This window comes from Grampus griseus (assembly GCF_964374135.1).
Source record: "Grampus griseus genome assembly, chromosome: 9".
NCBI classification, from domain to species: Eukaryota; Metazoa; Chordata; class Mammalia; order Artiodactyla; family Delphinidae; genus Grampus; species Grampus griseus.
The window spans coordinates 58,213,732-58,357,910 of record NC_139003.1 but is presented as its reverse complement, the minus strand read 5'-3'; the positions used below and the strand labels follow the sequence as shown (position 1 = coordinate 58,357,910).

The following is a 144,179-nucleotide window of genomic DNA, read 5'->3' as shown; positions in this document are numbered from 1 at the left end:
TTTTTTTAAACTAAGCTACAAACTTTTTATCAATCTGTCTTAAACTCACACTAATCAGATAAAATAATTTGTATAAACTCTTTAATGCAATAGGGCATCTTTCCACTTTAATTAATATCCTTACATGCCCACAACGGTCATAGTTTACCTTTGTTTCTCAAATAGTCCATGTTAATTTCTGTGGTAAAATTGTAAGTAATAGTAATTATTATAATGGATGATTAAGTTGAAGACAAATATCAATCCATGGTTCTTTTCAAAATGGTACTATTTTTTTTTTCCATCTCAGTAGTTATATAGAGCTCCCTGATCCTCCAGTCTTCCTCTTAAACCTCTGACAAATCTTTTTAGAAGTCCCCCTGAGACCCTTCTTCTTTCTCTTTTCTCTGGGTTTTACTTGGGATTCTCACCTAAGTTCTTTCTCTTCCCCCTTTGTATTCACCTTTCATCTCAACTGTTGCCATGGAGTCAACCATAGCAACGATTGACCAATCAATAGCTGTCTGATTTCTCAAAAGCAGCTCAATCCAATAGCTCACTTTGTCTCTGTGGTATTTCTTTATATATATAAAGCTAGAAAAAAAATCCCAGTTTTAATCATTTAAATGCTTTATTAATTGATGCATATATTTTTGCTGAAATTAGTATTTCTTTGCATGTAATTCTGTTATTCTCAATAAGCAGGATTTATTAAGAGAGTTTTAAATAATTTAAATTTTATATTTTATAAGCCCTTTACATAAAATAAATTCACAGAAACAAATGTTCTTTATACTCTTGTTCTAGAGGACAACCTGATCCCATGTGCAAGCTCTCCCTTCCATAGTGATTAACTAGAAATAACAGAAAAGATGTGTGATTTTAAAATCCATTACCACAGAGGGAAACATAAATGGGTAACTTCAGGGGAATCCTAGAAAAATTTTAAAAATGGAATTAAATATGAGGAAAAAAGCCAAAGGGTGCTGCTCTGGAGACTGCTGGTTCCAGACAAAATGGTGTAAACACATTCCATTTTATTTCTCCCACTAATCACAGCAACAACAACCACAAAAATCTTGGGAAAAAAATGTAAGACACTTATAGAAGACTCTAAAGGGAGGAGAAAATAAAGTGGAGTGGATAGGGACCTTGGAACTTGAGGAACAACCTGGCAGTAAATTCTCTGAGTTTTTTCTTGCCTCATAAATACCTCAGCCTGAATGCTAGAGAACCTAGAAACATCAACAGTCACAGACAGAAAACAGCCCCAAGAAAAGTCTGCTTTCTCTAGCCAGAGGACCAGGAAAAGGTGATCCAACAAGACACAAACTCCTTAACCATACCTGCCTGTTCTGGGTGGGGGTGAACATTAGGAAAAGCACCACTCCTCTCCCCTACCACACTGGGCACTGCAGTGGCAGACCAAGGGGGCAGAGCTCTGTTTTCTACTCTGCCCACTGTAGTAACAAGGAGATGTAGTAACATGAGTCAGAGGGTGAAACCCTGTCTTCCAAACTTGCCATGAAACAAAGAGGTGGTACCCTTCCATAAACCCAGACAGTGCTGAGAGATTGTGGGATGCAGTACAGTCATCTGGGTAACCGAAGCAGAGCAGATCAGAATAGCATGGCAGAGTCTTGATAAACTAAACTGATATTTGAACTATAGTACACCAAAAGAGTAACAGGATACGCATTCTGAACCTAAATAGTTTGCTAAAGAAGATGACTTAATAGGAACCAAAGTCTCATAACACAATACTCAAAATGTCCAGGGTACAGTACACAATTGTCATACCAAGAACCAGGAAAGTCTAAACCAAATGAGAAAAGACAATCAATAGATGACAACATCTACATAACACAGATGTTGGAATTGTCTGAGCAGGATTTGCAAAAAGCTGTCTAAAATGCTTTAACAAGCAATTGTGAACAATTTTGAAACAAATTTTAAAAAACAGAAAATATTGCAAAGAAATAGAAGATGTAAAGAAAAATTAAATGGAAATTCTAGAACTGAAAAATACAATAATCTAAATAAAAACCTCACTGGACAGTCTCAATAACAGAATGGAGATACAAGGTAAGAATCAGTGAACTTTAAGGTAGTTTAATAGAAATTATTTAATCAAAAATACATAGGGAAAATTTTTTTTGAATAAACTGAGCCCTAGGGACCTATAGGATAATAACAAGAGATCTTAGATTAATGTTATCAAAGTCCCAGAAAGAAAGAAAAAAAAAATGCAGTATTGAAAACAATTCAAAGAAACAATGGCTAAAAACTTCACAACTTTGATGAAAGATATAAACCTACAGATTCAGGAAGCTGAGCAAACCACAAACAGAATAAACTCTCCAAAATCTATACCTAAATACATCACAGTCACAGACAAGAGAAAAACTTTTGAAAGCAGTTAGGTAAAAATCAACACATTACCTACAGAGGAACAATGATTCAAATAACAGCTGGTTACTCATTAAAAATCATGAAGGTCAGAAGAAGTGATACAAAATTTTTCAAGTGCTGAAAGAAAAGAACTGTCAACCCAGAATTATATATCCAGTAAAAATATGCTTCAGAAATAAGAAGAATTAGAGGATAAAGAAAAAATTAAGAGAAATTATCCCCAGCAGAATGACAGAATAGCTAAAGCAAATTCTTCATACTGAAAGAAAATGATAACAGAAGGAAACAAAGAACATCAAAAATGAAGAAAGAACAACTTAAAGGATAAAATATATGGGCAAGTCCAATAGATTATTTTTCCTTGCAATTAAAAAAAATCATGTTTAACAGTTATAACAGTGTCTGATATGGTTCTCAGTGTATGTAGAAGTAATATTTTAAGGCAACTATATTATAAAGAGGGAGAATAAAGTGACTTAAATAATGGTGATGCATCCACATTACACCTGAAGTGGTAAAATGCTGATGATAATAGACTACAATAAGCTGCATATACTTATTGCAACACCTAGAACAACCACTTAAAAAAACTGAATGAAGAGACAGACTCAAGAGATAATACTGTAGATAAATCAAAATGGAATACAAAAAAAAAAGAAAAAGCTCAAGCAACACCGAGAAAGACAAGAAAGGAAAAATCAGAAGAATGAAAAATAAAGAGAATAAACAAAGCACATAATAAATGGCAGACATGAATTCTAAAATATCAATAATTACCTTAAGTATAAATAGCCTAAAACACATGAAAAAGGGAGCTGCAAAGTACATGAAGCAAAAACTTACAGAAATGAAAGAAGAAATAGAGAAATCCATAATCACAGTTGGGGACTTCAATATCCCTTTGTTAAAAGTTAGTACAAACAGTAGAAAAAAATGTTAGGAAGGATTTAAGAGAATTAAACAATACCCAGCCAAAGAAATCTAATTGATATTTATAAGAACATTCTACCCAACAGCAGCAGAACACACATTCTTTTTAAGTGTGCTTGGGACATCCACAAAAGACTATTTCTTAGATCATAAAATGAACCTTAAGAAATTAAAAGAATTAAGATCACATAAAGTATGTTCTCTGATCATAATGGAGTCAAACTAGAATTCAATAACAGAAAGAAAGGAAAAAAATCACTAAACACTTAGAAATCAAACAATCTACTTCTAAATAATCCATGTGTCAAATAAGTAGTCCCAGGGAAAAACTTTTTATATCAACTGAATTAAAATGAAAATACAGCACATCAGAACTGTAGAAAACCACAATGAGATATCTATCACTACATATTTACCAGAATGGCTAAAATAAAAAAAATAATAATAATGACAACACCATATCCTGGAGAGGATGTGAAGAAACTGGATTTTTTCATACATTTCGGGTAGGGATGTAAAATTGTACAGCTACTTCAAGAAGCAGTTTGGCAGTTTCTCAAAAAACTAAACATGCAACTGTCACGTGACCCAGCAATTGCATTCCTGGGCATTTATCTTAGAGAAATGAAAACTTATGCTCACACAAAGACCTATAGATGAATGTTCATGGAAGCTTTTTTGTTATAATCAGAAACTGTAATCAGTCCAGATGTTCTTCAACAGGTGAATGGTTTAACAAACTTTTACACTGTTACAGTTACACTGACCATGGAAAACTACTCAGCAATTAATTTAAAATGAACTATTGATATATACAACAATTTGGATGAATCTCCAGGGAATTATGCTAAAAAGCCAATCCCCCAAAAAGGCATACTGTATGATTCCACTTATGTGACATTTTTGAAATTGCAAAATTTTAGAAAATGAAGACAGAATAGTGGTTGTGAGGAGGTGGGGAAAGGAAGGATGAGAAGGAGAGAGGTATGGCTGTAAAAGGGCAACATAAGGGACCCTTGTGGTGGTGGTAATGGAACTGCTCAGTGGTGGAGGATACATGAACCTAAAAAGGTGATAAAATTGTATAGTACTTAATACACACACACATACAAATGAGTACAAGTAAAACTGGGGAAACCTGAATAAAATCAATGGGTTTCATCAATGTCAATAATCTAGTTGTGATATTATACTATAATTTTTCAAAATATTACCATTGAGGGAAACTGGGCAAGGTGTATGAGGGATCTCTCTGTATTATCTCTTACCACTGCATGTGAGTCTATAATTATCTCAATAAAAATTTCAATTAAAAAATCTGTGGTATGTAGCTCAAGCAGTGATACAGGGAAATTTATGGGAATAAAATGCTTAAACTTTAGCCTATGTTGCTTGTAATTTTTGCTCAGAAAGTCCTGATTATGCAGAAAGATGAAAATATTAGTTGCTTCTGGACAAATATATCACAGATTTAAATGTAAAATGTAATACTATAAAACTTTTAGAAGAAAACATGAAGAAAATCTTTGTGACCTAGAGTTGGGTAAAGAGTTCTTAGATATGACTCCAAAGGCATGATTCATAAAAGAAATAATCACTGAATTGGAGCTCATCAAAATTTGAAATGCTTGCTCTGCAAAATACCCTATTAAGAATATAAAAACACAAAACAAAAACTGGGAGAAAATATTTGCAAATCATGTATTCAATGAAACATTCATATCCAGAACATGTAAAGAGTATTTTACCTCAACAGTAAAGCAAACAATCCAATTAGAAATGGGTAAAAGATTTGAACATACACTTTACCAAAGGGAATAGAAAATATGTACACTCAAAAATTTTCAATACCATTAATGTGGTAGGCAGAATAATGGCCTCCAAATGGTGTCCACCTTCTAATTTCTGGAACCTGTGAATATATGATCTTACTTGGTGGAAGGGACTTTGCAGATGTGATTAAAGTTAAGGGCCTTGGGACTGCCCTGGCAGTCCAGTGGTTAAGACTTTGCCTTCCAGTGAACGGGGTTCAGGTGCAATCCCTGGTCGGGGAGGTAAGATCCCACATGCCTCGGGGCCAAAAAAACTAAAGCATAAAACAGAAGCAACATTGTAACAAACTCAATAAAGACTTTAAAAATGGTCCATGTCAAAAAAAATAATCTAAAAAAAAAAAAAGTTAAGGACCTTGAGATAGGGAGATTATCCTGGGTTATCCAGGTAGGCCCAGTTTTATCATATGAGTCCTTAAAAGGTAAAAATCTTTTCTGGCTATGGTCAGAGATACACAACAACAGAAGGGTCAAAGATATGTGATATTGCTGGCTTTGAAGATGCAAGGAGGGCCAGGAGCCTCTAGAAGCTAGAAAAGTCAAGGAAATAAATCTTCCAAAAAGGAATGAAGCCCTGCCTACACCACAATTTTAGCCTCATGGGACCTGTGTCAGGCTTCTGAACTACAAAACTATAAAACAATAAACTTGTGCTGTTTTAAACTGCTAAAGTGGTGGTAAGTTGTTAGGGCAGCAATAGAAAACTAATACAATCAGTCATTACAGAAACGCAAATTAAAACCATGATGAGATACCAATACATGCCCATTAAAACAGCTAAAATAAAAATTACTGACAGTAGCAAACACTGGAGAGGATGTGGAGAAACTGAATCCTCATAAATTGCTAGTGGGAATGTAAAATGATACAGCTACTCTGGGAAGCAGTTTGGAATTTTCCTTAAAACCTAAACATGCAACTATCACATGAGCCAGAAATTGTACTTCTGGACATTATCTTAGATAAATGAAAACTAATGTTTACACAAAAACCTATAAAGTAATGTTCATAGAAGCTTTATTTGTAATAGCCCAAAACAGGAAACAATCCAAACGTCCTGCAATGGATGAATCAATAAACAAACAGTGATATACCCATACTATGAAATAATTCTCAGCGATAAATAGAAACATACTACAGACACATGCAACAACTTGGATGGATCTCAAGAGCATTATCTGAGTGAAAAAAAAAAGTCAGTCTCAAGGAGTTGAATACTGTATGATTCCATCTGCATAACATTCTCAAAGTGACAAACTACAGTGATGGAGAACAGGTCAGTGGTAGCCAGGGGTTAGGGTTGGGGAAAGTGTGTGACTATTAAGAGATAAAATGAAGGACTTTATCTGCAATGATGGAACATTGCTGTATCCTGGTTGTGAAGATAGTTATCTGAATCTATGTCATAAAATTTTATAGAACTACCCCCCCCAAAAAATAAACACAGTATACAACAGCATCATTCATAAAAGCCAAAAAGTGGAAACAACCCAAATTTCCAACAACTGATGAATGGATACACAAAATGTGGTACAGCAATATAATGAAATGGTTTTGGGCAATAAAAAAGAATAAAGTACTGATACATGCTACAAAATGGATGAAAACATTAGGCAAATACACAGAGACAGAAGGTAAATTAGTGATTGCCTAGGACTGGAGGATAGAGAATCAAGAGTGACTGCTAATGGGTATGGGTTTTCCTTTTGGATGTAATGAAAATGGTCTAAAATTAGATTATGTTGATGGTTTTACAACTCTGAATTTACGACAAATCAGTGAATTGTACACTTTAAATGGGTGAATTTGTGGGATATGAATTGTATGGCATATGGTATATGAATCATAATTTCAGTAAAGCTGTTTTTTAAAAAAAAGGAGTGCATGTCAAAACTGATGAAATCTGAATGAGGCCTGCACCTGAGCTAATGGTATTGTGCCAGAATGAGTTTCTTGGCTTTGACAACGTATAACATACATTGTACTGAGTGAAGGGTACATGGGAATCCTCCGTACTATTTGGCAACTTCTTGTGAGTCATAAATTATTTCAAAATTAAAAAATTATTTTTAAGGAAAGTGTGCTGCTTCGTGCACTTGGTTGAAAGACCTTTGAAGTAGGAGGGAGCCCTGGGACAATGGACAGAAAGATGACAGGGTTACTACAGCGGGAGAAGTCAAGTATGTCAACCACTCCATGGTTCTCCCTGTGTAAAGAAACAAGCAAGAGTGGTGCCCACCTTCAGACAGCAACAACACATGTAGAGGCCTCCATTGGAAAGGAAGGACTAGGATCTTGGAATAATGGTCACAAACAAGAGGAATGAAGAGTGTCCATCTCTCCTGTAGCTATAGGTACACCCCAATCAATATTCTGCCTCTCCCACAAGTGACTGCAAGCAGTCTGCCAGTCCACTCCCAGCATCATTTCATGAACCTCCCCCATATGTTGGCTGGAGTAAATTGATGGAGCTTTCCCAGGATGGCCAAACAGGGCAACACAAATACAAAGATACACACATGACCACTTAACAGTTGAGATTAGCCAGCATCATGAGAAAGAGGTACCATGCATGAAAGAATGCACACGTGAAGGAATAGTTACTAGAGCTGGCAGCACTGGACTTTAGACACCATCACTACTTTATTTAACACATATTTCCTCAGCTTCCCTGTTATGTATCAGGTACTTTAACTTCTGGAGATACCACAGTAAACACAACAGGCAAGGTTGCTACCATCATGGACATTTCAATTTTTACTGGTCGAGACAGACAAAAAAAATATAAACAAAAGAAAATATCAGAGCACAAAACGTGTTTTGGACAAAAATAAAGCAGGGTGGACCTTCCCTGGTGGTGCAGTTGTTAAGAATCTGACTGCCAATGCAGGGGACACGGGTTCAAGCCCTGGTCCGGGAAGATCCCGCATGCCACAGAGCAACTAAGCCTGTGCACCACAACTACTGAGCCTGTGCTCTAGAGCTTGCGTACCACAACTACTGAGCCTGCATGCCACAACTACTGAAGCCCATGCGCCTAGAGCCCGTGCTCTGCAACAAGAGAAGCCACCGCAATGAGAAGCCTGTGTGCACTGCACGAAGAGTAGCCCCACTCACTGCAAATACAGAAAGGCTGCACACATCAACGAAGACCCAACGCAGCCAAAAATAAATAAATTAATAAATTAATTTAAAAAAATAAAGCAGAGTAAGAAAGGAGTAGGGGGGAGAGAGAATATGTCTTTGAAGGTATTAGGTGCTGCTTTGGATAAGGTAGTCAGGGATTATCTCTCTGATGGGGAGGTAACCTTTGAGTGGAGATCTGAATAGTGGTGAGAGCAAGTCTTATAACGCCCGGCGTGGTGGAAATAGGGCAAGCAGGGGAGGGGAACAGGTATGTGTGTGTGGAGTGTTTGAAATTTTGACAATAGCAGGGAAACCAAAGTGTTTGGAGCAGAATGGGCAAAGGGGGGAGAGTTCAGAGAATCCACAGGAGTCTGATCATCTAGAACAATCTAGGCCATTTTAAGGACTTGTAATTTTATTCTAAGCTTAATTGATACAGTATATTCCAAGAGTATTTTAACCAGCAATTCTTTAAAAAGAATCAGCCAGCAATCGTGTAAATTAAAGGCTTCATCTTTGAAATGAATCATTCAATAGATGAGTAGAATAGCAGATGGGACACACAAAAAGAGCAAATTAGTGAGCTGGAGGAAAAACCCAAATATTTTTTTTCCAGAATACAGGACACACACACAATAAAAAGATGTAAAGTAAGAAGAGGAAGACAGAATCTCAAACAATCCATCCAGAAGATCCAAATTTTATCTAATAGAAGTTTTGGAAGATACTATTAGAAAAGTCCTTTTAGGAAAAATGGAGAAGAGACAATGTTCAGAGCAATACAAATATAAATATATGCTTAAATAATACCATTAAGAAGTTTCAATTTATATGAAACAGAGCAAATTCTGCACCTAATAAAGACATAAGTATTTATCAAAAATCCATGGATCATTACAAAATACGACCATATACTACACAACAAAAGAAGAAGACAGTTATTTTATAAGACTATTACAATCTCTAAATGTAAACAAGGCAAATCCTGCCCAAGAATAAAATTAAAGGTCAATTTCACTTAAGAACATAGAGGTAGAGTCCTAAATAAATATTAGCAAATCAAATCTGGCAGTGTATTTTTAAAAAATGATGAAGTAGAGTTCACTGTTTTTTAAAAAACTCTATATGTAATTTATTATGTTAACACATTAAAAGTTAAAGCAATATGATTATGTCAAATGACATAAGTAAAACTTTAGGTAGATTTCAACATTCATTTAAACTTTAATTTTTATTTTTTCAGCTACAAGAGATTTATTAAAGAAAGGCTTCCTAGAGACATTAAGCGAATGGGAGAAGGACAGGGAAAGGGAAGAAGCCAAAAAAGGATGTGATTTCATGTGAAGTCCCAGCCTGATTCCAAGGGGAACTCTGGAGCATAAATTACTCCTTAGACCATGTCCTTCCTTGAAGCAGGGGAAGAGGGCTTGGTATTCTCTGCACTTCCTGCAACTGCGGTTTGGTGTCTGACATTAATTTGTGGTAAATCTTCAGTCATTATTACTTCAAATATTGCTTTTGTTCCTTTCTCTCTTTCTTCTCCTTCTGGTATTCCCATTATGCATGTTAGATCTCTTGTAGATGTCTCACAGTTTCTGGTTATTCTGTTCTGTTTTCTTCAGTCTTTTTTTTCCTTTTTTTTGCTTTGCTTCTCAGTTTTAGAAGTTTCCATTAAGATATCAAGTTCAGAGATTCTTCCCTCAGCTGTGTCTAGTCTACTAATGAGCCCATCAAAGCCATTCTTCATTTCTGTTATGGTGATTTTGATCACTAGCAACTCTTGATTCTTTCTTAGGATTGCCATCCTTCTGCTTAAATTATCTGTTGTCTAGTTGTTCCATTAGATTCTTTAATATATTAGTCATAGTTGTTTTAAATTTCTGGTCTGATAATTCCAATACTCCTGCCATATCTGACTCTGGTTCTGATGCTTGTTCAGTCTCTTTAAACTGTGTTTTTGCCTTTTAGTATGCCTTCCAGCCTCTCTGGGAACCAGTGCCATGGTAGGAAAATTTGAACTGTAATCATTAAAGACTTGCTAGAGGATTAGTATGGACAAGTACGAAAGTTAAAAACTCCAAGGAGACCCAGTCATGGGGGGCTGTCCCACACTTGTGAATTTTATCACTAGGAGCTCCAATAGGTCCTCACAGTGAATATCAGAGAAAAATCCCTTTGTGCTTCTAGCAGCGAGAGGGGAAAAGCAACCTTTTGGAAATGTGTCATTGCATTCTATTCTTCTTAACAAAGGCTGCCCTTGGAATAAACTATTTTACCAGAGAGAAACCTGGGGAAGGGAAACACTCAACTCCAGACTCCTGTAGCCATCCTCTCCCAGCTAAGAGCGGGGAGTGGGGGGGGGGGGGACTTAGAAGCACTGGTGAGGTTCACAGTGCAGAGGCAGAGGCTCACCAAAAGACTGAGACCTAATCACAGGACTATAGAACACCTCCTTTCTTCCCACACCTCACCACCACATCACTAAAGGCCTACTTACAACTGTTCCTTTTACTCAGTATACCTAAATTAGTGGATAAATACCAAGTTCACGGAGGGTAAGATTTGCCATTTTAAAGATGTCAATTCTCCAAAAATGAATCTATAAATTCAGTATATCCCACATCTAAGGTCAACAGGATTTTTCATAAACTTTTACATGCTAATTATAAAATTTATATCTTTATTTTTGTTTTAAAAAGGTAACTGGGCTGGGGCAATAGAATTCATTCAATCTAATATGCAATTGTATTATAAATATATAGTGATTTATTAAATTTTTTAAAAATTAATTAATTTATTTTTGGCTGCACTGGGTCTTTGTTGCTGCACGCAGGCTTTCTCTAGTTGTGGCAAGCAGGGGCTACTCTTTGTTGCGGTGTGTGGGCTTCTCATTGCGGTGGCTTCTCCTGTTGCAGAGCACAGGCTCTAGGCGCGCAGGCTTCAGTAGTTGTGGCACACGGGCTCAGTAGTTGTGGCTTGTGGGCTCTAGAGCGCAGGCTCAGTAGTTGTGGTGCACGGGCTTAGTTGCTCCGCAGCACGTGGGATCTTCCCGGACCAGGGCTCAAACCCGTGTCCCCTGCATTGGCAGGCGGATTCTTAACCACTGTGCCACCAGGGAAGCCCCTATAGTGATTTAAATAGCATTATTGGCACAATAAGAAAAAGAGATCAATTTTTTAAAGAATAAAAATTCTAGAAACAGACCCATGAATACATAAGAAAGTCAAATTGCAGAAGAATTACAAAGATAAATGAATATCCAAAAAGATACTTGGTCTCACAAAGATTCAGAAGCACACAAATAAAAAGGAAAATGAAATACTTTTTTTTATGCAACAGTCAGGCAAAAAATAAAATGTCCAATAACATCAATTGATTGGTAAGGATTAGAGGGAAAGGTATTTTCATATTGCTGTTGTGTTAACTTAGTATAGCCACTCTGGAGGACAATTAGGCAGTGTAGTAATGGATTAAAACTGAATAGATGCATACTCTAAGACTCAGCAAATCTATTTCTAGGCATTTACCCTACAGAAACACTTATACTTATGCACAAGAAATCACATGCAAGATTATTTATTGCATAATTATTTGTGATAGCAAAAAATCTGAATATCAATTAGAGTCAGTTAAATAAACTAAAGCACATTCGTGCAGAGGAATATTATGTATCAAAGAATAAAGTACTCCTGTGAGAACTAGTAACATGGAAAATATACGTAGGTGACCTCAAGTTCAGAGATATAATTTAAATATTTATAAGAGTTTTAGGGGCCTAATGATAAGCAATATTGATAGACAGCATATGAAAAGAATTCAGGTAGGATTCATGTAAGCTCAAAGATCTTTAGAGTTAAATGGAACTGCATTTACTTATTTTAGCCTTAGGAATGCAAGCTTTAATCAAGTGATGTTGCCCCCTGTGTAGGATTTCACAGTCTAATCTGATTTAAATGGTGAGTAATTAAAAGGTTAATTTTGTGTCAATTTGGCTGGCCCACAGTGCCCAAATGTTTGGTCAAACATTATTCCGGATGTTTCTGTGAAGGTGCTTTTGTGGGTTTTTTTCTTTTTTTTAGTTAATTTTTATTGGAGTATAGTTGATTTACAATGTGTTAGTTTCTGCTGTACAGCAAAGTGAATCAGTTAAACATATACATATATCCACTCTTTTTTAGATTCTGTTCCCATATAGGTCATTATGGAGTACTGAGTAGAGTTCCCTGTGCTATACAGTAGGTTCTTATTAGTTATCTATTTTATATATAGTAGTATGTATATGTCAATCCCAATTTCTCAATTTATCCCTCTCCACCTTTCCCCCTTGGTAACCGTAAGTTTGTTTTCTACATCTGTGACTCCATTTCTGTTTTGTAAATAGGTTCATTTGTACTAATTTTTTAGATTCCACATATAAACGATATCATATGATATTTGTCTTTCTCTGTCTGACTTAACTTCACTCAGTATGACAATCTCTAGGTCCAACCATGTCACTGCAAATGGCATTATTTCTGTGAAGGTGTTTTTGAAATGAAACTAACTTGGTGGACTTTGAGTAAAGAAGATTACTCTCCATAATGTAGGTGGGCCTCATCCTATTAGTTTGAGGCCTTAATAAAACAAAGACTGACATCCCCTGAGCAAGAAGGAATTCTGTCTGCAGACTGCCTTTGGACTCAAACTGCCCCTCTTTCCTGGGTCTCCAGCCTGTTGGCCCACTCTGCAGATTTTTGGACTTACCAAGCCTCCACAATCACATGGGCCATTTCCTTAAAATAAATCTCTCTCTATGTAACTATGTATGGCCTATTGGCTCTGTTTCTCTGGAGAACCCTGACTAATCCAGTAATGACAGAACTCGAATCCAGGCATGTAAGCTATGTCTGTGGCCAGCTTACTCTTGAAGTTTTGGAGTCCTTGGCTTTACAATTTTTCATATAAGTAAGGACCAATGCATATCATCATTGCCACAGTGATCCAATTATGCAACTCTATAACCTCTGTTTGTTGCAAAACTCTATCAAGCAAAGAAAACAACCCCAAAATTATATAATAAAGTAACCCCCAAAATCATGTGAAATAACATAATTTTTCTTTAGTAGTAAGCATCTTTCAACCCTAAGAAAATTTGAAGGTAAATATATAAATGTCAAGATAAACAAATCTGTTTTCAATAATTTAGAGTTCAGAATTTTGCATAATTTTATATTTCATATACCTGTAATATTCAAAATTTGGTCTGATAGAATAATAGCTTTATTAGAACAGCAATCTTGTGGTTCTAATTTAAAATGTATTATATAATTTATTTAGGCTTGTGATTTTAATTTAATGTCTGTGCTTCATAAATATTAATGGAACATTAAGAGAATTTAAGAATCATCTATTTATAAGTTTAATTTATTTCATATACGAGCTATTTAACTACTCGGGAAAATTTTGTTTGTTAAATCAGACAATGTAGAACTTTAAAAGGAAACAGAATATTAGTTTCATGAATACAGTTTGGATAAAGAAGTTTAAATACCTAACTCTATAAATTGGTCTTAATATTAATCAAAGACCTCTTAAAGGGATTGTTGAAATTTGCTATGAATAGAATAATAAGATTTGTAATCTCTTCTTCAAGCATAAGATATAGGTTTCATAATCTATAACTAATAAATTATCAATTTTTAAAAACAAACATCACCTCTGAAGAGTGTTTTCTGTGCCAAAAAAGTCATCCTCAAGGCACCAGAAAAACTAGTTGACAATATTGCTTCATGAACACACACTCACGCAATAATACCATATGTTTCTATAGGTACATATATAAGAAAATAATAGACAAAGAAAAGAATACATATGAAACTAAGAAAAGTATTTTCCCATGGACAAAGGGTAGGGAGATTTTAATTTTATCAATAACATCTGAATATTCTGCAGTGTGAAAGCATACATGTGTTGCTTGTGTAAGAAAAAATAAATTAAAGAAAATCCTTTGTCAGGTCATGTGTACCCATTCCGGGTTCAATAATCAGGGGTCGATATACTTCTGACTCTCTATGTTGTCTCAAAACGAGTCTGTGTCAGGAGTTAACCTTGCTCCTTCCATACTAACACAAAGCCATTCTCCTAACACTACCATTTCCAACCACCTTCTTATTTGAGGGGCTTTATATAATGGGTAAAACTAAAAAATACAAATAAGATTCTGAATGTAATTTTGGTACTAATGTTGAGAGTTTTGTTGGATTTGTCAGTATCACCATGGCAAGAGGTGAAACATAATAGTTTAGGGAATATCAATGAAAGTAGGAGGGCATGCTTGTAAAAAGGCTCTGGGGTGGGGAGCTCCTGACATACAAGACCATATTTTCCAAGTGTAGCCTGGAGAAGAAACTTTTTATTTTCAAAGAACTAAAGGTAGAATTCCTCTTGAGGTGCTAAGACTCTTGTTTGTTTGCTAGAAAAGAGCCTGCAGCCAGGCTGGATGTGAAATGACAGGGTTTGAGACATGGTCTGGAAGAGAAGGCAGAACAGAGGGAAAGTGAAAATCCTTGGCATAAAGATTTCATTCTAGAGCAAAACTGGGAGGGCCCTAATATTGAAGTAGAGTGTACTTGGGTGAGTGTCCTTTTAATATTACCATGTATGATCCTTTCTTGAAGAACAAATAGGCAAAATAAAGTGGCATTACTGGAGCTTGTATACAAAGGTTTTTGAAAGATGAGATATTTAATTAAAATTGCTGCTATCCATTAAAAACTTGTTCTTAGAAAAGTTTATTAGGTTGCAAAATTATAGGGTTTTAAATTTTATTTATTATTATTTTTCTTAAGAAATAGGTCAGTAATGCATATTGTCTTTCCTGGCTAAAGCTCTAGTAATATCTGACATGACCATAAAACTCCTTGCTGAAATTATGTGTAAAAATTTGCTCAGCACAGGAGATAGTTCCACCCTGACCTAGAAAACAGAGCCAGGAGCTGAATGATCTGATCCAACCTTCCTTTGCTCCTACATGTTAAGCCTTAGAAGAGGGAAAGTCCCCAGATATCCAGGTGAGCTGCACGACTCCTGGGCAGAACTCAGCTCTGAACTCTGCAGGACCCCCAGGTAAGCAGTGGCTCTCCTCTGCCACCCTGCTGGAGGACAGTGTCTAGGAATGGTGGCAATAAAGATCATTCCTATTCCCACATAGTCAGGATGTTAATCATCAAAAGACCAGTTGGGATTATTACAGAAAAACATCCTTCAGTGCTCTCCTGGAACAATAAGAACACAAGGAGAATTCTGGTTTTACCCTTGGAAACCTGAGAGGGAGAGAGATGCTGGAGAAATGGACTGATGGCCCAGCAAAATGGTGAGACAACTGGGTGGAAGGAAAAATGAGGACAAGAAAGAAATGTCCAGTGATGAAGGTCACTGGGAGTTAGAACAAGGAGAGGTAGAATAAGGCTACTTAATAATTACTTTTATACTGTTTATTTGGCTGTACTGTGAAGTGACTCTCCATCCCCCAGCTACCTGAATCTTCAGTGCCAAATGTATTAATTGTCTTAATGGTTCTTTGTAGATCATTAAAGGAAAGGGAAGGTAGCTGCATACTGCAGGGTGGAGGGAAGAGAAGAGACACAGGAAATAAGACACACAGCAAAGGTGGAGAATTTCAAGTAAACAAGAAAGAAGCGTGATCCAAGCCCCTGAACTTCATGCCAAGGAATCTTTAGGGGGACTTAGAGCAACCCATTACCTGAGATGGGGTTTGAGCAAGTTAAAAAACCTATTAAAAAGAAAGATAACTCCAAAGTTTAGAGGTGTGAGGACCACCCAGGAGGCTATCACATGTATTACACATCACTGACACCAGACAGGGAGAAATGAAGAGGTCAAAGACTGGTTCTATGTATTCCAGTGGACTCTGAGATTCATTATCTACTTCTTTGTCCATGCATCTATCCACTCATCTATCTGTCACTGATTTTATCTATCAAGTTGTTCACTCCCAGTTTTCCTCAATATCACTATTTCCTTTAAGCTTTGAATGGTTTCTTCAGTATTGAAGGGAATTTCTTTTCTAGTTAATAACAGGGGTAGAATTAGCAAGCACTAATGCAGTCTGTGACCCCAACCTAAAACCAACAAAACACAAAGAAAAACACAAAAAGAAAAAAGTGCTTTTTCTTGCTATTTCCCTCTTTGATGGCAAGAGGTTGCTTACTAAATCTTTAGGAGATGGCCTAAGTGAGTTTCTCTGTAGCCCCCTGGGGGTGGGGGTGATGGGGACAATTTCCGGTCCCAGGTCAGCTCCACAGCTGCCCTTGGACTAGAGGAGTTCAGCTGTCAGCACGCAGGGATGATCACCAGCCTGGAGTCTAGCAGAGGCTGCTGCCCCACAAGCCCACTGTCCTCTTTCATCCCTTCCACCTGTGTGCTCTTCACTGTTCAATTCTGTCCAATTTCCTCCACCAGGAATTTTCCATTATTCCAGTGGCCTGGACAAATTCCTGTGATTTCTCATGACCTATGGGCCTCTATGCAGTGCCTCATGTTGCTAGAATTGGCTTCATTTTCCACTTTTAAGATATTCAAGTAACTTCAATTTCTTCTCACTTAGAATAGTCACACGACTTACTTTCTGAATTTTGGAATGTAGGAGAGGTTACTTGAAATGAAATATAAGGTTACAAAGAATACTGAGGACTTAATTTAGCATCCCCCCTCCATCTCTGCAATTTAATCATATTTCATGTAAACAGTCATTATGTTTTCAAGTCATAAAATATTAAGTAAACATGGATGATAACCACTATCTGTGTTTGAAATAAGAAAGAGCCCTGCCCCTAATTCCCACACCAGAAGTGAGCTCATCTTCCCCCAAGGCAGCCAGGCAAATTCAAGCTCCAGAGCTTCTGTGAAATATAAAATAATGAAAAGAAAATGCACAGGCTTAAAAAAAAATAATGATGATAATAATAAAGCACTGCTTGCAGGAAAAATAAATGAAAGGCAGAAAATGAAATAGGTCTCCAAAAGTAATTCCTTAAGACTCTTGTGTCAATTCTCCTAAAATAAAACATACCAAATAAAATCTAAATTCCTCCTGCTTGCCTGTGCTGTACACACATAGTCCATTAGCAAAGGGGATGGGGTCCCTGGAAATGGAAGCATCAACCGAGTGAGCAGTGCCTTGGTCTTTCTAGCGTTGCCTCTAGGGAGAAAGTTCTTGACCTCTCCCACCACCCATCACTGTCCCTTCTCTGACCCTAGAAATGGGTGCTTTCAACTTCCACTTGTTAAAATGCTGGCCTGTCTTCCCAAGCTGCAGTTAGGTTCATGATGTCCCCTACAATGTCAAGGGCTGGCCCCAGAATCTCAGTATCTGCTAATCTTTACTTCTGTTCCTCAGATGTCTCCTTGAATGGGCTTTGAGTCTCTCGCCTAAAACTGTGACGCTCTTCCTGTTTCCTGTGGCAGGCCCAGTTCTATCACTTGCACCCCTTTTTGTCAGCCTGCATGACAAAGCTGTTCACCAGAACAAAGAATAAATGGCAGGAAAAGGTACTCAAAGGAAGAAATCATGAATTTTTCAGAAAACTTACCAACTTGACGAAATTATCCAAATTGTTTTTCAGTAGTTCTTACTAGATACAAGTATATGGTAGCCCTCAGAACTTAGGAAAAACATATATACTTACAGTCTACTACACTGGATTTATATACAGCTACTTCAGTGAAAAAGCACACTACAGAGAATCAGCACTATGCAAAGTGGAGTGTTTGGGGTGAAAGGCAACCATTTTTAAAAACAGTCAGATATCAAACAAGGTCAAAGAATTTTTCAAAAAGTGGAGTACCAGAAGGAATGAGCTAAAAGATAAAAGATGGTAGCTGGAAAATGAGATCTTAAAAGTAAGATTTTAGAATTGTTGTGATTAGTGGTAATAGCAAAATCTTAAAGTATAACCATAGAAGTAGGCAGCGAAGTAGTGTAGAGACAAGGTCACTGGAGGAAAGGCAATTGTGGAACTGAAAATGTAAGTGTGGAAAGGTTACACACAAGGATGTTAAAATCATCGAGCATTTTGGCAGTATAGTATAAAAGGGAGTGATTGTGAGCGGGGGCAGAACCATCGAGGACAGATGAGGAAGTATCCTGGGGTTGGGGGGTCAGTAGATAACACAGAAAGTTGAAAAGGTATTTAGAGACGATGTTTCAGAACATAGGGGATTTTGTTAATGACTGACTATGGGTTTCAGAGGACACAACAAAAGTGTTTTGGAAGATGGGGGTGGGGGAGGATAGGGAGATGGGAGAAAGTACCCTGCTATATGGGAAGAGTCTGCAGGACGAAGGCTGACTAGGAAGCCTGGGCTTCTCCACGTGACCACATAACATAGGGATAAAGGGCCTAATGAGATGAAACAGATATTGGAGGTGAGGAGGTGAGTTGTTCCAGGGCTCTCTTGTCACTCTTGTCCATGGAGGTACAGAGGCCAGGAGAGGGGCCGTATTATGCCAAGCACAGATAACTCTGGAGATTTCTTTCCAATCCTCTATCACTTCCACCGTCCACATTGTTCCCAGTCCGTATAAAGGGCCAGATAGCAAATAGGTTGCATTCTCTATGGTCAGGGAAGGACTGCCTGGAGCACTGTGGTATAAAGAACTTCAAGGCCACATTCAGATTCAGGAGAAAAGGAAAATGATCACCTCTATGCCAGTATCTGCCTTCCCTAGCTTAAGGTGATCCCTAAAGTTCAGTTCAGTGTCTAATTCTCCATCCTACTTCCTACTTTTCAACCTGCCTCCTAGCCACTTAGGACTTTTACATATGTCACTCTGCTTCAGGCTACAACCTCAACCCTTCCTGAAGATCCTCTACACAACTTGCTGTGCTCTCTGCTAACGAACCCCACGTTTCCATGTCCAGATAAGACCTCATTCCTAAGCACGAAAATCTTGTCTGCAATCTTCTCCTGGGCTTGGAGCACATCAAAGGTGCTCATCAATTTTCCCCTGTCCATGCCACCCCAATCTGTTCCTCTTCCATCCCAGTTAGTGTGTCCCCATTTACACATCTGAACAACCCAAGTCACCTTCAATTCCTCCTTCTCCCCCACGTCTTATCAGTCACCTATTTCCACCCCTTCAATTTCTGAAATTCCTTAAACCTGCTCCTTGTGCTCCCTCCCCACGGCCTCAGCCTTGTTCACATCTTCTCTCAAGGAGACTTAGGAAGGAGACTCTACCCAACTCACCTTCCAACAGCCATCAGAGCGACCTCTGTGAAACACTGTTTCTCCCTTCCTTAAAAGGCTTTTGTAGTGTGCTCCAAAGACAAAGAAGAAGATAAACTCAAAGGGCCAATATTGCCAGAACAAAGAGTTACAGGACTCCTACCACTCTGTCACAATGTGACCACTGCAGTGTCCCAGGGCCCTCGCAAGCAGCATGCCCGCTCCCTTTCCCATCCCATTATAAGGAAAGATATTTGCCCCGTTTTTCTCCCTCTCAGCACACTGAATGTATACATACTCTGCCCAGTCAGCAAATGACTTGCACATTCCCTGGCTATAAAAACAGACAAGCAACCCATGCTCATTGTCGATTTTCCCTGGCTACCAGGAAGTCGGCCCGCTATTCTTGCAGCGACCCTTCTCTTTAATAAACTCTGTCTTCCTTACATTCTGCCTTGTGTCTGGAAATTCTTTTCCAACCTGTGCTCCAACCATGACAGCTTTAATGGCTTTGCAGCATATACAGGATAAAAATCAAAGTTCTTAGCTCTTGACAGATAACATTGTACATGTTTGTTCAGGTGCCTCCTCTCCCACTAGATTATGATCTCCACCAAGGCAGGAAGGTATGCCTCCTTTATTTTGAGTTCCCAGTAACTGCTTAGAGATGCAGAACATACTCAATAAATGTGAAGTGAAGTAGTACAAGCAGGCAGAGGAAAAGTATAAAAAGTAACCCAATTTTAAAGATGCTCTTTCATGAGAGTTGACACGAGCACATTTTCTATAACTCTCGCTATAGCTAATTCACCTCTGCTTACCATAAATAGCAAAGCAATAAAAATCTTTTAATTTGACAATTAACAAAAAATATAACAGGGTGGAAATAAGGGGTTTTTTTTCTTTTGTGTTTTGGAAATGAGGTGTTTTTTGTTCATTTGTTTTTGTTTAACTTTTTATTTTATATTGGAATATAGCCAATTAACAATGTTGTGACAGCTTCAGATGCACAGCAAAGCGACTCAGCCATACATATACACGTATCCATTCTCCTGCAGACTCCCCTCCCATCTAGCCTGCCGCATAACATTGAGCAGAGTTCCCTGTGCTATAAAGCAAGTCCTTGATGGTTATAATTTTTATTATTATTTTTTAAAACATCTTTACTAGAGTATAATTGCTTTACATTGCTGTGTTAGTTGCTGCTAATAAAAAAGTGAATCCGCTATACATATACATATATCCCCATATCCCCTCCCTCTTGCATCTCCCTCCCAATCTCCCTATCCCACCCCTCTAGGTGGTCACAAATCACCGAGCTGATCTCCCTGTGCTATGCGGCTGCTTCCCACTAGCTACCTATTTTACATTTGGTAGTGTATATATGTCAATGCCACTCTCTCACTTCGTCTCAGCTTATCATTCCACCCCGGGGCCCTCAACTCCATTCTCTACGTCTATGTTTTTATTCCTGTCCTGCCCCTAGCTTCTTCAGAAACTTTTTTTTTTTTTTTTTAGATTCCATATATATGTGTTAGCATATGGTATTTGTTTTCCTCTTTCTGACTTACTTCATTCTGTATGACAGACTCTAGATCCATCCACCTCACTACAAATAACTCAATTTTGCTTATTTTCATGGTTGAGTAATATTCCATTGTATATATGTGCCACATCTTCTTTATCCATTCATCTGTCGATGGACACTTAGGTTGCTTCCATGTCCTGCCTATTGTAAATAGTGCTGCAATGAACATCATCGTACATGACTCTTTTTGAATTACGGTTTACTCAGGGTATATGCCCAGTAGTGGGACTGCTCGGTCATAGGGTAATTCTATTTTTAGTTTTTTAAGGAACCTCCATACTGTTCTCCATAGTGGCTGTATCAATTTACATTCCCACCAACAGTGCAAGAAGGTTCCCTTTTCTCCACACCCTCTCCAGCATTTATTGTTTCTAGATTTTTTGATGATGGCTATTCTGACCGGTATGAGGTGATATCTCATTGTAGTTTGATTTGCATTTCTCTAATGATTAGTGATGTTGAACATCCTTTCATGTGTTTGTTGGCAATCTGTATATCTTCTTTGGAGAAATGTCTATTTAGGTCTTCTGCCCATTTTTGGATTGGGTTGTTTGTGTTTTTGATATTGAACTGCATGAGCTGCTTGTATATTTTGGAGATTAATCCTTTGTCAGTAGCTTTGTTTGCAAATATTTTCTCCCATTCTGAGGGTTGTTCTTTCATCTTGTTTATGGTTTTCTTTGCTGTGCAAAAGCTTTTACGTTTCATTAGGTCCCATTGGTTTACTTTTCTTTTTATTTCCATTTCTCTAGGAGGTTGGTCAAAAAGGATCTTGCTGTGATTTATGTCATAGAGTGTCTGCCTATGTTTTCCTCTAAGAGTTTTATAGTGTCTGGTCTTATATTAAGGTCTTTAATCCATTTTGAGTTTACTTTTGTGTATGGTGTTAGGGAGTGTTCTAATTTCATTCATTTGCATGTAGCTGTCCATTTTTTCCAGCACCACTTATTGAAGAGGCTGTCTTTTCTCCATTGTATATCCTTGCCTCCTTTATCAAAGATAAGGTGACCATATGTACATGGGTTTATCTCTGGGCTTTCTATCCTGTTCCATTTACCTATATTTCTGTTTTTGTGCCAGTACTACACTGTCTTGATTACTGTAGCTTTGTAGTATAGTCTGAAGTCAGGGAGCCTGATTCCTCCAGCTTCATTTTTATTTCTCAAGATTCCTTTGACTAAAAGCTGGTTCTTTGAGAAGATAAACAAAATTGATAAACCATTAGCCAGACTCATCAAGAAAAAAAGGGAGAAGACTCAAGTCAATAGAATTAGAAATGAAAAGGAGAAGTAACAACTGACACTGCAGAAATACAAAAGATCATGAGAGATTACTACAAGCAACTCTATGCCGATAAAATGGACAACCTGGAAGAAATGGACAAACTCTTAGAAAGGCACAACCTGCCAAGACTGAATCAGGAAGAAATAGAAAATGTGAACAGACCAATCACAAGCACTGAAATTGAAACTGTGATTAAAAATCTTCCAATAAACAAAAGTCCAGGACCAGATGGCTTCACAGGCGAATTCTATCAAACATTCAGAGAAGAGCTAATACCTATCCTTCTCAAACTCTTCCAAAATATAGCAGAGGGAGGAACACTCCCAAACTCTTCCTAAAAGGCCACCATCACCCTGATACCAAAACCAGACAAGGATGTCACACAGAAAGAAAACTACAGGCCAATATCACTGATGAACACAGATGCAACAATCCTCAACAAAATACTAGCAAACAGAATCCAACAGCACATTAAAAGAATCATACACCATGATCAAGTGGGGTTTATTCCAGGAATGCAAGGATTCTTCAATATATGCAAATCAATCAACGTGATACACCATATTAACAAATTGAAGGAGGAATACCATATGATCATCTCAATAGATGCAGAGAAAGCTTTTGACAAAATTCAACACCCATTTATGATAAAAACCCTGCAGAAAGTAGGCATAGAGGGAACCTTCCTCAACATAATAAAGGCCATATATGACAAACCCACAGCCAACATCGTCCTCAATGGTGACAAACTGACAGCATTTCCACTAAGATCAGGAACAAGACAAGGTTGCCCACTCTCACCACTCTTTTTTTTTTTTTTTGGTACATGGGCCTCTCACTGTGGTGGCCTCTCCCACTGCAGAGCACAGGCTCCGGACGCGCAGGCTCAGCGGCCACGTGTCACGGGACCAGCTGATCCGTGGCATATGGGATCCTCCCAGACCGGGGCACGAACCCATGTCCCCTGCATCGGCAGGCGGACTCTCAACCACCGCACCACGAGGGAAGCCCTCACCACTCTTATTCAACATAGTTCTGGAAGTTTTAGCCACAGCAACCAGAGAAGAAAAGGAAATAAAAGGAATCCAAATTGGAAAAGATGAAGTAAAGCTGTCACTATTTGCAGATGGCATGATACTATACATAGAGAATCCTAAAGATGCTACCAGAAAACTACTAGAGCTAATCAATGAATTTGGTAAAGTAGCAGGATACAAAATTAATGCACAGAAATCTCTGGCATTCCTATACACTAATGACGAAAAATCTGAAAGTGAAATCAAGAAAACACTGCCATTTACCATTGCAATAAAAAGAATAAAATATCTAGGAATAAACCTACTTAAGGAGACAAAAGACCTGTATGCAGAAAATTAGAAGACACTGATGAAAGAAATTAAAGATGATACAAATAGATGGAGAGATATACCATGTTCTTGTATTGGAAGAATCAACATTGTGAAAATGACTATACTACCCAAAGCAATCTACAGATTCAATGCAATCCCTATCAAAATACCAATGGCATTTTTCACAGAACTAGAACAAAAAATGTCACAATTTGTATGGAAACACAAAAGACCCCGAATAGCCAAAGCAATCTTGAGAACTAAAAGTGGAGCTGGAGGAATCAGGCTCCCTGACTTCAGACTATACTACAAAGCTACAGTAATCAAGACAGTATGGTACTGGCACAAAAACAGAAAGATAGATCAATGGAACAGGATAGAAAGCCCAGAGATAAACCCACGCACATACGGTCACCTTATCTTTGTTAAAGGAGGCAGGAATGTACAGTGGAGAAAGGACAGCCTCTTCAATAAGTGGTGCTGGGAAAGCTGGACAGGTACATGTAAAAGTATGAGATTAGATCACTCCCTAACACCATACACAAAAGTAAGCTCAAAATGGATTAAAGACCTAAATGTAAGGCCAGAAACTATCAAACTCTTAGAGGAAAACATAGGCAGAACACTCTATGACATAAATCACAGCAAGATCCTTTTTGACCCACCTCCTAGAGAAATGGAAATAAAAACAAATGGGACCTAATGAAAGTTCAAAGCTTTTGCACAGCAAATGAAACCATAAACAAGACCAAAAGACAACCCTCAGAATGGGAGAAAATATTTGCAAATGAAGCAACTGACAAAGGATTAATCTCCAAAATTTATAAGCAGCTCATGCAGCTCAATAACAAAAAAACAAACAACCCAATCCAGAAATGGACAGAAGACCTAAATAGACATTTCTCCAGAGAAGATATACAGACTGCCAACAAACACATAAAAGAATGCTCAATATCATTAATCATTAGAGAAATGTAAATCAAAACTACAATGAGATATCATCTCACACTGGTCAGAATGGCCATCATCAAAAAATCTAGAAACAATAAATGCTGGAGAGGGTGTGGAGAAAAGGGAACACTCTTGCACTTCTGGTGCGAATGTGAATAGGTACAGCCATTATGGAGAACAGTATGGAGGTTCCTTAAAAAGCTACAAATAGAACCACCATATGACCCAGCAATCCCACTACTGGGCATATACCCTGAGAAGACCAAAATTCAAAAAGAGTCATGTACCAAAATGTTCGTTGCAGCTCTATTTACAATAGCCCAGAGATGGAAACAACCTAAGTGTCCATCATCGGATGAATGGATAAAGAAGATGTGGCACATATATACAATGGAATATTACTCAGCCATAAAAAGAGACGAAATTGAGCTATTTGTAATGAGGTGGATAGACCTAGAGTCTGTCATACAGAGTGAAGTAAGTCAGAAAGAGAGAGACAAATACCGTATGCTAACACATATATATGGAATTTAAGAAAAAAAAATGTCATGAAGAACCTAGGGGTAAGACAGGAATAAAGACACAGACCTACTAGAGAATGGACTTGAGGATATGGGGAAGGGGAAGGGGAAGCTGTGACAAAGCAAGAGAGTGGCATGGACACACATACACTATCAAACGTAAAGTAGATAGCTAGTGAGAAGCAGCCACATAGCACAGGGAGATCAGCTTGGTGCTTTGTGATCACCTAGAGTGGTGGGATAGGGAGGGTGGGAGGGAGGGAGATACAAGAGGGAAGAGATATGGGAACATATGTATATGTATAACTGATTCACTTCGTTATAAAGCAGAAACTAACACACGATTGTAAAGCAATTATACTCCAATAAAGAGGTAAAAAAAAAAAAAGATTCCTTTGGCTATTTGGGGTCTTTTGTGTTTCCATACAAATTGTGACATTTTTTGTTCTAGTTCTGTGAAAAATGCCATTGGTATTTTGATAGGGATTGCATTGAATCTGTAGATTGCTTTGGGGAGTATAGTCATTTTCACAATGTTAATTCTTCCAATCCAAGGACATGGTATATCTCTCCATCTGTTTGTATCATCTTCAATTTCTTCCTCAGGGTCTTACAGTTTTCTGCATACAGGTCTTTTGTCTCCTTAGGTAAGTTTATCCCTAGGTATTTTATCCTTTTTGCAATGGTAAATGGGAGTGTTCCCTTAATTCCTCTTTCAGATTTTCCATCATTAGCGTATAGGAATGCCAGAGATTTCTGTGCATTAACTTTGTATCCTGCTACTTTACCAAATTCATTTATTTGGATGGAATAAGTTCCATTTGCATGGAATATCTTTTTCTATCCCCTCACTTTCAGTCTGTATGTGTCCCTAGGTCTGAAGTGGGTCTCTTGTAGACAGCATATATATGGGTCTTGTTTTTGTATCCATTCAGCCAGGCTATGTCTTTTGGTTGGAGCATTTAATCCATTTACATTTAAGGTAATTATAGATATGTATGTTCCTATTACCATTTTCTTAATTGTTTTGGGTTTGTTAATGTAGGTCTTTTCCTTCTCTTGTGTTTCCTGCCTAGAGAAGTTCCTTTAGCATTTGTTGTAAAGCTGGTTTGGTGGTGCTGAATTTTCTTAGCTTTTGCTTGTCTGTAAAGGTTTTAATTTCTCCATCAAATCTGAATGAGATCGTTGGTTGGTTGTAGGTTTTTCCCTTTCATCACTTTAAATATGTCCTGCCATTCCCTTCTGGTTTGTAGAGTTTCTGCTGAAAGATCTGCTGTTAACATTATGGGGATTCCCTTGTATGTTATTTTTTGCTTTTCCTTTGCTACTTTTAATATTTTTTCTTTGTATTTAATTTTTGATAGTTTGAGTTATATGTGTCTTGGAGTGTTTCTCCTTGGATTTATCCTCTATGAGACTCTCTGCGCTTCCTGGACTTGATTGACTATTTCCTTTCCCATATTAGGGAAGTTTTCAACTATAATCTCTTCAAATAGTTTTTCAGTCCCTCTCTTTTTCTCTTCTTCTTCTGGGACCCCTATAGTTCGAATGTTGGTGCATTTAATGTTGTCCCAGAGGTCTCTGAGACTGCCCTCAATTCTTTTCATTCTTTTTTCTTTATTCTGCTCTGCAGTAGTTATTTCCTCTATTTTATCTTCCAGGTCACTTATCCATTCTTCTGCTTCAGTTATTCTGCTGTTGATTCCTTCTAGAGAATTTTTAATTTCATTTATTGTGTTGTTCATCATTGTTTGCTTGCTCTTTAGTTCTTCTGGGTCCTTGTTAAACGTTTCTTGTATTTTCTCCATTCTATTTCCACAATTTGGGATCATCTTTACTATCATTACTCTGAATTGTTTTTCAAGTGGACTGCCTATTTCCTCTTCATCTGTTTCGTCTGGTGGGTTTTTACCTTGTTCCTTCATCTGCTGTGTATTTCTTTGTCTTCTCATTTTGCTTAACTTATTGTGTTTGGGGTCTCCTTTTTGCAGGCTGCAGGTTCGTAGATCCTGTTTTTTTTGCTGTCTGCCTCCAGTGGGTAAGGTTGGTTCTGTAGGTTGTGTAGGCTTCCTGGTGGAGTGGACTGGTGCCTGTGTTCTGGTGGATGAGGCTGGATCTTGTCTTTCTGGTGGGCAGGACCACATCCGGTGGTGCGTTTTTGTGTGTCTGTGAACTTAGTATGATTTTAGGCAGCCTCTCTGCTAATGGGTGGGGTTGTGTTCCTGTCTTGCTAGTTGTTTGGCATAGGATGTCCAACCCTGGAGCTTGCTGGTCGTTGAGTGGAGCTGGGTCTTAGCGTTGAGATGGAGATCTCTGGGAGAGCTCTCGATGATTGATATTACGTGGGGCTGGGAAATCTCTGGCAGACCAATGTCCTGAATTTGGCTCGCCCACCTACGAGACTCAAGCCTGACACACAGCTGGAGCACCAAGACCATTTCAGCCCCACGGCAGTGAATGTGGCAGTCTCCATTATGAAGTCAGATTATGAGGGTCTACAATAGCTGTTCAGCTAGAACAGGCTGACTTGGGAGCAATTTGTCTATGAGGCTGTCTCCAGCAGCTCGTGTCTGAAAGAGTAGGTCTCCGCATGTGCTGCGAGAATCTTAAACGTTTATATAGAGGTCTTCACTGGGTTCAGTCTCGGATTCAGTACAGATGGTCTCTGAAGAACACCTTACTCTCTCAAGGTTGTGTGCTTGCAACAGCTCCTAAGCCTCAGGGTCTACAAGCTGCAGGAAGACGAGACTGCCCGGGGTGGCCTGCAAGCCATTCTTGCCACGAGCCCCGCTGCTGCTGTCGTGGAATCCGGCTTCCCCCACCACTCACCCTGTAGTGAGTTTTCAGTGAAGCTTTCTCTCTGTGCTAGTGAGATTCATGCTACTTGAGTTGCGCAAAGCCACAGAGCGTGTAAATGTTGGGGTGGGGGCACAAACCCAGCAAATCTGGCCCCAAGGTCTGTGTTATGTCACCCAACTAGAGTGGGGAGGCCACGCTCCTAAACACCTCACCCCCACGAGCCAGCTCCTCAAACTCGCAACGCCACAGGTGGTTATCCTTTTTAAATATAGCAGCGTGTATATGTCATTCCCAAGCTCCCTAACTATCCCTTCCCTCCACCCTTCCCCCCGCCCCCGGTAACCATAAGTAAATTTTCTGAGTCTGTTTCTGTTTCGTAAGTACGTTCATTTTCATTTCTTTTTAGATTCCACACATAAGTGATATCAAACAATATTTCTCTTTCTTTGACTTACTTCACTCAGTATGACAATCTCTAGGTCCATCCATGTCACTGCAAATGGCATTATTTCTGTGAAGAAGATTACTCTCCATAATGTGGGTGGGCATCATCCTATTAGTTTGAAGCCCTTAATAAAACGAAGACTGATGTCCCCTGAGAAAGAAGGAATTTTTAATATGTATTTTCTTATATTGGATTCTGGTTCCACCATTTTCTAGGTGTGTAACCCTGGGCAAGATACTTAACCCTTGGCCTCAGTTTCATAACTCACAAATTGGAGATAATAACAGTAACTAACCCAAATGGTTGTTATAGGAATTAAATGAGGTAGTATATGAAAAGCCTGTTGGAATGGGAAATGTTCAATAAGTAACAGCTGTGGTAGTTACTCTGAAAGAGGTTGCACATATGGTTTATTTATAGATAACTAGAAACATTATTGCTATTAGACAATGGGAAACATGCAGGTATTTCCTGGAATGAACAGAACATATCTTAACTTTTTCCATAGAGTTCAGGCCATACTGAGTCAGCCTCTGAAGGAGATTGGGAGTTTTTGTTTCTGGTCTCCCCAGCTTTTCTCTCTCCCAACATTTTCTACCCTCTGACCTCTCCATCTGGGGTCCAACTGCTCCTGGAAGAGAGGCAGCAAATCTGACAGCCCTCTGTAGAAAAGAGGCTTGGGTCTAGTGGACCATCTGGTTAACTTTCAACTTTAACTCAAAATTGTTTATTCATCTGTTCTAGAGATACATTGACACAATTGAAAAAACTCATTCTTTTTTTTTTTTTTTTTTTTGCTTTTGAACTTACACACTGCTCTTTTCCTTTTAGCATCTTACCTTAAGAAAGTTTAAAGTTATCCAGTATCTCTGCTCTCTTCCCACACATACAAGAACATTAGGATGATTTACCACAGGTTCCACTTCCTCTTTCTTGTTCTTATCCAGAATTTTAAAAACTCATTCATTTTACTGGGCCACTCCTCCTGTAATAAACCAGGCATATTTTTTACAAAATGCATAATTATCTTGTGACTAGCACATAAAATTTTATTTTACGTTTGTGTGTTTTTGACCTCTAGTAACAGCAAGTTCATATTGTTCAACCTAATATTTGAAGAATGTTAATTTCTTGACTATAAATATTTTAAAATATATACAACAAGTTTCTGTTATGGCATTTCTTCACTTTTTAGTATATTGGAATTCTCAGAAAATGACTTGGTGGTGGGGAAGTCTCCTTTACCCTCCAAGAAGCCCTAGTGTGAAGCCTCTACAAAGTAAATCTTTCTTTTACTGATAATACTTATCTTTTATAACATCTTTTCCATGTATTTTTGTGTTAAAAGATCTAAAAATATGACTCCTTAAAAAAAAAAAGAGGTAAGGAGAGGAAGGAAATAAAAAGGATGTGGAGGGATCAACGCCCCATCATATATTATATAAAATGACAATAATCACAAGAAACCTATTTCACAAATTACTGGGAATATTACACGTGATAATATACTGCGAAGAACTTTAAAGAATTAAAAGTACAATCATGAAAGGCAGTCCACTTATGTGTTTGAAGAAACATTTTTGGTCTGTGAATGCTTTATTTCTGCTCCATGGTGACATAAGTATGAAAATTTGAGAGTAAGCATTTAGAAACTGTTATATGAATTTGACAAAGTCATTTTACATCTGTTGAATCAAATAATAAAAGATTTGGGCTTGTATTTTGTATGTCTGAATTTTTACTTCATTTTCTAGTAATTCACTTTCATTTTACTTTACAAAGGCAAAGAAACCCTGTCCTTCACCACACATAGTTTGAGAAGCATCGATAAAAGCTATTATTATTTCTGAAATTTTGCTTAACAACCATTAATTTCTAATTACAAACTAGTTATATGTCATTATTTGAGAAATACTCTCTCAAACCAAGTGTAAGGAGTTGCCAGCATACAAACAAGTTCCAAAACAAGTTTGTTTTGTATTGGGTAACATGGTTATTTGGGAGTCAGACACCATTTTTCCTATGAAATAACATTAGCCGAGGGTTAAGTTCTTGGTGTAGCCTATCAATCCCAGTTATCTCAAAAGATGGGTAAGCTATACAATAAAATGTGATCAACCATATATACTGTAAATTTTTTTTTCGCGGTACTTGGGCCTCTCACTGTTGTGGCCTCTCCCGTTGCGGAGCAACAGGCTCCGGACGCACAGGCCCAGCAGCCATGGCTCATGGGCCCAGCCACTCTGCGGCACGTGGGATCTTCCCGGACCGGGGCACGAACCCGTGTCCCCTGCATCGGCAGGCAGACTCTCAACCACTGTGCCACCAGGGAAACCCTATACTATAAAATTTAATGACCAGCCTTCTCCACCCTCTTACGATGAAGAAATTAGGCTACTGATTTCCAAATCAGAAAACATCCCTCTTCCCCACCCAGCCATGAGAAAAGGTGATTCTTAGCTCTGGCAGGGTGGTAGGGATAGGGATAAGGATGGAGTTACTTTTGCAGAAGTTGCTTCAAGAGCAACTCAGAAAGAGGAAGAGTAATGGAGCTATAGTACTCTTCACACAGAGAATGGAGGAATTAGGAGATCAAGTTTGAGGGAACTCACTGGTCGAGTTAATAAAATTAAACTGAGGATTCTCTAAGATTCTCTGAGAATGAGGTTTGGCAGGTTTTGCTGGACTTGAAAGCCTGGTTCTTTACCACAAATGCCTCTATCCTAAACCCCAGGGCATTGTGGTGGCCCAGGACGGTAAGTAGGCTTCATCCTGAATTGAAATCTGTTAGCGGCTACCTCAGAGATTTTAATTTTTCTTCTGTCGTTGTTTGAAAAGATGTGAGGACAAGTCTAGGCTTAGTGAGAAACATTGGTAGAATCAATTAGTGCCACGGGCAAGAAGGGAAAGTAAGCATAAAAGCTGTATTTCGCTACCCTGAGTATACCCTGAAAGAAACAGACCTTTGGCCCTTTAATTTCAGCTGAAACCAGGATGAATTATTAAGCACATGACTTTTTTAAAAGCCTGGGAATAGCAAAAGGGGAACAGCACACAACAAGGTAATCTTATTTACAATTTATGGTTTCCTCATTTTGTGATACATTTGGAAGACACAGGAGCCTAGCTCTTGACCCAGAGTCCAAGAGGAATAGTTTTATATACTAGTCACTAACCAGAAACCTTGGAACAAGACTCTCAGAACTAATACAGAAGCCCTGGCCACAGTCCCAGGCCTTCTTCTTTAGGTCATTCTAAATTCTGATTTCATATATGAGATTCTTCTCTGTCCCCAAAGATTGACATTAAAAACGTCCCTAGAGAAGAGATCCCACCCACACGTATCCAGTCATAGGGTAACTATGGTGAAATTCTTAACCAAAATGGTCCATGGATAGAATCTGGGGGCTTCATGACCTTGAATGAAGGGGAAAAAATCTTGATTTCTAAAGGAATTTAACATTTCCTTCAATTATGAAAGTAGAAAACAAATCAAATCTCAGAAGCATTAGCAATACTTGTGACTTTGTTACTAATGTAAATAAGAGTTATGTTCATTATTTCATTATAGTGCTGCAGACATCTTGAAAAAACATTTATGCTCATCGCTATTTGAAAGAATGTTGCTAGATCTTGTTATTTAACGTGTTAATAATGTAGCACACATTACACTATTATATTACTATAGCACAAACTTTTAAAAGACTACTTTGATAATTGCATTTGAATGTAATTGGTCTCCTTTGCAATCTGCACCTTTTTAAAATAATTTTTTAAATTATTTATTTATTTATTTTTGGCTGCATTGGGTCTTCGTTGCTGCATGTGGGCTCTTTCTAGTTGCGGCAAGGGGGGGTTACTCTGTTGTGGTGCGTGGGCTTCTCATTGCAGTGGCTTCTCTTGCTGCAGAACGCGGACTCTAGGGCGCGTGGGCTTCAGTAGCTGCGGCTTGCGGGCTCTAGAGTGCAGGCTCAGTAATTGCGGCACAGGGGCTTAGTTGCTCCGCGGCATGTGGGATCTTCCTGGACTAGGGCTCAAACCCGTGTCCCCTGCACTGGCAGGCGGATTCTTAACCACTGCACCACTAGGGAAGCCCCACACCTTTTATTGTATGCATTTATGTTATTCTGCGAAGGCATCTATAATTTCACTACTGCCAGAGGGGTTCATGACATAAAAAAAGGTAAGCCTCCAGGACTTTCAAAGTACAACTATGTTGCTATCTACCATGCAATATAACCTAATATCCTTTAGGACTGAATCAGAGACATACAGAAACTGAGGGGTCTCTTTTTTTTCTTGGTGCAGAACAGGTGAGAAATTGGCATTTGCTTTTATTTACTGGTTGTTAATAAAACCGATGTTTGTTGAAAATTGGCAATTGTGATCATTTCTGCCTACATACTACAGGGTGGCAATTAAGTACTGGCAACCATGAGAAGCTTGTTTCAGCCATACTCATATTATAACTGTCTCAATCTTAATGGGGAAGGTTCTCTTTTATACTTTTTTCTTTCTTTATTCACGTTATGATTGTTAAGTTTTAAAATGGGGTTTGCTTTTGGTGGGTTTTTTTTTTTCTTGTCTTATTCCCATAAACTGAGTTTGGAGCAAAAATAGTGTCCAGGTGAACTTCCCTGGTGCTCCCAATGCAGGGGGCACGGGTTCAATCCCCGGTCGGGATTCCGCGTGCCGCAGGGCACTGACAAAAAAATAATAATAAAATAAAATAAATAAAATAGTGTCCAGGTTTTGAGGTCTCTAGTCTAGATGAAGCATTACGTAATAGAATGTTTCCTTCCTCCCATCTACATCCTGTTATAAAAAGTAGTGATTCCAACATGACGTATTTACAAGACATGGCCCAGTATCTTTTCCTGTAATTAAAAAATATATATATTTAAAACTGTCCTCCAGAAGTTTCTTACCGGACTAGGACGGAAGGAATGTCTTCGAAGATTAATCGAGAACTGAGAAAGGCCTGCAGCCTGCTTGAGATTCCCGTGGGGTTGTCTGTTAGTGAAGGGAGGTGAAGGAATTCAAAGTGTCACTCCCTTGGCCTAACCAGGGGCGGGATAGGACGGTTCCCACTGCCGGGAAGGTGTCTCAAGAGGCAGGTTTGCGGTGACAAAGGCCAAGGGCCGCGCCGAGGGCGGAGCCGCCGCGGCCTGTGAGCAGGAACCGGGCTCGCCGACCTCGGGGCGGAGCGCGGCCCGCGCGCAAGAGCCGGACCGCGGGCACCGCCCACAGTGCTCCCGGGCCCGGCCGAGCTAGGCGGCGCGGCTTCCGCGCCATGGGACGGTTGCTGACTCTGAGCTTGCTGGGGATAGCGCTGGCGCTCCTGGGCGAGAGGCTCCTGGCGCTCAGGTAGGTGGGGGCCTCTCGGGTCCCCAGGCTCAGGGTGGCAGAGGCTGCGCGCGAGCGGGGACCCCGGAGCCAGCGGCCACGTAGGACCTCTGCATCGCTCTGCTCCTCGGCCGGCGGAGCTCCTCCACCCCAACCCCCAGGCGCCACCAAAACCCGGCACAGTTTGGGCTGAATCGCGAGACTTCATAGCGAGTTTGTAAGCTTTTGCTGCGCACCCAGGTCTTTCTTACCTAAGTTGACAAGCGAGTACTTTGCGATTTACCCAGGGGCGAACCTAGTGCTTTAACTTGAAAACAAAACTATTACTCATTCACTGAAACTTTAATTATAAAGATTTATTTCAGGTCATTGGTGCTGCTTCTCTTTGTTGCCCGAACCAGCCTCCGTCTTTAATAAAGTTGTTTTCCGTCTCTTTCCTGCAGAGTTTGAGAAACTCTTCCTCTGCTCTCTAATCTTGGCACGGTTGATCAAAGATACTTGAGATATTCAGCTATTGTTCTTACATCACTTCCTTATTTATCTCTTCGTCTGGGAACACCGAAGCCAGAATGCCAAACAGGACACGCCTAGTCTATCTCATGTTTTAGTTATAAGGAAAAAACGTGGGTGATCAGACGTCATAGTCTCTAAATTATCAGCTCAAATTATGTTAAGCCTCACGTGAAAGAATTCCAGAATGTTGAGCACCTTCTCTGTACGCTGTGCACTCTTAGCCTCCTGTAATAGAGTAAGGCACCGTCCTTACCTTTAAAGAGTTTACCCTATTAAAGGGAAAGAGAGAAATAAATCAAATAGATAAATTAGGATGTTCAGGACAGGTACAAACCAACCCCTGTTGGCTTAAGGAGGAGAAGTTACAACGCCTGAAGGTGGAGTTCAGGAGGAAGAGACATCTGACACTAGCCTTAAGGGATGGGTGAAACACAAGTGGGGAAGAAGGAGGCAGTCCCAGATGGAGAGTGCCGCGTGAAGAAAGGGAATGGCGGGGGAAGTTTAGATTTGAGCGGAGCATAAAGTTAAGGGATGAGAACAGTAGGAGTAGGGTTTTGAGATGGTTAAACCTACGTTGAAAAATTGGGGCCTGCATAGATAGGCCAAGGGGAACTAGCAATGTTTGTTGTATGTGTTTTATTTTTTTAAACAGGAACCTGTTTAAACCATCTAAAGCATAACCAGTTGGGCTGTGTAGAGATGACCTGGGAGGCTGGATTGGAGTAGAGCAGTGGTTCTCAGTCCTGGCTGAGCCTTAGGGATCTACTGGAGACCTGCTGTCTGGGCTGCACCCCCAGCAGTTCCAATTCTGTTGCTCTGGGTGGGGCCCAGGCATGAGTATTTTTTATTTTAAAAAATTCTCCTGATAATTCTAACATGCAGTTAGAGTTGACAAGTACCAGAATAGAGAGCAAATAGACTTGGGGAAACTAGTTAAAGTCTTGCAGTAGTTTGGCCCAAACTCTGGAACCCCAGGGATGAGGGGTAAGGCCAAGGTGATACTACAGTTTCCAGCTCTGCTGTCTTAGCTGCAGCTTCATCTGCTCATAAAGGGATGCCAGGAGGAGGAACAGTGTCTATGCAACAGGAAGCATCAGAGTTGGAGGAGGAACATTTACTGGTAAGAAATGGACATGTTGAGCTTAATTTTCACATTATATAAATGACCATCCTGCTCTGCAGAACGTTATTGAGTTGGGTGATTTTGTATGATCTGTCCAGCTCTTGGTTTCAAAGGCAGGACCACTAAAGTTCTCAAGCTCATTAAATTATCCGTAAACTTCAAACTACCAGTGTTTCCATAAGTTGAAGTTTTCTCAATTAGTCAACTTTTTCTTCTTACTAACCTTAAGGTTTTAAATTTAAATCCCTTTAAATGATAAATGTAGATGCAAACCTAAGAAAAAGTAAATAAAGCTTATTTAATTTACATAGAACACACCTGCTAGATGATTTAAATTTGAATGTATCTTTTCTTTATAAAGACTTGACTATAATAAACTTTATTGAGCAGTGACTTCATAGGGTTGTAACCTCATTGGACAGTTGAGGCCTTATAGTGGCTGATGTGAGAATGTTGGGGTGAATGATGGGTGGCTAGATCTAGCAAATAAAAATGTAGGACACCCAGTTAAATTTGTATGTCAGATAAACAACAAATCATTTTTTAGTATATGCCTATCCCATGCAATATTTGGGATGTAATTAGACTAAAATACTATTCGTTATTTATCTGAAATTCAAATTTAACTGGGCATCTTGCATTTTATCTGGCAACCCTATGAGCGCAGAGCATCAAGTGCCTGCTACTTACAAAGTTCGGTGGAGTGCTTAAATGCATAACATTTCTCCTTTCAGACCCTTAGAGTATTTTGAAAAGCAGCATGTTCCCACCTCCACATAAAGAAAGGCTCTTCAAAAACAGGTTTTTGGTTTGTTTTTTTCTCTCATCTGCTGCCTTCTATTTCATTATTCTATTTTTAGAGATGGCACTTTGGCACTCAGGTTATTTCTCTCCCCCAGGGTGCCCACTTAAATTTCAACTTGGATTTCAGGTAAACAATGAATGATTTTTAGTATAAGTATGTCCTGCATGGATAAATGGAATCAAGGTTGTCTCCTTCCTTCTGAACTATAACTGGCTAAGGTTCCCAGGGGAGGATGGCATGTCATACCCAACTTTTCCACTCCTCCCTCATGGAGCAGTAAAGGAAAAAGTAGAAATACAAACATGTCCCCAGGCCAGTGCTCCCTGTTGCAAAGCACACACCCTTGAATGAATCATGAGACTTGAGTATATCAGAGACCTATGCCTGAGCAGGAACTCCAAATACAAGCGTCTGAACTTTTTGCTTGTTGCTTGACACCTTTTATGACAGCTCCACCAAGAAGCTAGCTATCCAGTCAGCTTTTGAACACTTCTGAAGGGGCAGACTTGTTTCCAGCCACCATCCTCCTTATTTATTGTATGACTACTGTGTGCTGGTCTTTGTGTTGAAAGTGTCAGCAGTTCATTATATTAAACTAAAACTTACCTTTACTGACATTTGGAAAGAAAGCCCTTTTACCTTCCTGCCTTCTTCCAGTTTTCATATATGTCTTCCTTCCTATATTATACATAATATTAACTGAGGCTTGGAGAGGCTGCCTAGTTAGTTCAGAAGTTAGTGCCAAACCTGTGCTCTAAGCCAGGTCTTCTGATTCCAAATACAGTTTGTCCCAGCTCCACCATGGCCTCCTCTCTTCTCTGCCATTGGAGCAAACTTTCCCCAGCTTTACAAGCCTAAGCACACATTCTTAATTAAGTAAGAGCGTTACAGGGGACCAAGGGGTGAATTTCAAGGGGTTTTACAAGTCTGTTTGTGAAAGATAAAGCCCCAGTTTGTCTGAATTTAAGTCTGTACGTAAAAGATAAAGCCCCATCAGTGGTTTGTAGGTTCAAAGGCAGTGAGATATGGAACAGACCTGGTAGTAACACTGTGTTCCCAGTTTGCTCAAAGTATATTGGCACACCAGACTGGTGCATCCTTACTGCTACCACACGATGAGGCAAGATAATCAGTAACCGCCCGTGACCCATTCCACTTTGGATGGGTAATGCCTTTTCCTGAGTGAAGGAAATAGAGATTCATTTCATGGTAATGACTGTTGGTTAAGGGTTCATGCTTTGTAGCCAGGTTGCCTGAATTCTCCACTATTTACATGAGACCTTGGCTTTTATTTCACCTTTCTGTGCCTCAGTGTCCTAATCTGTAGGATGGGTATAATAGTACTATATGCTCCATATAGGAGCTGTAAAAAATAAATGAGTTCATTCTTGTAAAGTGCTAGAACAATGTCAGACATGTAGTAAGTGCTCAATAAAGTTACCTATGATGACAATGACGTTGGAGCAGGGGTTCTTAGACTTTTTTGTGCCATAGATCCCTTTGGTAGTCTGGTGAAGCCTTGACTCCTTCTCAGCAAGCATCATGTTTCTAAATGCATAAAATAAAATACATAGGATTACAAACCAAACTGAAATACTATCTAAGTTAATACTAATTTAAATACTTAAATTCTATTGCCAAACTATTTAAAAGATCTAATGTACTAATGTAATAACATGGCCTTCTTTATTAAAGCCTTAAGTAGATCTAGAAGTAGTTGAATACCTAACAGTAGATACTGTGAAGCAGAGATGAGTATAAATGGTATTTTGAGATCTCTACAACAACTAAAATGTGATGAAACAATGTAATTTCTGTTAGTGACAGAGTCACAGGTACTGCTAGTAGAAAGCTCAGTGGTTTGTTGCCTACACTCATCATCAAAAGAAATACTCAGTTTCAGTCAGAGGTTTAACTAAAGATGTGTTTTTTCCCCCCCATCAGAATTCAGAAACCCCTGAATTTTACCCATGGACTCTTTGAGGGTTACTGGACCCCAGATTAAGAATCATGATGTACCTGTTTCTGATGGGGGTCATTGGAGGAATGATTACTGGCTCAGTTGAAGGAAGGCAGTATGCATTCTTTCCTGTATTATACCTATCATATACTCGTAACTAAAAGGAAAATAACCAAGTTCTAATGAAAAGGAAAAGGAAAGTGAGAAAAACAAAAGGAACCTAGAACAAAGAAAGCAAATAGCTTTCATCTAGAGTGTCCATTTTAATAGACTAGTAGTGGTGGCCTGGAACATTGTGTCTAAGCTGGAGCTGAGTTAAAGAGAAAGAGTGCTGTAATTGATTAGCAATGTCTGCATGACAACAGAGTGGCAACTGCCACGCCATCTCTGATCTAGTACGTTCATAAGCATGCTGTGGACATAAAGTGTTAGGGAGCAAATAGGCTGCTGCAAAAATATGACTTATTTGTGTTTGTATCTCTTATTTATTTATCTGTTTTTGGCATTAATATATGTAGGCTTATTGATCTGCTAGTCCAAAGAGTTTGCATAGCTTTCATTTGTATATTCTCCAAACTTCTTAAATCTGTTCTCATTTAGGAGTGCTTTTAGCTGCAAGTAGCATACATCAAATTAATGGTAGCTTATACGTATTGAAGCTTGCTTTTCTCACTTGATACAAACTCTGTGAGTCATTCATCCTAGAGCTTGTCCATTGAGTCAGTGATCACATCAAGAAATTAGGTTCTGATGTTTTTGTTCTTTGATCCTCCACTGTTGGCTTTGTGTCCTCATACTTGTGTTAAGGATGCTGACTGACTGCTGTAGTCCCAAGTACCACATATATGGTCAAATCATGAAGAATGGAGGAGTGTTGCCAGTTAGCTCTCTTCCTATGTCTGCCTTTTCTACCAGTAATAAATTTATCTTTCCCAAAAGGCTGGGTCATATGATTACCCCTAAAGTACAAAGGGGGCTGGAAGCAAATATTTGGCTTGCCTGCTTCTGCAGTGAGAAAGAGCAAGGAAGAAAGGTGTGTGAATGGCTTTAGGTTTGTTAGCTAATAGGGTCTGCCACTCTGGAGTACAGAAGTCCACTAATGAGTAGGGAACTGATAGTTCTGCCAGGCAAAAAGCCTAGCAGTTTTCTACTGAAAGTCTTTGAAAGTCTTGATGGGCCACAAAGGATGGAAGCAAAATCCTCTCTCTTTAATCATAAAGGAAACACAAGAAAAAATGACTTGATTAACTAGTAACAGTCCTTGTGTTACTCTTCAGTTTTAATAGCGGGCAGTCTGCATATCTAGAGATGATATTGTACAAATGAACTAGCTGATGAAGATCGCCCTGTTAACAGAGTGTAATCATCAGTCATTGATGCAAACCTAAGTTGACTCTGAAAAATACCCCACACCAAAGTGTCCAAACACATATGAATTTTATTTTATCCATAGAATTTTTTGAGAAAGTTAGATGGTAATCAACATTACCCCATCTTTGTTTAGTCAAATGGGCATAAAAGTAAGTTGTATAAAATCGACACCCAAACCAGCACATGATACAGAAACTTGATGAAACTTCAGCTGTGACCTACTGGCTTAAATTTACATCTGTTTCGGGAATCACACAATGTCAATAAACCTTGGAGGTCATTTAGTCTCATCCTTATTTTTATACATAAAGAAGACTAAGGCCTGCAGAGATTAATTGACCTGCCGAAGGTCATGCAGTCTTGCTGCTATGACAGAAACGTGGTCTCTTCTCCCCTTTCTGAGAAAAATACAACAGCAGATTAGAGCCTCTGGGTGGAACTTCCTGGCTGGGTGCTGAACTTCAGGGAAGTCATTTTTCTCATCTCTAAAATAGGGATAATGGTACCTACTTCTTCGGATTGTTTTAAGAATTAAATGAATTCATTCAGGTAAATCACATAGAACAGTGGTAGGCTCAATACATGTTCTCCCTTCTTAGTATTTATTTCCTTTTACCACCCATGATTATCAGCAGCATCCTCCTCACTAGTGTTACTGCTACAACTTATGTTAGGCTAAGTGTACTTGTTCTCGCCTTTAAATCACTGCTGGGACTCGTAGACTTGAGATTTTTTTGTATTTTTTTTTACTGCTTTATTTAAATTTTTTATATGTTATTTGCTTTATTTTTTCTATTACATTAATATATTTTATATCTTTTTTTTTTTTTTTTTTTTGCGGTACGCGGGCCTCTGACTGTTGTGGCCTCTCCCGTTGCGGAGCACAGGCTCCGGACGCGCAGGCTCAGCGGCCATGGCTCACGGGCCCAGCCGCTCCGCAGCATGTGGGATCTTCCCGGACCGGGGCACGAACCCGTGTTCCCTGCATCGGCAGGTGGACTCTCAACCACTGCGCCACCAGGGAAGCCCTATATCTTTATTTTATTCATTTATTTTTATTTTATTGCTTTATTGCTATGTTGTTTCAAGAAGTTTAACAGTATTTGAGTTATATGATTCCAAATACATACTGACTAACAGTTTAATTGGAAACTTTCATATGTATATGGATATATATATATATATATATGAATTGCCAAAATATATAGTTGCCACCACCTGTTGGTAATTCTGGGTTGTCCAGGCCTCGGCTTCTTCCATCTCGCCAAGAAACCAGTAGCCTTCCCCATATTCGGTGTCTAGAAGTCCGAAGCTGGCAAGGATATGAATAGGAGAGAGACAACTGGCAAATGGTCATGTCTCTTAAACGTGTGGTACCTGTGAACCACTTTGAAACATGTAAGCTACTCTGCAGGCACGCTTGTCATTCTTTGTGGATGTGGAGAACAGAAAGAGAAGGTGAGCCAGTGAGAGGAGGGAAAGCCTTCAAACAATAGAGCCCAGATGTGTTTGCCCACCCTGCTTGGTGGCCCTGTACTCCAGGGTGGGAAGGAAGAGGGAAGATGCTTTATTAGAATTCAACATTTTCTCATTATTCCTTCACTTCCGTTTTTATGAAATTACAACAGCAAGTAGTTTGGCTACAGTAGTTGGTGCTCTTCAACCTTTTCACCCCAATAAACAGTCATGGGGATGGGACTTTCTCCACTTGTTTCTTAATAACTATTTATGAGGTGTCTTCTGTGAGCCAGGCTCTGAACAATGCCATTTTCTCTCGGCCTGCTTTCAGTCACTGTGTCATTTTGCAGAGGGTCTGGGCATTTTATAGCCCCTCTGGGTCCTCAGAAGGAAGACAGGGCTTCTGGTTCTACATCTGAAGCTCTTCCCACAACACAAGAGCTGTGAGAAATGGGACCTGGTGCCGTGTTTACATTTGCATAGGAACTTGCATTCCAAGTTGTATTTGTTGAATTATTGGCTTCCTTTTACGACCCATGTTCACATATAGAACTTTGTGATTTGCATTTTTATTTTAACTTCATTTCTGGTGCTATTTTATGTTCCTACCCTTGTTTTCTGTCTTCTCTTTTATCTGCTTTAGATTTATGCTGTGTTTTATGTATTGCTCTAAGCCTCTTTAAACCCTTTCTGCTACAAAGCAGGGAATATGTAAACAGATAGATTTTTTTTTTAACAGGAATCGACTTAAAGCCTCCCGAGAAGTAGAATCTGTAGACCTTCCAAACTGCCACCTGATTAAAGGAATCGGTAAGTCTGAGAAAATGCTTGTTACACAGCTTACATTCCTTGGCCCACAACACTAGAAAACTCATTAACGGTATTTTGGCACATAATTACTGTTTATCAGAGGAAAAGTCCCATTAAATCAGCAAAAACCTTTTCAGTCAATCTCTTTTGATCTCATGCACCCTGTATTTCTTCTTCTCTCTTACTCTCACTGTGATTTATTAAAATTATTTGTACAATCCTATGTTTTAGACTTCTTGCTTGCTTAGTGACTTTGCTGAACTCGTTTTGTCATCTGTGTTCTGTATTTTGTCAAGTCTGTATTTTTGTCAGGTCTGGATTATGTGTGGCCACTGAATTCTGTGTACCATTAGCCCAGGAATCAGCTGGTGAAGGTAAGTCAGAAGGAAGAGAAGTTATAAAACAGAAAGTAAAAATCTCCCAACAGGGCTTCCCTGGTGGCGCAGTGGTTGAGAGTCCGCCTGCCGATGCAGGGGACACAGGTTCGTGCCCCGGTCCGGGAAGATCCCACATGCCATGGAGCGGCTGGGTCCGTGAGCCACGGCCGCTGAGCCTGCACGTCCGGAGCCTGTGCTCCGCAACGGGAGAGGCTATAACAGTGAGAGGCCCGCGTACCACACACACACAAAAAAATCTCCCAACATAATCTCCACCCATGAAAAAGAATGAAATAATGCCATTTACAGCAACATGGATGGACCTAGAGATTATCATACTAAGTGAAGTAAGCCAGACAGAGAAAGACAAATATCATATGATATCACTTCTATGTGGAATCTAAAAAAATTATACAAGTGAACTTATGTACAAAACAGAAATAGACTCACAGATATAGAAAACAAACTTATGGTTACCAAAGGGGAAAGGGAGGGAGGGATAAATTAGGAGTTTGGGATTAACATATACACACTACTATATATAAAATAGATAGGGGCTTCCCTGGTGGCGCAGTGGTTAAGAATACGCCTGCCAATGCAGGGTACACGGGTTAGAGCCCTGGTCCAGGAAGATCCCACGTGCCGCGGAACAACTAAGCCCATGCGTCACAACAGTTGAGCCTGCAAGCCACAACTACTGAAGCCCGCACATCTAGAGCCTGTGCTCTGCAATAAGAGAAGCCATGACAATGAGAAGCCTGCACACCATAATGAAGAGTAGCCCCAACTCGCCACATCTAGAGAAAGCCCGTGCGCAGCAATGAAGACCCAATACAGCCCAAAATAAATTAATTAGTTAAAATAAACTTTTAAAAAATAAACAACAAGTTCCTACTGTATAGCACAGGGAACTATAGTCAATATTTTGTAATAACTTATAATGGAAAAGAATCTGGAAAAGAACACATATATAACTGAATCACTATGCTGTACACCTGAAACTAACACAACATTGTCAACTATACTTCAATAAAATATAAATAAATAAATAAAAATCTCTACCTCCCACAAAAATAACCTCAGAGATAGAGTTTCTGTTTTATCCTTTCTGGTATTTCCAGTGCAAATGCAAACAAATATATGCATATACATTTATATCTATGGTTTTCACAAATGGCATCTTAGTATAAGATTATATTCTGTAACTTGCTTTATTCTGAACATAGTGTGAACAGATTTCCACATCAGCACATGTAGATCTACCTCATTCTTTTTAATATTTGCACGTACCATGATTATTTACCTAGTTCCTTAATGCACATTTGAGTGGGTATAGTTTTTTGCAACTACAAGCAAGTCAGTGAACTTCATTGTACATATAGCTCTTCCGTTTGTTTATCTGAAGGATAAATCTTTAATAGCGGGATTATTGTTCAGTTAGCACATATGTTTAAAGTTTTGATGGTCTTTGCTAAATTGCTCTCGCGTTGGCAACGCTAATAAACTCAATACCCCATGTTTATAACCACATTCACTCCAGACAGGATTCATTATGCTCTTTTATCAAAAACAAAGTAGTGAGCCTTTTCTGGATCACACAAAGAAGGCTTCCATTTCATGGAAACTATGTGTTTTCAGAGAAGCCTTTTCTACTTCAGAGCTTCTTTCTGCGCACTGCGCCTCCTGTACACATCTGTTTCCTCTGTGCTCTTGTCCCCTTTTCCCATTGCTACTTCTGTACTTTTTCCCAGTCCTATCTCCCTTCACAAGACTCCTTGACTTCTTTCTCCTGGGGTTTCCCCTCTTTGTTTATTGCCCAAACACTTAGCAGGAGGATACAAACTCAGTGTCAAATACCAGATTGTCCAGATTGGAAAGGTCTGTGCTGGATAATGCAGAGCATCGTAGAATTAAGGTTGTCTGGAGTCCCAAAAAAACCCAGCAACTGCATCCTGCCTTCTGGCCGCAATCACGAAGAGCCGCCTTGGAACTGGTCACTAAGCAGAAGCCAGATGGCGTCTGGGAGGGACATTGTACAGGTTGGGAGGCTGAGTCAGTGATCTCGCAGGTTACTTTTGCTACTGAGTTAATAAATGTCAAATTATTAAACAGCCCTTGGCCCTGTGAAGTCCACCTTCTGCGAATTCAAGTCTCAGAGTAGACAATAGGGCACAGCCAGACACATTACTGGACAAACTGCCAAGTGTATTGCTGCTACAACTCACTGGAATGGAGGGCACCTCAGAGAAAAACAAGTCCAACAACATTTGTATTCTGAACAGGCGTCTGTCTGTGTTTGTGACCTTTATGTTGTGATGTGTGTGAGCTGCTGTCTGGAATTGGGAAGAATGAGGAAATATGTCACCTATGGCCCCTCTTGTGAAGTGTTTAATGCCTCTGAGGCACTTCAAAAGGCAACAGAGCGAAGACGATGAGTGATTAGAAGCACATTTGGGATACATTTTTAGATCTCATTAGAACTGTGCTTTTTCTCTCCCCCTTCTTTGCTTCTGCTCTGTGGTTAGCATACACTATATGAACATTCGTTGAATGCTATGTCAGCGATGCATAATGGTTAATAATAGCTTGTGGTTATATGTTTTTAACAACAGTTGCTTATTCAGTGGTCTTTGACTACAAAGGAAAACAGGGCATACTTTCCCATAGGCAAAAGCAGTGTCTCCTGGTAGGCAGCAGGAGTAGAGGGGTTCTCTTTTTTAGTTTCCACTTTGGAAACAGTAGCAGCCATGCAGTTGAGGCCAACTAATCCCTCCAAGAGGTAAGGGGACAGGTACATCCCCTGTCCCCCGAGTCCCCATCAAGACAAACACACACACACACACACACACACACACACACATAAAATAAGGCTACATTCACCATGACTAGAAATGAACTCTTTGCAATTCTTAGGTGCTTTATAAATATCATATCATCTCATGTCTTTCTGTTTTAATAAGTAATAATCACTACCACATATCATACAGGATGTCTGCCTTCAGGGGGTCAGAAAGTAAGCTCACTATTTATTCTATTTTTTTGTATTCCTTTCCAATGTATCTAACAGACAGAAACTAACATTTGGTATAATATCGACATCTAAATAATAAAAATTATAATTAAAGAGCTATTTAACTCTATTTGAGGCTTAAAAGTTTAAAACATTTTAAAATGTCTTTGAAAATGCTGGCATTCAGAGTCCTGGACTAAAACAAAATTTTGAATGGATTATTTCTCTTGAGTTAATAAATGATTTTATACACTTGGCAGTCAAGATCTTTATAATAACTGATGCTTGAGAGTTTTTTTTTTAAAAAGCATTAAAGTTTATAGCCCTTGTTGTCAAGTACTTTACAATCTACCTATGAAAAGGAAAACAGAAAAACCCACTATGTGAGATATAGACATATTTTTTCTTTTTATAGCAGATAAGGACCTAAGGCTCAGAGAGGTTAAATAACTTTTGCAATTTTTTTCCCAATATAGTATTTTCTCCCAGAGTGATTAATACACACATCTGATTAATGAACCAAAAACGTGGAAAATAATAGGCTACATTACATTTTGGATACTCTGTTGGGTATGGCAACGGCTGATTTGCTGTTATAAAGTTACAATAAGTAACTTAGAGAAGAGAGAAATTGGTTCTCTTTTATGTGACAGTCCAAAGATAAGCAAATGACCTAGGGTGATTAGATGATTCTACTCCATGTGGTCATTCTGGAACAAAGGCTGATGAAGCAACACAGCTATCTTCAACATACTGCTTCCATCTTGGTACAAGACTAGAGCTCCAGTTGTTGCCATTTCCCAGCAGGAAGGGGTAGAAAGAAAATTTACATGGATATTTTTATTTTATTTTACCCAGTAGTTGCAAGTAGTTTACCTTGTACTCTCATGTCCATTAACCTGAACTCAGATGAATGGCCACCTCTATCAGCAAGAAGGGGTAGAAAATGTCTGTAGCTATGTGGCCGTGTACCTGTAGCTGAAAAAAAAAGAAGGGGAGTATGGATATTGGGGAGCAGTTGGCCATCTCTGACACAGATAGATAATTGCTAAAGGATTAAGAAGGGATCAAAATCAGATATGCTAAGTTAGAAGACTTTCCAGAGAAAGAGTGTTTGAAAGAAAAGTACAGGATATGAATTGATGAAGATCTTGGTGAAAGGCATGGAAGCAAACATTTTGGGGGAGAAGCCAACATATGTAACTGACCACAGTTGGATTTACAAAGTAAAGTGTCTTCAGAGAGGAACCAGGGGATGGTTCTGACAGAGAAATTTCATTAAATGCTAGGTTGTGTTTTTTCTATGCACTTTTAAGTCAGAACAAAAGACTTGAATCCCAGCTTCCCAGTTTGTGACCTTGAACAATTTACTTAACCTTTCAACGGCTCCATATTCTCTAGTCTAAAATTAGAGATAATAATATTGCTTCTTAGAGTTACAAAAATTATACGAATTAACATATGTAAAGTACTTATAAGGAGCCTGGTTCTTGGTAAACACTTAATATATGTTAGTAGTTATTACTGTTACTACTCACACTACTACTATTTCTATTATTGAATTAGAGGAGAAAAAATTAGGTGTTATGAGATGATAAAAGCCTACTGTCATAACGGCTATAGAAATAAAGATTGGGGAGTAGATCTGGAAAATATTCTAAAGAAAGCTACAGATATGACTTTTTTTCCTTGGAATTAGGCAATGGGATTAAACAGAAAGAAGCAGCAATGTGGTTGACATGAATATATCTTTTAAAAAACATTGTTCTTTTCTTGCTTATTAAAAGAATATGATTATTTGTAGAAATTTTTAAAACAAAGAAAAGTATAAAGAAGAAAATGAAAATCACTCATAATCCCACCACCCAAAAAAACATTGTTATTTTTTTTCTACATATCTTTTCTTTGTCTATGTGTGTAAGCATGCGCACGTTGAAGTTAAATTGTCTTAAATGATTTTTCAGGAACAACAAATTTTAATTAACTGAGCTCCTACTCAATGGATCTAGAAGGCAGAACTTAGACTAGAATTCTGTGTGCAGGTGTGTGTGTGTGTTCGTGTGTTTGTGTATGTATACATGGTGAAGCGTTCCTTGGTCCTTGCTCTTTATCAGTTGAGAAACACCATGGCACTAGAATCTAGAGGTTTTTAACTTTGGGGAGTATCACAGACCCTTTTTTTGAATCTGCTGAAAGCCAAGAACCTTGTTCACAGAAAATGTTCTTATCTGTACATACACAAGACACTTTGCATTGCATAGAATTTCAGAGGGTTCATAAACTCTTTGAAACCCATGTGTGGTTACTTAGGGATCCACAGACCTCAGGTTAAGAACTCAAGCATACAATACTTAAACTTTTATCTCTCTTCTTTCTGAGAAGCAAGCATATGGGTCATCTTTATGAAGTGAAGTTTTGGGCTTTTTTTTTTTTTTTTTTTTTTTTTTTGCTTTTCTCCACTATGATGGAGCCAGCAACACTGGAGGCGGCCAGCCAAATGCAAACTCAGGAATCAAAGTCCATATAGCTGGATAGATGCTGTTTGTTTTTGACAACCTAGAAATAATCGTGGAGAAATCCTTTGGAGAGGGCTTAAAGTGGAAGGTTGGATTTTGTGGACTCAGAGCATGTGTCATGATTTGGCTTAATCTAAGCCATTTTTATTCCTCTTTTCTTGTGTTTGGGTCTATTATCTGTCTGTGGAATTTACACAGTGAGACCACTGGCAAGGTCTCATGTCTAATTATTTGCTGTGCTGTGTGGAGTGTACTGCAGACAATCGATAAACAATCAATAGTAATTGTAGCCTGTTTCAGAGACACTGTTAGAAGTTTCACCTGCCTTAGGTGCATGGTATTTTTCATTAATCGTCTTTTGCTAGTTTTTTTCCTGTAATTTAAAGCCTAAATTTAAAGATTAAACAGAAAGCTTTCTTTGCTTATGAGAACAAGCAGGCATTGTTTTTTAAAGAGGGACTGTATAATCCCAGGTGTTTTATCTCTGTTAATGAGAGAAAGTCTGTGTTTGCTTCCGATTGAGTGAGCCGAGAAAGGGACAAGAATATTTGCATGGTTAAATGAAGATGAGCCCTTCATTCTGAAAGTAATATTCCCCTGATGTCAATTACTTTTGTACAGACATCTGGATGTTTATCATAAGAGTGTACGGATGTCAACTTTTTCGGTATTATAGCTGGAAATGTGGTGATTACTTGACTTTGATTTGAGTAGACATAAAATCTCTAACATTTAAAGTCAGAAGTTCACTGCAGGAAAGGATTTAGACTGACGTTTATTAAAGAGAGTGGTTCCTTGGAAGTAAAAATCGGAACCATTCCGAAAGATACAGATACTGATAAAGTAAACAAAGCTCTACCTAACAAGTCACAGAATTCGAACATGACATTTATCTATTTCTTGAACTTAACAGAAGCCGGCTCTGAAGATATTGACATACTTCCCAATGGTCTGGCTTTCTTTAGCGTGGTAAGTATCTTCCTTCCCCAGTCTCAGTGGAGGAGGTACAAGGGAGTTTGATGAGGCCTTCAGAGCAGTAACTTGTTTTTAAAGTTCCTCAGTTTCAAAAACAAAAAGACAGGTCAAACAGGATCTTGGAAATTTTCCTCCAGCTCCTCTGAATGTAGGGATGAAAAAGTCTTTGCCAATTGATTTATTGCTCTTTATGTTCCCACTGGCTTGCACTAAAATATTCCAATGCAATCTGTGTTCTAAAAGTTTGTTATTAAAAAGGATATTTGGGGCATTATTGTGGATATTTGATACTACATTATGCTATTTTAAATACAGCATCTACCTTTCCATTAGATATTCAATTTGAAACTAGTATTCTTGCTGTTATTATTTATTTTCAAACAATATACCAACTTTCCTAGACAAAGGCCAATGCTTTTGCTTTCTTTCTTTTTCCCCAAATAGCCTAACGTAAGTGGAATGTCATTGACTGAGCTTATTTATACCTTTCACTTTTGCCTTAATTTTTATAAGCTGAAAAATAACAACCTTTTCAGGCATACATTACAAAGACTTTAAAATTGATTGGCCTGAGTGATGCTAGGCTACACCAATATGCATTCTAATTAGAAAATTGTATATGTGGGCCAAGGAGGAAGTTCTGACCACCTCTCTCTCCTCCCTGGCGTGGGCCAAGGTGAGGGACCTTGGCATCTTCATGGATTCAGTTTTTCTTGAGAAAGAAGTATCCAGCTTTGAAGGCAGCCTGTAGTTATTCTGTTCCCTCTCAGCAGCCATTATTTTCAGGCACTGAGACTCAGGAAAGATGTGAAAAACTTGGAGATGCTTCAGAAGAGAGTCACAACACTAATAAAATAGTTGTCAGACTTATGAGAAAGGTGAGAGAACTCAGCTGAGATGAGAATGAGGGTTAGAACACTCTTCAGGTTCCTGATGGTTTTTATATGAAAGGCTGTGAGTGGCTGGTTATTTACCACAGGGGGAGGAAAGAAATACTGTAGACTTTAGCAGAAACATTGATATTTATATGGATTGGCCAAAAAGTTTGTTCGAGTTTTTATCACATCTTATGGGAAAACCCGAACGAACTTTTTGGCCAGCCTAATATTAAATTTTAAAACTATGGCTTTAAAAGTTTTAGTTAAGGGGCTTCCCTGGTGGCACAGTGGTTGAGAGTCCGCCTGCCGATGCAGGGGGCACAGGTTCATGCCCCGGTCCCGGAGGATCCCACATGCCGCAGAGCGTCTGGGCCCGTGGGCCATGGCCGCTGAGCCTGCGCGTCCGGAGCCTGTGCTCCGCAGCGGGAGAGGCCACAGCAGTGAGAGGCCCGCGTAACGCAAAAAAAAAAAAAAAGTTTTAGTTAATTACCTACACCCAATGAGTAAAATGACATTTCTAGGAGGGCTCTGGGTTTGTGTAGAAGCACATGCTTGCACACATATCTTATATTCTTAGGAAAAAGCACTGAGACTCCTAGTCAACATTATTCATAACTAAAATGCAAATATCCAGAGTAGAGTAGAAGGCAGTTGCTTTTTTTGTTTTTGCAAAGAAGCTGTTTTCAGAGATTTGCATAATCCAGAAGTCACCTATTTCAAGATTTTCTCCCCACAGGAATAAATCTGAATTAGGAGGGGTGAGGTCTCCAAGCACAAGACATCTACAGCCATTTTAGCTGAGAGGCTTAATATAGTCACAGTGATCTTGTAGCCAAGTCAACAGAATTTCTTCTGCTTGTTTTTCTCTTATCCTTCCTTGGTTATATGACTTTTCTTTTCTTTTTTTCAAATTTAGAAACAATCTCATTTTACTGATTTTTTTTTAATTTACTCAGCCTTGTCTCTAATATTTCCCAGAATGCACTCCTTTCTAAATGAATACCTCCTACATGATAGCATTTTATTCTTCCAAGCATTGTAGCCAATTAGCCCATCCTATTCCACAGTTACAGGCTTGAGGGGCATCTCAAAACTAACATCACACTTAATGAGGAATTAGATGACATAGAATAGAAAAAAGATTTAAATGACAGTGTGAATGTACTTAACACTAGTGAACTGTACACTTAAAAATAGTGAAAATGGTAAATTCTCTGTTATGTATATTTTACCACAGGTGGAAATAAAATAAAATTTGAAAAAGAGAAAAAACAGATTAAAATGATAGGGAGTATTACAATAACTCTGGAGAGTTATTACATCCCTGGTAGAGCTTCCTGAGCATTGAAACCCTATCATTTATGGGACATTAATAAAGAATAGAGATTATTAACCACTGAATTGGCACTGCCATGTAGCAATAGCATAATTGCAGTTTATTCTACTTGTTGGGCCTTGAAGTTGTGTAATTTTGATAGATATTTTTTAATTGGAGAAAATTTCTATTAAATACAATTTGTGCATAAAGTGAGATTTTTTGGGTACTCTTTTAAATTTGCATAAAGTATGACTTGAAAGATTTAAAAGAGAAAAGACCTCGATTATTTTAGTGAGGGCTGAAAAAGCATTAAATGAAATTCAACTCTCATTCCTGATTAAAAGCTCCAAAAAAACTAGAAGTAGAAGGAAACCTTCCAGAAACCTACAGCAAATACCATTCTCAGTGGTGCAACATTAACTGCCTTCTCATTAATGTTTAGAAAAGGAAGAAAATGCCCTAAAATACTGTAACCATCAGTAATCTACTAGAGTTCTTAATAACCCAAGAAAACAAGAAAAAGAAATTTGAGGTAGAAAAAAAAGACAAAACTGACGTTATTTTCAGATAGTGTGATTACCTGTTTTTTAAACAGTCTAAGAGATTCACCTAACATACTCTTAGACCTAATAGGAGAGTTGAGTGATAGGGTTGTATTCAAAATGAACATATAAAACTCAATGGCTTTCCCATGCACTAGGAAAAAACAAACAGAAAATGTACTACTACTACTACTACCAGTAATTCATAAGGTTCCATTTGAACAGCAACTTAATTTCCGAAATTTATACAGAAAAATAAATGAGCAGAAATATTTAAGACTATTTTGGAAAGGTAAAGCAATGTGGTGTGGGATGTGAGGACTTGCCATATATATATACATATTGTATCTTATAAATAAAGCTATAGTAATTAAAAAGTGGCATATTATCACAGGATTTAGACACGAGTCCAAACAGACCAAAATGTAAATAGGGATCTAGTACATGATAAAAGCAACATTTGGAAACAGTAGGAAAAGGACAGACTGACTACACGCCAAGCACTGATCCAGGCCTTGGGGTCTAGCAGTGAACAAATGAGACAAAGTCCCACCTCATGTTACAATGGGGAGAGAATGAATGTGTGTCAGATAGTGGCTTATCCCCGCCCTCAACTCTGTGTTATCTCCCAGTCCACCAACCTTCTGGTTACCCTCTGAAGAGACTAAACCCTTGTCTTCTGCCTCAACTCAGAAATATCAGTTATTGTTCAGCTTTCAGCCTCCCAGCTTCCAATTATTATTTTTTTATATTGTTTCCTCTCTGCTCTCTTTGTGTTTGCAGGTTTATGCCACCACCTTTAGCCAAAGTCTCTATCATTTATTTTTAGTTGCCACTTTAGTCTATAAAAATACTTAAGCCTTTATACTTAACTTTTTCCTCTGTTTTAAAAAGGGTCTAAAATGTCCAGGCCTCCACAGTTTTGCACCAGATAAGCCTGGAGGAATACTAATGATGGATCTAAAAGAAGAAAACCCAAGGGCACTGGAATTAAGAATCAGCCGTGGATTTAATTTGGCTTCATTTAATCCACATGGTATCAGCACTTTCATAGACAATGGTAAGAGCTGATGAGCTACCAACATTAAAAAAACTTACAATGGTTTGCAAGTGACTGTGGAAAATCGATTTGGATCATATCTGTAGTAAGAGAACAATTAACTCATGAATTACTTCCGTATTCTTCATACAAATAAGTCCATTATTTGCCTCTTCAGCTGGCAGTAAGTTATACTACATTTAGAAATTTCTAACGGTTAACACCTGGAAGAATGTTTAGATTTCATAACCTTATCAAATATCTATTATCATTACATTGAAAAAGAGCTATATTTGTGAATTAAACTATTAACAGATTATTCATGAATTCTGTATATGGAGTGAGAAACACTCTTTCTTAAAGGTCAGGGGACCAATGATCAGAAATAACACCAGACAGACAGTGATGGGAAAGACGGGGAAGAAGAATGATCTGTTAGGTCGTCTAACAGCTTATACATTCAACCTTTCCTTGCTCGTGGTATTTAAATGTCAGTGTCTGCCCAGAGGTCCTATGGTTATGTCTTGTAAATTAACTCTGTTCTTTCAATTCTTTAGATAACACAGTTTATCTCTTTGTTGTAAACCACCCAGAATTCAAGAATACAGTAGAAATTTTTAAATTTGAGGAGGAAGAGAATTCTCTTTTGCATCTAAAAACAATCAAACATGAGCTTCTTCCAAGGTAATTAGTCCTTCTGTTCATTCTCTGATTTATCTGTAGCATTTTCAAATATTCCCTATGATGGTCCTTTCACCTTTTGTAAGAGCTGAAATACACATATATATATATATATATATATATACACATAAACAAGTACATGTATTTATATGTGTATGTGTGTATACATAGTTTCCTTGCAGAGCAGGGAAAGTCGATATCAGTGTTCTATGTGGGCTCCCTTGAGAAATAAGGAAATGCTGGACTACCGAGGATTTGCTCTTCAGGGACATCTTGAGAGTAGAAGACAAACCTCACCATTTTTCCTTCTGTCACCTCCCATTTCAGATGACTCATCATCCAAATAGTAATAACACCTGTCCTGCCAAGGAAGCGTAGTCTGCTTTATATGGAGTTTGTATGCTCAGTATGGGACTAACAAGAACTGTTTTCACAAGGTAGCTGTGGGCCAATGGTCCTGCAGAATTGGAAGTGGGTCACTGCTATTTCAAGAACATAGAGCTCGTTGATAATGTGACTAAAAAAGAATTATGTGCCCCTCCCCGGCTCAGCTACATCTTTTAAGTTTGAACTTGATGAATATTTTTAATTTCTGTTACTTCCCTATCTAGGACTTCAGTGTGTAACTGCCAACCATTCTCCCAAAAATTCAATTCATAATAAACAGGAGCATGAGTACCATCCAGGCAGCCTTTGCGTTAGGGCGCTGTTTCAGAGAGGGGACCCACCTTCCCTGTAGCTCCGTTTTTCCTTTAACAAAGGAGAAAGCCGCTCTTTCAGACATTTTTGCATAGGGTAATTGGAATTTAAATTTAATAACACCCTTACCTAATTGGTTTTAAAAATGTAATTGTTTTTCGCATATAAATCTCTCACCTGAAGCATTTCACTATGGCAATTTCATCATTCATCTCTCCGCAAGTGTTTATTGAGCGCCTGTTCGTTCTTGGCAGGTCGCCTTTGTGAGTCAGGTAGAAATTGAACAGTCAACCTTAGTTTGACTAATAACTAAGCAAAGGAACTCAGGAAAATCCAGCAACTGAGAATACGGAAGCTACGTAAATGTTATTGACAGCCCAATCAGCTCACCAGCCAATGAGGCTCCACCGAGCTCTCTCCCTTGGACAGCTCTGTCTTTTCGTATTGTTGTTAAACCCTACATTTCTTGCTGTCAAAAAACACACTCTGTTGGCACCAAGTTCTTTTTCGTTTTATAATAACCTGCCATAATTGCTAAATGACCTGTCTTCAAATTACCTGGTACCATAAAAAATTGTTCTCCGGCAAATGATATTATAGTAGATTACATATGACTATAGCCATGTGATTTTAGCTGAGTTTTTCCTGGGAAACCTCTCACCAAAAATTTAAAGCACATATTATGTAAACCTTCTGGAGACTTAATCTTTAATACTGAGACCAACTGGCTTTTTACATTCTCTCACATGTTATTTTTCTCTTCCAGTGTGAATGATATCATAGCTGTTGGACCAGCACATTTCTATGCTACCAATGACCACTATTTCTCTGATCCTTTCTTAAAGTATTTGGAAACATATTTGAACTTACACTGGACAAATGTCGTTTACTACAGTCCAGATGAAGTTAAAGTGGTAGCGGAAGGATTTGATTCAGCAAATGGGATCAATATTTCACCTGATAAAAAGTATGCTCTCTTATAGAAGTATATTCATTTCTTCTCAGTCAAGGTGCTGGGCCAAATTCTTTACTTTGCTTTTTTTTTTTTTCAATGCAGAAATAGCTTACTTGATATTTTTGGTCTATGATAAATATACTATATATAATATTTACAAATATTACTATAATACTACAATATAGAATACATATATGTAATATATTATTAAATAGATAATGTTTTATATAAAATATATATATATGTACTATATATTTACATGTAATATATAAATATATATTTATATACAGTATATAAATTTGGTATATATCCTTGTAGAGTTTAATTTTATAAATGTAAATTTTTATAAAATGGGTTCATATTTATATATACATATTAAAGTATTAGGTAGGTGTTTTCCTTTTAAATAGATATATCATTGTTTTATTGGCTGCATATTATTCCATTTTCAGGATGATTGTAAACTAATTTAACCAATTCTCTATAAATGGATATGTAGGGGGTTTTTTTTTCTGTATAAAAACCATTTTTTATTTCTCATTTACCACTGAAACTTTTCCAAATATTTTTAAGGAAAAACCCCCCAAGGGAGAATTACATACAGCATAGTGGTTAAATCTTCAGATTTTGGAGTCATATAGACCTAGGTTCAGATGCCCACTGGGCACTGGCTAAATGTGGGGCTATGAGCGCCTCCTCTTTGCACATTTGTGCAAGTGTTTCTGTAGAATAAACCCCTCAAAATAGAACTACTCACTTAAAGGGTGCTCCTTTCAAATGTTAACTTTAATAGATACTGCCAAATTGCGCCCCCCAAATTATCTCACTATTTTTATATGTCCAACTGTAACCTATAGGAAGGATATTAAAGTCTTTATTAACTTTCCCTTTTACTACCTTAGCACACTGAACAATTTAAACTACTACAAATATAACATGAAATAAATCTGGCATTCTGTGACAACTAAATGTCTATTTTCATGACAATTTCTTCTTTCTTGTTGATTACAGAAAAATGAATAGAGAATCATTTAATTTAAATTGTCTATAACTGACCCAATCCAACTTCTCCCACCAAATCTGTTTTTCTCCTCAACTCTCATCTTTCAGTTATGACAGTCAAATTTTCCAGTCACCCAAGCTAAAAATAATAACAACAGGGCATCCAGCTTTAACTCCATCTCTCTCACCATTCCTATTCAGCCATTGAGCAGGTCACACTGGTTCTATCTGTGCTTCCGTCCCTGACCCTCACCCCCTCTTCCTTCCCATTGACACCTGCTTGGTTCAGGTTCTCACCCTCTCTGGCTGGAGTATTACACTTTCTTCCCACTTGTTTTCAGTCCACTTCCATTTTTCGCACTGTTGCCAACTTTGTCTTTTATATTCCCCTGCCCTTTCAAGATCTCCAAAAGAGGGACCTCAGTCTGCTTCATCTTTGAATCCTCATACTGAGCACAGCCAGTCACAAAGCACATGGTTAGTAATTGTTGAACTGACCATTTGTTATCATGCCACTCTGTTATTCCAGAAATTCAGTGGACCCCAGTTGCTTATCAAATCAAGGCAGGCTAATGGGTTGGACTTTCTTTAATAAGCTAGTTCCAACCTCCCTCTTCTACTGTTTCCACACTTACTATGCTTTAGACAAGAACTCATTATTTTGCAAAACTGCCTCTCTTATTCTTGCCCCTGTGCCTTTGTTCACGTTTTCTTTTGCCTAAAAGGTGCTTTGTCCTCATATCCTCAAATCCAGTCTCTCTTTCCATGTCCACTGCAGATGCCCCCTTCCTTTGTAAGCCCTTGTGTTTTTTTAGGAGTTAGAGATTTCTTCAGTTTCTAGACCTGAAATATGTCTTATGGTACCAATCATGCTGTATTATTTGTTTAGTATGTCTAAACTATCTGATCACCCCCAACACACTACAAACTTTTCAGGAGAAAAGGCTGTGTCTTCTTCATGTTTATATCTGTCACAATACTGAGTTCATGGCTTTACACACTATAATTGCTCAATAGAACAGTTGCCATGGAACAGGCAATTCAATGAGAAGAATTACCGTGAAGCAGTCCATTAATTCACCCTCCTTAGATATAGCCAGACTGTTCTGAATAGATACTTATTTCTAACTCTTACATTTCTCGATATGTTAATAAATATTTATTAAATATTAAGTATTACTATTCTAATAAAATGTGTTCTGTTTTATACCATATGTTTCTACATGTAAATGATCCCTTGAAATATCAAATTATATTGTAGAATGTAAAAGCTCTTTTTTTGAAACCAAATATTTGTTTTACTGTCCTTTCAATGGCAAATATCACAGACTTTATATTTTAAATGATGTCCTATATTATTTTTCCTTACAAACTTTTTGAAAAATAATTTAACAGTTCCATGATTGTTGTAGTAACACTGAATTGATTTTGAAAGCTTACTTTTTAAATAAAAATTGACCTTTATCAAGCATTCCTTGAGAGCCCATCATTGATTAACTTCTTGGCAGGTTATTAAGACTTATTCGTCATACTGTGTTAATGAAGCTTTATATTAGCCTGGGGCTCTAACCAGTATGTCCTTCCTGCAAAGGTACATCTATGTTGCTGATATATTGGCTCATGAAATTCACGTTTTGGAAAAACACCCTAATATGAATTTAACTCAATTGAAGGTAAAATATTTCTTTCTATATCTAAAGTAGACATTAATCTTGAAATTACATACTTATACTGTAACAATTCCTCACTTAGAACAGAATAGCCAGTGTTACTATTCTGGGTTTTTCACTGCTTCCTCTCTGTAACTGGCCAAGTCTCTTGTTTCCCCACAATCACAAGAACTGACTGATTACATGCAGCAGTGTGTTGGGAGGGATATTTGCATCAGATTTAGAGCCCATTCCATGAAGTACTGACGGCACCTGATGAATTCCAATAAGAATTTTCACAATTGAAAAGACTAATAGATGAATTCTGAAATGAAGATTTATACAAGTTGTCAGTTCTTTCAATAATAAATGAAGGTAGAAATTGGGTTCCACACCATTATTATTTTCTTCCTGCTTGAAAACACATATTTTAGATTGATTAAGAATTTCCTATTTTGCTTTGAATGAATTCCTTGAGCTAACTGATCACTGTGCATCTTTTAAGGGGAAAGGAATTCATTTTTTAGAGAGATTGATTATTGCCCCAGCTTTCTTAATTTTAGGAAAAATGAAAAGTGACTCTAAACCAGTGTATTAAATTTATTTTAAGCAATATTGGTGTTAAAGGGTGGAAGCAGGAGATGGGTGAAACTTCCCCATATGCATAGGGGCAAGAAAGTTTAGCCCTAAATTATTTAATCAAATTTCTCATGGCATTTAGATATTGACATTTTTTCATTTGGAAGGTACTCAAGTTGGATACACTGGTGGATAATTTATCTATTGATCCTTCCTCGGGGGACATCTTGGTAGGCTGTCATCCTAATGGCCAGAAGCTCTTCGTTTATGACCCGAACAATCCTCCCTCATCAGAGGTGTTTATATTTTTTAGTTTTTCAACCTTAATTATTCAAGTCCTTTTAAACTAATAATACAATAAACTTATGTGGTGGTTGGTTTTGTAATTGCTTTAAGCCAATAATTGGCAGAATTTCACATTGTTCAAATACGTTTAGAAAGGTAGTCTTTTGATGTATTAAATTATGGTGGAAACTAGTCAAAAGACCTTTTTATAAAGACATGTGCCCTCCTTGTGTGGTATACTGGCAATTTTTTAAATACCTGGCTTACTGTCAGCTCTCCACATGTCACTACTTTTGTTCGTGCTAAAGCAGTGAGAAAGTAGGCACATTAGTGTGGAAGTATTTCTATTAATGCTCAATTACTATAATAACACTCAATCCTGTGTTGGCATGCAATAACTAGATGGTTTAAGAAAGTACTTTCTTAGAAGGTTTAACAAAGTAATTTAAACATTAAAAAAATTGGTAACTGCTATTTTCAACAGCATGTCCTCTTAATCATTGGGTCTTTGTGGAAGATTATTGGTGACTGAGTGCCTGGGTGGATGGTGGTTCTATATTAATCGTTTGTATCTCCTGAATAGGTTCTCCGCATCCAGAATATTCTATCTGAGAAGCCTACAGTGACTACAGTTTATGCCAACAACGGGTCTGTTCTCCAGGGAAGTTCTGTGGCCTCGGTGTATGATAGGAAGCTGCTTATAGGCACTTTATACCACAGAGCCCTGTATTGTCAACTCTAAATGGTCCTTTTGCTATGCAGGCATGCTATCTTCTCTTAACAATTTTCTATGAATTGCTAATTCTGGGGGAGTTTAACCAGCAACGTTGACCCAGAAATGTATGACATGTATAGTAAATTTATTTCAGTAATGAAAGCCCCCCTTCAGTTCACATAGCACTTTTAACGCAAAAGGAAAGTGAACAGTTTTTAAAATTGCCAAGTAAAGGTGAGAGAAGAGAGCTGCTTTCAGTAAAGTGAATACACTTTGCATAAAATAAGCCTGCTTTCCAACTGCCAGAGCATGAATTCCACCGAAACAGGGTAGATTATATTTCCTTAAAATGTAAGTGACCTCAGCTCCACCAGTGTGACCACTGTGACTCAAAACTACTGATAGGTAACATGTTTTGATGTTTTGTACTTACATCTTTGTTTACTATTAAAGAGTTGGAGTTATATTAAAGACTAACTAAAATCCATGTTTTGTCTGTGCTTAATTCTCAAGGCATATCCTCAGCGGGGGAATGAGAAAGTGGCCACTTCTTTGTGGGGTTACCTTGGGATGTGCAGGCATGGCAATACTAATTTTTCTCAGTTGAAAAACTAAACTATTTGAATAAAATAAAACAAAGAATAACTAAATATGGCAACTGGAATTCTCAATTAATACGGAGTATTCCATCAGCTCTATTTCTTAATGGGAGCCCAACTTGCATACAAAGAGGAGATAACAGGTTGGAGCTGGAAGGTCAATCATGCCACCTTCTTATTGAACACAGCCGTGAACTTCATCAGGTGAGATGAAGTCAGCTATCCAGGCCCACATGGTTAATCCCAGCAATGACAGCATCAGGGTCTGCCTCATAGAGAAGCGTTCTTTCCACTCACTGTACCTCCTGTAAATTCATCTTAAACCCTGAAGAGAGACTTTCACATGTCTCTTTCCATTGTAACTTATTAAAGCACTTCACTTCTCATACGCTCCCCCATCTTTAGCATCATTATAATCAAAATATTTGTCATTTACTTATAAAGTGAAAGACAATGCATTAAAAGTGGTACATTCATTATCTCATTTAATCCTAATTACAGCCCTGAGGGAGCACGTATTGATATTATATCACTGTTAACATTTCACAGATGTTCCAGGTCACACCTGGTAAGGGGTGGCTCTGATCTATTTCTGATGTCAGAGGCTGTACCATTATCCGCTGCATGATGCTTCTGCCATGGAACTAATGAGGATCTCGTTATTTACTCTTCTTCCTAATATATAGTTTATTCTGTTTTTATAGTTATCAACTTAAGTTCTGCTTTTCGATGGATCATTTAAAGACTTAAATGTAAATTGCATAAGTATTCTTAATCTTGGCCCCTGTCCATTTGGCCTGTGTTCTTATTTACATTTTTAACTAGTCTGCTACTAATGTATATTGGATGTATTTCATGCTAAAATCATCATTTTCTCTGTTTGCATTATTCATGGAGAAAACATTAAGTCACAGGTGAATAAAGCAATATTAAATATTATTCATTAGGGATCCAAAACCAAGAAGCATATGTTTTAGATTTTAGACTATGAGCAATGCCTATCTAAAAAGCTACATTCATGAAAAGTACCAGAATACAGTAGGCATAAGATGGACTTTTTTCCATTGTATTTATTAGAAACTTTATTTGGACAAAAGTAAATAAAAGTTAATAGGCACATGTATTATTTATCTTAGAATTTTAAAAAAGTTTAAAAAAAATAAACTCTGGTTTTTGGCCTCTATGGGCCATGAGGGATTCATAAGTATATTGTGCGCCTATTTATGGTGATCTTACTGGGATCATACACTGAGTTTAACAATTTGGTTGGTTATTAAGAGGTCAAATCATTCAAAAGGACTGAAACTGCAATTGGGATAGGCCACCACTAGGTGGATTTAGGTCTCAGGTGGGGGTGTGTGTGTGTATATTTTAATTCTTTTAAATCTGAGATCCTGTTAAGTGACAATAAGTATCTTTTTTTTTTTTTTAAACAAAACCTCAGCTCTTTTACAACAGCTGAATGTGAACATGGATACCTAACACGGGGAGCAAGGAAAATTAAATATAAGCTATACTATTTCTTTTTCTCATTTTGTGTATGGATTAATTATTATTGACAACTAATCTAAGGCTGATCCTTTTTCTGGACCAGATTTGCTCAGTTTGAATGCTCTCTCAGAGACACAGCTTATCCAGGCTGATGAATACTTACTTGGCAAAACAATGAAGAATTAACAGCAGCTACCAGCACACCACCCACATCCTCCTTTCTCTGGCCACCTGTAGTTTTCCTTACTCCCTCGGCTTTCTACAAAACGTTTTTGGGTGTGAGAGGAGGGCTGGAAGAATCCCAGTAGTGCTCTATTAGCTTTCTGCTTCTGGTTTTCGAGATTTTTATTCCATAAAGCAGAAGGCAGAGAAGAAGGAAAAAGAGCCTAGTCTAATTTTTATAATTGCAAAGAATAACTTTCAGTTCATTTAAAAAAGTTTTTAATACACTGAATGACTTTTCTGTAACCAGCCCTGAGCTTGGTATTAATATACAACAATGAACCAGATACAATGCCTATATTCTAGTAGGAGATTCAACAAATGAGAAAATAGATGATAGACGATAGATAGATGGATAGATAGGCAGATAGGGTGATTAGAAGGAACTAAACATAGAAATATAATTAGAGAATAATTTAGGGCTTCCCTGGTGGCGCAGTGGTTAAGAATCCGCCTGCCAATGCAGGAGACACGGGTTCAAGCCCTGGTCCCGAAAGGTCCCGCATGCCGCGGAGCAACTAAGCCCGCGCGCCACAACTGCTGAAGCCTGTGCTCCTAGAGCCCGTGCTCCGCAACAAGGGAAGCCACCGCAGTGAGAAGCCCGCGCACCGCAATGAAGAGTAGCCCCTGCTTGCCGCAACGAGAGAAAGCCCGTGCAGCAACGAAGACCCAACACAGCCAAAAATAAAATAAATAAAATTAATTAATTAAAAAAAATGAGAGAATAATTTAGAGAAACCTAATTTCCCCACCCGTACCACTTTTGACATGTTTAAACTCAGAGAAAAATTGAAAGGGTAGTTCAGTGACTGCCCATATACCCTTCACTTGTATTCACCAATCACCAGTTACCATTTTGCCACTTCTGCTTTACCTTTCCAAGTAAAGATGCTTTTATTTTTCTGCACCATGTGAAAGTAAGTTGGAGATATCATAAAACTTCACCTCTGCATACTTCAGCTTGCATCTTCTAAATATGAGGGCATTTTTCTACATAACCACAATGTTATCATAAACCCACCAGCATCAGTGGTGCCATCGAATACCTGACCCAGATTCAAATGTTCTCAGTGGTCTCCAGATTCCTTTAATAGTTGCTAACCCTCCCATCTCCCACCCCACCCCCAATCCAAGATCCAATCAAGAATCAGAATTCACATTTACTCATGTCTTACAAAAAAATCCTTCTTCATGTAAAACAGCCTTTCTATCCTTGTTTTTTTGTTTTTCATGACACTTCTTTTCAGTGCAAGCAACCTACGTTCTAAATTTATTTCTTCCTGGAGTCCTTAATTCAGTAGCACTTTCCTGTAAATTAGAAGTTACTTGAGGCTTGATTAGATTCAGGTTAAACAATTTTGACACGAATACGAATAAGTGACATGTACTTCACATTGCATTGCATCGGAATATAAACACAGGTTGTTCCACTCTTTGTGATGCCAAATCTGAGTAACTGATTAAGCTGGTGACCACCAGAACAACAGGGTTAATTTGTCCTTTCTTTTTATAGATCCAAGCGAATATTCTGCTCCCTAAAACTTTTCGTCTGTTTGTTTTTAGCACCCATTGATGATTCTTGCCCAATTATCATTATATTGGAGTTGCAAATGGTGATTTTACTTCTACTATTTCTAGCATTAATATCGATAGGCAGTATTCTATTTCTTAAAAAATTCTCTGTTATTGAGCTCCCCTTCTCCCTCTTCTACATTCTCTCTCTTTTTTTTCTGAAAATTATTTTCTATCAGTTTATAGAGAGCCATTCCTTACCTTTTTACAGATTTCTACCTTAATTTCTATCTCCAAAATCAGGATAATATTTATTTTGTAGGAAATTAGTACAATGATCTAATAAAACAGAAAGTCTCTATCCCATTTTCTTTCCCAGTGATTTAAAACTCTACATGGATAAATCCTCCAACTCATACCTTCTTAGTGCCTTGATTCTTCACTCCCAACACCCTTTTCTTCCACTACCTCAGCTATCCACTCCCATGGCCATATTCTGTATCAGAAACGTTCTCACTGTAAAACCTTTATTTCAAGTCTCAGACTCTCCAACAACCACCTCCTGCATTTCCAAGTCATTTGCTCGGGTAGCGCTATTGTTCTAAAATTTTTGAAATTGTTCCAACCTCAAATCCATTGACAACGCCTGCCTCAGAACTTTCTCCCTTTCCAACTGTCCCCACTCTGCGTAACATCTCTCCTTGTCCAATCTAGCTCCCATCCTTTAATCACTTCCTTGAATATACTCTCAACCCCTTTGTACTTCTCTTCTAATGTCTTGTGGGGCAAAACTCAAACCATTTCTTTACTTCACATACGCACCTGAGCAGCTATATGTTATTTGGGAAAATCACAAAACAGCTGAATGCTTTCTCTTGCGTGAATGTCAAAGCTCATATTCGGTACTCAAAATGTCAAGCAATCCTCAATTTCTTTAGCAGATTAGCTTTTCTCCTTTTAAGTTAATAATTTTATACCTCCTCCTTTTCCTCAAACTTCCCACCATCCCTCATCTACTCACACTTCGGTTTGAAGGCCTTGCCTTATAATTCATTGAGAAAATGGAAGCAACCAGACACGAGTCCCCTCACGTTTCCCCACCAAATCTACACCTCTCACTATAGCTACATCCATCTCCTCCTATCTCTACTGTTAAAGTGGAGAAGGTGTCTTCCAGCTGTCCTTAGGATTTCATTTCTTCTATTATCCCTTCTCTCTTCTGCTTCATCAAACTCTTTCCCTACTGATTCATCTTCCCCTACTGATTTCATCAGCACAAAGACATACTAATTGCATCTCCCACTTTAAAAACAACACTCCCTTGACCCTACATTTCTAACCACCACATCATTTCTCTGAACTCCACTGTGGTGGCTTAAAATATGTCCACAGGGGCTTCCCTGGTGGCGCAGTGGTTGAGAGTCCGCCTGCCGAAGCAGGGGACGCAATTTCGTGCCCCGGTCCGGGAAGATCCCCCATGCCGTGGAGCGGCTGGGCCCGTGAGCCATGGCCGCTGAGCCTGCGCATCCGGAGCCTGGGCTCCGCAACGGGAGAGGCCACAACAGTGAGAGGCCCGCGTACCGCAAAAAAAATAAAATAAAATAAAATAAAAAAATAATAAATATATATATATATATTTATCGACAAATTTGACATTCCCCCCCCAAAAGAGGAGCCTAATGCACTGCTCCTTAAGAGTAGGTTGGATTTAGTGGCTGACTTCTAATAAACAGAATAAGACAGAAGTGACATGTGACTCGGTCATAAAAGGCAGAGGCTTCCTCCTTGCTCCCTCACTCAGGTCACTCACTCACTGGGGAAAGCCAGCTGCCTTATTGTGAGGACATTTCTCAGGCAGCCCTGTGGCAAGGTCCACGTGGCAAGGAACTAAATCCTGCCAACAGCCATGCAAGTGAGTCATGGTGGAAATGCCTTCAGATGACTGCAACCTCACGAGTGACCATGAGCCAGAAGCACTTCACTAAGCTGCTTCCAGTTTCTGACCTACAACAATGCTGAGATAATGTATTTTAAGCTACCTTGTTTGGGGATAGTTTAGTACATCATAACACATAATTAATACAGCCATGATAAGTAAATTATTCGAGATACACACTGTCTCCTCTTACTCATTACCCATTCACTTCTCAACCAACTACAGTCTGGCTTCTGTTCTTGCCACACAGAAATTGCCCTCATCAAGATCATCAGAGATCTTTGTGTTGCCAAATCCAATCACATCTCTCCCCACTCTCATCTCACTTGAGCTCTTAGCAGCATTTGGCATGTTCTCCTCTTCCATCCTTCTTGAAACACGCTTCTGCCTTGGCTTTTGCAATACTATTCTCCTCTTTCTTCCCTCATTATCCCTTTTTTGACTCCTTTGCTGTTTCCTGTACCTCATCCAAATAGAAATGTAATGGTTCTTGAGGGCCAAAATTGGGTGCTTTCCTCTTTCCTCTCTCCCTTTCATTCCAATGGGTTTACATACCGCCTGTATGTAAAGTAATTTGGATTACTCCAAAATGAAGTGTATCTTTCAAATATTTTTATATAAATACAGGCAGATACAAATACATATTCTTGTTTTTCCCCTTTACTTCACAAAAGGTAGCAGACTATACACCGTTCTGCACATTTCTTTTTTTTAAATGTTCTAAAATCCATATTCTCTTTTTTCTGAAACAGCTTTATTGAGATATAACCACATTCTCTTTTGTGATGTGTTGCTCTCTCCCTCTATCACTCCTGGTCAAGATTCACTAATATGAATGATCTTTTTAAATTAAAAATTGTATGATAATAAACATGATGAAAATACATGGTTTAAAATGTTCAGACATCATAAGCCTTACAAAACAAAAGCAAAGTCTCCTTCCATGATCACTGACCTCCCCAATCTCCATGACCCCAATCTCATGTATCGACTCTTCAGTTTGTGTCATAGACTGTTTCTATGCATATCGTACACATGCAAAACATAGAGTTCCTCTAATTTTTCCACCATAGGATGATATGTATGTACATTCTGCATCCCCCTGAATGGTACTTTGATTATCCATGGTGTTGGATTAACTAGATTTATGTACTGCACTTATTGTTTAGACATACATGCTTCCATTCGGTCCTATTAGTTCTTTGAGGAGCCCCACTGTATACGTAAGAAAGGCCCAGAGGGAATAGGTGATTTCTAAAGACTAAAGAGTCACTTCCACACAGAACTGGGACTTGACCTCAGGACTTTTGAATTCATTTGTCCTGCTCTTTCAATGACAGTAAGTCCCTTTTTATGACACTGATGTACTCAGTGGTCTCTGCACCAAGCCAATCTGGCCTCTTGACAGGGTTTGAGTGACCATTACACTCAAAGATTAGCCTTCAAAGATTAGATACGGATGAGGGGCTATGGGTCCCTTTCCCCACAATCTCACTGCCAGGCAGTATGTTTCAATAAACACAAAGCTCAAACTCAAATCTGTCACACACAAATGTTTATTACCAAGGAGGCATGAAAATCATCCTGTGATCCGTTGTTCTGTAAAGTCAGTGAAGTCCCAGCTCTGTCCTGTGTATTTCAATAAGCACATGACAGAAAGTTTCAGTCTGAGACTAAGTTCTGAAGGGAGGATTCAGCTCACTTCAGATCAGAAAGCAGAATCTTCCTTGGTCAATAGTGTGGACACAGCATACAACAGTGTTCTAGAGCTGGTGCTATGGTCTGAACATTTTGTCCCACCCCAGATTCATATGTTGAAGTCCTAACCTCCAAGGTGATGGTATTAGGAGGTGGGACCTTCGGAGGTGATTAGCTTATGAGGGTGGAGCGCTCATGAGCGGCACTAGTGCCTTTTTTTAAAAAAAAAATTTATTTATTTATTATTTTTGGCTGTGTTGGGTCTTCGTTTCTGTGTGAGGGCTTTCTCTAGTTGCAGCGAGCGGGGGCCACTCTTCATCGCGGTGCGTGGGCCTCTCACTATCGCGGCCTCTCCCATTGTGGAGCACAGGCTCCAGACGTGCAGGCTCAGTAGCTGTGGCTCACAGGCCTAGTTGCTCCGCGGCATGTGGGATCCTCCCAGACCAGGGTTCGAACCCGTGTCCCCTGCATTGGCAGGCAGATTCTCAACCACTGCGCCACCAGGGAAGCCCACTAGTGCCCTTTTAAGAGACCCTACAGAACTCCCTTGTTTCTTCCACTATGTTAAGACACAGCAAAAAGACAGCAGTCTAGGAAGCAGTTTCTCACTTGACACTGAATCTGCCGGCAACTTGATCTTGGACTGCCCAGCCTCCAGAATGTGAGAAATAAATGTTTCTTGTTTCTAAACCACTCAGTTTACAGGTTTTTTGTTATAGCAGCCTGAATGGACTAAGACAGCCAAGAACCCACTTCACTGGTTTGAGTATGCTGGCTTCCTTGTTCTTGTTCTTACTCTAGGCAGAGCTGGAGCTGCTTAGATTGACACAATATGTCTTGCTAATCCACATATTTTGGACAAAACTAGCTTTACCTTGAATAATTATCTCTAATATCTCTTGAGTTAATGAGTGAACTCTCCAGGTGCAGATTTTGATGGTGATACATGATATGGTGATCTCCAAAGTTTGGACTTCTTTAATGCTAACTAACCAGGCTAGGGGTTTGAATCACTGATTATGGTATTCAGATAACTATCCACGTTTAAGGTTTAAAGTCAATACACACACCCACACACCCACACACACACACACACACACACACACACACACACTCCTCTGCCTAACGTGAAGAAATTTAAAACAAATTATAGATGACACAGCACCTGCAATCAATTGCCCAAGAATATATCTCTTTTCTTACCCTCTTCTTCATGCTATGCTGGGAGCAAGCAAACACAGCGAAATAGGAACAAGTACTCTAGGGTCAGTAGGTCTCAATCCAAATGGAATTTCTGACACTTCTTAGTTATGTAACCTTATGTAAGTTATCATGTAACCTCTCTAAGCCTCACTTTCCTTACCTGTAAAATGAGGATAATAAGAAGTAATATGATAAAGCATGCAAAATGCTTAGTACATAGGAACAATTACTACTATTTCATCATCCTTTCTTTTTATTCTCCCAATATTTACTTCTCCCAAGTCCATATATTGCATCCACCCATCTAATCAATTTTTAGAGGCTAACTATTAAGTGCAAAGGCCTGTGGCTGGCTCTGGAAGACCCAGTGATCAATGGGATGGGGGTCTCTCCCTACAATTAACCTACACTCTCAGGTGGAGGAGGTTCAGATTTAAATGATGGTTAATGCTTACTGGCTTCTTACAATGTACCAAGCACAGTGGTGAGCACTTTGCTCTCATCATAACATTTGATTTTAAGTCACGTATAAGGCAGACATTCTTTTACAAAATAGGAATCTGCGGGGCAGGAAAGTTGAGCACCTTATCCAAGCTGGATATAACCCAGGTAGCCTGAGCCTTAAACTCTGGATGCACGCCTGCACCACGCCTCCTGGCCCCTCAGCTTTGGGAGCACTCCTCTCTTCCTTATCTCTCTCCTCCTATGTCCTCATGAAAACAGCATTCAATTCCTCCTCTGCTTGAACTCTTTTAAAATTAGTCTTAGAAATAATGATCTTATCAATACAACTCCAGATGTTACAGTGTTCCTCTAGTAGCCCTTCTTCCACAGCACAGTTAAGGAAGGGCACAGGGTCTGGAGCCGGACTGCCTGACTCTGCCACTCTCCAGGTGTGTGACCTAGGGCAAGTTACACAGCTACCCTGTGCCTTGGTTTTCTCACCTATAAAATTGGGATGTTACCTACCTCAGAGAAGTACCGAGAATCAAAAGTAGGCAAAGTTCTAAGCACAATCCCAGGCACATAGTGGGTGCTGCATAAATGGAAGGCTTTATTATCCTACAGTAATTATGTATTCAGACTATATTCATGTATCCCACAGGTCAGAAACCTCCTTTTCTTTCCTTAATATCTCCAGTTCTGTATTCTCTCAAACACATTTACTCAGTTAAACTCAACAGATCTAGTACTATTTCTTTCTGTTGGTAAATAAAAACAGATCATGCTTGAAGATGCTACTTTGCTCTGCCCAAACTCAAGTCTTCCTCACCTTCCGCCCCTCTCCCTCCAACCTGGTCGTCATCCTTCCGTTTATCACTGCTCCCTGTGTCGAGGGATCAATTCGCCGTCTCATATTACTCCTTGCCTTCCACAAACGCAAAGTTTCGAGCTCTGAACTGTAGCTCCCCGCGCTCCCCCGCCCCTCCGGTTTCCACTTCAGGCCACACGAGGAGATGAGGTAGAACTCCGCAGCTTTGGGCAGCAAATCGCCTCCTCTATCGTCCCAGCAACCGGTGGGATCTTGCCGAAGCTGCCAAGAGAACACCAGACCTCAACCCAGGGCTACGGCTCCCGTCTCTGTACTTTGAGCTTTGAAGAATAAAAGAATCCCGCGAGTAAATGTTTCCTTGAACCTCGAGCATAAAGGTAGCTTTGATTCACGCGGATAAAGATGGCCTTGAACCTTTAGGGGCGGCACGGCGGGGCGGCGCGGGACAACGTGACCTTAGCCCAACGCCCGGGCAGCGCACCAGCCCGGGAGTAAACGACGGGCGGGGTGGGCACCACCAGGGGCGGGGCAGGCGCCAGCCCGCAGCGCCTCCGCAGCGCCTGCGCTCGCGCGTCGCGCCCCAAGACCATGGGGAAGCTGGTGGCGCTTACCCTGCTGGGCGCCGGCCTGGCCCTAATCGGGGAGAGGTTAATGACGCTTAGGTGAGTTGGCATCTTGGTGGGAACATCCTCGGCTCCTATTCTCTTCTTCCAAGTTAGGTTAAGGGCTGCCCGGTGCCGCCTTCCTATAGCGGGTAAGAATGAGCAGTTTGGGACCCCATTCCTCAATCCCACCTAGCAAACTGTCCCTTGAGAAGCGCACATAGAGTGAGCTGACTTCTTGCCTTTCCTAAGATGGTGGGGCAGAAATGCCGCCCCGCACCCGCCCCTTTCCCAGGTCGCCTTTAGCATTCAGCTCCTGAACAAACTAACTCTTTTGGAAGCGCTGAACTTGGGGTAGGGAGCCAGGCTATAAGCTGGATGTTTTTTGGCTGACTCAGAGGTTGCCCAAGGCAAGTTCCACACTGAGGAGTACTGGGTTACCAACTCATCCCAGATTAAAAGAGCTAGGTGGACGGCAGGGAAATGAGCCAAAACCTGCAGGGGGAGCCTGGCATTTTGTAGGTATCTGACCTTTTGAGTTGGAAGATCTCCTGGTGATAGCCATCCCAGAAATATCTCAGGAAAAGTTAATACCGGGCTGGTAAGAAGAAACGTTAGGTGATGATGTGCATTTCTGAGTGGATCTATTAGCCTCTACTTGCCTTCAATTGTCTTTGGGTTGTTTTTATTTATTTCTTTAAGTAGAAACTGGTTGTCTCCTCAGAGGTTCACGTCTAGAATCTACTGAGGAGCCTAATGCCTTTTTTTCCCCCTCTTAATTTACTTATTTATTTATTTATTTTTGGCTGCGTTGGGTCTTCGCGCTGCTGCGCGGGCTTTCTCTAGTTGCGGAGAGCAGGGACTACTGTTTGTTGCTGTGTGCAGGCTTCTCCTTGTGGTGGCTTCTCTTGTTGCAGAGCAACGGGCTCTAGGCACGCCAGCTTCAGTAGTTATGGCACGCAGGCTCAGTAGTTGTGGCTCATGGGCTCTAGAGCGCAGGCTCAGTAGCTGTGGCGCAGGGTCTTAGTTGCTCTGCGGCATGTGGGATCTTCCCTGACCAGGGCTCGAACCCCCGTGCCCTGCATTGGCAGGCGGATTCTTAACCACTGCGCCACCAGGGAATTCCCGAGCCTAATGCCTTTTGATAATACTTTCTAGTTCAGCTTGAAAGAGTTTATTGTTACATTTGCTCCCAATGCACCCAAGTGACAGAATCATAAAAAAAAAAAAAAATTATAAAGCTGATCTAAGGAGTATTTTTTTTAAAGTGACAGTAGGATAAGTCTAAGTGTAGCGTCTTCTTGAATACAATTTAATAAAAATGTAAAATTATTCCTGGTGTTTAGAAGAATGTTTCCCTGTGGAAACAAAAACACTATTCAGAAATAGTTTGGCCAATTGTTTAAACTGTGGTCAGTTTAATGAATTTAAATACTTGTAAAGTAAATTAGCGTAAAAATTTAAAAGTAATAAAGTTAAAGCAAAAGTTACAGGGTTTAGCTATTAAAATACCCTGTTGAATTTGGGAAAACAGTAGGGGGCACAGGGATCAAAAGGCAAAACTATAGGGGGTTAAGGGAACCAAAGTGCAGATTTATAATAGGCAATACTTTAGCACATTAAATAATATTATTTTGTGCATTTAAATTAATAATATTTATTTACTATTAAATAAGTAATATAGGCACATTACCCAGATAATGTCCACATTATATAAATAAATAAAAGGAGATGTTTACTTATTTGTGATATCATCCATAAATGATGAGAAAGAGAGTTAATGCATATGAAGGTGATTAAAGACCATGTTTAGACATTGATTTTGGATGTTGTGCATTGACCTCCAATGTTTTTATCTTCTACAGAGAAAGAACTAATGCATATCGAGAAGTGGAGCCAGTAGAACCCCAGAACTGCCACCTTATTGAGGGACTTGGTATGTATGTGACAGTACAATTTCTTGGTACCATCCACCTGACAAAGGCTGCCAGCTAATTTAATTTGCTGCTACTACTTAAACCCTCCTATTGAGCCTTCAGCCTCATCAGCTGTACCCAAGCTACCTCATCCCACATCTCCAAGAGGTCTCCTAAATGTCAAAATCTGTGGCTTTTTCTCAGTCCTCTTTCTTACTGATATCTCTCAGTCATTTGAAAAATGTTATTGACTACTCTTTGGTTGGTCCCTCGCTGAACTGTGCTCCTGTCCCTTCTGTGAAATTTCACTTCCTTCTCTGTCTTCTTCTGTTGCCTTTCTCACTTCTTTTTTTTCTTCTCCCCTCTCCTTGATGATATTCCTAACTTCACGTGTCACTTCCTTCAAAATTTATCTGCAAGTACTAAGAGGAATATGACTTAGCCCTTATTCTCAAGAACCTCACAACCGACTGAGTTTTTTTTTAATTGATTGAAAATCCATAGCTGGATCCCTAATCACTCAAACTGCAGGCCTTCTTTTCCCGTCTGAAATCTGCTTTACCTTTCTGTCATTTCCTCCCTCATGCCCCCACCTATAACCAGCTCTTCTCTAGACTTCTCCTAAGCATGGTACCCGCATTGTCAAAGAGACTCAGTTCAAAATTTAGCAACCATTTGTTGTCCCCTCATCGCTCACTGTTTCACGTGAGATATGTTGGCCTCTCCTGGGCCGCCACACAGAGCTGATCTCATTTACTCCTTACTGCCTCAACTGCTTCTTCTGCCTCCAAGTCTTTCACTGTCCCTGACAATACTACTAGAAAAACAAAATTCTAGCTAGATTCTGTTCACCGTTCTGGGAATGTGTTCTTTCATTTTCTCACCTTTGCTCATGAAATTACCCCCAATGATTTCTTCATCTCTGCTGGCTGAAATCAGCTGGAAACTCCTCTCGTACCTCTGAACTCTCACAGCACTCTGAAACTCTGATTCACTTGTGACACCTACTAAATGCTTTATTTTAGAGCCAGCAGTGTTCTTTCTTTCTCTCACAATCAGACTGTAAACCTCCTAGGGTCAGGGACTGTGATTTATTTCAGTATGTGACAGGATGAAAGCATAGTTTATTGTGACATAAGAGATATATATATATATTATATATTATATAGCTCTCCAAGATATGTTACTAATATATATATATGTATATATTTTTTCTGATATACATATATATATATCAGAAAAAATAAGAGCCCTTTTGATTTTAGTTTTCTGTCTTTTTTCCCTCTCAACTTCTAAAAAAGGAAGAGAAGTAGCCTGGTCCTTGTGCTCACTGGTCTTAGATGAGGTCTGTGCTGCCAGCTAGAAAGCAGAATGAACTGATGACAAACTACTTCCTGAGTTTGGTTTTTAAAAACCTGAGCTCCTTCAAGGGATTCTGATGGAGATGGGAGAAGAATATGTGGGTTTTCTGAATAACAGGGACCTTTGCCCCATTCTGGGGGATGATCAAGACCTAGGAAGGAATGTTTAGAAAGTATCTTTAGGGAGGCTGGATCCTTTATACCGTGTGTCACAGCCCGAGCAAAGGTTATATGCGCACACACGCAGGACGTGGAAGTGGCAAAATTGTCTAAGTTAAAGGGACCACATGGGCTTGGCAGTGAGTAATTCCGTGGTGACTAGCGTAGAATAAAGGCCAGATGGACTTTCCCAAATATTCAGCTTCGTTTTAAAATTCACCACCTATGGTATCAGCACAACCCTGGCAGAGAGACTCAGGTTGAATTTCCCTCCAATTTAGTGGAACGTGGGCTCAGGGTCAGATTTAATTTTATTTAAAAAATAAGGAAATATAACATTTAATCATTTGTTCACTGTCTTGTGGAGTAATATTCATATTGACTACACATATATCTCTCAAAAGATAAGAGCCCTGCCAAGTAATTTAGAGGGGTAATTAGACTAGATCATTTCTAATATCTAGTCCAACTCTCAGATTGCATGATTCAAACAGACTTGAGAAGTTAAAACTAGAGCAGAAGAAAAAACTGTCATTTCACTTCTCATGTCTGTTGGCATGTGTACATTTTATATTTGTAGAACTAAACAAGTGAGAATGATCATCGGTCATTTGTCAGTAGGACAATATTGCTATATATCTAAAAATAATAATACTGCCTTATCAAAGGCCTAGTGTCTATGAGCTTTCTGCTGAGTCCTTTGGAAACGTTTACATCATCCTCACAACCACCCTATAAGGTGGGTGCTGCCATCTGTCTTTGTAGATTAGGAAACTGACACCCAGAAGAATGAAGTTACTTGCCCAGTGGTCCAGAACTAGAGGGTGACAGGCCTAGATTATGAGTCAGAGCAGTTTTCTTCTATGCCTTTGTACTCTCTGTTGTGTAACACTGCCTTTCTTATCTACTGACAGCACATTTTTATTATGAAGCTTCAGGGAAGTATGATAGCAGCAGAAAACAGAAAATCTGAGGTGCAAAAAGGTGAAATATTAATAAATAGAGCTGACCGAGACAAGGCAGGCTAGATATTGAAATAAACCTCACTAATAAGATAATACTCGCAAGACCCAACTATTCCAGAGTGAAAGCTTTATGAAACAATGGAAAACACTAAAGGATTGAAGGCAGGGTGTGGTAGGTAGGCAGTAACAGAGCTGGGGAAAAATTCTGATTTGTGTTTTCTTCAAGACCTAGAGTTTTGTGGTTAATTTTATTGGTGAACAAACTTTTCCTTTTTTTGTTTTCCTTCCCCAGTATTCTTTCTGGGAAGAAAGGTTGAAAGGTGAAATAATTCTAACCTCCAAAAACCATACCTCAAAGATCTTTTTGTGTTAAGTTCATCCTTTTTCCAAGGCTTTGAGGCTCAAGGATTGTCTTAACTAGGAAGTCCTTTGGTTAATCAAAGCTGCACTTGAAATATGAATAGCTTTATCAGCTTGCCCTTGGCAGGATTATCAAGTAGACAGACAGCCACTGTATGTGGTGTCTTCCTATCTTCCCCTTCATCTCTTTTCCCTCCTATAGCTTCCAGCTTCTCCAAGATATGTTTCTACTCCACGGTAGGTTCCATTTGTTTTCTTAGCTGGCTTTCAGAACCTTCTCTCCAAGATGTGAAATGAGGATAATATTACTTGATAGTAATTTGGTGTGACATTCTTTCAGGATGTCTGTAGAGAACTATTGGAGGCCAAAGAAATGAAGTTATGCCAACTAATAGGGTTGACAGATTAAAAGGCAGTAGATGCCTATTTGTAAGCCTTGTTTTAGACTTGGCAGTGGGGTTTTAAGTAAGATTAGTTGTGCACAGGTTAACGAGTATGTGGAGGGGACTCAGGGGCGGGTTCCTGGGGACTCTTACTCCCACAGGTGCCACTGTTTCTGAGATGCATTCGGCCATCATGCAGATGCAGTGTAGGTGGGGGAGGAGGGCAAAGGAGGGTCAGGAGTAAAGTACAGTCAGCTACTAATTCTTTTCCACATCTGAGTGCAAAGCACCAGCTTCCCTATCCTCTGGGTAGAGCAAGTAAAGACAAGCATAGTCCCTTTGGAAAATGCCCACTCCTATTGCAGGTGAATTACTGAAGTGGTTAATGCTATCATGGGAGATATGCGACATGGTGTATGGAAGATAAAAAGACCAAACCAGAGAGTATACAACTCAGGACATCTTCTACTCAGAACTTAACACACACTTGTCAATAATTTAACCTCAAGACAAGACAAAGTTCAAGAAACTAAAGCAGTGTATAATTTTTAGTCAGCATACCAGCTTTTACTGAAAGCTTTTACAGTGAAAAGGCAGGTATTATATTGGGTGCAAGCATACCGTACTGAATAAAACCTGGTCCTTGTTTCCAGGAAGCTTACTTTCTAGTAGGACATTAACACATGCAGGAGGTCGCAGCCCAAGTGTGGAAACTGTCATGGTGGATGCAGTCACAGGTGACTGTATTAGTACATAAAATGGATGCTGAAGCCAAGAGAGGTTGAAAAGCCTGAGAAGGTAGCATCCAACTCATCTTTAAGAGCCCGTGATACTCAGCCCAGTGGAGGTGAGGGTGGTGTGGGAAAGGTGTGGGTTGCCAAGAAGCACGAAGCAGCATGTGCTCAGGCATGTAGGTGAGTAAGTCTGGCACATTTTAGGAACTGCCGACAGAAGTACTGCAGCACACCTGGAATGGAGAGTGAAGAGTGGGAGCCACAAGAATTGAGACCAGAGCCTCAATTCTGTGGAGAATTGGGGATGTATACTGCCAGCCCTAGTGGACCATTGGTGGGTTTTAAGCAGGGGCATAACAAGGTCAACTTTGCAATTTAAAAAGATGACTGTCAACAGTGCAGAGAACGGTTGTAGGGGAGCAAAGCTGACCCATTTGGAAGCTATTATAGAAATCCAGGAGGGAGTTCTAGAGCTTGAAAGCCTTGTGATTAGATTGGGGGAGTAAGGAAAAGGAAAGCATCAAAGATAACCCCAAGGTTCCTACTTTGTGTACTTGGGGGATAGAAGTGTCATCCACGGAAATTGAAATGTAGAAAATGGAGCAGATTCAAGAGGGAAATTTCCAGGTCAGTTTGAGACATGTTGAGTATGAGAAATGAAAAGGCCAGGTAGAAATGTCTAATATACAGGTGAATACAGAGGCCTGGAAATTGGGCTTGATTTAGAGATTGGAGAATCAAGAGCATGTGAGTGGAAGCTGAAGCCATGGGGCTAGAGTCAATGATGCAGGTAGGATGAGTACTCTGCCCCTAGAAACAGCCAAGGGCAGGTAGAGCCTGGGGAGTATCCACATCCAGGATGGAGGTGGGAAGGAGCTCGGGCAAAAGGAAACCAAGAAGTGATTGTTTAGAGAAAAAAAAAGTGAGAGAAAAAAGTTTGTTCAAAAACTAACCCACCCATATTCAACATGATTTTTAAAATTGCTTTATTCATTTTGCTGGATTCTCCCAAAGTCTATTTTACTCCATGTAGAAAAAGCACTAAATCTTTCAGGCCATCAAAATACCATATATAGGTAAATCTTGATTAACTGGACTGCTTAGAAAATGGAAAGCTCTGATTAATGTAATTATTAGGTTACTGGTTGGGGATTAGTTTCAACCTTCAGCATAATCAATATAATTAAATCTCTGTCCTCCAATTTTCAGTGCCTATTGTTTATTATTCTGTTGATTCAAATGTGCATTTTCTTTGGCTTTGTTCCACTTTTCTTTCCCCTGTTCTCCTCTATCCTCTCTCAATTGCCTTTTGACACACTAATAACCCATTACCTTAGGTAACCATTTTCCCATGTATTCCATTTACTATAGCTGTGCAACAAACTACCCCAAAACTTAGGGACTTGAAAGGACAATAGGACTTCCCTGGTGGCACAGTGGTTAAGAATCTCCTTGCAGGGGACATGGGTTCGATCCCTGGTCCGGGAAGATCCCACATGCTGCAGAGCAACTAAGCCTGTGCACCACAACTACAGATCCTGCTCTCTAGAGCCAGCGTGCCACAACTACTGAGCCCACGTGCTGCAAGTACCGAAGCCCTCGCGCCTAGAGCCCGTGCTCTGCAATAAGAGAAGCCTCTGCAATGAGAAACCCATGCACCACAACGAAGAGTAGCCCCCGCTAGCTGCAACTAGAGAAAGCCCATGCACAGCGACAAGACCCAACGCAGCCAAAATAAATAAATACCCTGTTTTTTTAAAAAATAAAAAGGCAATAGTTATTTTGCTTCTGAGTTTGCAGTTTGGGCAGGGCTTAGTGGAGACAGCTCATCTCTGTTCCATTTGCGTCAGCTACGGTGACTGAAAGGCTGGGAACTGAAGTCATCTGAGACTCCTCCAGACCTCTCTCTGCACTGTGTGGTCTCTCCACAGTCTCTCTTCTGTAGCTTTAAAATACCAGACTTCTTATTTTTAGGTTCAGGGGTCCCAAAGTACATGCCTTGAGAGAGAGAGAAAGCAGTGGCAGGTTTGGTTATGACTTTACCTTGTATGTCAGGTGGCATCACTTCCTCTTCATTCTGTTTGTCAAAGCAGTTAGGAAGGTCTACCCAGGTTCAAGCAGAGAGGATACAGATGTAGCCTCTTAATGGAAGAGTATGAACATCACATTTTAAGACGAGCATGTGGGGAGTGGTTCAAGATGGCAGAGTAGAAGGACGTGTGCGCACTCCCTCCTGCAAGAGCACAGGAATCACAACTAACTGCTGAGCAATCATCCACAGGAAGACATGGGAACTCACCAAAAAAGATACCCCACATCCAAAGACAAAGGAGAAGCCACAGTGAGATGGTAGGAGGGGCGCAATCACAGTAAAATCAAATCCCATAACTGATGGGTGGGTGACTCACAAACTGGAGAACACTTATACCACAGAAATCCACCCACTGGAGTGAAGGTTCTAAGCCCCACATCAGGCTTCCCAACCTGGAGCTCCGGCAATGGGAGGAGGAATTCCCAGAGAATCAGACTTTGAAGGCTAGCAGGATTTGATTGAAGGACTTTGACAGGACTGGGGGAAATAGAGACTCCACTCTTAGAAGGCACACACAAAGTAGTGTGTGCATCAGAGCCCAGGAGGAAGGAATAGTGACCCCATAGGAGACTGAACCAGACCTACCTGCTAGTGTTGGAGGGTCTCCTACAGAGGTTGGGGTGGCTATGGCTCACCACGGGGACAAGGACCCTGGCAGCAGAAGTTCTGGGAAGTACTCTTTGGTGTGAGGCCTCCCAGAGTCCACCATTAGCCCCACCAAAGAGCCTGTAGGCTCCACTGCTGGGTCGCCTGAGGCCAAACAACCAACAGGGAGGGAACTCAGCCCCACCCATCAGCAGACAAGCAGATTAAAGTTTTACTGAGCTCTGCCAACCAGAGCAACACCCAGCTCTACCCACCACCAGTCCCTCCCATCAGGAAACTTCCACAAGCCTCTTAGATAGCCTAATCCACCAGAGGGCAGACAGCAGAAGCAAGAACTACAATCCTGCAACCTGTGGAACAAAAACCACATTCACAGAAAGATAGAAAAAATGAAAAGGAGAGGACTATGTACCACATGAAGGAACAAGATAAAACCCCAGAAAAACAACTAAATGAAGCAGAGATAGGCAAACTTCCAGAAAAAGAATTCAGAATAATGATAGTGAACATTATCCAGGATCTCGGGAAAGAATGGAGGCAAAGGTCAAGAAGATACAAGAAATGTTTAACAAAGACCTAGAAGAATTAAAGAACAAACAAACAGAGATGAACAATACAATAACTGAAATGAAAAATACCCTAGAAGGAATCAATAGCAGAATAACTGAGGCAGAAGAACGGAGAAGTGACCTGGAAGACAGAATGGTGGAAATCACTACCGTGAAACAAAATAAAGAAAAAAGAATGAAAAGAAATGAAGACAGCCTAAGAGACCTCTGAAACAGCATTAAATGCACCAACATTCACATTATAGGGGTCCCAAAGGAGAAGAGAGACAGAAAGGACCCCAGAAAATATTTGAAGAGATTATAGTCCAAAACGTCCCTAACATGGGAAAGGAAATAGCCACCCAAGTCCAGGAAGTGCAGAGAGTTCCAGGCAGGATAAACCCAAGGAGAAACACACTGAGACACATAGTAATCAAATTGACAAAAATTAAAGACAAAGAAAAATTATTCAAAGCAACAAGGGAAAAATGACAACATACAATGGAACGCCCATAACGTTAACAGCTGATTTCTCAGCAGAAACTTTACAAACCAGAAGGAAGTGGCATGATATATTTAAAGTGATGAAAGGGAAGAAACTGCAACCAGGATTACTCTACCTGGCAAGGATCTCATTCAGATTTGATGGAGAAATCAAAAGCTTTACAGACAAGCAAAAGTTAAGAGAATTCAGCACCACCAAACCAGCTCTATAGCAGATGCTAAAGGAACTTCTCTAAGTGGGAAACACAAGAGAAGAAAAGGAGCTACAAAAACAAACCCAAAACAATTAAGAGAATGGTAATAGGAACATACATATCAATCATTACCTTAAACATGAACGGATTAAATGCTCCAACCAAAAGGCACAGGCTTGCTGAATGGGTAAAAAAACAAGACCCATATATATGCTGTCTACAAGAGACCCACTTGAGACCTAGGGACACATACAGACTGAAAGTGAGGGGATGGAAAAAGATATTCCATGCAAATGGAAACCAAAAGAAAGCTGGAGTAGCAATTCTCGTATCAGAAAAAATAGACTTTAAAATAAAGACTATTACAGGAGACAAAGAAGGACACTACATAATGATCAAGGGATCAATCCAAGAAGACAATATAACAATTGTAAATATTTATGCACCCAACATAGGAGCACCACAATACATAAGGCAAATGCTAACAGCTATAAAAGAGGAAATCGACAGTAACACAATAATAGTGGGGGACTTTTAACACCTCAGTTACACTAATGGACAGATCATACAGACACAAAATTAAGGAAACACAAGCTTTAAATGACACAATAGACCAGATAGATTTAATTGATATTTATAGGACATTCCATCTGAAAACAGCAGATTACACTTTCTTCTCAAGTGCACATGGAACATTCTCCAGGATAGATCACATCTTGGGTCACAAATCAAGAGTCGGTAAATTTAAGAAAATGTAAACCATATCAAGCATCTTTTCCGACCACAATGCTTGAAAGATTAGAAATCAATTACAGGGGAAAAAAATGTAAAAAACACAAACACATGGAGGTTAAACACTACATTACTAAATAACCAAGAGATCACTGAAGAAATCAAAGAAGAAATCAAAAAATACCTACAGACAAATGACAATGAAAACACAATCCAAACCCCATGGGATGCAGCAAAATCAGTTCTAAGAGGGAAGTTTATAGCAATACAATCCTACCTCAAGAAACAAGAAAAATCTCAAATAAACAATCTAAACTTACACCTAAAGGAACTAGAGAAAGAACAAGCAAAACCCAAATAGTAGAAGGAAAGAAATCATAAATATCAGAGCAGAAATAAATGAAATAGAAACAAACAAAACAATAGCAAAGATCAATAAAACTAAAAGCTGGTTCTCTGAGAAGATAAACAAAATTGATAAACCTTTAGCCAGACTCATCAAGAAAAAGAGGGAGAGGACTCAAATCAATAAAATTAGAAATTAAAAAGGAGAAGTTACAACAGACACCGCAGAAATACAAAGCATCATAAGAGACTACTACAAGCAACACTATGCCAATAAAATGGACAACCTGGAAGAAATGGACAAATTCTTAAGAAGGTATAACCTTCCAAGACTGAACCAGGAAGAAATAGAAAATATGAACACACCAGTCACAAGTAGTGAAATTGAAACTGTGATTAAAAATCTTCCAACAGGGCTTCCCTGGTGGCGCAGTGGTTGACAGTCCGCCTGCCGATGCAGGGGACACAGGTTCGTGCCCCGGTCCAGGAAGATCCCACATGCCACGGAGTGGCTGGGCCCCTGAGCCATGGCTGCTGAGCCTGAGTGTCCGGAGCCTGTGCTCCGCAACGGGAGAGGCCACAAGAGTGAGAGACCCACGTACCACAAAAAAAAAAAAAAATCTTCCAACAAACAAAACTCCAGGACCAGATGGCTTCACAGGTGAATTCTGTCAGACATTTAGAGAATAGCTAACACCCATCTTTCTCAAAATCTTCCAGAAAATTGCAGAGGCAGAAACACTCCCAAACTCATTGTATGAGGCCACCATCACCCTGATACCAAAATCAGGCAAAGATACTACAAAAAAAGAAAATTACAGACCAATATCACTGATGAATATACATGCAAAAATCCTCAACAAAATACTAGCAAACAGAATCAAACAACACATTAAAATGATCATACACCATGATTAAGTGGGATTTATCCCAGGGATGCAAGGATTCTTCAATATACTCAAATCAACCAGTGTGACACACCATATTAACAAATTAAAGAATAAAAACCATATGATCATCTCAATAGATGCAGAAAAAGCTTTTGAAAAAATTCAACACCCATTTATGATAAAAAAGCTCTCCAGAAAGTGCGCATAGAGGGAACCTACCTTAACATAATCAAGGCCATATATGACAAACCCACAGCAAACATCATTCTCAATGGTGAAAAACTGAAAGCATTTCCTCTAAGATCAGGAACAAGACAAGAATGTCCACTCTCACCACTATTATTCAACATAGTTTTGGAAGTCCTAGCCACAGCAAGCAGAGAAGAAAAAGAAATAAAAGGAATACAAATTGGAAAAGATGACACAAACAGATGGAGAGATATACCATGTTCTTGGATTGGAAGAATCAACATTGTGAAAATGACTATACTACCCAAAGCAATCTACAGATTCAATGCAATCCCTATCAAATTACCAATGGCATTTTTACAGAATTAGAACAAAAAATCTTAAAATTTGTATGAACAAACAAAAGACCCCTAATAGCCAAAGCAATCTTGAGGGAAAAAAATGGAGCTGGAGGAATCAGACTCCCTGACTTCAGACTATACTACAAAGCTAAAGTAATCAAGACAATACGGTACTGGCACAAAAATAGAAATATAGATCAATGGAACAGGATAGAAGCCCAGAGATAAACCCACACACCTATGGTCAACTAATCTATGACAAAGGAGGCAAGGTTATACAATGGAGAAAAGACAGTCTCTTCAATAAGCAGTGCTGGGAAAACTGGACAGCTACATGTAAAAGAATGAAATTAGAACACTACCTAACACCATACACAAAAATAAACTCAAAATGGATTAAAGACCTAAATATAAGACCAGACACTATAAAACTCTTAGAGGAAAACATAGGAAGAACACTCTTTGACATAAATCACAGCAAGATCTTTTTTGACCCACTTCCTAGAGTAATGGAAATAAAAACAAAAACAAACAAATGGGACCTAATGAAACATAAAAGCTTTTGCACAGCAAAGGAAACTATAAACAAGACGAAAAAACAACCCTCAGAATGGGAGAAAATATTTGCAAACGATTCAATGGACAAAGGATTACTCTCCAAAATATATAAACAGCTCATGCAACTCAATATTAAAAAAACAAGCAACCCAATCTAAAAATGGGCAGAAGACCTAAATAGACATTTCTCCAAAGAAGACATACAGATGGCCAAGAGGCACATGAAAAGCTACTCAACATCACTAATTATTAGAGAAATGCAAATCAAAACTACGATGAGGTATCACCTCACACTGGTTAGAATGGGCATCATCAGAAAATCTACAAACAACAAATGCTGGAGAGGGTGTGGAGAAAAGGGAACCCTCTTGCACTATTAGTGAGAATGTAAATTGATACAGCCACTATGGAGAACAGTATGGAGGTTCCTTAAAAAACTAAAAATAGAATTACCTTATGACCCAGCAATCCCACTATTGGGCATATACCCAAAGAAAACCATAATTCAAAAAGACACATGCACCCCAATGTTCATTGCAGCACTGTTTACAATAGCCAGGTCATGGAAGCAACCTAAATGCCCATCGACAGACGAATGGATAAAGAAGATATGGTACATATGTACAAAGGAATATTACTCAGCCATAAAAATGAATGAAATTGGGTCATTTGTAGAGACGTGGATGGACCTAGAGACTGTCATACAGAGTGAAGTAAGTCATATATCGTATATTATTGTGTATATGTGGAATCTAGAAAAATGGTACAGATGAACAGGTTTGCAAGGCAGAAATAGAGACACAGATGTAGAGAACAAACATTTGGACACCACAGGGGTAAAGTGGGGTGGGGGGGTGGTGGTGGTGGGATGAATTGGGAGATTGGGATTGACATATATACACTAATATGTATAAAATAGATATCTAATAAGAACCTGCTGTATAAAAATAAATAAAATAAAATTCAAATTAAAAAAAAGAGCATGTGGCTTTGATACATCCTGTTTCTACCATATTTGAAAATTACAGTTTACCACACTCAATAACCATTGCCTTCATTTCACACTCAATGCTGCCTGCTTGGGTTCACATTATATGTGGGTCTATCTCTCTACTAGAAGCTACGAGAGCCCCTTTTTCATCCTGTTCTTAGTCATATCTTACTTATCATATGCCTCTTTCCATAGAAAAATGCTCATGACCAGCTCTCAGTGAGAAAAAGATCTGACTAAAATCTTTCAAATTCAATTATTTCCAATAGTTCATCCTAAGATCTATTGGTTTTATAACAGAGAACAGTTACTCAGTAATTTCCCAGTATGATAGGAGAAGGATAGATTTTTCAGGCCTCAACAAGTTGGAGAGGAGAAATACTTGGCAGAAAGGCCTTTAAGAGAGCTTCGCAGTGAGGACTTTCCAAATGTTATCACTTGGTCTGTAGATAAGTATTCTGTGGGGAATAAAGCTGAATCTCTTAGGACATACCCTGAGAGTTTTTATTTAAAGAATAAATCTAGGATATGAATTTATTTTATAGTTATTTGCTTTTTTTCTCCTGAAAATGGACTTCTAAAAAAAAAAGAATTTAGTATTTCAAGAGTCTGGCTCAGGTTTTAGTGGAGTGTATCATGCCTGTGGCCGTCCTGAAAGTTAATATAGTTTCCCAAGTAAATAGTTAAAAAAGTTAAGGTAGTTTCCAGAAGAAGTTCAAAGTCTTGACTATGTGTGAGATTTACTTTTTAAGCCTTTGTACATGCATCTTTCTGATCCTCTGCTTCTTTTGCAGAAAATGGCTCTGAAGATATCGACATACTTCCTAGGGGGCTGGCTTTTATCTCCAGTGTGAGTATTTTCCATGTCCCTCAGATGCTCATGTCAATAGCTGCATGGACAGTACATTAATGTTGCCGACTACAGCTGCCAGATAGATCCCTACATATTCATCCTGCCCATGGGTAAACTAGTCAACTAAAAAAGCCAAAATGGGATTCCAGAAGGCTAATTAAGATACCACGGAAATGCCAGGCTTGCCTAACCCTTGGTGGGCAGCTCCCTGTGGGCAGTTATATACCCAGTAGTGTCTCAATAAATGTGTATTGAATTCCATTAGATTCCTAGACGAGGCACCAGATTTGCTCAGCTGTTGTTCATCCTCATCATCACCCTATTTGCTGGGCCTCAGCTTCTGGAAATCATCTTCTCACTAATTAGTATTCCTCTCATCATGCCTTCCCATGTTTGGAGCTCAGTAAATGTTTGTGGATTGAACGTTAACCATGTTACTCAATTCAAAATCCTGAGCATTTTCCATCTTGGATACCTTGCCTTTCAAAGAGAAACTCTTTCAAAGAGGAGTAGGGAAAAACCTGCATTTTATTCTCAATACAACCTTCACAGGTTTGGGATGATGAGGAAGCTATGTGAAGGGCTGAATTTCAATAAATTAAAATGTATATGTTGTGAAGATGTTGAAAATTATCATGTACTTATTAAATCAGTTGCATTTGGAACGGGACCTAGGATTTTGAAAAAAGTAGATTGACTACATTTCCAATGTGAATTCTGATTGCTGGAATTGCATGCTCTAATATTCCATTTTGGCCAATAAAATACTACCAAATAACATAAAATTTTTAAATTTATATCTTTTTGGCCAGAAACAGGGCATATAATATAATATAATATTCCTTAATGGCCCCAATTTCTAAATTCTTAAGTATAGTCAGGCTCTCATTTGGATTTTAAATTGCTGCTGCTGGTGGTACATGTGAGGGTGGGAGGGTGGGAGGGTGGGTGGGAGGGATTTTATTTCTTCAGTTTTCCTCCAAAACCAAAAATAAAACAAAGCTGTCTAGAAAAGCTTTTTCTTTGTTGACTTAAATTACCTATTGTCAATTTAGATTTTCAATGTTATGCCAAATAGACCTTTAAAAATAATTACTTTACAGCTAGGAGATTTCTTTGCTATTAGGAAATAATATTTGTAGTTCCTACTATATGTTTCTTTTCTATTTTCACTAGAACTAAGTGTACTAAATTCTTGCTATTCAGAAAGTAGAGATTTTCATCACAAATAATTCCATGAGAAATGTTAGCTCTTTTTGCGAAATAACAAACAACTCATTCTTATAGGATAAGGATAATGTTCTTTGCTTATTTTTAATCTTTCTGTACTGCAATAAATTGAAGTCCTTGTTCTTGGTTACCTCCTACTGCCCTTTCTTGCCATCCTAGAACATGTTTGGAAGATGCTGATTTAGAGAGTAATTCTGTGCGATAGATATCTTTAGTGTATTTAGAGGTGCCAAGCAGGCTATTGCTTCCTTACCTTGGAACTTGGCATGCTCTTTGCCTGCAAGATTACTCCCTTCTTCAATGTTATTGACTAACTCCTAGTTCTCTATGAGGGCTCATCGTGGTGGCACTTTAATTCCTCAGGAAAATCCCTAACACTCTCTTTCTGGGCAAGGAGGCTCTTTGATGGTCCTACATGTTCCCTGTGGTTAGGGTCTTAGATGCCACACCATATCTGATACACTTGCTTGGTGCTGCCTCCCTGGATTTCAATCCTTTTGAGACCAGGACTTTGGAATGTACATTGCAACACTAGCACCTAACATACTACCTGGCATACACAGGTGCTTGACTACTTACTGAATGTATGTACTGGTGAATGAGGGCAGTGGAGGAGTTCCATGCCTGTCCACATGTACCTGTAGTCTGTTGGTGGAAAGAAGATGTCTGCACATCCAGGTGATTTTCACCATTTTCAGTAGTGAATGGTATCAAAAGAATTGCTTGCAATCACTTGCCACAGATTCTTACCCAACTGCCTTAAACAGAAAACAAGGCAAGTGTGAAGCCATTTCTTAGAAGAGTTTCATTCATCATGATGCTTAATGTAGGCCAAGTTTGTTTGCCATGCCCTATCCTTATTCCCCAATCAAATCATTTCCATTTCCAGACCACCCAGTCCTTCTACTAGCTGTCAGTGCCTTCACATTCCCCCAAGCTCCCACGGTACTTGCTGTGGTGTTCCACCTTGAGCTGCCTTCCTGAGCAATATTCTCTACTGTCAAACCTTTCTTTACGGTGTGGCAGAAAGAGGCTGTACAACTAATGATCTGAGTGATTTAGGCAATTCACTTCTCTGGGCTTAATTTTCCTTAGGTGAAAAAGGGAAGAATTAGATGTCTCTGACTTTTTTCCCCCAGTGTTACTGGACTTGGTGACAAATTGACTATGGAGGGAAGGGTAGACTTGGAGACTCAATTTTCTGGCCTGATGTTGGGGACAGCAGTGATTCCCTTAACAGAGAAGAATAGATACAAATGAGATCAAGGATTCTAAGAGAGATGATTCTGGTTTTGACCATTTGATTTTGAGCTGCCCTTAGGAAGAAGTTGGGATGCAAGCTAGGGCTCCAAAGAGGGGTTCCAGGGAAATGTGCATATTTGAAAATCACTGGTATAGAAGAAATACCTGTAACCTTATAAATAAGAGCTACAAGGGAAGAGTGTAGAATGAGAAGGAAAGAGGGATGGATGAGGACAGAGGAGGAAAGGGCAGGAAAAGAATTTAGACTAGCCCTATACAGTATAAGAGCTAGAACAGGGCAAAGGGACTTGGCAAAGAATTTGATAAGGAAGCAGTAAGCAAAAAGTGAGTCTTCCTTAGGAGATGGGCTCTTGACTGACGATGGCAGATTCGAGCTCTGGAAGCAGAAGTTTGTGGCTAGGGACATGCCGATCTCTCCTCTAGGTGTGGTGACTTAAGGAGAGGGAATGATAGAGGGAATAGACCTTCCACTGATGGGCTTCAGTGGCCAGTATTGTCTGGGGAAAGCTAGATTTCCCATAAGATTTAAGCATAGAAGAACTGTTCTAAGAAAAGCTTGAAGATATAGGTGGGGTTGTTTGAAACTGAAGATTGACTACCCCAGGGGTTGGGGGCAGGGAAGGGAGGGACAGTGGAAGGGCCAAGAATAGTATAATTGTAAGTAAGAGTGTGTGTGTGTGTGTGTGTGTGTGTGTGTGTGTGTAAGAAAGGAAGGGGAGAGGGAGAGCAAAGGAGAAGGTAGAGTAGGAAGAAGGAAGAAGGAGGGAGAGAGAGAGAGAAGGAAAGAATTTAAACTGATTATAAGTGGAAATGAGGGTACAAGGAAAGATAGATACAATATTGTTGATGTTGATATACATCAGAGTGATGGGGGAAGGATACAGGGAGGAAGTGGGCTGAGTTTTGTAATTGGTATAGAATAAACCAACCCCAAGTTTTGACACAATGACCTGGGATGCAGCAAAGGCCCAATACATTCAGGATGCCTATTATTGGTTGATAAACACCTGGTTCTTCCAGGAGAAAGAGCCACTGTTCAAGTTACTGGAATGAACTTTTTACAATATTTGGAGAAAAGGATTCACATCCAAATCTTTGGACATATCTGTAGGAACAAAATAGGTCAGAAATAGTGAACTGTATGAAACTGGTTACCCTCTGTTAATTCTTGGCTGATTATTCTCTTTGTCATGACGTAATATAATGGATGTAGGATGGGAGCAGTGCAATAGACCCATACATCCCTCTCTCTGCTTTGAGGAGCGTTCATTATATATAGAATAGGACTAGAAAGAACCTTCTCAATTAAATATTTTAATTTCCACATTTTATAAATGAGAAACCTGTAGTACAGGCAGATCAAGGGACTCAAACAAAGTAATACAGCTTAGTGTCTTGCATTATGCTTTTGGGTCTCATTCCTTCTCTATATATTAAAAATTGAACATAGGTTCTTCCCATATTCCCATTTGCAGTGGCTTAGATGACATTGGTAATTCCTCAGATCAGATAATGGCAATACCTGACAGTGTAAAAAATCCCAGAAATCTAAAAGAAATTTAGAGCTTTGAACATTTTTGTTAGGCCTTGAGATTTTCGCTTCCATGTGAAAACGTTGCTTTGATATGTGTATATTTGCATACTTATTCTCTATATTTTAAAGGGATTAAAATATCCAGGCATGCCAAACTTTGCATCAGATGAGCCAGGACAAATCTTCTTGATGGATTTAAGTGAGCAAAACCCAAGGGTCCAGGCACTAAACATCAGTGATGGTTTTGACAAAGCATCATTTAATCCACATGGGATCAGTACTTTCATCGACAAAGGTAAAGCTTGAATGCTTAAGAATAAGGGGAAAATGAGGGAAATACAAACCACTCATCCTCAACTCTTCAACATGTATGTGAAAGGAGGGAAGATGCTATTTTACCATGAAGATGTATATTTATAAGATAATAAGTATGTATCAAAACATTTTTTAACATCATGTTAAAGAGGGGGAGACTAGACTGTGGTCACACCCTCTTTCTCCTACTCCCTTTTCTTCTCATCTGACCATCAAAACCAGTTGGGATATTGTTCTCAGAAATCTAACATACAAACTAAAGGCCCTTTGAAAATAATCTCGTGACATTTATAAAGCAACATAAAAGGAAACAATGGATGAATTAGACATTGTTAAAATTAAAAACTTCAAAAGACACCATCAAGGAAGTGAAAAAACAACCTAAAGCATAAGAGAAAAAGATGTGCAAATCAGATATCTGATGAGGCTTATATCCAGAATATATAATTTTTACATCTCAACAACAAAAAGACAAATACTCAGTCAAAAAATGGACAAAGGATCTCAGTATATCTTTCCAAAGAGATACACAAATGGCCAATAAACACATGAAAAGATACTCAGTATCCTTAGTCATTAGGGAAATGCAAATCAAAATCATGATGAGATACCACTTCACACCCATAGGGTGATAATTATTTAAAATGACAGACAGTAACAAACATTGGCAAGGATGTAGGGAAACTGGCATCCTCACACTTTGCTGGTGGGATTGAGTGCAGTCATTTTTGAATGCAGTTTGACAGTTCCCCAAAATGTTAAAGGTAGATCTACCATATGATGCAGAAACTCTACTCCTTGGCACATACCTAAGAGAACTGAAAACATAGGTCTATATAAAAACTTACACACATATATTCATAGCAACATTACTCCTAATACTCAAAAGGTGAAAATAATCCAAATTCCCATGAAATGCTGAATGCATAACCAAAAGGTGGTATGTTATACAATGGAATATTATTCGGCGATAAAAAGAAATGAAGTATTGATGAATGCTACAACATGGATGAACCTTGTAAACATTATCCTAAGTGAAAGAATTCAATGACTAAATGCCACATATTGTATGATTCCATTTATATTAAATGTGCAGAATAGGCAAATTTATAGAGACAAAAAGTAGATTAGTGGTTGGCAGGGACTTGGGGGGGGGCGGGGAATGGGGAGTGACAGCCAATGGATATGGGGTTTCTTTTTAGGGTGATGAAAATATTCTGGAACTAGATAGTGGTTATGGTTGCACAACTCTGTGAGTACACTAAAAACCACTAAACTATACATTTTGAAAGTGTGAGTTTAATGGCAAGTGAATTATATCTCAAAAAAGCTATTGTAGAAAACAAAGCATAGTTATGAATACACTGTATATGCTTTAAAACAATAATTTCCAATATTAGTTTTTACTTTATAGTTTATAATTCCAGACTAACTTAATTTTTAGATATTTGTGGGTCCACAGATCATGTAGAAGATAAGAATGAAGCCTCACTAGTAGTAACTATTAATACGTGAAGGGAAGGCCAAATGGAAATGTTGCAAATCAAAATTTTTAAATAAATGGTGTTTTAATTCTTCCAAATACATACTGAAGTTACAAGGCATTGTTAATTGTGAAGTTAAATTTGCTAGAGTGATTTAAATGAATAAAAAATGACGAATAATTATCTCAATCCACTTATCCCACCGATCAATGTTTCATTCTTTCCTCTGCACCAACAGACTTGTTCATTTTTAAACAAATGGGTACCTTTTAAAATGCTTGAAATACTATTTTACTAAGTAGGTTAAATATTCCCCTGAAATCTAATATATGATGTTTACTTGCCTAGCAAGCCCTTCTTTAAAAGATAATTGTACCTAACAATTTTATATTGCTTTACAGTTTATAAAGCACTTTATATATATTTTATTCCTCAAAATAAAACCCTGGGCCCAACCTTGACTCTTCCCCTCTCCCTGTCGCATTCAGTCAGCTAGTTACAAAGTTCTGTCCAATTTAACCCTCAAATATCTCTCCAAGCTGCTGACCTCTCCCCATCCTCACTGCACCATCCCAGTCCAAGTCCCCAACATGTCTATCCTAGATTCTGCAGTGGTCCCTGATTGCACTTTCCCTCTTGTGCCAACTCAAGCCATTTTTATAAGCAAGCATTATTTTTTATACAAATCTGATCATGTCACTCCCTTCTGAAAATTCACCATATTGTTCCTGTCACTCTGAAGATAAACCCCAAATCTCCAGAATGGTTTCCTAGGTGCTACCCCTACATATTCTGGCATCTGGATGCTCTCTCCAGCCTCAGTGGACACCACTGTCTCCCTGACTCTCTGGACTAGTCACACTGGATTTCCTTTAGTCCTGCAGAATGCTGCATGCCTCAGGGACTTTGCATCTGTAATTCCCTCTGCCTGGAATGTCTTTCCATTTATTTCTGGCTTATTCTTTTTCATCATTCAGGTCTCAGCTTAAATGTCACCTTCTCAGGGAAGCCTTCCCATCATCTTATTTCAGCCTGTGAACCTTGCTATATTTCTTCTCAATGAACTTCCTCTTTTAGCACTCATCAAAATGGTAATTAATGCTTTTTATTAATGTTAAAAGATAACAACATTCTTTCCCTCTCCCACTATTGCTCTGTAGTGGGCTCCTTCTCATCTCTAGATCCAAGCTTAACTGTCACTTTTCTAGTGGGTGCAACTGTATGAAGAAGGCATATCTCCCCACTCCCATATTCTTTTATTTACTAATTATTTCCTTCCTGTTTTCTTCTCTAGAATGTAACCATCATAAAAGCATATGTGACTTGTTCATTGCTGGATTCCCAGAGTCTAGAACAGTGTCTGCAACATGTTAGGTGCTCTGTGAACATGTGTTAAATGAATAAATGAATGAACCCTATGAGTCAGGCAGGGTGCAGATACTGATAGTTTTATAGATGGAGAAATGGAGTTTAGAGACATGCAGTAAAGTGTGACTTCACTTCTGTCATTAGTAAATGGCAATGCCAGAAGTAGAACCCAGATGGTCTTACTTCTAATCCTAGGTCCTTAATTCAGGTGAAATTTGGGCTCCTGGCTCTATTTAAATAATTTGAGAGTCATCACTTTTTTGCCTGACACCCGACTAGACATATGATGCTTCATTGGAGAAGGTGTAATGAGTGATCAGATTAGCCTGGAGCTCTTTTATTCCATGGGATAGTGTTAGAGTTGGGTTTTTTGTGTTTTTTGGAAGGGGGGGAAGGGGAGGTGAGGGTTGGTTTTGGTTTGTTTTTTCTTTTTTTTTTTTTAAGATGGGGCCAGTTTACAGATTAATCCTCAGGCATATAATCAGGCTTTCAGAAGTTAAGTATGTTATGATTGACAACTTATTTTATTTGTTAGTGACCTCCCTTAATTATGTATTTAATTCATAAGGCCAAAACATTACACATAAATTGGCATGAATGAGAAGACAGAAAACAAAAGTCTTCTCACCAAGCATCTCTTATATGAAAAGAGGCCTTAAGAAGGGGGTAAAGCCAGGGCAGCAATGTATTTTTCATGCTGTGTCCAGCAAGAATGTCTTGTCGAAGGGCCATGTGAGGGCTAAATGCTACTCAGGTTCTGCTTGCCAAGTCCCTGGAACAGAGTTGCCATGCCCTGGAACAGAGTTGGGTCAGACCAAAAGAAAGATTCATCTGCGAGGGAGCACTTTTCCTTAATTCAGGTAAAGGTGCCCATGTGGTTCAGGGGCCCTGAGTATAAGCCCCACATCTCAGGGCTCTGGCTTGCCCCGCTGCATGATTGGAAACCCCATCAAGAAAGGAACTGGGGAGATGAACGCAGATCAAATCCTGAATGGGAGCATGGGCCCAGGCTCTTTCAAACTCCAGAGTGCATCTGACTTAGAACTCCTGATAAGTCAGAAAACAGTACTCTGATAAGCTAGAGTACTGCCCCCAATCCTGTTCACAGCAGTTCACATTCCAGTATGAGAACAGATAGGTGAACATTCCTGAGGTTGGTTATACCTAAAATTGGCTAATCTATTTTCTTCTACATTCGTATTTACATTCCACGTCTACTGGGTTCGTGAATAACTAAATATCGTTACTGCAACCTCAGGTAGGTGACTTGTGTCAGGAGTTCATTCTCTACCTGGGAAATGTTCATTTTAAAATATTTACACAGGCCTGACACTTCTTGAACGTGTGTTGCAATGTAGGCAGTTCTCACAGAAAAGAATTCTCGGCAAAGCTTTGCTTGCTGTACCCACTTCTCTTGTTGAGGGGCCACCTTGGGAAACCGCATCCGTGTTTATACACCACTGTAGTTCTGCATCTTCCTGTTAGAGAGGGTGTGCAGGTGAGGCTGAAGGGAGCATTGCAGAAACATGTGGGCTTGGCTTTGCCACTGGGTGGTGATGAAATTGCTGACGAGTTATTAACCTTCTGAGTGTCAGTTTCTTCAATAAAATGAGGATTCTGGCATTTGTTTGACTTACCTATCAGATGGGTTGCAAGGATCAAATGCAAGATGTATAAGAAAAATCCTTGGACATGACCAAGTTCTACACTAGGTGTAATAATAGTTGCAACAGAAGCAAACTTCTTGGAAATTATGTCTTTTTTCCACTTTAGACCAAATTGTTTATCTTTATGTTGTGAACCATCCCCACATGGAGTCCACTGTGGAGATATTTAAATTTGAGGAACAACAACGTTCTTTGGTACACCTGAAAACTATAAAACACGAACTTCTCAAAAGGTATGGAATTAAAGTATTTCATTTGCGCCTCTGCTGTGTGCTTTGTTTTCTTTAGTTCACAGCCTTTGTTAAACTTTTGTTTTGAAGCTTTTTCTTCTAAAGCTTTCTAGAGGTTCTTATGGTGACACTGCCCAGCACCTCACTAGAAATTGCTGTATTCGGTATTAAATATCTTTATATTCTCCAACTTTTTGAAAGCATTTTAACCCTATAAAGTTGCTCTAATTCCATCCTCCATAACACAACAGCGCAGAACCTGCTATTGGGCTCTTTAAACACCCACACCCTTTAGTTGTCCTGGTAGGTTGTATTCTGAAAGCCATACCCATTGGGTGTTGTAACCAGCCTCCAGAAGGACCATTCCTTTGTTCAATCAAAGTTTTAAAGTAACATTTGAAAAAAGGCCTGTAGGCCTTTTATTAAGCATTGACTATGTGCCAGGCACTGTGCCAAAATCCCTAATTTCCTTTCACTCTCACAACTGCCTTTAGTAATAGGCATGAGTAAACAGAGACTTAGAGCAGTTTGGGGTAAGTTACTTACCCAAATTACATAACTTGTAAGTCGTAGAACTAGGGTGTAAACCTTGACCCATCTGAATTCAAAGCTGGGCTCTTAATCACTGTGGCGAACAGCTTTGAGAAAAATTGTAAGTTTTTTACTGGCTAGGTTGCCTGTTTCAAGCCTGTAACGAACAGTGAAGAATCTTTTATAAAATGGATTCAACGCTGAAAGACTGGTTCTAAAACAGTAGAGGTTAATCTTTCCATGAGGTAGAAGAGTAAGGAAAGAAAAGGAAGGAAGTTCATCTTCTCTCCTTTGCTCTCTTTTTCAACAACACATTTGAATTTCTCCCCATAGAATTTAGGGGCAACAAAAGGAGAGGCAGAAGAAGTAAGAGAACTTGAAGTTGTTGACTTTTCCCATGATGCACTGTGCTGGGTTCTGAGGCTCAGTGGGGCCCAGGACTGCCACTGCTGGGTGACTGAGAAACTGTGAACAAGTCACTTCACCTGTGCTTCAGTTTTCCTCAGCAAAATGGGGTTTCCCTCAAAGGCCTGACTTACCTACCTGGTGATTGTGAGGGTCAAATGCTATAACATCCCCTTGTGGGAAGAGTGCCTCAGAAAGCACAGCCTGAGGGAAAACTCAAGACACAGCTCCTTTGTTAGGGAGTGCCAGCCCAGGATGCAGAAGTCAGAGACCAGCCTGAGGCAGGGAAAGCGGAGTGTTAGGGGTTGAATTGTGTCTCCTCAAAATGATAAGTTGAAATTTTAACCCCTGATACCCCAGAACATGACCTTATGTGGAAATAGGATCCTTACAGATGTAATTAGTTAAGATGAGGCTGTATTAGAGCTGAGTGCGCCCTTAATCCAATATGATTGATGTCCTTATAAGAAGACAGACGGACACACAGGGAGAATGCGTGTGAAGATGGAAAGTGAGATTGGAGTGATGCGTCTACAAGCCAAGGAATGCCTGAGGCTACCAGAAGCTAGAAGAGGCAAGGAAGGATCCACCGGTAGAACCTTCAGAGGGAGCATGGCTCTGTCAACAATTTGGTTGCAGACTTCTGGCCTCCAGAACTATGAGACAGTAAATGTGTGTTGTCTTAAGCCACCCAGTTTGTGGTACTTTGTTCCAGCAGCACCAGGAAACTCATATGGGAGAGAGTCTATAGCAAATGCATTGTTAAGCCAGCTACTGCTAAGTGCAACTGACTGCTTGAAACCATGGGATTGCCCTCCAGTAAGCAACATAAACCTCATTTCAAGACAATCTGGCCAAGATAAGAAAGGAAGAGGAGTTTATCCACCCCCGCCCCCCATCTCTCAGTAGTCAGAGGTTTGCCTCAAGGGGTGTTAATTCCTGCACATACCTTTTTACCCATGTGCAAGGCAAGTCTGGTGATATCCTGTGCTTTGAATTTGACACGGAAGCCTGGAAATGGGAGTAAGAGGCCTATAACAGACATGAGGTAAGGCGCTATAAGGGTACACTGTGGAAAGTCTGTCAGATCCTATGCAGAGCTGGTTGAAATAGTGCCAGCTGGAATAGGGCAGGCGTGGCTTTGAGGATCTAAAGAGGACCTTGGGAGGTACCCTGATAAACACATACCCAAGCATTTCAAAGGGTAGAACAAAGTGCTATGGAACAAATTATGCGGGAATTTAACTTAAGCTATGGTGATAATACTTTTTGGAAGAAGGACTGCGTAAGCTGAGACCTAAAAGACAAGTAGCCCAATAACATTGGGAGAGTCATTGTACAACAAAACCTCAAAGTATTTCCTGATTCATCCAAATTTTTCTTTCCTAAATTTAATGTAAACTTGTATGGATATAACTGAATCACTTTGCTGTACACCTGTAACTAACACATCATTGTTAACTATACTCCAATATAAAATAAAATTTTTTTTAAATCATAAATGCCATTAGAAAGGGTGACACATTAACTTTATTGACAATATTGTGTATTTTACAAAGTTGCTGAGTAAAGAAGCTTCACACACACACACACACACACACACACACACACAGGTTCAATCTTTTTTTTTTTTTACATTTTTTTCTAGTCATCATCTCTTTTTTTCTTTTCCAAAATAGAAATGATTTTGTTTTAATTGTTGTGAGAATGAGACTTGGTTCATTTAAAAATTTCAATGGTATTGAAGAACATAAATAAGAAAGAATAACACTCATAATCCCACCTATGCAGAGAAAATATAAAGGTCAGGATGAACTGGGTCTTGCTACAATAATAGAAAAGAAAAACCCTAGCATCTTTAATGGCTCAAACCCACAAAGTTTTGTCTTGTTTTCATACGCATGCTACATATCCAATGTAGGTGATTCAGGGAGTCAGTTTTATGGTGTCCTCATTTAGAACCTTAAGAGAGGACCACACTCTCATTTATCAGAAAAGTTGCTGGTTACTGTGGAAGAGTGAGTGAAGCATGATGGATCTTGTACTGCCTCTTAAAGTCTCCCATCTCGGAAGCTACATACATTACTTCATTTTTTTTTTAACTCTTTTTTTTTTAACATCTTCATTGGAGTATAATTGCTTTACAATGGTGTGTTAGTTTCTGCTTTATAACAAAGTGAATCAGCTATACATATACGTATATCCCCATATCTCCTCTCTCTTGCGTCTCCCTCCCACCCCTCTAGGAGGACAAAGCACCGAGCTGATCTGCCTGACCAGCTCTTTATCGGCAACCTGATCATGAGGTGGACAGATCAGAGCTTAAAGATTTTTTTCAAAATTAGGGGAATATGGTGGAGCTGCATATTAACAACAGTGGGAAATTACCCAATTTTGGGTTCGTTGTGTTTGATGATTCTGAGCCTGTTGAGAAGGTGCTTAGCAACAGGCCCATCATGTTCAGAGGTGAGGTCCATCTGAATGTGGAAGAAAAGAAGACTCAAGCCGCCCAGGAAGGGGACCGCCGAGATAACCACCTGCAGGGACCTGGAGGCCCTCGAGGTGGGCTGGGTGGTGGGATGAGAGGCCCACCCTGCGGAGGCATGGTGCAGAGACCAGGATTTGCCGTGGGAAGGGGCAGTGCTCCAAGGCAGTGAATTGCTCTTCACCGATCTTCAGGCAGCAGTACAAACCCTAGCTCCCACAAAACGGTAAATTTCTTCAGCCAACCTTTGGTATCTTGGAATCTGATCCTAGTCTATCATAAACTGCTTAAGTTTGTAAAATTTTACTTTTTGTGTTAATGGTGTGTGCTCCTTAGCGCCCCCCCCATTTTAGTCCTTCACTTCCAATTTTGTGGAATGATATTTTAGGAAAAATGGATTTTTAAAGAAGAAGAAAAAAAGACTGCATTTCCCTGCTTTACTTGCATATACAGACTGGATTTTTTTTTAACAGTTTCCCCAAAGGAATGTTTCTTCCTTATTACTGACATTTGGTATGTTTCATTCATTAGAATATTTCTTACTTATTTTCTACATGTTTCAAAATCCTGGGAGAATTACAGGATTTGATAAACATTTTGAAGGCAGGAAAAACCCAAATTGTCTCTTCTTTGAGAGTCAGGACTACCTTCTGGTGCAGAAAAATTGCCGTTGGAAAAATTGACAATTTAGATTCTCTCTGGTATGGTTAAAAACTGAATAAAAGGTGTTACTGGAGTTTTTCTTTGGATACGCGATCACCAAACAGTTCCAAAACCTACTGTTTTTGCCACTGAAATTTAAATTGTGAGATAGGTTTTAAATGTCTAGAATGCAACTGATAAGCTTTTCTTGAACTGTTAGACTTTTTTTTGAAGTAGAGTTTTTTCATGTTTAATTTGTATTTGTAAAAAAAAGAAAACAAAACTATTTTAAAAATCTGAATAACATAAAACCAGAGCAAAACTGTTGTGCCTTCTATTTATCTTTGATTCCAGTCTTGGCAATTGTTTAAAGAAAAATAATAATAATTTAAAAAAACCTAGATTTGTTCTATCAGGTTCAGAGTGTGTTGGGAATTATAGAATCCCTCTTTCACCTGTAAAAAACAAAAACAAAAACAAAAACAGTCGCAAGTCAACAGATATAGATTTGAGGTTTATTTGTATACTTGTCTGTTTTTGCTGATTTCTGTGGAAGGGAGGAGTGAGAAAATAACAAATGGCTAAAAGAAAATCCATCAGGGCAATGAAAAGTCATGTACTTTCTGTGGAATCCTTTAATCCATACTAGTTCATGTATACTTTTTCAAACTGATGAATTTATTGGTCTTTGAGATTTAGTGATTTTAAATAGCCCATGGTTTTTTTTCTTTTCCTCTCTCTGTCTCTTTCTTTTTTTTTTTTCTTTTTCATTTTAGTGTGAACGACATTGTGGTTCTCGGAGCAGAACAGTTCTATGCCACCAGAGACCACTATTTTACCAACTTCTTCTTGGTACTATTAGAGATGGTCATGGATCTTCGCTGGACTTACATTCTTTTCTACAGTCCAAGAGAGGTTAAAGTGGTGGCCAAAGGATTTATTTCTGCCAATGGGATCACCATCTCACCAGACAAGAAGTAAGCTCTTTTATAAATTCCAACCCTTTACCCTTGACATTTTCATGGATTCCTTCCCTGAAGAAGTGCTTACTTCCTGAGGCTTAAGTAGTCAATACATGTGTGGAGGGATCCAGCGTGGCCAGGGTTCACAATAAATGTGTGATCTTAAGCCAACCATGCCCTCTTGCACTTTAGGGTCCCCCAACAAAATGAGGGATTTTGACTCAAGGATATGAGGTCCTTGTTCCAGACTCTTATGTGACTAGAAAAGAGTATAAATGCAGGATACCTCTGCCCCTTATGAAGCTAGAAGGTCTTTAATCACTTATACTAAGTTCAGTTACCCAAAAGTTCTTATTGGAGAGGGAGACCCAACTTAGATTGGGCATTGGGATTGTATAAGTTTCAGACTTACTGTTATACTACAACAGAATTTTCTATGAGAAGACATTATTTTATGCAGCATAAAATTTTATGAGAAACTCTTTTAAAGTGTTTTTAAAATGGAAGGTTATTTAAAAAGAAGAGTACCATGAATATTAAATGTAAAGGTGACATAATAAATAGAGATGATCCCTGTGGAAAACTACACTAAGTATTCTTCCTCTTTTTAAAAATAATTGTGACTGAATTTCATGATCATCTGCTACTTCTTTTCAAGCACGAGTTTCTGGAAGTATAGGCTCTATTGGACTTATGAGAGGTCCACTTACCTCCATTCAATTTAAAGAATAAAGTGTGATTCATAACTGATGAGACTGAGCCTATATGTCAGCTAGAAACACAATTCCATTACCTTATGGTCATATCTCGTATTCAATGCTTACTTAAAAGCACTTCAAGAGTATTAAAAATACCAGTCCATTATCTTTTACTGTAGTTCAGAACGGCACTGTAGTGGCACTTTGAGCTATTGTGAATTTGTATACTTCTTCTCCAAAATAAAAGTTAGTATCATCTCTCATTACTACTTGCTTAAATGTAAATGTTACTTACTTCAAAGGTATATCTATGTAGCTGATGTACTGGATAAGAACATTCATGTAATGAAAAAACATGACAACTGGGATTTAACTCAACTTAAGGTAAAAGTACCCTGTCTTCCCACACAACGTGTTCTATTACATTAGTTCCCAAGCTTGACCTGGGAATGCGCTCCCTGAATGAAGGAAACGAGACTGTTTTAGAAGAATGTTGGTGAGATTATGCTTGCACTTCTAAAATTCAGTAGCAAAAATCTAATTTCAGGAGCCAGAAGGAGCTGGTGGGAGGGAGGAGGTAGGGAAGAAAGTCAAAACAATGTCTTCACTACTTCCTCTTTGTTGGAAGGTAATCCAGTTGGACACCTTAGTGGATAACTTAACTGTTGATCCTGACACGGGAGATATTTTGGCAGGATGCCATCCTAATGCCATCAAGCTGCTGATGTATAATACTGAGGATCCTCCAGGGTCAGAAGTAAGTTCTTATACTTCTGTACGCTCATGGGAAAAGCGGCAAGAACAATCAATTTGTTGAGGTGACTTGGGAGAATTTAGCAGGTCATATGTGATGTTCCAGAACTGAACAAATTCTGCATATGGGAAGAGTAAAGATTTGGGGCAGGATGGGGAGATACAGCCCATTAACCCCTTCAAGTCACCTGGTGACTGTTTAACATCAGTGCTAAACAGCATATCCCATCCTTGCAAAGGCTGTACTTGCTGTTGGGAATCATGGGAAAATATGAGCTTGATTATTCAAATTGACCCAGATTCCCATATCGTAGTTCCAATCAGGATGTAGGCTCTGAGCAGGCCCTAAAGTTAGGCAAAGGGAGAGTCATATATGGAAACATCTTTCATACTGCCCAACAGGAAGCTCCCATGAAAGGGTTTAAACGACTGTAGTCTCATAACAAAATTAGATTTTGCCCGCAGGTTCTATTATATATGATAGTGTTGAAGAATGTCTCATTTTATAGATGTTCTTTTAAATCTCTTCTAAAATAATATCATATGCCATTGAATTTTATATGGCATTAGAAATAAAGCATTGCAATTTCTATAGCATTGAGCTTAAGAATAAAAAAATCTCTAGTGAATTTAAATACAGATATAAATTCTTGGCACACATACTAGGAGAGATTTTTTCACAAAAATTTACTGAGCACTTATAATGTACTAGTCTTTATTCTAATGCTTAGAAAATAATCAGAAAACAAAACATACAAAGATCCCTGCTGTTAGGGAGGGAGAAAGACAATGAACAATAAGCATAAGAAATAAGTAAATTAGATAGTAAGTTTGCAAGTGGTAAGTTCTATGGGAAGAAAAAGCATAACAGTAAAAGGGATCAGGATTACTGTGAACAGAGGGATGGCAGGTCTTATTAAATATGGAGACTAGGCTATGACTCATTGAGAAGGTAAAGTTTGAACAAAGAGGAGAATGTTTGAATCTAGGTTTGGGGAGTTGGGAAATTGAGACTCAAATCCCACCCTGGTAATTGGCCCAGTGGGTAAAGTAGAACATACAGTTATTCTGCTTCCAATATTGCTATTCTTTAGTCTAAAAAAATTGTTTTAAAAAGATTTGTTTCTTTTATTAACATATTAGTCACAACTTTTTTTGTTTTGTTTTTGGCTCTGCCACATGGCTTGTGGGATCTTAGTTCCCTGACCAGGGATTGAACCTGTGCCCTCGCCAGTGAAAGCCCGGAGTCCTAACCACTGGACTGCCAGAGAATTCCCTAGTCAACATTTTCTTGACAAAAACCAACAACAACCAAAAACAAACAAACAAAACACCCCAAAACATCAAAAAATATAAAAAGAAACAAAAGTCCAGCCTGAGACTAGAACCTGAAGAATTGTTACCCTAAGCTACCCTGGCCTCAGATATATGCCCCCCAAAGTGATACACATAACTTTTCTACAAATGCCCAACAACATCTGCTTTAAGAGAATGAAAATACGATCCACAGAATGATAAGAAAATTGTTTAGACTCTTTTTCTTGTCTCCATTTTCAAGTTTAATCATTTGTTTATTTTAGATAAGACTTCTTTCTTCATAATTACTGACACCCTTTATTTTTGGTGGAGGCTAATGTTTTCTACATGAGTTCCAGCTTGAGTATTTCCATGTAACAAACCTGAGATAAAGTTGTAGGATCTTTCTCAAGATAAAACAAAAACAAAAAACCCTAAATTCTATTTTAATAAGAGATGTTGATATAGACTCATGACTCATGAAATCCTAATCCTCAATTAAATCCTAATTTAATTCACGTCATGCCCTATTTGAGTGAACTTCATCCAGGCTATTTGGAAACCTGAGCACTTATGTATTTACTGATTAGCAAACTAAACTGTGTAAATCCTGTGGATCAATAACAGTACTAGGCAGTGATATGTCAGATTGAATTCCAAAGTAAGCATTCTTTATGCTTCCTTGAGGGAGGGGTCCAGCTGTGAAAACTACCATCTACTGGTTCTGGGTTGGGTTGGCTGGCTAACTGGCTGTCCCTTCATTTTCTTGTCCCATGTTTCCCTCCTCATCCTGAATGCCCAGTCAAAGGCAAGAACCTTTCCACAGAGGGAGCAACACTGTTCACTGAAGATTAGATAAGAGCATTCACGGTTCTTACCTCTCTCTATAGAGAAGTCTGAACTATCAAAATTGTGTAAACCATCTGCTGAGGAATTTGGCTAATGTGAGATCACTAGTCCACTTGACTGACTAGATATCGTTAGGACACTGATACTTTCATCAGAAGAAGAAAAAGAAAAGATTGAAGATGTATGGATTTTAGCTTATTGATTTCTGAGAAACATATTACTCCTGGAGTATTTGGGAAGGAAAACATCTCTGATGGCTGTTTGTTCATAGTCTACTAATGAATGATCTTTCTTGACAGGTACTTCGCATCCAGAATGCTTTGTCTGAGAAGCCCAGGATAAGCACTGAGTATGCCAACAATGGCTCAGTGCTTCAGGGCAGCTCTGTGGCTTCTGTGTACCAGGGGAAGCTTCTCATAGGCACCGTATTTCACAAAGCTCTGTACTGTGTGCTCTAGAGTCCAGATATTCCAAAAAGTCTACATATTTGGTAAAAGTAAACCCTTAATTATATAATGACTGGAACTGTAAGTAAATGACAATAAAAATAACTAAATAATAAATTTTTATTGGACACACCAATAAAAATGTGTCCGACTTTTCTCATGGATAGAAGTAAAGAAGCAGAGAGATTATGTAATATCCACCTAATTGCAAGTCAAGATAGTGACAGTCCAACAAGAAACTAAACCTCTTGAATTCTTTTTATCTACCACCCCCAATATTCTTTCTACAATAAGATGAGTGAGCTGTGGTAAGTGAGGTGTCCAGCTCACCTACGACTCCTTGGTAACTGTGTGGCAAAATTAACCTCCTGCAACTGTGATGTTCTGAGCCTCCTGCAGTCCAGACCAGGAGAAACGCTAATGTTCAAATATTTATAATTCCCCCTCTCTTCCCTCAATTGCACAAGGCACAAACTACCAATCAAGTGCCCAGCCCATGGATAAAAGCAAGAATTGGCATCATGGGACTGCCCAAAGTCCTCCTTGAACTTGCATTCTCCCAATGTAGACACAGGAAATCAGATTCTGGAAAATCTGACAAAGACAGACCACACTGCCTACTTTAAGGCAGGGCAGGGCTAATCTGATCTTTGTAACAGGTCTTTATTTGTAGGGATATCTGTATCTGAAGTGTTGTAATCAGCTTGGCTCTGACCCAGGAGATGGTGCCTCAGGACTGTTATCCTCAGCTGCTTTAAACGTGCTCTTCTGGTTGATTCAATAAACACTTATTAAGCAACATTCCATACACCTGGCCCTAAAGAATCTGAAATAAATAACAGTATTGTATTGAAATCTTGTCTTAGGGACCAACTCAACCTTAGTTTGATGAGAATGAACAGAAGTGTCCCTTTCTTGGTCAAAAACCAGGACAACCTTTAGGAAATCATTAACAGGACTTAGTATACACAAGCACTCCACCCCCTTCCTTTTTTTTTTTTTTTTTTTTTTTGGCGGCACGCGGGCCCCTCACTGCCGCGGCCTCTTCCGTTGCGGAGCACAGGCTCCGGACGCACAGGCTCAGCGGCCCAGACCAGGGCACGAACCCGCATCCCCTGCATCGGCAGGCGAACTCCTAACCACTGCGCCACCAGGGAAGCCCCCCCGCCACCCCACCTTCCTTTTTTGTGACTTTTGCTGGGGAGTGGTTGGTTAATTTTTTTTTTTTCTCTTCTGGGGATGGGGTGTTGGGGTGACCTTTTTATTTCCTAAGTCATTTTGCTCAGTTAGATTTAAGTTTTGTTGAAAAGTTTTGTAGCCGGGTAAATTTTTAGCCCATGTAACCCTTTCTGATTTAGACAATAGGATTGCAGTTTCCATTGCTTTAGGGGATGAATGACTCAGCAAAATGTTATAGTCAGTTCTCAGATTTTAATTTTGAGAAGCCTAACCATTAAGGGGACACAGAAAAAAATAACTAAAAGCATGTATACAGCCAGTTTCGGAAAATATGTCTTATTTTCTGTCCTTAACCCTTACAACTACAAATTAGATAAAGTTTACCAGACTAGGGGGGACATGGAGATCCAGAGATGAGAAGAATAAGTGTATTTAGATCCTGGTGTGTTCCTAAGAATTTGCCCTGCCTTCTTCCCAGGCCAGTTTAGGAAAGGCTTCATGATAAAACTCCCAGAGAGATTTGGGGGATCTCATTGCCAGGGACCAATATGTCCTTTCACAGTGAGGGCCTAGAAAGTTACAAAGCTCTAGAGTTTCCCTTCGTGAAGGCACTTCTGATCTTTATGTGTTTATCTTGAGCCTCTTCCCTCACTTGGCTTGGGAGGGAGAGGGATTGCCCCTCACAATAGATGCTGCATTTTGATGATTCCTTGCCTTTTCTTCCCCAGTCTTTCTGTTTAAATTGTCAGAGATGCAGGTAGGGATACTAGGGTGATGAAGAGGAGGTGGCTGAGCTCAGGAAAGAAAATAGTAAAGATAAGCGCAAAAACCAATGTGGTAGACAGCTCCAAGATGGCCCCCAATGATCCTTAATTTCTGGTATTCATTCTCTTGCACAGTTCCCTTCTACATCGAATATGGCTGATCTGTGTAATCAGTAGGATATTCTAGATGTGATGTGTGACTGTCGAGGCTAGGTTATACAAAAACACTTCCATTTCTATTTTGCTTACAAAAAACTGTGCATAGTGATAAAAGTTTCTGATTGTTTTAAGATGCTAAGCTCTGGACTAATTTGTAATGATAGTCAAAAATGAAACAGAAAACCACATATAATGCAGAGATTAAACAAAAGCCAAAAGTTCATTCTTTAAAAAGATTATTAAAAACTAATACACATCTGGTGAGACTTGCAAAGAAAAAAGAATGACTCAATTATCCAATGTCAGAAATAAAAATAACACATGTAGATGCTATAGATAATACAGAGATAAAAAGAGGGGTTGATGAAACACTTTGTGCCAACAAATGTGAAATTTTTATGAAAAGAACAAACTCCTAGAAAAAAATATAACACTCTATTAATTGGGGTAAGGCTGACCTACTGTAACATACAAAACAAAACATACAATGCCTTAAAAAAAGGATGATCTATTTCTCTTTTATTTTGCAGTTTTCAGGAAAGTGATTGATGAGGCAGCTTCCCTTGATGGGGCCGTCCAGAGAGATCACTGATCGGAATTTTGCAGGAAAGAGAAAGCACACTCAAACAGGGCTGTTGAGAGAAGTTCTTTTAAGGGACTATTGACACAATGGTGGGAATGTAGAAAAGAAACTAACAAGAAAAAGTACAACACTCCATTGTTAGCAATGGAGTGAGAGAGATTGGGGGGGCGGGGGTGGGAGTCCAGGGACTCTTTCCAACCCTAGGTTTGAAGGAACAAGGGGTGGAAGCAGTTACTAGAACCAGAAGAGAGTAGATAAAGTGGAGACTCTCCCAATAGATGCTCTGGTCATTGGTAGGAAGAGGCAGCTAACCTATGACAACTCAGCAGAGACAGCAGAGGGAATAAATATCTTGACTGAACTCCCCTTCCACCCTCCCAACGAGAATCCAGAAGGCAGGGAGCTATTAATGGAGCCCAGAAAGCCTCCAGGACACAAAGCAATGGAGAGTTGCATAGAGAGTGTATCTTGAGCAAAAATAGCTTCATCTTATTGCTGCACCATTGCCTAGGTTGCTATAGTTATCTGCATGGTGGAAGGCAGGTCACCCCCATGTCTGTATTTCATCAAAGTGGAAGGAGAAAGAGGTTGGAGGATGTCAGGGAGAAATACCCCATGTCTTAAGGCCTAGAACCAGGAATGGTAGTCATTATTTCTCCTCCCTTACCAATGGTAAAAACTAATCACATGGCTGTACCTAACTAACTGCAAAGAAAAATGGATGATGTAATATGACTGGGGAGACATATGTTCAAGGAGGAAAAAAATAATAAATTCTAGTGAACAATTAGTGGTCTGTGCCACAGTCCACCTTTTAGCCAACAAATATCCATCTGCACCCTTCTCTTACACATTAGTTCCCTCACCAAGAAATATAACCCCAAATTCCATCCAATTTCTGCATCCAGCTCAAAGCACAGGATCTCTGGATGATGTTTGGACCTCTGCGTTAGGTCCAGATTTGGCTGCATGAGGCGGCCTAGAAAATAAAATGATTGTCCCCACAATACATCCAATTACAATGGTTGAGTATGAGCTGAATAACTATAATAAACACTCCTAGTTAAAAAAAGAAGAAGAGGAGGAGGAGGAGGAGGAGGAGGAGGAGGAGGGGGAGGAGGAGCAGGAGAAGAAGAAGAAGAATAGAATATACTCAGTAGTCACTGGTCCATAACAATATTATTCCACCAGGGAGGAAATGAGGTGGTTACTTGTCTTGGCAGCGGTGTATTTTCCCATGTCCTCTATGAATCCAAATTTTGCCCTTTCAGAATTCTTTCTGGTACATTATGCTATAAGGCCACATCTAAAGTGAGTCTTGGAAAGACTGTAATTTTAATAGCCTCCTTCTTATAGGTGTAGGTTTGAGAATCTGAGGACATTTCCAGGCCAGAGTTTTGGTTGCTTTTGAAATGTAAGTATCTAGAAATCTGATAAGCTTCTGCATCTATTTGTTTCCAGTAATTGCCATGTGCCAGCAACAACATTCAGATTTCTTTCTGGAGCTTAGTTTTTTAGCCTACTTTACTTCCCGGTTTCCATGTCTACCCACTTCTCTCTCCCTCATTCAAATGCTGTCTCCTTTGAGGCCATCTGAAGGAATAGGTAAAAGGAAGCAATATAATCTCCCACAGGGCTGGCTCCCTTGGCTTTCCTAACTGGGAGGCATTTGGGAAATGCTATGAGCTGTAGCAATTTTACTTCCTGGTGTTGGGGCACAGAACCAAATTTCTAGACCTTCTCTATAGCCTCTGCTTTAGGCCTGCTAGTTCTTACCTGAGCACATAATTTTATTACAGTCCTCTACTAAAAACATTAAGGAACAACCAACCTTTACATATGAACATTCTGGTTGCTCTCTGGGGAAATGGCCGGCCTTTCAAGATACTGCAGGAAATGGTTTTATTAAATATTTTCGTGAGGAGCGTTACAAGGATCTCCAGCTTTGTAGCCTGTGATGTTTCTTCAACTCTAACCACATATTTCAGGTTACTTTTAGAACCACTTCTAGGTTCAAATTCCTATATTTTTAAGGTCACGCTAAGCTGTTGTAACAAAGTGACCTCTTATTTAGTGGCTTAAAGAATACAGAATTACTAAAAGATAGTACATCATAGTGGGTGAGAGCACAGATTGCGGAGCCCAATTTTCTAGATTTGAATTCCAGTTCAGTTACTAACCGTGCAACTCTGGCCTTCTCTGAGTCTCAGTTTTCTCTTCTTCAAAATTGAGGTAGTAAGAGTAACTAGCACTTAGGGTCGGTAAGAGGATTAAAAGAGTTAGGATATGTAAAATTTAGAACCATGCTTGTTATACACCCGTGTTATATACACGCTTCCTAATTTTAAAAAGCATTTATAACCTCTTTCACGTCAGAGATCTCAGATGACTGTTCCTGAGACAGATAGATATGAAAACTCTGATCCTTGTGGTACTCCAGGGGTCTAGTAGTTTTCACGAAGGAGCATGTATTCTGCAGAGCATTAACATCTCCATGATCAATCATCATATTGGATTCCATTATATTGGATTCCATCCCATAGAAAAGGGAAAGAGAGGGTGAGGAGACAGGCCAAGCATCTTCAGACCCAACCTGGAAATGGCACTCCTACTGACATTCTATTAATAACAGCATAGTCGTATGCTGACACCTAATTGGAAGGGAAGCTGGAAAATTTAGTTTAGCTGGGGAGCCTTATGCCCAGAGAGGAAGGATTTGGGTAGGTAGCCAGTGTCCTCTATCATAGTTCTTTAAACTGACTCAAGAAGAGTTTGTAAATCATTATAATTCTATTACCGTTAAAGAAATTGAGTTTGTAATAAAAAATTTTAACACTAAAAGAAACTAAATACTAGAGATAATCAAGTGTTAATAAAGTTGAAACGGATAAACACATTGTAGTAAACTCATACAATGAAATAGTACACAGCAATGTATACCACAACTAGAGCTATTTGCAACAACATGGATGAATTTCACAACTGATGTTGAGCTAAAGAAAGTCAAAATTAATACATGCGGGGTGATTTTATTTGGGTTGCATTCCGAAAAAGGCAAAATTAAACAATGTTGTTGGGGGATGCATGCTTAGGTGGTTACATTAGAGAGAAGAGGAAGATGATGGTTATCACAAAGCTTAGCGTAGTTGTTTCCTCTAGGGAAGGTGGGGGTTGTTTGTGGTCAGGGTAAGACACATGGGGAAACTTCTGGAGTACTAGCACTGTTACGTTTCCTGACTTGGATGGTAGTTTGCATTGATATTTCTTTATAATTATTCTATAACTGTGTATATATTTTTTATACACTCAGGTATATACAATGTATCTCACAATAGATTTTTCATGCATATGGAAAAGCTAAGAACAACTTCAGAAAATAAAAATGAAGGGCAGGGATAGACCTAATAATAAAAAGTTTAGTATTTGTGCAAGAAAAAACCAAACAGACCAATGGAATAGAACAGAGATCTCAGAAACATATTTCTGTCTAGGGAATTCAAATAAGATAAAATTAGCAGCACCAATTAATAGGGTAAGGATGTTTGTTTAGGAAACGGAAGTGGGAGAACCGACTCGCACTATGGAAGGACATAAAACTATGTCCTACCTGACATCACTAGGTAACTACCAACCAAGGAGCAACTCTATAACCTTTAGAGTTAATAGGAGACAACATAAGAGAGTATCTTTATGACCTAAGGATAGGGAAGGACTTCTGAAACAAAGTTTCAAAAATATAAACCCTAAAACAAGAAAGTTGATTGAATGAATCATTGAAATTAAGGATTTCCATTCAGTGCAGGACACCATTGACAAAGATAATAGATGAATATCAGAATGAGAATTATTTGCAATGTTAAACTGACAAAATATTAATAAGTAGAATATATTAGGAACTCTTGAGAATAACAAAGTGGAGATAGTAACCCCAAGGAATAGCAGGCAAATAGTGTGAAGAGGCAATCTGCAGAAGAAGGGAAAAAAAAAAGCACATGAAAAGCTCAGAATCTTTAGTTATCAGAGAAGTGCCAATTAAAACAGCACTCTTAAATTACTTTATACCTATTAGGCCAGCAAAATTAAAAGGCTCAATATTGTCAGGTGTGGATGGGAAGTTAAGAATACAGGGAAACTCGTGCATCATAGGTAGGAGTGTAGATGATTTTGGCCACAATAAATAAGACCCAGAGCTCAAGGAATCATAAGAACTGTAGGATCCAGAGTCATGCCTGCAGCCAAACTAGCAGAGCAGATGCTTGCTATACTGCCTCTTTTTTCAAGGTTTCAAATTTACTCTTGCTCAAGCACTTCTGATTTGAGACACAAAATCACCTCCTGTACTATGGCTTCAAGAGTTATGGAAGTTTAGGTTCTATTTTCCACCTCTTCAGGGTAGGAAGGTGTATTAGAAGAGTGGTATCTGACCCCCCCCCCAAAAAAAACCCGCCCACGCCCCAGGTGAAGTTCAGGAACTGGTATTCTATAAAATCTCCCTACATGATCTATTATGTAGCCAGGATTTTAAAACACTGCACCCAAGGGTGTTGGAAAAGTGGTGGATGGTGCTGAGTTGGTGTCTCCACCACACCATCACAGAAGACCTAGGTGCACACACAGTATTATTGATGTACTTGTGTTCATATTGTTTGTCACAATACTGCAGGAAATTGTCTATAGAAAGAAAACAAATCAATTACTTTTTGCCAAAACTCATTTTTCCCATGCAATGTGGTTGTTCAGAAAGCAATTTACTGGAGATGTAAATGACCATAATTAGCACAGTACAGGGCAAGTCATTCAACTGAAAAAATCCAAGAGGAACATGCTTAAGTAGGAACAGAGAATGTAATGGAAACTTTTAACACACAATTTGATACTCTCTGCAACAGACAGAGCAGAAAAAGCTTGGTCCATCAGGGATGACTTTGGGAAATGGTGAAATGATTACTTACCACAAAATTGTGTTCATTGTGTTCAAAGCTCCAGACTTTGCCCACTAGAGGAGCCCTGTGGTTTCTAACAGCTAACTGGTATATCACATAAACCTGTAAAATGTCACTGATTCCATTAAGAAGTAAAACCTAAATGAAGTACTGATGGAGCATTCTGTGGACTGTTAGCAATTTTCACTACAGAAAAAATAGTGGCTTCTGTAGTGAATCTGAAGGTTGCCTGTGGGTAGAATGTAAGTTCAAGATCTTTGGAAAATAGATTATGAGTGGATTCTAGAGAAGCCCACTGGTGTTCAAAATAATCACATCATGTGCTAAAAGTCACACAAACACACACATTCACACACACCCATATACACACACCCCATATATAATTAATGGAAACAATAAGGTCAGATGTGCCCTACCATTAATAGGTTTAAATATTTTGATCCTTTCCTTTTCTTTATCTTGCTACCCTCACTCCTTTCCAGAATTTTTCCTGATGCGCACTCTCTCAGTAAATCATGTGCTTCTGAAATCCTCTGCTTCTAGGGAACCAGGCACTGACCTTCACTATGATTCCCATTAGCCCAAGAGAAAAGCTAGATACTCACTTTCTCAACCTCTACAGTAGGTTGGATAACTTTTGGCCCAAATATCCTTGTTCTTTTCCATTAGGCAACAACAGAGTATAAATAAATTAACAAGTTGACTTTAGAAACAGTAAGTGATGAAAAAAAATGTGATAATATCAAAAGGTTGCTGGAAGTGGCATGTGCTACTTTTAGCCAGACAGAGCGAAGATAATCTGTTAGAGTCACAGTAAGTGGCTTGAGCTAGGTGTGTACATTTTGGAAACGCCAGCATACTGATGGTATGTAAATCCACTGGAATTGATGGGATCACCTTGAGGGAGAATGTAGAAAGAGAAGATACCTCAGAACTAGTCCTAGGGCTTCATCATTTTGAGGTCAGTGACAGGAGGACCCTGCAAAGAAGACCAAGAAAGTAGGAGAAAGACTGGGAGAGGGTAGAATCATGAATCCAAGAAAGTATTTAAAAAGAAGGAAGTGGTGATCTGTGCCCAATGTGGTTACAAGTTAAGTATGATTAGGGCAGAGAAGTAACCACTAGAGTGGGTAACCCGGATGTTATGAGTGGTTTAATAAGAGCCAATTCTGCAGCTGAGTCAAAGGAACACAAGCTATATTAGAATGGTTAAGTGGAGAATGAGAGATTAAAGATATTCCCTAAAATTAGTTACTGAACCAAACAATCATTTTCTTATGCTAAAATTAGTTACTGAACCAAACAATCATTTTCTTATGCTTATAAATGAGAAAAGAATTTGGGCAGGGCTCAGCAGGCATTCATAGAGACAGCACCAACGTCCGGGGAGGGATCTTGTGCCCCACTTTTCAATAGGAAGAGTGTCAAAGAATTTGTTTCCATCATTAATCTGTTACAAGAGGTGGTAAAATGGAAGCAGCAACTGTTGACATGTCTTTCAAAGAGATTTAAGTTTTTTACAGAAGGAGAAAGAGAGCAGTAGGTAGTTAGAATGTGGGATCAAAGAGTATTTTCCCCAGAAAACTGAGTGACCCTAAAGCATGCTGGTATCTAATGGCAATATTCCAGAAAAAAAAGAAGAGGTGGATGTTGTAGTAGGGAGAAGTTGTAACTGGGACCAAAATCCTTGAGAAGGAAAGAAAAAAAGGGACCCAGAGCAAAGAGAAGAGCCGGCCTTTCATGAACAGGAAACACTTTATTCATGGTAACAGGAGAGAAGGCAGAGACGGGTGTACAGAGGCCCCTTCTACCCTGCTTTGCTCAGAAGTCTCCTTGTCACTGATGCCTCCCGACTCCCCTTTCTTAAATGGTACCTCCAGTACGCCCTATACCCCTCCCTGCTTTATTCTTCCCCATAGAATATGTGCATATCCATAGTGCATATTCGCATTATCCATAGCACTGCATATGCAAGAGTGATATATTTTACTGAGTTCTGGCCCATAGCAGGGACTCAATACATGTCAGCCAAGTGCCTGGAATGAATAAACACTGGAGAGATGTACTTGATGAGCTGTAAAGTCAGGAGTGGTGTGGAACGAGATGCTTGATACCCAGATGTCTGAAGGTGACACACGGTGGTAGACAGGTGAGAATAAAATTATATCTTAGGGGTTCCAATCACAGCCCTCCCTTCCTTCTGTACCTTTTCTGGCTGAGTCACGGTGGGTGATCAAGTTACTGAACCTGAGCCACAAAGATGAGGGCCTTGTTAACACAAAGTGAGCGCTCCTCAACGCCTGGCTCTCCTTTCCCACAGCTCTCCATTTCCTCCAGCCTACTAGTTCTCCCCTTTTTGCCCGGTCTAGGCAGCTAGTTCTCGGTCTCCTCCCTTTAAAGCGCCAGGAGTGTGCAGCTCCAGGCCGCACGCGCTGGGCCCAGCTCAGGCCGTCGGCGTCGGCGTCGCGTCGGCGTCCGGGGCGGGCCGCGTGAGCTGCGCCGCGGGGAGGGGTGGAGCCAATCCCTGGGCGGCCCGAGGCTGCGGGCTGGCGGGGGTCTCCCGCCCGTCTCCCGTCCTTCCGTCGTCTGTCCCAGACCATGGCAAAGCTGACAGTGCTCACCCTCGAGGCTGAGGCTGGCACTCTTCAGGGATCACCGCTCTTCTTATCTGTAAGTTGAGTTGTGCCGAGGGCTGCGGCCCACCCCGCTTCTTGTCCGTCCCACCCCCTAGCCAGGCCCTGGAGGCTCCCGCCACTCGCAAGCAGGTTCCGAGCTCTTAGATCTGCAGGCGAGCGCTGGACATACGTCCCACAGCGATTGCATCAATATCCAACTTTCCCCGGCCACCTGAAAACGTACCCTTGCTCATGGCCTGGGAGAGAGGTTAAGGAGAGTTGTTGTCGGTGTGAGTGGCCCAGCTGTTGGCACACACAAATTAATTTTTCATGAAAGTGGTGTATCTTGGCTACAGATTCACTTCCCAACTTTGCTTCAAAATAGATAACGAGATTGGAGGGAGGCCCTGATATTGTGTAAATTTAGGGAAGGAGCTCCCGCCTTGGCTGCCCGGCCGTGGCACAAACCTTCCCAGCTTGGAAGAGACAGAAAACTCGCGTGTGGAGCGGAGCAGGTGGGAAGGAATGGGAGCCGTGATGGCCCACCCGCTCCAGTGGGGGATGCGTGGGGCGTCAGGGGAGAGACCCTGGCACTGGCATTTGATGTCCTGGGCTCTTGCTGTGTCCCTTCCATTGTGGGATCTTGGGCAAATCACTTTACATTGCTAAAATTAGCTGCTTCAGTAAGCCTCATATAGGAAGCACTTAACAATGTGCCTGGGATATAGTATTCAATAAATGTTAGTGCCCTGCTTCCCTTAAAGTATTTTTATAAAGCTTTAAGTACTATACAAGGGGAAAAAGGTTTCTAAGAATGTATCAGTAGTTTTGTTAGTAACTTTTTTTTGGCTGCGTTGGGTCTTTGTTGCGCGCCGGCTTTCTCTAATTGCGGTGACCGGGGGCTACCCTTCTTTGCGGTGCGCGGGCTTCTCATTGCGGTGGCTTCTCTTGTTGCGGAGCACGGGCTCTAGGTGCGCAGGCTTCAGTAGTTGCGGCACGTGGGCTCAGTAGTTGTGGCTCGCGGGCTCTAGAGCGCAGGCTCAGTAGTTGTGGCGCACGGGGCTTAGTTGCTCCGCGGCGTGTGGGATCTTGCCGCACCACGGCTTGAACCCGTGTCCCCTGCGTTCGTAGGCGGATTCTTAACCACCGCGCCACCAGGGAAGTCCTAGTAACTTTTTAATAGGGGTTCAAAGTCTAAAGATCATCCTAATCCCTAAGGCTTAATCAATAAAACCTCATTATTTACTTTGAAGTACAACTAAAATCAAATTGAACATTTTGGATTTTTAGAAAAAAATCGTATGACCCTATGGACTGATTAGAAACATACATTCAGAATAGGTTTTTGTAACTATTGGGCTTTTCTTTTCTTCTAATTGTTGGTTATTTTTGGAATCACAAACTGTTAGAAAAAAGTAAGAAACAGTGATTTGGGGTTTTTAATCATGTAAAAATTACGGTTTGTGGATTTTCATTAATCATGGTACTATTTGTTGCCAAAGGAGAATATATATAGTATGTATTACATTTATATGTATATAAATACATTATATATGTATATTTGTGCGGTATTACCCTGGTGTTACCCATTATGAAAATAAATGAGATGTAAATATCTGACACCCCTTCTAGCCTTTCTCCTTTTGATTCTCCATTTACATCTATCCCTGGGTTTGTTCTGCCCACACTCTTCAAATTGCCCCACACAATTTGAAGATAGGCCCTCACTCCTTCCCGGCAGATCTGTAATCTTCTAAAGGATTACAGATCTGCCGGGAAGGAGTGAGGGTCTATCTTTCTGGTTTACCTTCCTTAATTTACTCTAAGGGTGGAGACCGTAGGCATTTTGTATATGCTTTTGTGTAAAAGTATAGCTTTACCACTACCATCCTAAAAAGTTTCTCTACCAACATGAAGTCTTAGCTTATTTGATCCAACATTAATATTTCCCCAAGTTTGTTCACAAGTCACAAGACATGCTCCATAAAAAATACGTTCCTTGGATAAATAAGTTTGCGAAGTGTTGTCTACTGTAGCCTTTTCCCAGAGATTGACAGTGTATTCTGGCATGTTGAAAGCTTTGAAAAGTCCTTCAGTAACAAAACAAACAACCAGAAAATGATTTTGCTTTGTCATTTCACAGACTTATTTGCCCGCATCCTTCACTGCCTTTTTTGGTATCATCTATAAACATCCTGTATAACTCTCTGGGATACAGTTTGAGACAGACTATTGTACACCACTGATTTGCACCAAGACTTAAATTTCAACTGAAAAAGTTGAGGCCTGGCCTTGGGCAGCAGATGGACCTTGGCCTTGGTTTCTGGGCCCCAAGCCTGATTCTGATTTGTCTTAAGGGACCAACGCACACTATGGTCATAGCTGAACATAATATCAGTCTCTGTGAGTCTCGCTGTTGGCCTTGCCTGTGGTTTCTTTTTGTGGATGGGGTGCCTGGTGGAGCTGCTTTGCCGTGGGGTTGCTGCAGTGGGATGACCTGGTCTAGTCTGAAGTAAGAACTTACTGTTTTACTTTCAGCACCTGGACCCAGCAAGTCCGGGGGAGGGAGCCTCAGTCCTTGAACTTCTGGCTGTAATCAGATGACTGAGAAGGGAAAAGGAAAGTGGAAGTGGGGTGGACCTCTGGTTTTTGAATAAAAAAGAAGGCTAGAGCAGCCACGGCAGAAGTAGGAGCAGGAATAGGAGCAATGGGCAGCTAGGAGGATGGGTGGTTATGAAGATGGAGGGCGGTTGCAGAGCCTTCGATTAGCCCAGATAGGGGAGGAAGGGAAATTGCACTCACTGTTTGAAAAGCTCTAAAGCCTCACTACTCAAAAGGACTGTGGACCAGATACATGAGCATCATCTGGAGTTCCCAGGACTTGCAGAATCTCGGGCCCCAGCCCACACTATGGAATCAGAATCAGCATTATTTCACAAGCTCCTCAGGGGATGTGTATGCATGTCTCTAAAGTGAGACAGGAGGGAAGGGGGCGGGCATAACCCTTGAAAGAATGACAGAGCCGTTGAGGACACAACAAAAACTGCTTAGCCGCATAGCACAGGGAGATCAGCTCGGTGCTTTGTGATCGCCTGGAGGGGTGGGATAGGGAGGGTGGGAGGGAGGGAGACGCAAGAGGGAAGAGATATGGGAACATATGTATACATATAACTGATTCATTTTGTTGTAAAGCAGAAACTAACACACCATTGTAAAGCTATTATACTCCAATAAAGATGTTAAAAAAAAAAAAAAGCTTAGAACAGATTAGGCCCGAGATGGCAGAAGATTCCACTAGCAGTGGAACTTGAGCCTCATTATGCACTCATTATAATACATTACCATATGCCAAACGACACACCCACAGGCGCCATGACACTTCCCCGGCCGACCACAGAAAGCCGAAAAGTGGGCGGTGACGCAATTCCTGGAAATCCTCTCCCCTTTCTCGAAATTGCTGGAATAATCCCCCCACTTGTTAGCCTATGAAATTACTCAGCCCATAAAAACTAACCACTTCTGCACCCCGGGCCTCTTGCCTTCTGAGCCGGCTGGCACTCTGTCTGTGGAGTGTATTTCTCCCAGAGCTGCTCTCCTTCTGAGACGCCCAAGTTCTGTCTCTGGAATGTGTATCTCTGCTTTCCCTTTACTCTGGCTCGCTCTTGAATTCTTTCCTGCCCAGAGCCAAGGACCCTCACTTGGCGGCCCAAGACCTGGGTCATGACCCTCCTCTCATGCCCCATTTTCCTGCAACCTCTTTACAAAGTCTGTTAATAAATCTACTTCTTACCTGTCACTTTGCCTCTCGCTGAAGTCCTTCTGCGCCGAGACATAAAGAACCTGAGGTTCGTTAAGTCCTGAGACTAGGTGTGCGGTTGCAATCAGAAGACTGTGGGTTCGAGCCCCCTCTTAAGCCAGAGATTGTGGATTCCAGCCCCACACGAGGCTCGTCTGTGTTCGCGTCCCACATGAGGTGTGACTGGATTCGAGTCCTATCTGAGGTGCTATCTGAGGTGCGTGGTTTCAAAAGGACATTCAAATCCTGCGTCACGCATCTGAGAACCAGAGCAAGAGCTCCTGGAGGGTCAGTAAATTACCTTTATCCCCATTTGAGAGATAAGACCTCTGAATCTCAGAGAAAATCATTAATCTGCCCAAAGGAGTGAAGGGACGAGATTATGTCCTGAGACCGGCAGCAGGGTCGGGGTGAATCCGCAGAGGCGATACATCTTTTTTTCCTCAGAGACGCGGCGTATGCGAGTGGGGCAGGCTCGTTAGAAGTTATATAGTCCTGGGGCTGGAAGGAACTTGTGGAAGAATACTTGAGGGGTTCCCGGATGCTTCTGAGGTGATAGCAGCACAGAGCAAAGAAAGACGGGAGCTCCCCTGGATCAGTAGTCTTCCCTGCGCTTCTTTGTAGTTGGCTGCTGTGGCCTCGCGGGTTGTGCACTGCGCAAGTCCCGGAAGTGCCGAGGACTACGATATAAACAGCGCCTCCTGTAGTGTGGAATGTTGCAGCCCCGCGTCTCTGGGACAACTTCCTCATTCCTAAATTGCCCACTGTAATGCGTGAGACCCTTCATTAGAAGGAAACAGCAAAACTAGCATTAATATTTCTGCCACCCCCATGCCCACTCCAGTGGGAAGCACGCTCTAGTGGGAAGAGGGCAGTGGGGGAATTCCAACAGACCTGGGTTGCATCTCAGTTCTGCAACTTTGAAGTCACTTTGTCACTGACCCAGATTCTTGGACTTTTTTTTTTTTTTTTTTTTTTTGCGATACGAGGGCCTCTCACTGTTGTGGCCTCTCCTGTTCCGGAGCACAGGCTCCGGACGCGCAGGCTCAGCGGCCATGGCTTACGGGCCCAGCCGCTCTGCAGCATGTGGGATCTCCTGGACCAGGGCACGAACCCGTGTCCCCTGCATCAGCAGGTGGACTCTTAACCACTGCACCACCAGGGAAGCCCTTTTGGACTTTTTAATCAACAGAAATTGATAACAGGTCAGAAGAGAAATTTAGGCAAGGCTTTTTGGGGACCTGTGCTGCAGCACAGGGAGCGAAAACAAATAACAGGTTCCCTTGCTCGCTCCCTGAGGGAGGGCGATCTGGTCCTTTAAATGGGGTGTGGGTAGGGGCAGATCCAGCAGCTGGGCCAGAGGGGCGGCTTAGGTGGCCTGCCCACCCCCTTGGTGGAGCTGTGTGCAGGGATCACGTGCAGTACCTGTTTTTGTTCCAGACACCTCATGAATGGCAGTGGGTCTTTGGTCTTTTTGTATCATATTATCCATAATTTGTCCCAACTGCACATGCACGCAGTTATTTTTAGTCCCTTATAGTTTGTATTCTGTTGCTTGAGGAGATGTTTGTCCAAGTGCAAGCATTGCAGCAAAGGGTCCTGGGTCCCAGGTCCCAGCCTGTCTCAACTTTACCATTCTGAGCCTGTTTCTCCACCTAAATATTATGGGCTCATAATACATATCACAGTAGGATATATATCAAATCTGGCACATGAAAGATACTCTGTAAATTTTAGCTTTTATTATTGCCATATGCTATCTCAAAAATCTACCTATGAAGGTTGCAGGATACAAAATTAATGCACAGAAATTTCTGGCATTCCTATACACCAACAACAAAAAATCAGAAAGAGAAATTAAGGAAACACTCCCATTTACCACTGCAACAAAAAGAATAAAACACCTAGGAATAAACCTGCCTAAGGAGGCGAAAGACTTATACTCAGAAAACTATAAAACACTGATGAAAGAAATCAAGGATGACATAAACAGATGGAGAAATAGACCATGTTTTTGGATTGGAAGAATCAATATTGTGAAAATGACTATACTACACAAAGCAATCTACAAATTCAGTGTAATCCCTATCAAACTACCAATAGCATTCTTCACAGAATTAGAACAAAAAAATTTTACAATTCGTATGGAAACACAAAAGACCCCGAATAGCCAAAGCAATCTTGAGAAAGATAAATGGAGTTAGAGGAGTCAGGCTCCCTGACTTCAAACTATACCACCAAGCTAAGTAATCAAGACAGTATGGTACTGGCACAAAACCAGAAAAATAGATCAATGGTACAGGATAGAATGCCCAGAGATAAACCCACACACATAGGGGTACCTAATTTATGACAAAGGAGGCAAGAACATGCAATGGAGAAAAGACAGCCTCTTCAATAAGTGGTGCTGGGAAAACTGGACAGCTACGTGTAAAAGAATGAAATTAGAACACTCCCTAACACCATACACAAAAATAAACTTCAAATGGATTAAAGACTTAAATGTAAGGCCAGACACTATAAAACACTTAGAGGAAAACATAGGAAAAACACTCTTTGACATAAACCACTGCAAGATCTTTTTTTGACCCACCTCCTAGAGTAACTAACGGAAATAAAAACAAAAATAAACAAATGGGACTTAATTAAAGTTAAAAGCTTTTGCACAACAAAGGAAACCATAAACAAGACGAAAAGACAACCCACAGAATGGGAGAAAATATTTGCAAATGAAACAACAGACAAAGGATTAATCTCCAAAATATAAAAACAGCTCATGGAGCTCAATATCAAAAAAACAAACAATCCAGTTAAAAAATGGGTGGAAGACCTAACGAGACATTTCACCAAGGAAGACATACAGATGGCCAAGAGGCACGTGAAAAGATGCTCAACATCACTAATTATTAGAGAAATGCAAATCAAAACTACAATGAGGGATACCTCATGCCAGTTAGAATGTCCATTATCAAAAAATCTAGAAACAATAAATTCTGGAAAGGGTGTGGAGAAAAGGGAGCCCTCTTGCACTGTTGGTGGCAATGTAAATTGATACAACCACTATGGAAAACAGTATGGAGGTTCCTTAAAAAACTAAAAATAGAACTACTATATGACCCAGCAATCCCACTACTGGGCATATACCCTGAGAAAACCATAGTTCAAAAAGAACCATGTACCACAATGTTCATCGCAGCACTATTTACAGTAGCCAGGACATGGAAGCAACCTAAGTGTCCATCGACAGATGAATGGATAAAGAAGATGTGGCACATATATACAATGGAATATTACTCAGCCATAAGAAGAAACGAAATTGAGTTATTTGTAGTGAGGTGGATGGACCTAGAGTCTGTCATACAGAGTGAAGTAAGTCAGAAAGAGAAAAACAAATACCATGTGCTAACACATATATATGGAATCTAAAAAAAAAAAATGGTACTGATGAGCCTAGTTACAGGGCAGGAATAAAGAGGTAGACATAGAGAATGGACTTGAGGACATAGGGTGGGAGGGGGAAGCTGGGGCGAAGTGATAGTAGCGTCGACATATACACACTACCAAATGTAAAATAGTTGGCTGGTGGGAAGCAGCGGCATAGCACAGGGAGATCAGCTCCGTGCTTTGTGCTGACACAGGAGTGGGATTGGGAGGATGGAAGGGAGGCTCAGGAGGGAGGGGATATGGGGACATGTATATGCATATGGCTGATTCGCTTTGTTGTGCAATAGAAACTAACACAGTATCATGAGCAATTACACTCCAATAAAGATCTGTTTAAAAAATCTACCTATGAATGATCCACTTAATGAGTGGTACTTGGATATATATTGTGATAATACCTCACTGAGACCATAGGCTAAGGACGAATAACTCACTGGCCCTCCTCTGTCAGTGCAACCAACATCATCTCCATCTGATGCACTAGCCTACTAATTCCACAAAACAATTCAGCAGACATCTACCAAGTACCTTCTTTTTTCCTCGAGTGCTGTATTCATGTGGGAAGTCACAGGGATGAATAGGATGCAGTATTCACTCACAGATTTCAGAGTTTATTGTGAGCAATGAGACCACAAACTGATTACTGTAAAACAATATAGTAAGAGCCTCTGTAGATGTATACGTGAAGGTTCATGAGGATAAATGAAGGAGTTACTAATCCTGTCACAGAGTATCAGTAGGAGCTGCAGACATCGTGAGTAAGAATCTTCCAGGTGGATTAGCAGGAAGGACTAGGTGGAGGGAAAACTTGCATAAGAAAGTGATGTAGAGAAAAGGGTCCTTGGTGTCATGGCACCTGATTTCAAATCCCAATTTCATCTTTTTAAGGATAGTAGGACCCAATAAGGAATATTGAATAATGAGGGGTGTGCAGTGGCAGAAGGTAGACCGGGCGAGGATGCATATGGTCCCAAGGAAAGTTCCAGAATGGATTTCTTAATGCATAGCTAAAGATCCTTGCTTTCTTTTGTAAGGAGCTGGCATGTATTTGCAAAGAATAATTCATAGCAGGGAGTATGTGATTTCTGGCCAGAGTTCAGCAGCTTATAAATCAGCGACACATCTCAAACATTGAACTTTATCCTTTAGACCTGGAACATTTGGACTTAATCAAGCCCTTGACAAGATATTTCCTGATAATTGAAAATAAAATAGAAAAATATGAGCTGGCTTATAGTAACGCAAGCTGAATTGTTTTCTGGTACTTCCTTCAGCTTTTTGGAAGTGGTGATACTGGTAAGTTTTGCTGGGCAGAGGACCGAATGTGATCTTTGCATTCATACTTCAGTTCTAATCCCAGCTCAGCCACTTCCTAATTTTGTAGCCTTGAAAAGCCACTTAATCTTAGTCATCTATAAAATAGGGAAAACAATACCTCAGGGAGAGATTTGAGGATTAAAGCAGAGTAATTACAGTACCTGAACTGTACTAGTAATGATTAGTCTGTTGAGATTTGACTTTTGGCCACAAATTTGAACCCAGAGCAACTGAGTGCTCACTTAATGCCTCCTTACCTACTGTGGGCTCCCTTTAACAGTGATTATTCTGCCTTTTCCAGGTTAGAGATCAACTTCCATGAGAGAGAAGCCTAAGTTAGAATACGGGCTGATCAGTTCTGCTTTTCTCTGCCCTCTGTGAACACATCACATTTAATGAACCTTGCAAGCCAGGCTGCATACCTCTTCTTCCTGTGTGATTTTGACTCTAAAAAAGCTAATTTGGCTATCCTTGGCATTTTTCCCAAGTCTTGACCCACTCACTGATTGCACGTCACTGACTCTTCTTCTGTGTCACTCTTTGTAATGTCCTTGATTATGACCTCCACTCTTAACATCTTGTACCTGTCCTTTGAGTTCCTTGGGGCACTCTGTGTATATTCACGGAGCTTTCTGTAGACCAGTGTTTTTCAAAATGGTGGATCACAAAATCAATTTAGTAAATTATGATCAACACTTACCTATTTATTTATTTTTATTTTATTATTATTATTTTTTTGCGGTACGCAGGCCTCTCACTGTTGTGGCCTTTCCCGTTGCGGAGCAGAGGCTCCGAATACGCAGGCTCAGCGGCCATGGCTCACGGGCCCAGCCGCTCCATGGCATGTGGGATCTTCCCGGACCGGGGCATGAACCCGTGTCGCCTGCATCGGCAGGCGGACTCTCAACCACTGCGCCACCAGAGAAGCCCTATTTTATTATTTTTAAAATTGAAGTATAGTTGACTCACAATATTATATTATTTTCAGGTGTACAACATAGTGATTCAGTATTTTTGTAGATTATACTCCATTTATAATTATTATAAAATATTGGGTATATTCTCTGTGCTGTACAATATATCCTTGTAGCTTATTTATCTTATGCATGGTAGTTTGTACTTCTTAATCTCCTACCCTTATATTGCCCCTCTCCACTTCTCTCTTCCCATTGGTAACCACTAGTTTGTTCTCTATATCTGTGAGTCTGTTTCTCTTTTGTTATTTTCATTCATTTGTTTATTTCTTAGATCCCACATATAAGTGATAACATACAGTATTTGTCTTTCTATGCCTGACTTATTTCACTAAGCATAATACCTTCCAGGTCCATCCATGTTGTTGAAAATGGCAAATTTCATTATTTGTTATGGCTGAGTAATATTCCATTGTGTGTACATATATATATATACACACACACACACACATCCTCACCAATATTTGTTATTTGTATGACCAGCATCTTTAAATAAATGAAATAGAATTGAGTAGAAAAGTTAAGAATTTATTAAATGTATTAGGGTGAGTATCACTTTGTGAACTTTGTTTCAGGGGTGTGTGTGTGTGTGTGTGTGTGTGTGTGTGTGTGTGTGATGTGTGTTTCTACCATGTAAAATGCTTTTCCTAACGAGGGTCTTAGTCTGAAAAGTTGGTAAGGCACTGCTCTAAACTTTCCCTTTTATTTCTTTATTGCAAACTTTTTTGATTATAATGTCAGATTTCTATTGTTGAAATATCTTTTTGTTTCTCAGGTCATGGGGGCAGATCCCAAGTTTCCTTTGAAGTCTGCTTTCTAAGTTTGTGTCCATCATTCAGGGACCCACCCTCTCCTTGCAGGCCAGGCCTTCGTCATCTATCCATTCACCTCTGGATCTCTAGCGCCCAGGTTCTCTACTCTGTGCCTCAAGGTGAACTGTGGTGCTTTAACAAAGCTGATTACTGACCCCACTGCTAACCTCTTAGCTCAGACCCTCGTAGAGGGTAGAATTGATAGCCAGTGGCATGATAGTAAGAGCATGCTACATTTTTATCTGAATGAAAACATGAAATAATCAGTCACCTCCAAATTCCTATTATTTTATACCATATTGTTAGAAATTTTATGCAAAGTGTCCAGTCACCCTTAGCCCATCTTCCTCCTTCTATGAGACTAAATTATCCGTAAGGCAAAGTGAAAACTTTCTCTGCCTGTCTGTCTTTAGTCAAATAAGATTCCTAGGGATTGTTGGATAATTGTTGCTGCTCACTCTGACTGTATTGTATCATTAGTTCTCAAAAAATGTTTATTGTTTAGCTCTCTTGGCCGTGCTAATGTTGTGGTCCATTTCTTTCAAATGCTACGTCAATAGCTCTGTGCTGCGCAGGCAGCCTGCTGGTACTTCGTTCTCACATCTGTTCTTTTTTCCTTTGTCCTTCACTCAAATGTTCCCCGCAATGTTTATGCACTCAGATTTAGTGAGTCACTTTTGGGTGTGTGTATGTGCAATGGCTTTTTATATGTTGGCCTTGGGTATTATTTTCTGAAGTTATAAATCCTTTAAGCCCACCTGCATTTTTCAAGTAACACACCCGAAAGCAGATGTCCAGTCCAGGCTTTGGGGCCACACTGGGCAGATGGGCAGGAGGCCCATCTGTCAGCAGCCCTAAAACATCAATGGAATAAATTGGAACCCTGTTGCTATTTAACCCAAATTTCCACCTAGGACTCCTGACACAGCTGATGAAATAGTTCCTGTTCTGCCAAAGCGCACAGAGTCCTCAAGAGGACTCTATGTATCTCCTTTGTGTATCTGCCCACCTCTGCTAAATAAATACTGAATGTTGTGCCCAGGGACCCATGTGTCTGGCTCAGGTCTGGTCTGGTAGAATTGCTCAAGTTTCAGGGACCACTAACCCTGGGGTTGAAACTCAGGCAAAAAGTACAGTTAAGGAGAACTTTATTGGCTACTTACCTTTGCAACTTAATTATAATTTCTGGACAGTTTTATGCATAGTTGATTCCTTTTTTTCTCTCCCAGAACAAGAAAAAATGCTTCCCAAGAGTAAAATTGGTAGAACTTCCTAACTGTAAATTAGGGAAAGGAATAGGTAAGTATTTGAGAGGAGGCAGTATCTCGCTTGAAGTATTATCTTGCGAGTTATTTGGTTAATATACTTGTTAAATTTTGTTCAAAAATAAAACTACGAACCAGGAGAGTATTATTAAGTCAGTAGTTAGTTATGAATACCAAATAACTTGACTTTTGACTTTACCAACCTACTGTCAATGTTTTTGACTGTTTTTTGATCATTTGTTTTTGTTTGGTCTGTTTAGCAAAAACAATAGACAGTGTTTGATTTTATGGTAATATAACCTGAGCAGATGGCAGAGGAGGGACAAAAGAGGAATAAAAAACAATGAGTAAAGGATAAAATTTTTAAAAGACCTCACACACCTATGCAGTTACCACAGGGCTTCTCCTCATGCATCTCTCTTTTAATATCTGGGAGGAAAGTTTTTCCCAGAAACTCTCAGCAGATTTTCCCTTAGATCTCATTAATCAGAGCTAGACAACAGGCTGGTGCCCTAGCTGCAAAGGAAGCTGGGAAGGTAATTATGGGCCTCTTTTGTGGAAGACTGACCCTTCAGCAAAGATAAAAGGGCCAGGGAATAGCAGCTGGTAGGCAACCAACAGGAGTGTCGGAGGACTCAAGTCCCCATCTGGCTTCAACCAACCAGTGTTGTTATTTGAGAACAACTTGTTTGACATTCATGCTTTTGTTATTATTTTTTTTAATTTTTATTGGAGTATAGTCGATTTACAATGTTGTGTTAGTTTTAGGTGTACAGCAAAGTGAATCAGTTATACATATATATATATATATATATATATATATATATCCACTTTTTTTTTTAGATTCTTTTCCCATGTAAGTCTTTACAGAGTATTGAGTAGAGTTCCCTGTGCTGTACAGCAAGTTCTTATTTGTTATCTATTTTATATATAGTAGTGTGTGTATGTCAGTCCCAATCTGCTTTTGTTATGTTTTGAGGGTTTTTTTTAGAATTATTTATCTCAGTTGACTGAGGTTGGAAAGGCTAGACCACACGACTTAATGCAGTTAGCATCAGTAAGCTTGGTCAGATATCTTATAGTGTAATCTTTTTTTCTAGAAAACAAACATGATATTGATATTAAATATCACTGGATATTTGAAAAACAAACATCTCCACTAAAATTATTAATACCAAATCAAAAATCTCATATGTCTTGAGATTGATTGAAATCCAAAAAATTTACATGTACTTAAAGCATAACTAATTTGGTGATATTTTATTGATGTTTATATTAATAGTAAAAGCATATTTGGCATATGAAATGTATCCCCATTTTAACCAAAGCATTTGGAATTTGTTTATATTTCCAATAGGGTTTTCAAAGAGTTTATTTGGTTTGGAATTATTAAGTATCAACATATATCGGGAGTTTATGTCTTTAAAAAACAGCAGGCTATTTTCAAATTACTGTACCTTTTGTACATTTAGTGAATTTCCATGTACTTTAAGAGGTTTTGGGCTCTAAGGAAAAAGTTCTAGCCCATCAATTTAAAACAAATATATTAAGTGTACATTTTAAATGTACTTTATTTCAATATATGAATCGCTTTTAATTTTTAAATAATCACAGTAGTCAACTGGAATAAATAAATGAACCTATCAAAGAAGAGCTAAACATGTAGCCCTACTTTCAAGTTAAGAGTGATAAAGAAAAGGACCCTTAGCTTCCTGCAACAGTATGAAACAATCTGTGCTGTCTATTCTCTTTTCTGACAGAAACTGGCTCTGAAGATTTGGAGATACTTCGTAATGGACTGGCTTTCATTAGCTCCGTAAGTGTTTCCTTTCACTTACTGTGCTCTGAATCATTTTCTAGGACTGGCAGCTTGTCTTTTGTTTCAGCCTTTTTCATACCAATGCCCATCTTCATAGAAAATGAGCAGTGATATGGTTCAAAAAACAAACCGTATATGCATTCATACTGATGTTATGATTTTGATAGTATATGTTCTATGCATATTTGTATTCCTGTGTGTACAGTGAACTCTTACATTCCCCTGTCTTCCATTGTGGCAATTTGTGAGTCCAGTGAGTTCAAGAATGGCTTCCCATTCATCTGTCTATTCCTTGAAGCACTTAAGTGGTATATTCAAATATTTGCTGAATTGAGTGTATATATGTGTGTATGTGTGTGTGTATATATCCCCTCCCACATCATTTAGATTTTTATCTTTTTTTATACTTTTCAGAATAAGCCTTTTAATTTAAAATCGTTGGTATTTTATTCCACAATTTCCAAACTTTGAAGAGAAAAGCCACCATGTTGTTGAACCTCTCCTGCATATAGATCATTGCGGTTGGTGATATAGCTCAAAACAAGAGAAGTCAACAACCTAGTCTAGGAAAACGGAGTTGATAGGATACAGTATACAAGTCATCCAGCCATTGAAAACCCTTTGCTTCCTGTTGTAGTTCATTCAATCCAGTTTTCTCCTATGAAGATGGAAGACTAGTCATCCTATGTAGAAGTGTCTTACAAACTCTTTTTTAAAGGAACAGAATGTATATTTCCAGCAAAATCTTATATGGGACCCAGATATGTAAAACAAATAGATATGTGTCGTTGTTCTACCTTCAGGCTAAGAAAGGAGTTGTTCCCTTTGCTTACTAGACTTCCCCTAAACCTCGTCTCTGAGATGCTTCCAATAAACCTGCTAGGGGACAGTTTAAAAACCATAACCAATGTTCTGTCCGTGTTCCTTGCTTATATTATTGAAGCCCATTTATAAATGTCTCTTTGGTCTGCTCTTCTTTTTTTTTATCTTTGTCATGGGTTGGTAGCTTGATAGCTGTGATATTCGACACACACGGAAGGGTCTGTGCCTGTTGGGTGGGGTCACCTGGTGGAGCATGTGGCTCCCAGAGACCCCGTGGGCCTATTGCACAAGCCAACTAAGAGGCTTCCCATGTGGCCCTGTGGCCGGAACCAGACAGTGTGAACCCATGTGCCATCTACCACCTCCATCAGCATTTGAAGTATTTATAAAGTGCCTGTGTTTTCTCCTCCGTTATTCTATAAGGGATTAAAATATCCTGGAATAAAGAGCTTTGAACCCAATAAGCCTGGAAAAATACTTCTGACGGACATGAACAGTGGATCATGTCCACTGTTGAAGAGGATACAACAGTGTTGGAACTGAGGATCACTGGAAGTAACTTCGATTCGTCTTCATTTAACCCTCATGGGATTAGCACGTTCACAAATGAAGGTAACAATGTTTATTTAATGTTTATTAAAAATAAAGCCAAATTTAAAAAAAACAGAAAAATGTTAATGAAAGAATATTTCTTTTCATCCAACTAAAGTATAATCATGAACAATGTTCTTACTCTGGGTTTTAAACTTACCCTCATGTTAATTAAATATAAAGTTATAACCACGTAAAGGCTCGAGAATGCTAAAATATTTGAGATTTGCAAAACACCTAATTTTTAAAAATACCAACCTTCACATTATCTCTGTAATTACTATAGTAATGATATTCAGCTCTAATCATTATGGGTTTTTCCAACTTAAAGAACTTTACAGATCCAGGCATTTACAGGCATAGATTTTTCTAACGTAAGACACCTGCAACCTACAGATCCACTGACGGATGGTCGCTTTCGATGCCTCCCTGCCCACTGGTGCCTCTAGTAGTCTTCAAACTGCTTCTCCACATTTTAACATGTTGCCTCATCCCTTATGCCTTCATCCCACTTCTTCCCTCCTTTTTGCAGCCATTTCCTTGGTCTCTACATTAACTCTCAATCCCGGTTGCTCACACAAGCACCTGGAGAGTTTTAAAAAGCCTGATGTCCAGGTCCCAGCCCCAAATATTCTGATTCAGTTGGTCTGAGGGAGGCTTGGGCAGTAGTGCTTGTTACAAGCTCTCCAGGAGATAAAAATGTGAGACCAGGGTTGAGAATCACCCTGTCGTCCATCTCCTCATCAGACAATCCCTTCTTTGGTCCCTGCAGACTTTTCCCATTTTGGCGGGCTAAAATTGCTGCCTTGAAAGTTATCAGCAATGTCTCTCTCTCTCTTCCAACTCTCCCCCTCTGCCTCTCCTTCCTCCTTGCCCTCCCCTCCTCTGCTCCCTCCCTCCCCACTTCGTTCCTCCATCTTATTTTATACTGATCAATCACCCCTCCCTGATATTCCAGTACACTTATCTGTCCTCATTCTTTTTTATTTATTTATTTATTTATTTATTACCTTTTGCTGTGTTGGGTCTTAGTTGCTGCGCATGGGCTTTCTTCAGTTGCAGCGAGTGGGGGGCCACTCCCCGTTGCAGCGCACGGGCTTCTCACTGTGGTGGTCTCTCCCGTTGTGGTGCATGGGCCTACTTGCTCCGCGTCATGTGGGATCTTTCTGGACCAGGGCTCGAACCTGTGTCCCCTGCATTGGCAGGCGGATTCCTAACCACTGCGCCACCAGGGAAGCCCTATCTGTCCTCATTCTGATTCTGCTGCAGGTTGTCTCCCCTCTTTATTATTTTGTCACTCATTTCGAATTCTCTGAGCATTCCCCAAAGGACCAATATTTTGTCTCCTCTTTATTTTCTCTATTTTGGAAAGTTCAGCCATGTCACAACTGTAACTGTGCCGGCTCTCTAGGAGAACACCCCCAAAGTGAATGATGATGATGATGATGATTATTTTAATCAACTCTTCAGTTCCCTCCCTTCAGCTTATTAGATACTTCTATTTGGGTTCCTCTCCTATAGCCACATTAAACTCAAAATGTCGAAAAGTAATTCTTTATCCTCTTATCTTCCATTCTTCATGTTTACCCCATATGACTTCTCTTCTTCCATATATGTATCTATGAAATATATCCATATGTCCATATATCTTTCCCTTTCAATGACCTCTTCACCCATTTATCAACACTATATTTTATTTTCAAAATATTTTAAGTGCAAAGAAATAGGGTGTTGGGTGTGTGCATGCTCTTTTAAATTAACATGGGAAAAGTAACCACATACATATCACACAAGTGCTCGTATAAATTGCTTCTGTATTAAACACTACATCATGGATTCCTTCCTCTGACAGTGCATTTAGAGCTACTTTACAATGGCTCTTTAGGATTTTGTTGTGTGGGAGTACCATAATATAGTTCATCTGTCGATGGATATTAAACCTGTTCCCACCTTTATGCTCATTGAAAACAATGCCAAAATAAACATTCTTGTACATACGTCTTCTGTGAACACTTCCTTAGGATAAATTCCTAGCGGTGGAACCTGCTGTGCAAAATGTGAATCCGGGTTTTAGTCCTCACTTATGTTTGATTTCCGACTCCCTCATTCCTCAGCCATCATCAGGGACTTTTGATACTTCCTGTCAAATGCCTCTCTTGTCCTTTCTTGTCTTTTCCTATCAGTGCCATCTTCCTGGTCCAGTCCCTTATCTCCACGTGCCTGGATTACTGCCATACGCACAGGTCATGTTACTCCTTGGTTGAAAGCCCCCTATAAGTAAGCCCTGGATCCCTATCCTAAGCCTTGAAGACTGGCCTTGGCTTCTGTTTCTGTGGCTTCAGTATTCCCACTCTTTCACTCCCCCAGCCACAACCTCACCATTAAGTGTTCCAAGGAAACGGGTGCCTCAGGCCCTTTGCACACTCTCTTCCTTCAGCCTGGAGCACTCTTTCCCCAGATATTCACATAGTTCAGTTTCTCATTTCGTTAGATCTCTGCTTTGACATCATCTTCTCAGAACTTCCCTGACTCCTGTGAAGAAGACATCTCATTACTCTCCATCCCTTTATCTGGTTTTGTTTTCCCTTTGTAGCACTTAGCACCAATTAAAATAAACATTTGCTTGTCAAATGGACTAATGGGAAGCTTCATAGCTGGCTTTTGTGTTCAGATTTCTTCAATTCAACCTCCTAAACTTTACACTATTTTCCTTTAAACACCAATTCAGTCACGTCAAAGCTTTCCAAAGACTCACTGCTTCCAAAGGCAAAGACTGTGGCCTAATTTCACTTGCTGGTTCTGATCAGACCTTCTTGACCACTTAAACTGGTCTCTTTCATGTCTCAGAGTTGCACTGACTCCCAGAATCTGCTTCCCTTTGATATTATCTCTCGCATGCTCTTTTTATGGAATTGATCATCTCACACTGTGTAAATTACACCTGAGCACACCTTCTCTTATTGATATTCTTCGAATCTTTTATCTCTTTTATCTCAGTGCTGCATCTTGCTGAGACCATTTGCATTAGAAAGCTTAATAAGCTCTTTGGAGTTTTAGTGTCAAGGGCTGCTCATTCTTAAGTTGAGGATTTTTTTTCCCCTTGTGGAGTCTGGAGTTTTTAGAGACTGTCACTGGGTCTTCCTTTAGCCATTTTTCTTTGGAGCAATCACAAATGCTTCTCTACAAAGACATGAAAATATTCCATCTGCCTGATACCCTAAGTACTGGTTGGAGGTGGGTTGAAATTGCTTTCTGGAGACAGGGCTGACAGCTGACAGCTCGGTTAATGTTTCCATTTTTGTTTTTAATCTCTTCTCAGATAATACCGTGTACTTGCTGGTGGTGAACCATCCAGATTTTAAGTCCACGGTTGAGTTGTTTAAATTTCAAGAAGAAGAAAAGTCACTTTTGCATCTGAAAACCATCAAACACAAACTTCTGCCTAAGTACTGAGATATGTCATATTTCTGTTTTCCTTTAACACCAGTGGATGGTTAATCCACTTTTAGTGTTTCTTTTTGGCAGGGAGTGGGGGATGGGGTGGGGGGATAATGGCAACTCCCCTTTCTAATGATCACAAACTCCTCCAAGTGTTCTTCTGCAGAAATTTTTTTTAATATAAATTTATTTATTTTATTTATTTATTTTTAGTTGTGTTGGGTCTTCGTTGCTGCGTGCAGGCTTTCTCTAGTTGCGGCGACCGGGGGCTACTCTTCGTTGCGGTGCATGGGCTTCTCATCGCGGTGGCTTCTCTTGTTGTGGAGCATGGGCTCTAGGCGCACAGGCTCAGTAGTTGTGGCCCGTGAGCTCAGTAGTTGTGGCCTGTGGGCTCAGTAGTTGTGACTCGTGGGCTCTAGAGCGCGGGCTCTAGAGCGCAGGCTCAGTAGTTGTGGTGCACGGGCTTAGTTGCTCCGCGGCATGTGGGATCTTCCCGGACCAGGGATCGAACCCGTGTCCCCTGCATTGGCAGGCGGATTCTTAACCGCTGCGCCACCAGGAAAGTCCTCTGCAGAAGCTTTTGAGGACTCAAGCCCCTCAGAGAAGACCCATCCTCTTCCTCCCTCATTTCCCAGGTTGGCTGGCTGCTGCTTCATGGCTCCTGGCCTCAGAGAATGTTCCTTTAATCTTTTAGCAAGAAAACACTCTGCTCTTCTCGAAAACCAGACTTAGTATTTCAAACCCAAGCCAGTTCCATAGACAGATTTCACATTTTGAGCTTATTTGTTATTTATTTTTATATTAAAAGATGTAATATTACATGTTTCTAAGAATCAGAAATACATACCTAAGAGGAGATCTGAAATCTGGTACCTCTAAGACCTCCCTGTGCTGCCTCTTCTGCTGTTTGTTTTGCACACAGTTTTTGAAATAGCAGCTCTTTGGTGACACTGAGCTCCATCCCAGGCTCCTTGACAGTATGACGTACAGAGAAAGAAAACACACATGGATCCCTGATCCCCAACAACCCAACACAAAGTCAACATCCTCGCCTGCCTTAGGGTTTGGTTTATGAGGTAGTGATGGATTTAGGAAAGTAATCGGACGCTATCTTCCCAAACAGGTTTTATCCTCTAATCATTATGAGTTTATAGAATCCTACCCTCTCTTTGAATAATTTACCTGCAGAATTCAATTATCTCTGACTTTGTAAATCTAGATTTCTTTTAAACCGTGTGGTATGTACATGCAGGTACCTAGCAGAGCACCTGGTAAGTGATGTGTGCTCAGTGTTATCAGTGCTCCCTCCTCTCCTTTCTTACCTGGTGGATTTGAAGATGAGGAAACCGAGATCGGCGAGAAATCGAGTTACTGGATGAAAGTCAGTCAACCAATTAGTGGCCATTACAGGCTACAGCCCAGGTCTTCATCTGCATGAAAGTTCAGACAACAGCTTTTGGTGGGAGAGTTTCTTCATACATTCATTCAACAAATATATTTTGGAAAGAGAATGTGGACGCTGAGCGTCTGGAGAATGTGCTAAATCCCAAGATCTAAATTAGGAGAAAGTATGTAGACTAGAGAAGCTGGGCTAATGGTAATAACAATAGTGATAATCACAACTTAATGAGCTTCAACTGTAAGTAGGGTGGTGCAGTAACCAATTTAACAGATTATTTTATTAACTTTTTACAAATATTTTCTTTTTTTTAATTTTAATTTTTGGCTGTGTTGGGTCATCGTTGCTGCGCGTGGGCTTTCTCTAGTTGCAGTGAACAGGGGCTACTCTTTGTTGTAGTGCGTGGGCTTCTCATTGTGGTGGCTTCTCTTGTTGCGGAGCATGGGCTCTAGAGCTCAGGCTCAGTAGTTGTGCACGGAGCATGGGCTTAGTTTTTCCGCAGAATGTGGGATCTTCCTGGACCAGCGATTGAACCCGGGTCCTCTGCATTGGCAGGCGGATTCTTAACCATTGCGCCACTGGGGAAGTCCCACAAATATCTTCTTAATTAGGTTTTATTTCTATACCAGTTTGGATTAAAGAAAATGAGGCCTGGAGTATTTAATTTGCCTCAGGTGACACTGTCAATAAATGGTACAACTGGAACTTTAACCCTGGTTGCTGGAGTCTGGAGCTTGTGCTCTGAGTCACTATGAAATAGTGAAAACTTATTTTATTTGTTTTACCATTTAATCTTGGAAATCTCAATTTTGTCCAATTTCCCAGGGTTAGAGTATTTTTTTCTGGACAATTGCAAATATATTGATCTTTGGCAATATAGAACCCAACTATAGTTAGTGCCACAATTAACTAAAATTCTGCTCTCTCAACCCAGGGATTAGCCATGTATATTTTCTGCTTTGTGTTTGATGGTTGTTTATATGGTTGTCTACAACATTAGTATTCCAATGACTATTATAATTTGAGCATGTTATTAATAATAATAACAACACAATGGTCATTATTGGTCATTTACTGTATGCCAGGCATGGTGCTAGGGTCTTTGATTCATTATTTCATTTTATTCTTACCCCAACATTTCAAGGTATGGAGAGGCTCAGAGTTTAGGGACATGCTGTGGCCCCATGGATGATAGCAAGCAACTCCGGAATTCAAATGGAGTTCATCAGATTTCAAAGCTATTACTCTAAACCCTTCTGCTCTGCTCCTTTTTATGAAAAATAGCAAAGGGTTATAAAGCAAACTAATTTCAGAAATCTAACTTTAAAAAAGAGAGGAAAAAACCCCAGCTTGCAGGCTTATGCCTGAAGCCTGTACAGACTAATCCTAAATTCCTAGACCCTTTTTCTCATGTAGTAACTGTGGCTGCCATTGACGGAGGCTTTGTGATTGGCGGGCTCCCCGCAAAGCATACAGCAGGCATCATCTCATTGTAATTCCCACTGCAACGCCACAAATGAAGATTCTGACCCTTAGTCGTCTACTAATGAGCTGTATGACTTTGGGAAAATCATTTAACCTCTCTTTACAGATGAGAAAACTGAGGCTCTGTACGCTTATCAAAGTCGCCCAGGAGCCCAGAGCTGCGTCAGAGCTGATGTGCTGGCCATGACGCCCTCCGCAGTGGAGCGGAGATAATTCTCTCCCAGATAATGGCCCCCGGGAACTTCTGTCACCTCAATCAGCGCAGCATGACTCACTTATGTGTTCGCTGTTGTACCTATTAAAGCAGAAAAATAGACTCATATATCTTAGATTTTCAGTAACACAGGGAGAATCAAAATCAGAACAGCACCAAAAAAGCCACAGCATCCTATTTCTGAGCATTCTTGCTCACAGACATTTCACTCCATTTAGAATTATGAAACTTCATGGCTGGATGGGATCCTGTAAGGCTGAAAGATAGACCAGTCCATCTACTCCTTTTTTATAGATAAGGAAACTGAGGCCCTGGGATGTGAAGTGATTGATTTTCCGTAGATCACACAGCTAATAGTAGCAGAGCTTTCACTAGAATGAAAGTCTCAAGATTGCCAGGGGGTTTTGCACTGCCTGATGCTGACTTGGACTGTTCTCTAGGAGCATCAAGAAATGTGTGGCCCTGATAATGATTCCCGGCCTAATTTAATGTCTGTGGAGTTTAGTCTATGTAAACACACACACACACACACACACACACACACACACACACACACACACACACACACACACACACACACACACACACACTTTTTTAAAGACACAGCTTATAGGATTTTTATGTTCCATTGCTATTAATCAATAACCTTTTAGGGTTTCTTAGGGTAATTATTGTCTTTGAGGATTGTATAGGTTGGACTGATTTCACATAATTCTGGGCTGTAACAGCTATTGTGAAGCCTCCATTCCACTTTTTGATGTTATAAGTAGACATTAATGAATGGCAGTGCATAATCCTGTAACGTACCATGGCTTCACCTGCATGTGTTATATGTGTGTGTTTGAATTGCAGTTGAATGGCATTGTTGGTGTGGGACCTGAACACTTCTGTGCCATCGGTGGTCACTATCTTGTTGACCCCTACCTGAGACCCTGGGAGTTGTATTTGGGTCTAGCGTGCTCATTTGTTGTTTACTACAGTCCAAATGAAGTTCGAGTGGTGGCCAGCAGACTTGATTTTGCTGTGGAATCAACATCTCACCTGATGGCAAGTATGTGAACTCTTTAAAATGCCATGCATGTCCCCAGATTCTCCTTAGACATCTTTAGAGCATATTCATTTCCTAAATGATGGGATGCATTTTAACATGTTATCCCAGTAAGAGGATTAGGGAAAATGTAAAATATCTTAATTTTTCAGGGGGTAACATATATCAAATCAGAATTTTCTGTTTTGTGAAGGCCTACTCTTTTTAAATTTCTTTTTTGGGGAAAAAAGTGCATTTCAAGAGGGGGGTACTGCAATAAACATTTAGTATTACTAAACAGCTTTGTTTTGAGGGAAGATTTTTGAGTGTATAATGAGATTAACAATTTGTAGGTATGTACATATCAGTAGTGCTGGTTTGTGACACAACAAAAAGCTTGTACCAAAATGTACATCAAGGCACCACTTCCTTCATAAAGAAAGTGTTACCATGGGGAAAAAAGTCAGCCTCACTAAGTAGTGTGCTTAGTGATGTAGTTGATTTACATTATTTTCTGGTGGTGACCGTGAAACAATTCACAGACCAGCAGTGGTTTGGGGACCACACTTTGGGTAGCATTGGTGTGTATATAAAGTCCTCCTCATCTTGTATCATGAAGGATTTGTAACATACTTAGGAGGTTAGTAACATATTTAGAGGGTAGTAACATATTTAGAGAAAGCAACACAGACAGTTTTCAATTATTCATATCATCTCCTGGTCTTCACAGATAGCAGATAATCACGCAGTCATCTATCTCTTTGTCCTGGGATGCACTGTGCTTAGACTGGCCACAGATCGTTATGATGAATGTGACATTGCACTCAGGGTAGAGGGGAGGAAGTCTCCTCTCAGATACAGGCCGAGCACTTGTCTTCTCTTGTGCTTTCTCTGGCCTAAAACGAGGGGCTAAAATGCAGAACCTGGGGCTTGCCATTACGTTGACAAACCAAGAAAAGCACTGTCATGCTTTTGCTCCCAGTTATTTGTGTTAGAGTTAAGTTCCTTCCCTACTAGTCAGTGCCAATTAGCTTCCCACCTTTAGAAGTAACTTTTCAGAGATTAAAACTCCTCTGTGCGCTGTCAACTCATTGAGTTCCTTCAGAATTTGGTGTGCTTTGAGACAGGTTCCATTTTCCAGTCTCTAAGCAAAGTTCTTCCCTAGGAAGAGTTATTACAACTTCATGGTAACCTTCTGAATCACATTACTTCATGAGCTTTGATGTAGCTCTTTCTTCTTTGAAGGTATGTCTATATATCTGAAGTGCTGGCTCATAAGATTCATGTGTATGAAAAGCACACTAATTGGACTTTAACTCCATTGAAGGTAAGATGTATTCATACTATAAGTTTGCAGAGTGATAATTAGATTCTAATTGATTTGTGAAATTAAAAGTGAGGAAAAAAGGATTGTCTAATTGGAGTGGGTAAGAACCAATTTTTCACTCTTTTATTGAGTCATCAGCATCATATGGGTTTGTTGTTCACGTTTGCTTAGCTGCAGAGTGGGAAGCAGCAAACCACACACATCACCTGTGAAACTGATTCTTTCTGCTCTAGTGAATTTTAAGCTTGGCATTGTGTTCTTCAGTTCTCTCTTTCCTTTCTTCCTTCCTCCTTCCCTCCCTCCCCGCCCCCCCTTTTTTCCCCCTCCATGTTGATGGAACAGACAATAGCCTCAACTTGTATACGACAGCACAATATTTACAAAGCCCAAGTACTCACAATGGCTGCCAGGTGCCGTGGCAGCCCATCCCTTTGCTGCCTTTGTCTCCAGCCCTTGGCCCGCTGCTGAGATACTCCTGCTTGAGTATTTCTGGGGCTCCCCCGGCAAGGCCCTGCCTCAGGACGGGGCACTTGTCTCTCTCCTCAGGTGCTCTTCCTCCAGATCTCCACGGCTCTTCCTTCATACCTTTCCAGATTTCGCTAAAATGTCACTTCAGCGAGGCCTTCCCTGGGCACCTAATCTAAACTTGCAATTCTGCTCCTTGCTAAACACACACACACACACACACACACACACACATTTCCTCTCCTTTATGGCTTTATTTTTAGCATCCTTTGCTAACATATTTTGTATTTTACTTCTCTTCTCTATTGTCTGTGTGCCTCTCCTACTAGGGTATAAGCGCCACAGGACAGATATTTTCCCTATGTGTTCCTGGAAGAATTCCCACACGTAGTAGGCACTGAACAAATCAGTTGTTAATTTAACATGCTGGGACAGGGCATTCTTCAGAGCTTCACCTTCACCCGAACCAATTCTGATCCGGTCTGAAGGTTTGGAGCAAAAGGGGTAAAAACACAAAGGAGAGGAAAGGAGAAGTAAGAGCAAAGTGGAGTATTATGAAAGTAATGCTTGGAAAAACACGAAGATGATGCTCCCCTGACACACCTGCCCACGGCATAGGAAGCGCTGTCCCCAGGCGCCGTGTGACTGTGCCCGTCGGCGCATCTCAGTGACTGTCCTGACGGGCTTCACTCTGAGAAAATTACCTTGAAGCAACATCAAATGTAACATCATGTTTGACATTAAAATCACTGGCAGGGCTAGTTCGGTATTCAGCTGAAGTAAAATGGAATTACACACTCATACTGGCTGGGGGAATAAAAACAAATTGTAGTTATAACTATAGGCACTTCTGCAAATTGAAAGTTAAAGGATTTTATAAGAATAAAACCCAATCCAGTATACATTCAACACAGAATCATAAAGGCACTGCTCTTGCCAAGGCAAGATTGAGGGCAAAGCTTATTTCAGGTTTGGCTCCCACTTCTGGCAGCACATCATGCCTGTCCCCTGACATAACAATTCAGTTGAGACTCCCCCCCCTTCACGTGTAATGTTATTCTTTCTTTTGAAGGATCATATTCATTAAGACCAGTTAACTGATACTTGGAGTGCCAAGAAATTTGATAAACTAGCTGGGATTGTTCTTAGAACTTGGGATGAGATGCAGATGGGTTTATGTCCTGTCCAAGTGTGGTATATACATACAATGAAATACTATTCAGCCTTAAAAAGGAATGGAGTACTAAATCATGCCACAACACCTATGAACTTGAAGACATTATGCAAAGTGAAATAAGCTAGACACAAAAAGACAAATAGTGTATGATTCCAGGAAGCTAGAAGAGGCACATTCATAAACAGCGGAATAGAGGTTACCAGGGGATGGGAAAGGGAGGAATGGGGGGCTCCTGGGTACCGTTTCTGTTTGGGATGAGGAAAGGTTCTGGAAATGGATCGTGGTGATGGATTCACCACATTTCGAGCGTACTTGATGCCATTGAATTGTACACTGAAAAATGGTTAAAATGACAAATTTCAGGTTTTACATATTTTACCGCAATAAAAACGATCCCCTCCTCAAAAAAAAAATCCAAGACACAGCCAGTGAATAGTCTCACTTCAGTGAGTTCCAACTCTCTAAAAATTGGGATATTTGTTAAGAGGTTCCAGTGTTTCCCAAAGAGAATAATTTACTGTTTCCCTTACCAAGGCATGTAAACATTTCCACTGGACTTTGTGGAAGCATGAAACGTGGTCTGAGTGTGCATCGTGGTGAGTTAGTATTGCTAGGAATTACGGATTTGCAAGGGAAGAGTTCATTGCTGAGCCCAAGCTGGGCTCCCTGCTGGACTGTCCGCTCTTGCTCAGCAGGACCCAGGCCTGCCCCTTGCTCAGCAGGTGTGCAAGGCAGGAGCTCATTAATCATGCAATGAATGGACGGGACCCCAGGTTTCTGTGTCCTTCTCCCACTCTCACTCCCCACCCTCATCTTTGCAGCCTTTCATCTGCCATGGAATTCACCAGCTGGCCGTGACCCCTTCCAAAGATAATAGCAGAACGCTGCGACAGACATTTTCCTCACATAAAGAATTTAACGTTATCAGCCTACGATGTCTGACACTGGGATAGATGGGGTTTGGGGATGGAGGAGACTTGGAGCTGATTTTGGCCAGAGGATGTTTGCTCAGCCGCCTCCTTTGGCCAAACTTGCCGGTTTCCAGGGTAGGAATGAGTGATGGCACTGCATGAAGGTCAAAAGGAGGCTCTGCCTCAATGCTTGAGCCCTCTCGTCCCTTCCCGGCCATGTGGAGAGAGCTCATTTTGAGTAGGAAGCACAGGGCAGTATGGGCTCACCACAGCTGTCTGTCTGCCCACGCTCTGGCCTGTGCAATGAGTCACCGCCAATTATTACAGGGTCTTCTCTGGGTGCTGAGGTAGGCTGGCCTCTGTTTGAGGTACACGGTAGATATTGTTTCTCCAACTGAGAGTTAGAGGTAAACAAATAGATGCGATTTCTCCCCGGTAGAAGGCAGCCAGGATGATGAATGATGGAATTAAGAATCGTTGGTATTATTTATGATCCCGGTACAAAGCCGCGACAGCAATCTGTGCAGTCATCACATGCTTGCAACTTATATTTAGAAAATAAGCAGCAGAAGAACAGGGAGTTGAATAACATCAGGAAGCCAAGGAAGAAACTTTTCCTCAACTCCAAGGCACAAATTAGACCCCGGGTGATCATTTCCCCTCTGGCTGCAGAGCCTGTGATTAGCCATTAAAGAAGAGCCTACATTTCATTGATGTTCTCATCAGAAATGAATCTACATTTCCTGGTTGTTTTCTGAATGCTTATAAAAATATCATTTGCACATGCCGTTTTAGAAGGAACTGTTTTAGGCTGCACTTAAAACTTTTTTTTTTCTTTCAGTTTTAATTTCATACACAGATGTTAGTCCAAATGCCTTCATCTAACTTTTAACAGTCTTTTTTGGTTTTCTGATCTTCCCCCTCCCTCGTGTGTCCTGGAAACCGGCAAAATACTAGCATAGATGGAAAGCTAGAGGAATTCCCTTGAGTGCTAGTGAAATGGGGCAGAATTGTCATGTCCCCGGAGCCAGGAGTGTGGTGACGAAGGAAGGACAGGCTGATAGTTTTCCCTGATGTATTGCTCCATCACCTCTCAAATTTTTTTCACTTTCTCTCCTTCCTTCTCTCCTTGGTTTTCATCTAGAAGCCTCTGGACTTTAACACACTTATGGATAATGTATCCGAGGATCCTGTGACAGAGGACCTTTGGGTTGGTCGCCACCCCAATGGCACGAAAATCTTCTTCTATGACCCAGAGAATCCTACTGGATCAGAGGTTAGTTTGCAAAACGAATCATGTCAGTGGTTGAAAATATAAATCTCAATTATATGTGCAAATAAAAGGGGGACATGGATAGATGACCCCAGAGATCAGATATAAAAGGGAATGGGACTCCGGGAGGCATTTGAATCAGAGTCCAGGCGGGAGACAGATGGTACGTGTAAACTGGGCGATTTGAGGGGACTTCATGAGGGCACTACGTACAGAGGTGTAGGCACAGGCAGTGAACAGGGATAACGCAGTACCCCAAGGCTAACAAGGAATGCAGGGATGGTAACCGGAAGCCAGACGAGAAGGGAGCTGTGTGTGGAGAAGGCGCTGGGAGGGGAACCTGACCTCTGGTTGAGGGATGTAGCCAACCAGCAAGGGCCTCACGGGGTTGGGGGGCTGGGGTCAGCACCCCACCTCCCTCTCCCCACCGCTGCTGCTGCTCCGTGGTCAACCTCCACTGGAGGCTGGAGGGCAAGGGAGCCTTGAATGGGCTTCGTACAGGCTGAGCACAGTGGAGGGTGGGCCTGGAGGGCTGGGTTAGGATAGCCAGCACTGGACTGCGGTCCATATCTTTATTTCAATAGTGAGTTTCTCCAACTTGGCAATTCGCAGGAGTCTAAAAAATATACCATACCACATTGCTATGGTCTAATCATTTGTGTATTACCTGCCTTCCTGTTCAACCCCCTTTTCCTGTGTGTCAGTACACGCACAAGTTTGTGTTATGGACCAGTCCTAAAGCAGGGATGGCCATCCTCTCCAAACCTTCCTGGCAGAATGGAAACCTAAATCCCTTGCTGGAATGATCTGGGCTTAAAAGAACTTCTCTTCCATCTTAGTTTTAGTACCCAAAGACCCTATTGGTGTCCATGGTCTTTTTTTCAGAGGATTGTTTTGGCAGTGCAAACAAGAATTTGAAACTCACTTTGCCAGGGGCATCTGAACGTTTACTATGACTTACCTGGGGTTTTTGACTCGGAGTTTTCAGTAGGTACTAACTGTACTTGTTATTTACGTCAGATACACGGTATACTTTCTGACATGGTTTACTGCTATGTATTCTTTTTAAAGCTCAGTTTTAAGAATCAGTCTCGGGCTTCTCTGGTGGCGCAGTGGTTGAGAGTCCGCCTGCCGATGCAGGAGACATGGGTTCGTGCCCCGGTCCGGGAAGATCCCACATGCCGCGGAGCGGCTGGGCCCGTGAGCCATGGCCGCTGCTCGAGCCTGCGCTTCCGGAGCCTGTGCTCCGCGGCGGGAGAGGCCGCAACAGTGAGAGGCCCGCGTACCGCAAAAAAAAAAAAAAAGAAAGAGTCAGTCTCATCCCACCTTCCACCCCTGAAAAAAAATTTTTTTTTAAAGGCTACATCTCTTGGATAAGAAACAAAAACCAAATACATATTTCCATTTGCCTGTTGGCCCTTCATGCCCTTTATCTCTGGGTTTACAGGACAACTGTGATTATGGTGAACGGCAATCCTCTGTGCCTTCTGTTAGTTCTTAGCTATTACGACTGCTGTATGGTATGCTGAATAGAATTGAAGAAATGTATGCTGTGGCGTGTTCACTGCTCAGAACTGGGCAGAATGTTAGATTCTAATTTGTTCTTGCTTGTTAGCTCATTTGAGGAACTTGGGCCATTTGCTATAGCATGGACTTAGTTTGCTGTTCTGGAAAAAAAATACTTCCTTTCTAATGATGCATCTGATAAGGTATAGCAAAAAGTAATAACGATCCATTGTCTAAGGCACTGACCCACAGGAGAGTGATTTAGTTTTATTAGAAAGTGGTTTCCTAAAGCCAAGGTGCACCATCAACTATTTCCCAGTAACTAACTACGACATGTGAATGCTCCAGCAGTTTCCTAAGACATCTGTCTTTGCTGCCAGCTGTTTTGGAGAGGTCCTTTTAAATGCTCACGTTGACCCTTTCATAAACAAGCACTAGCCTTCCTATTCTGCCATATTTGGTGTTTTTGTATATCGGTATCTGTTCTTCAAGTCACTGTACTTTATCCTAAAGCCTTCAGAAGAACACGAACTTAAAGTTGAAAGCGAATTTAGAGTTAATATGGTCCCACCCATCTCATTCTACAAATGAGAAACAAACAGTTAAGTGGAAGATCCAAAATACAACCTCTGGGCTCCTGCCCTACAGTGTGCTCGGTATAGTAGGTGAATCATATGAAATTACCATTTTATGGGCCAAAATGGTCAAACATCGGCTATCATGTACAGCCATCTTAGATACTAACAACACTATACTGCTGCTAATGATACAATCATATTTCTGCTCAACTAAATGAAGGAAACCAAACTCATGAAATCTTCCACATTTAGAGTTGGGACCCTAAGTTCAGAGGAATGACGAATGTGGTGGAGAGGTATGTTCTTTTTTGGGCAATGCTCTTTTCTGTGTTTGTTTTTATTGCCGCATTTAAAAACCAGGAATTAAGTGTAAACATTCAAATTCCTAGCTTACCTGAAAATATAGAAAAACTGGCCTGAATTCCAGCATGGCAATAATTTGACTCTTACTGAGTAATAGCCCCTCCTTCCCGCAATTTACCATAGTCTCTACTGCTCCTTTATGTCTCTCACCCAGGCTGTACTACTGATTTATAGTTCTTGCCTCTATAGGTCTTTGAGTCTCTATCACTGTTAAAGATCATCTGATCAGAAGCTGTCATCTTGCCAAGGAGGAAACAGGTATGATATAGAGAGTAATTTTGGAACAAAATATGGTTTACCTAAAGGCTGCTTCTTATGGAGAAATGACCCCATATTTAAAGTTATGTCTTGAGTGACTTTAAAAAATATTAATCTAATGTTATTTTTCGATGGGTGCTCCAACTCCAGAAGATTTTAGAAGAACCCAAAGTTACAGTGGTTTAGGCAGAAAATGGTACAGTGTTACGAGGAAGTACGGTTGCCTCTGTATACAAAGGGAAACTGCTGATTGGTACTGTGTTCCACACGGCTCTTTATTGTGAGCTCTAACAGGCTGATTTGCACCCATGCCCTGACAACAGGGAGCTCCTCATTTCAACTGCTTGCCACATCTAAGGGGCCACAGTGATCTCATCTGAACAATGAATGCTGACCCTAAATTTGGACATCACAAGAGATGAAAGTGTGTTTAGCTGGGAACAGATGTGATGCATAAGGCTTCTTTGAGAGTACAATATCAGATCAGTCTTGGGATATTTGACAACTTCATTTACCAGTAAAAATCCTTTAAATGGAATTGCTAAAATCATTACATCAGTTGTCAGGTCTTAAGTAACTTAACTATATGTGACCCAGAAAGTCCTTTCCCTAAAACACGTTTTCCCTGAGAGCACGTGAGCTTATTGCTGCCTTGCCTTGTCTTGTTCAAAAAGCAGGATGAACGCACATGTCATCAGAGCCCCAGCACCCAGAGCCTCCAGTTCACGTGCTGGACAACCAGATAGGCACTAAGAAGTTGTCCTCAGCTCCAGGCCTACCTCCTTAGCAAAGCCATTAGACATCCTGGCACACTCAGACCCATTCCCATTTCCCTTCTAAATATGGCTTTCCCAGTAAAGAGAAACCTAAATTACCCCACCTCTCCTTTTACTTTTGTTCATTTTTGCATTGCCAAAATTTAGTCACAGATAAATTACGGTTTGTGTGTGTGAGAGAGAGAAATTAATATCCCCCATTTGTTACATTCAGTCTTCTAAACATTTAAGGCTTTAGGAATAAAACTGTTGAAAGGATCCCCATACTCTGGGGTGCACTGACTCTAAGCTTGCCCTATGCTGCGTGAGGCCAACTGCTTAATGGATTTGTCACAGACCTGCTCCTGGCTAATAGGTTTCAGAAGCTGTGACGGTGAAGCCATGATGGGGACAGAAAGGTGGACGAGGGAGCATGTAGTGGGAGCTTTGATCT

The 144,179-nt window shown here is 39.9% G+C and overlaps 1 protein-coding gene and 1 pseudogene across 2 annotated transcripts; both read left to right on the top strand.

The window, feature by feature from the left end:
- The first annotated feature begins 33,681 nt into the window (after positions 1–33,681).
- LOC309827157 (uncharacterized protein) lies at positions 33,682–103,306 on the top strand. Its single transcript, XM_082661704.1, has 19 exons — positions 33,682–33,812; positions 41,761–41,831; positions 48,648–48,703; positions 52,342–52,507; positions 53,044–53,170; positions 54,633–54,833; positions 57,415–57,496; positions 58,219–58,347; positions 58,920–59,075; positions 69,157–69,229; positions 69,479–69,647; positions 71,453–71,523; positions 84,250–84,305; positions 88,465–88,630; positions 93,276–93,402; positions 98,239–98,439; positions 99,425–99,506; positions 99,751–99,879; positions 102,320–103,306. The coding sequence occupies exons 1-19, from the start codon at positions 33,739–33,741 to the stop codon at positions 102,476–102,478; spliced, it is 2,295 nt and encodes a 764-aa protein (XP_082517830.1). The 5' UTR covers positions 33,682–33,738; the 3' UTR covers positions 102,479–103,306.
- A 9,386-nt stretch (positions 103,307–112,692) lies between these two features.
- Positions 112,693–143,261, top strand: LOC309827031 (serum paraoxonase/arylesterase 1-like; annotated as a pseudogene). The gene is made up of 9 exons: positions 112,693–112,764; positions 124,282–124,351; positions 126,078–126,133; positions 127,382–127,570; positions 130,869–130,995; positions 134,938–135,136; positions 136,358–136,439; positions 140,140–140,290; positions 143,131–143,261. The product of its transcript is annotated as a serum paraoxonase/arylesterase 1-like (transcript).
- Positions 143,262–144,179: the final 918 nt, after the last annotated feature.

Bases quoted from the DNA above. Each gene is read 5' to 3' on its own strand.
- LOC309827157 (XM_082661704.1), top strand. From the start codon at position 33,739: ATGGGACGGTTGCTGACTCTGAGCTTGCTGGGGATAGCGCTGGCGCTC. The intron at 52,508-53,043 runs GTAAGAGCTGAT...TCAATTCTTTAG, and splicing joins CAGCACTTTCATAGACAATG to ATAACACAGTTTATCTCTTT. The intron at 54,834-57,414 runs GTATGCTCTCTT...CTTCCTGCAAAG, and splicing joins AATATTTCACCTGATAAAAA to GTACATCTATGTTGCTGATA.